Raw genomic sequence first — 144179 nt, 5'->3', positions numbered from 1 at the left:
AGTAGGTACCTGCTGGATGATTTTTGTACATTTGCTCCTAGCTGATGCTAATTTAATTTACTGTTTAAATTTAGAGTGCAGAGAAGAGAGACAGCGCATCATAGAGGAAGAAAAAGCCAGAAGAACACCCATACCAACTTTTGTGAAATTTGCTGCTCCAAGGTCTACAAATGAATCTGGTTTCCCCAACAGTCATGTTCTGGATGCTCTCCACGAAGGCCAAAGTTCTTCAAAAGCTCCTCTATCAGACGGCAGGAACGTACCACCTAGTTGGGCTATTTCAAGAGAAGAAAGTAAAAGACCAGTGGACTTGCAGGCATCTGCACAGCAGAAGAGGAACGATTCAAAGGCCACCAGTGTGAATGGGTATTTTCGGAAGAACACCAGTCTTGGTGATCTAAGGCAGTCTCCTGCCACAGCAAGGAAACTGGACAAGCTGGTCAGTGAGATCCGAAGAGAAACCAATGTGATCATTCCTGAACGTGATCGGAAGATTGCGGCATTAATGCTCGTCAAGCATCAGGAAGAACAGGAGAGGCTAGAACAACGTCTCAAAGCCCAGCAGTTCTGGGATAAACTGAAGAGGACAGAAAGATTAGCACAAATGAAGAAGGAGACTGAAAGGCAAAAAGGCTTAATCAAGAGTATTGGCAGGTGACCGCATTAAACATTATTTTCTTTTTAGAATTTAGTGATGGGAGTCAGAAGGGATTGTGCTTTTATCATGAGGCTTGTTTAGCCAACTGGTACCAATGCAGTGTAGGAAAAATACATAAGCTGCTTTAGTGTATGCCAGTGAAATTCTTCTGTGATTCTCTTAATTAGGACATTTATTATCACTGAACTACTCAAACTCTCATTTCCCTACATCTAGGATTTCTTATGCAAAATTCTGGTTCTTGGGCAACAAGTTCCACACACAGTAAATGTAGAAAATCATGAGAAATTGCACCATATCAAATAATTTGCCCTATTTTTAATTCATCACCTCACATGACTCCCCCTTTCCCCATTTACCATCCCCAGTGAAAGACCTGTAACCAATAGTACTTGACCTTGGTGTTAAATAGCTTAAAATACTTGCTCCAGGCACAACCCAAGTTTTGAAGGACAGTTCGTAGACACAGTATGACACAATTTCACATGCTGCTGAAATTCTATTGAAAACAAAATTCCAAGGGTTTGGCACCTGACAATTTCAGAGTCATTATTACACTTTACTTGTATCTTAGTGACAATGCAGCTGTCCTGTATCAGTTCAATGCCTACCAGTTTTGGTTTCAAAGTGCTGACCAGTTGAATGGAATTATGAAAGTTTTCTCTTTTTAATATCGCCAAGGTTTTGTGTGAAATAAATTCAGACAGTCTTGGCTTCCAGACTGCACCAGAAAGCTATCCTCAAATTCAGTACCAGTTGGAAAATCTGAAGATCTGATTTTTTCCCCCTGATTTTCTTTACTCCAGGAGATGCCAGTTTACATTTGGGTCTCCTTGCTTGGCATTGCCCAGATCAGGAACTGAGTGGAGTAGTGAATCATTCAGAGAAAGGTCAGAGGATTGATTTAGGAGAAAAGAATTGGGAAAACTCAGACTCGTCAGCCTTGAAAGGACAAAAATGAGTGGGGTGCTGAGTCTGACGAAAGGTCATTGACCTGAAGCAGTAACTCGACCTTTCTCTCTCTACTGGGGCTCCTTGATGCCACACTCAGTCATTGCTGAACAGACCCGACACCAAGTGGCGGGGGAGGCAATTTACATCATTAGAGAGATTGTTAAAAGGCAGTTAACTAGTATTTTAAGCTCACCTTTAGATTTTTAGAATTCGCCAATGGCTTCCCCGCTGCTCGAGGATCACGTCAGGTAAGGAGGTCGGGTGTTGTGTTAGCATGTGATGATTCTTTACTTGGCAGCTACAAATGGTCTCTAAAAGCTCCCATTTCATAGGTGTTCACTTTCCAAGGTTAGAAGCTGTTGCTTACTGCATTTTGAAGACAGATTGAGCTTTATGCAGCTTTTATGTGTTTGGAGCAAACTCTCTATTCATTGCCATCTCATTGGAACAACCTCTCACCATTGACAGATCGCTTCTGTCATCTCAACCACACGTGCCATCTATTCCATCAGCATCGGTGCCCTTGAACCGCTCTCACCTTGGTCCTCAGAATCCCACCACGAGCAGCCCCAACACCAGCAGCACCAGGCACACCAGCAGCACCACCAACAACACCAACCTTCTCCGCAATCAGCTGGTGCTGCATAGGACATGACATCAGGACTTGTGTTCCAGCATTTTCTGTTTTATTTCAAATGATACAGACTAACTGGAATATTGTTTTTATTTCAAGTTAAAGCATGACTGTGGGAGAAAGGAAGTTGGCTACAAACTTAGGAAAAGGCAAGGCCAGAAAGCACTTTACACTAATGATTACTTTGAATGGTCTTCTGGTTAGGATAGTGGAAGCAGATTCAAGAGGCAGTGGATGGTGTTATTGGGGAGGGGCAGTGTAGGTTTCTCAGAGGATGAACTGGATGGGTTAAATGGCTTCCCTCATCTAGACTTCTCTTTGTGAACGTGTGTACTCTCACTTTATGGCACTGATCATTGCTGCAGTGACTGCTGTTTGTGAAGTAATATGTGCTATTGGCTGGCACTGCACATGACCTGTGTTACACTTGTCTGAAAATATTCACTATTATAAGTAAAAGAATATTCTTTTCCTGCTTATTCTTTGTTTGTGTGTGGCCTCTGGGGCTTGTATACACGGCACTTACTGCCAAGCACGTACACCAATGTGCATAATCCGATTAAAAGATAAATCTGAGCTTTAACCATCACAGGTGATCTAACAAAGCATTTGATGGCAGCCCTGAGGGTTTTGAATTATTGAGTTTCAACGTACCAGCTCTTACTGATTCAGCTTTGGTGATTCTCAACCACACCACAAGATGGAGGACCATGTGGCTAGAAGCAGGGGAAAAATAGAATAAAGCAGTCCTGCAGAAATAGCATCTACAAGATGTGACACTAAATTGAATACTTAAATATTGAGAATCCTCTACAGATTTTTCTGGCTAAACTGGATTTTGAGGAAAATGTTTAATTAAAGTTTTAATTGTCCCTTTAAAGTTGTTGCAGTATGAGCTTTAAAGAACTCTAATCTTGTGAAGGAATATCTGATCTCGGTATTTAAAGTTATACTTAATTATTGATATGAAAAGATAATTGAATTTCTTAAGGTTTCCAAGTATAATAAAAATATGTCTGGTAATTGAAAAGAAGGGACCAATATTTTGGCAGAATGATCGGGTTTCCTTTGGAGTTATGTTGATGTAGGATTTTATGGAGGGCAGGTATTTAAAAAAAAAAGTTATAGATATTTTAGTCAAATGTTAGGGCAAGAGATTGGAATTTGTGTAAACTTTCCTATAGCTGCCAGAAATGTTCGGGATCATAAACCTATTAAACCATGGGTTTATGAAGGGATTCTTCAGCTGTCCAAATTTTTTTTTTAATGTTGCTTTAGGTTGATTAAAATGAGCATTAAAGCAGTGGTGCATTACAGTTGCAGCATGTAGTGCCACAGCAACAAGAGACTATAAGATGGGCTGATTTACTTCAGCTATGTGTTCGGGGAATGCCTAGCTCTCGGGCACAAAGCAGAGGGACAAGTATTGGAGGCCTGTGACACTGGGGCTCCGCCCCCTGTGGTGTATTCCAGGGATTCCTTGAGAGTGGTTGGAGTGGACCACACCAAGAATAACAATGGAAATGAGACAAAAGAGGGACTACCTGATGCTCTTGCCTTATTTTAGGGGGTGCAAGAACAGAGACACCTGGGGGTGTTTGTGCACAAATCTTTGAAGGTGGCAGGACAGGTTAACAAAGCATCTAATAAAACATATGGGATCCTGGGCTTTATAAATAGAGGCATAGAGTACAAAAGCCAGGAAGTTATACTAAACCTTTATAAAACACTTGTTCTGTCCCAGCTGGAGTATTGTGTCCAATTCTGGGCATCACACTTTAGGAAGGACGTGAAGGCTTTCAAGAGGGTACAGAAGAGATTTACTAGAATGGTTGATGAGGGCTTATTGTTACGTGGATAGACTGGAGAAGCTGGGGCTGTTTTCCTTCGAGCAGAAAAGGTTAAGAGGAGATTTGATCGGGGTGTTTCAAATCATGAAGGGTTTAGCTAGAGTAAATAAAGAGAAACTGTTTCCAATGACTGAAGGGTCAATAACCAGAGGGCACAGATTTAAGGTGATTGGCAAAAAAACCAGAGCGACATGAGGAAAAACTTCTTTTATGCAACGAGTGGTTAGGATTTGGAATGCACTACCTGATAGGGTGGTGGGTACAGATTCAATAGAAACCTTCAAAAAGGAATTGAAGGAGAAAAAATTGCAGGCCTACGGGGAAAGAGCGCGGGAGTAGAACTCATTGGATTGCTCTTCGAAAGAGCCGGCTCATAGTGGTTTTGGAAAATATGTGTTTAAATTCACTTGAATTGTGGCAAACACTAAGCAGTGTAATTGTAGATTTTTGTCCTTTCTAACTTGCTGTTTGTCTGGTGAGAGCATCTTGAGCTATTTCACTCTAGGGTGAATTGCTGGTGGTTACGGTTTGTTACTGGTTGTTACTCAATGGGCCAAACGGCCTCTTCCTGTGCTGTACTATTCTATGATTCTATTTTCCTGTTCGATCACCAGACAAATACCCATTTGAGGGGTGCCTCGGAGAAATTGTGGGCCAGGGAGACCAGAAGGATTGGGAGAAAATGAATGAATGAACATTCTGTTAAAAGTATTTAACATCCATTGTTAGAATTTCAGTAAAGCATCATAGTGGTTTTGAAAAATATGTGTTTAAATTCACTTGAATTGTGGAAAACACCAAGCACACTACAGGAAACTTTGGTTTATCCGGAGGTTGTATGGCCGGAAACCTCGATCTAACGGCAGAAACCAGCAGCCGTTTTTAGGTTTTTTTTCTTCTAGCATTTTTTTTTAAACAGTCAGTCTCTGGAAAGCCTCTCTGAAGCTGTTGCTAAGCTACAGAGACGCTTCCAAGGTACGGGCCGACTGTTTACAAGCTGTTGCTAAGCAACAGTGTTTGTTGTCAGATACGGAGATGAAAACCTCCATATCCTTCAACATTAGCGCTGGTCTGTCTGGAAGTTTTCATAGATCGGCATCACGCCGGTCCCGTCGGTGCCGGATATCGCGAAGTTTCCTGTACTTGTAGATTTTTGTGCTTCCTAACTTGCTGTTTGTCTAGTGGGAGTATTTTGAGCTATTTCACTCTAGGGTGAATTGCTGGTGGTTATGAATTGTTACTGGTGGTGGGTGTAATTTACATCGAATTACATAGAATGACAAAGAATGTACAGCACCGAATCTGGCCATTTGGCCCAACTGGTGTTTATGCTCCACACGAGCCTCCTCCCACCCTTCTTCATCTCATCCTATCAACATATCCTTCTGTTCCTTTCTCCCTCACGTACATATCTAACTTCCTCTTAAATGCATCTATGCTATTCACCTCAACTGCTCCATGTGGATGTGAGAATGGATTGCTAACTGGCTTCAGGACAGAAAGCAGAGAGTAGGAGTAAAGGGTAGCTATTCACAGTGGCAGAAAGTGGTGGGTAGCGGTGTTCCACAAGGATCAGTGCTGGGACCACTGCTGTTCACAATTTACATTAGTGATTTAGACTTTGGAATCAAAAACACAATTTCTAAATTTGCGGATGACACCAAGTTGTGGGGGGATAGTCAATACTGAGGAGGACTGCAACAAATTACAGGAGGACATTAATAAACTTGCAGAATGGACATATAATTGGCAAATGAAGTTCAGCACAGATAAATGTGAGGTACAGGAAACTTTGGTTTATCCGGAGGTTGTATGTCCGGAATACTCGATCTAACGGCAAAAATCAGGAGCCGTTTTTTTAGATCTCGTTCTTTTTTTTCCCCCCAGTCAGCCACTGCAAGGTCTGTAGCTATAGCAACAGCTTCAGCTACAGATGCTTGCAGCTGCAGCCGACTCTTTAGAAGCTGTTGCTAAGCAACAGTGTTTGTTGTCCGACAGAGATGAAAACCTCCGTATGTTTCAACATTAACTTTGTATGTCTGGCAGTTTTGATAGATCGGCAACACGCCGGTCCCGTCAGTGCCGGATATCACAAAGTTTCCTGTACAGTGAACTCTTTCGTATCCGGCACCGACGGGATCGGGATGGTGCCGGTTGATTAAAAATTCTGGATAACAGAGAGATATATCTACCGAGGCTATTTTTAACAAACGATGTTCAGAGAAACTTCCGACAGCGTCAAGATACCGAGTAGTGGCGGTTTGGAGAACTACCCCCCACTGACTAACTCGGCCACCGCAGGAGACTTGGATTCGGCAACATTTCCAGTTATTGAGGTGTTCGGATCGGAAGAGACATCCGACAGCGCCAAGAGGCCGAGTAGTGGCAGTTTGGAGAACTACCCCCACTGACTAACCCTGCCACCGCGGGAGACTCGGACTCGGCAACATTTCCGGTTATTGAGGTGTTGTTTTCTGAGTATCAATTTTGCCGGTTATTAGAGAATTCTGGATAATTAGGTGCCATTTAAACGAGAGTTTACTATATTCCATTTTGGCAGGAAGAATAGGGAGGCCACTAATCACTTGGAAGGTGAGGTAGAGGAACAAAGGGATCTCGGAATACAAATACACAAATCACAAAGTTACGACACAGGTTAGCAAGGCTATAAAAAAAAAAAGCAAACCAAGCACTAGGGTTTATTTCTAGAGGGATAGAATTGAAAAGTAGGGAAGTTATGCTAAACCTGTATCGAACCTTGGTTAGACCACACTGGAGTACTGCGTACAGTTCTGGTTGCCATATTATCAAAAGGATATAGAAGCACTGGAGAGGGTGCAGAGAAGATTTACAAGGATGATACCAAAAATGTGAGGATATACATATCAGGAAAGGATGAACAGGCTGGGTTGCTTTTCTCTTGAAAAAAGAAGGCTGAGGGGTGACCTAATAGAGGTCATAAAAATTATGAAAGGTTTTGATAGAGTGGATACAGAGAACTTTCCACTTGTGGGGAAGAGCATAACTAGAGGCCATCAATATAAGATAGTCACCAAGAAATCCAATAAGGAATTTAGAAGAAACTTCTTTACCCAAAGAGTGGTGAGAATGTGGAACTCGCTACCACAGGAAGTGGTTGAAGTGAATAGTATAGATGTATTTACAGGGGAGGCTAGACAAGCATATGAGGGAAAAGGGAATAGAGGATTATGCTGATGGATTTAGTTGAGGAAAGACGGAGGAGGCTCGTGTGGAGCATAAACGCAGCATGGACTGGTTGGGCTGAATGGCCTGTTTCTGTGCCTCATATCCTATGAGTTCCACATTCTTCCCACTCTGAATAAATAAGTTTCTCCTGAATTCTTTATTGGATTTATTAGTGACTATCTTGTATTTATGGCCCCTAGTTTTAGACTTCCCCCACAAGTGGAATCCTCTAGGTCTATCCTGTTGAATCCCTTCATAATTTTAAAGACCTCTATCAGGTCTCCTCTGTCTTTTTTCTAGAGAAAAGAACCCTAGCCCGTTCAGTCTTTCCTGATAGTTGTACCCTCTGTGCACAGTACTCAAGTGTGGTCTAACCAAGGGCATGTTGAAGGAAAGGATTGAGTTCGGCTCTGCCACACTGCACTCAAACAGCCTGCTAGCATTCACCATCTAGTCTAATGGCCACTTAGATAAGATGAGAGGAAAAAATAGCAATGTCCACAAAGCCATGATTGACTTGCCTGCAGAAGAGATGGTGTAAAGGAAGGGAAAAAGAAGCACAGGTTGGGTCATGTGTCAGGGGAAAACAAGCATCAAGCTCTTCAATGAGGTTCCAGATGTGCTTATTGCACTGCACATAAAGAATTGATATTCTGCTCAGTCTAGAGTTATCTTACATCAACAAACCAAAAAGGTCAAAGTCACTACATTATAATAGCAACAATTGGGAAAGACAATTAATGCATAATCTGTATCTTACTAGAAGTTATGCATATGCACACACTTCTGCCCAATTTCCTGTTATCAAATTTATAATTGAACTATGCAAACATTTTATAATGGGAATTTCCAATGCAGACATTTATCTGTCACACTGTAGTTACAGGCCTCCCATCACTTGTGGTGCTCTGGCACCTCTCCCTTGCTCTTTGGCCTCCTGCTTCCGCTAGGTCTGTGGCCCACTCCTCCTTGTCCCAACCCTGATTCTTATCCGGCTTCTGAGCCAGCTTCACTTTAACCCATGACCTGCTATCAAATGTTTGGGTCCACCTCATTCCTGTTCTTTAGCCCAATTCTAGAGCTAGCCACCCTTCGCTTCTCAGCTGGATAGCAACCAGGCACCTCAAAGCTGTTTGTAGCACTACAGCTGAGATCAGTTAACCCAGCACAGATAACAAATTAAACCTAGACCCCTCTTAGTTCTGCACAAAGCAGTAAATTCACCAACGGAGGCAACAGGAGCCTCAATCTCAATATGGCAACACCTATAAATATTAGCTCTACAAGTATGAGTAGCAACTAAAATTGACATCCCACACATACCCACTCTCAACGTACATTAATTTACCATAAGAAATTGAGTGTTCTTGTTTAAGATTAATTTGTTTGTAGCCGAGTAATAATACCGTAAAGTAACCTGATATTACTGCACCCCGTTTATGAAATAAAATATTAGGATTGTTTTGCAAGGCATTTTTCCTCGATGATGCTACCTCTTTCTTTCACTCCATAAAAGTGGTCCACCTTGGTTCAATGGTAGCACTCTCGCCTTTGAGTCAGATGGTTGTGCTGTCAAGCTCCACTCCAGAGACTTGATTGCATAATTTAGGGCTGACATTTCAGTGCAATACTGAGGGAGTGCTGCACTGTCGGAGGCGGCATCTTTTGGATGAGATGTTAAACTGACGTCTGCCCTCTTAAGGTGGGATGTAAAAGATCCCATAGCACTATTCAGAGAAGAGCAGGGGAGTTCTCTTGTCATTCTGGCCAACACTTAACCCTCAACCACCATCTAAATCAGATGATATGGTCATTTAGTTCATTGCTGTTTGTGGGAGCTTGCTGTGTCCAAATTGCCTGCCACATTTCCTACATTACAACAGTGACTACAATTCAAAAGTACTTCATTCATTATAAAGCCCTTAGGGAGGTCCTGAAAGATGCTATATAAATGCAAGTCTTTCTTTCTTTTCATAAACTGGATTCCATGTATTTGCAGGTGGAAAAAAGAACAGGAAATGAGACAGTCCAAAATACAACAGGAAGTAAAACAGGTGGCTGAATTGCAGGAGAAAGACATGATTTTGAAAGAAAATAAGTGGAGAATGTTGGCTGAGAAACAGGAATTAAAGAAAAAGGAAAAATTGGAACAAGCAAAATATGAAGCAGAAATCCGTAAACGTCACCGGAAACAAACAGAAACCATCAAGCAAGTTACCAAGGAGCAAGAAGTACAGGTCTCACAGGCAAAGATATCAAATGCTGCCCAGAAACGGCTGCTGAAAGAAATGAGTGACCAGAACAGGATCAAGATGGAGAATGAGCATGAAAAGCTGAAGCACGTGATCCTGAAGAAGGAGATTGACAATCTGACCAAGACTGAGGAGTTAATGGTGAGGATGTCACTGGAGCGGAAGCTTTTAAAATTCAAGGAAAACCACAAGCTTCTGGTGGAAGAAAGAAAGAGAGGGTTGAAAGAAAAAGCAATCAGGGAGGAAAATCAGATCCTCCAAGCCAAGGTAAGGGCTGAAAAACTAGAACAAGAGCAGAAGGAACGTAGGGAAGCTTTGGCCGAAATCTCTGACCTCAAAATCGAACAAGCCCAGAAAACTCTGTTGAAGAGTGTGCAAAATAAAGCCCTTCAGACCCAGAAGACCAGATTGGAGAAAGAGAAGATCCACCAGCAGATGAAAAAGAAGGTTGTGGAGGAAGAAGAATGGCACCGAGAGGCAATGAAAGAAACTATTAAGAAGAAAGACAAGAGGAGTGAAGACATTTTGAAAGCGAAGGAAGCGACCATTGAGGAGTCCCGTCGAGTGGCCAGGGCAGCCTTCCAAATGAGGGAGCGAGTGAGGGCGCAGATCAACAGTCGCTCCTTCGATCAAATGGCTATGGAAGCTGAGCTTTGGCCAGCTTGGTGAAAAAGATAGCTTATTAATGTTTGAGAAAAGATGAAATCCCACAAATACCCAGAATGCCCTTTGTTTTATGATTGAGTTCCTTATTAGTTGTGGCCCTCTAAAAATGGGCCACTTGTGTTTTGTTTTTGTTTGATACTGGGCCATCCCAGTGTCTCCTTATGGTTTTATTAGAAAAGACATGAACATGGACGCTTGTACTTCGGTTCATAGTAGGCTATGGGGGTAATGAATTTTCTCAAAGAAGTTGAATATTCTGGAAATCCATTGTAAGATGGTTTCATGGGATCTGATTATGTGTTGTACGATTATAGAGTTTATTATGTAAAAATAATTCCCAAAGCTTTTTCATGACCACATTTGTTCTACCAGTGTTGTGAAGCTGTAGAAAACAATGGTCCTTTTGTCACTTGGAAGAATATGCTTGTAAAGTGTTTTACTTGTGCATGTTTTCATACCTGAGTAAGTGCACAAAACAAGTCCTCGCTGTTTGCTGTTAAGGAAATGAAATCTGTGAAAATTGGGAACTTTGTTGAGCCATCCATAACGGTCATCTTTTTTATGTGCAAGGAAAACTCTTGCCAAATTCCCCTATACAATGCATAGTGCTCAAACGATTTTTATTGTATCAGTGGGTCTCCCATGGCATTGATGACAGTAAGCTTGCACGATGTCTGTGCTCTGTGTCTTGCTGTCTGTCACCTTCTTGTCTCTGTTTCTGGTTGTATCTTTCTCTTTGTGTTTCTCTTTCACTGTTGCTCTCGCTTGCTCTCATTGTAAAAGGGTGTTGGTGCTGGACAGTGGCAGGTATGGTTGTTGACCAGGGGAAGTACAGATGGGTTGCAGGGGACAGATTTTGCGAGAGCTGCAATGGAAAATAATGAGCTTGGATGATGCTTCCACCTTGGCAAACATCTGCGTCCCCAGTCCCACATTTCGTCTCATGCTTCCTGCTACCCCCTCACCATGTGCTCCTATTCCCCCTCCTATCCAGTGCAATACTGCTGTTGTATCGAAACCTAGAAAGGAGCAGGAGTAGGCCATTCGGCCCCTCAAGCCTGCTCCGCCATTCAATAAGATCATGGCTGATCATCCAAACTCAGTACCCGGTCCCTGCTTTCTCCCCATACCCCTTGATCCCTTTAGCCTTAAGAAATATATCCAACTCCTTCTTGAATATATTTAATGTATTGGCCTCTACTGCCTTCTGTGGTAGAGAATTCCACAGGTTCACCACTCTCTGGGTGAAGAAATTCCTCCTCATCTCAGTCCTAAATGGCTTACCCCTTGTCCTTAGACTGTGACCCCTGGTTCTGGACTCATAAGAACATAAGAAATAGGAGCAGGAGTAGGCCAATCGGCCCCTCGAGCCTGCTCCGCCATTCAATAAGATCATGGCTGATCTGATCCTAACTGCCAATCCACTATCTCAAAACCATCTCCTGAATCTAACAGAATTAGACACACGAAATAGGAGCAGGATCAGGCTACATGGCCTCTGGGCCCGCTCCGCTACCCACAGGGCCATGACCGATCCGAACCTAGACTCGTCCAAATTCCTGCCCGCTCCCCATAACCCTTAATTCCCTTTACTTCTAGGAAACTGTCTATTTCTGTTTTAAATTTATGTAATGATGTAGCTTCTACAGCTTTTTGGGGCAGCATATTCCATGGACCTACCACCCTCTGAGTGAAGTAGTTCCTCCTCATCTCAGTTTTGAAAGAGCAGCCCCTTATTCTAAGACTATGCCCCCTAGTTCTAGTTTCACCCATCATCGGGAACATCTTCCCCGCATCCACCTGATCCAACCCCTTCACAATCTTATATGTTTCAATAAGATCGCCTCTCATTCTTCTGAACTCCAATGAGTAGAGTCCCAATCTACTCGACCTCTCCTCATATGTCCATCCCCTCATCCCCGGGATTAACCGAGTGAACCTTCTTTGTACTGACTCGAGAGCAAGTATGTCCTTTCTTAAGTATGGACACCAAAACTGTATGCAGTATTCCAGGTGCGGTCTCACCAATACCTTGTACAACTGAAGCAATACCTCCCTATTTTTATATTCTATCCCCCTAGCAATGAAAGCCAACATTCCATTGGCCTTCTTAATCACTTGCTGCACCTGCATACTAACCTGTCCCCCGCCATCGAGAAAAGCCTTCCTGCATCTAGTCTGTCTAGTTCTGTTATACTACCCGCTAGCACATCCTGTTTGCTCCTCCTTGTTGTCCCTTCCCTCTTGTCTCCCATCTTCTCCCCTCTACTCCTTTCCTCTTCCTATTTCAACCCACTTTTCCCCTCGCCTCACATTGCCATCCCTTCCTGCCCGCCTCACCCTCCCCTTCCCGCCCGCCTTGCCCTGAGGTTGTGAAAGGTGCAATATAAATGCAAGTCTTCCTCCTCCTACTCTCCTCTCTTCCCCTATTCACCTTCCTACTCTTTCCCTCCCCTTCCTTCTCCTTCACCTCCTCCTCTCTCTCCTCCCTCTTTCCACTTCCTTATTCATCCTTCCCCCTCCTCCCCTCTGCTCCTTCCCCCTCCTCCCCTCTGCTCCTTCCCCCTCCTCCCCTCCTTTCCCCCTCCACCCCTCCTTTCTCCCTCCTCTCCCCTCCTTTCCCCCTCCTCCCCTCCTTTCCCCCTCCTCCCCTCCTTTCCCCCTCCTCCCTCCCCCCTCCCCCCTCCCCCCTCCTCCCTCCCCCCTCCTCCCTCCCCCCTCCTCCCTCCCCCCTCCTCCCTCCCCCCTCCTCCCTCCCCCCTCCTCCCTCCTCCCTCCTCCCTCCCCCCTCCTCCCCCCCCCCCCTCCTCTCCCCCCTCCCTTTCCCCCCCCGTCTGGATTGTGGGTGATTGACGTCTGTGCTCCAGCTCCCCACATTTATATTTTTAAAACTGCTTCCTGACTCATAGATCCACAAATGTTGCTCTCCAACAACCTGAAACATCAGCTGCAAAAGCACCTTTAGTTACTGTTATTTTTAGGGGAGCTGTGGGTGCACCAGTTTTGGATCTACATAGAAGTTACATGAAACAGACCATTCAGCCCAACCAATCTGTGTTGGCATTTATCCTCCACATGAGCAAATAATCTAATCATGTTTACCCATCCTGTTCCCATATTCCTTTATCGCTTCACCTACCTCACCAATCTAATCTTGAATGTTGCCATAGTTTCTGCCTCAACCACTAACTCTGGAAGTGAAATTCACAACTCTGTGTATAAAGATGTTTCTTTTGCTCTCTGTTTTAAATCTCTTGCCTTTAAACTTGTATCTGTGGCCCCTTGTTCTAGGCTTCTTAACTACTAGAAGCTGTCTGTTCTATCTACCCCGTGCCATCCTTTCATAATTTTATTACTTTTGTCATATCACCCCATAAACTGCATTGTTCTAACGAGAAAAGACCCAATTTTTCCAAGTCCTTTTTCGTATTTGTATAATTTTCAGCGTCCTAGTGAATCTGCATTGTACCCTCTCTGCAGCTTCAATATCCTTCCTATAGTGTGGAGTCCAATACTGCTCACAGTACTGTAACTGAGCTCTTAAGATTTGATATAGTCACATCATTATCTCTTGAGATAAAACCTAGAATTTTCTTTTTTTACAGCCTCATCAAGCTGAGGTATGACAATTAATGTCCTGTCAACCTGTACCCTCATCTCCTTTCGTGGATTTTTCATCCCTGCTTTTGGGTGAACTTTCTTCTGTTGTTTCACCTCTCTACATTATTTTTGCGTTGGGATTTTTGGGAAGGGAGGAAATTTCCTATGTACAAATTATATTTATTGTATAATTAATAATGACATCACTGAAGTTACGATGTAGTTATACAAACCAAAACTGCTGGAAATAGACAGATTTGCCAGTATCTGAAAATAGAAAAGACAGACTAATGTTTTGGATGTAGAACCTTCATGAAAGCTGGATTACAAACATTAACCTGCCTGTTTTCTATTTTTGCATGCTGAGGAACAGGCTGCATATTTCCAGTAATTACTGTTTATATCCTATCCAGCATGTACAGTTTGCTTTTATCTCCCATCATGTAATTATCCCACGGCGACAGGAGTGACATCACTGCCACTTTTGGAATGGTGCATTAGAGCTGACTGACGATCTCCGCGTGCTGCAGTTCTGGGAGGCAATGCCCCTGAGCGTGCTACTTAGGAACTGCTGCGCTCTAAATCATTTCATCGAATCATAGGAGGAGGCCATTTGGCCCATCGTGCCTCTGTCGGCTCGCTGAAAGAACTATCCAATTAGTCCCACTCCCCTGCTCTTTCCCTATAGCCCTACAAATTTTTCCTTTTTAAGTACTTATCCAATTCCCTTTTGAAAGTTACTGTTGAATCTCTGCCACCCTTTCAGGCAGTGCATTCTAGATCATCATAACTCAGAGTAAAAAAAACTCCTCCCGGCATTTTTGTCAATTATTTTAAATCTTTGTCCTCTGGTTACTGACCCTCCTACCAGTGGAAACAGTTTCTCCCTAACTAGTCTGTCAAAACCCCCTCATATACTGTTATCTTCAAAGATACACTGAGGAAATGAGATGAGGGAACAAATGGGCACGGGGACACAGCGGAGCCAGAGGATTTGGAGATGGCATCTCCCCAGATGGCCCTGTTGATGTGTGTAATGCCCAGAGTGAAATTGAGTCTGTAGAACAGAAGAATCTGATGTTTAATTCTTAGCTTGTGCTGAGTTAGCTCATCTCAACTAGGCCACTGATAATGGTGCCACATTTTGTATTGGTGTTCCTGAACTAGGGAGTGTAAAAATATGAAGTTCCCGGTCTTGATTACCATCCAGTGACGCCACTGCCCCCCCCCCCCCTTCCTTCCCAACGCCAGGAAGTGAATGTCAGGTGATGACAGCATTGGGCTTGGCTGCGTGCCTTCATGGTCATAGCTACCAAAACTCACTGTCCAGACTCACGTGGAGTGGTCACTTGGGTAGGTAATGGATGAAACCGGGCCTTGTGGAACTGTACAGCAACACAAATAATAGTCTTCCTACCTTACACCAGTTACAAAAGTACTTCATTGGCTGTAGATCCCTGAAGGTGATGAGACATAGAGTGGTTAGCAAAGCATATGGGCTTCATAAATAGAGGTACTGAGTACAAAAGTAGAGAAGTTATGCTGAACCTTTATAAAGTGCTGGTTAGGCCACAACTGAAGTATTGCGCCCAGTTCTGGTCACCACACTTTAGGAAGGATGTGAAGGCACTTGAGAGGGTGCAGAGGAGATTTCCCAGAATGGTTCCGGGGCTGTGGGGATCTTCGTTACAAGGACAAGTTGGAGAAGCTGGATTTGTTTTCATTAGAGCAAAGGAGGTTGTGGGTGATTTGATAGAGGTGTACAAGATTATGATGGTTTTGGATAGCCTAGACAGGGAAAGGCTATTCCCACTAGTTGATGGTACAAGGTCTAGGGGACACCGATTTAAGGTTTTGGGCAAGAGATACAGGGGGGAATGTGAGGAAAAACTTTTTTACGCAACGCGTGGTGAGGACCTGGAACTCGTTGCCGACGGAAATGGTGGAAGCGGAGACGCTCAATGTTTTCAAGGGGAGACTGGATAGGCACTTGAGGGAAATAAACTTGCAGGGATAGAGCAGGGGAATGGGACTGACTGGATTGCTCTACAGAGAGCCGGCACGGACTCGATGGGCCAAATGGAGCTGAGCACTTAAATAGTAAGTGAACATCCCCACTCATGACCTTATGATTTAGGGAACGACTTTGATGAAACAGCTGAAGATGGCTGAGCTGAGGACACTGCCCCGAGGAACTATGGCAGTGATGTCCTGGGGCTCTGATGATTGACAACCAGACATTTTTTGTTTGTTATGACTCCAGCCACTGCAGGGTTTTCCCTTTGATTCCACCCCCTGCACCCCAGTTTTGCTTGGGCTCCTTCCTGCCATATGCAGTCGAATGATGCCTTGATGTTGAGGGAATTTCCATCACCTCTTCACTAGTATTTAGTTCTTGTGTCCATGTCTGGATCAAGGCTGTGATGAGATCTGAAGCTGAGTGTTTGGGGTATGTCCTCAACTGATGGAGAGCCGGTTATTGGTGAGTAGATGCTGCTTGATGGCATTATTGATGACGACTCCTATCACTTTAATGATTAGGAGGAGGCTGATGTGGAGGTAATTGGCTGGATTAGATTTTTGTTCTGCTTTTTGTGGCTAGGACATGCCTGGGGAATTTTCTACATTGTTGGGTGGATGCCACTGTTGTAGCTACACTGGAATAGCTTGGCTATGGTGGTGGCTAGCTCTGGTGCACAAGTCTCCGGGATGTTGTCAGGATCCATAGCCTTCGATGTCTCTAGCGCATAGTTCTCCAATACACTAATGTTACAGTGGGTTGTATATTGTTTTGGATAGAGTCGGCCTTCAGGTCTGCTGAGTGTCAGGGTATCTTGGTCTCTGGCTTTTTAAAAATCTTTAATATCTTCTTGCAAGTTTTACTGATGCTTATGATGTAGCATGTTCAGAGTACAAGTCCAACTGATTGCAATGGAAAAGGGGAGCTGCAAGAGACTGCTGGAGGAAATATTGGGTGAGCATGACCAAAGAAATTCCACAATGGTTAGGGATTTTTAAATTCTCAGACATGTCATACAATTATTTAATAAAACTAAAACACTCCATCAGTAGAATGATTAGGAGCACTGTAATGACATTAAGAACAAAGGCAGTTCCCCCAACAAAAAAATAATTTTTCTCAATGAATCTGGTCATCATCATCATCGATGGCTAGATTTCAATGTGAGATTTCCTGCTAGGAACCGTATACCAGAGACATTGACTTGTGTCAAAAACAAATATGCTTTAAAATGTGCCAACCTGCAGCTGCCCACAGGAATTTAATGTTTTATCCTTTTCTTTTTGCTTCACAGCAATCTTGACTGGTCATTCATTGCATGTTTGTGGGTTCTTGTGTGCAAAATGGCTGCTGCCTCTGTAATATTCATTGCACTTCAGTGTAAATCATTGTATGTGACGTGCTTTGAGATGTGTTAGCGCTTTTCTAAGAAGGGAGCAAGTGACACCATTGGGATATTATGGGATGCAAGATGGCTAATTTAATACTTAATAGTCTGTTTTATAGATTTTCAAGATGGCACCTTGCCACCTTTGGTCAGATGCCGTTTATGTGAAATATATTTGTGACCTTTTATTAAGACAAAAATTAGAACTTGCACTCATAATTTTGGTCTGAATTTTAAATCCTGAGTGTTTATAAATCAAGTGCGCTGCAGAGAGCAGGTTTCCTCTTCCACTTGTGAAACTGACTAGCCACCTTGTTACTCGTGAGGAAGGCCACTTGACTTAGTGATTTTTAAGTTCTGTTACTATGTGGGACTTTTTGCTAGTGTTTTGGGGATCGAAATTTATAACCAGAGCCATTGGTTTATGGTGACTGAATAAATCAAAATTTGTTTTATTACATGGGATTACTGGTGTCTTAGGGATCACAATCTGGAATTCCATCTAAACTAAATTGGTGGCTTTTTTTGCGAGTTATTTGGTCAGGTGTGCTTGTGGAAATACCAGGCCTATTTCACCACCATTAATAGTGCAGCCCCCGTTTCTATTACTAGGTCTCTCATTTTCCATATTTATATATATTTAAAATAAGTTGTGTACTATTTTTATACAGAGTGAGGCTTTCCTTAAATCATATAATAGACATTTTATTTTTATTATCAAAGACTAGTGCCTGTGTACATCTTGTAATATTGTTTCTTTGTCTCTTTTTTTATGCTCCACTTATTGTTTGACTAATCATTTTAATAAAATATTCTTAAACAAGTGTCTTTTCTTATTTACAGACTTGGACAGTGACCGGTTTGATCGCTGGTCTGGATTGAATTTGCAGATCTCTGGTGCTAGGATGCTACAGAAGCCCTCAGTACCCCTGGGCTAGGGACGGGAAGAATTTACATGGGATCCTGCTGCTTGGTCATCGAGTGACCCCCTGCTGGAAATTGTGCCTGCATGCACGTCCAGTGAGGATAGGATTGGGCTTGGCCATTGCGCCTTTCATGATTAAATAGCCTGTTAGCATTCACTGTCTAGACTCATTATAATGGCCAGTTTGGGTGAGGTGCCAGAGGGCGGCTGGTACCCGTGAAACTACCCTCAGAGTTAAAAGAGGAGGAACATTTCTTAGTGTCTCTGGAAAGCACAATATTAAGAATATATGCAGGTGGTTGTGGTTTAATAAGCATAGGGAGATTATAGAACATTTCTTTGCACAGCGCATAGTTAAAATGTGGAATTGTCTGCCTCATTCTGTTGTTGAACCAAGGTTCATAAATTCCTTTTTTAAAACAAATTTAGATACTGCTTGAAAAAAATAATAATAAAAGGTGTGAGGAGTGAGCAGCAACCTGACGGTTACAGCACTGGAAAAGGCTCATTAGGTCTACTCTAGTGCTTTTCTCCACACCCACCGAATCTAATCTCTCTTACTGCCCTCCAACCGTTCCTATATGCTAATATTCCCCTCAAATACCACCTTTTCTGTAAGTATTTTATGTGGTTTTTTTTAAATCCCCACATCCACCTCATTTCCTCTACCCTCTGTTACTGAGTGGGATTAAACTGGTGGCTTGTGTAGAGGGGAGCACTGGCACAGACTCGATGATCTGAACATTCTGGTTCTTTGCAATAATATTCTACGATTTCCAGTGCGGCACCACACGAGTTGCTAGATCTCTGTCCTGACAAAGTCAGATTGCTACTACTGTAGTTACCATTACATAGTGCTTTCAAACAGTGCTGTAATCCTCATCACCCACTTATGGGGCTCACTTGCCAAAAATGGTTTTGGTAATCTTTTTAGTCTGATATTGGCACATCATTGCTAGGAAGCCCTCCTTTTGTTTTCTTTTATTATTAATGGTCTCCCTGTGACAGGCGTAATTCCTGATTAACCGGGGGAGGTCAATAATTGCTGCTCTTGCACTGGTTCTGAAGGGGTAAGTGAGTTGACTTGGCCTCTGGTTTATGTTTGTAGAACTCCCACCCCCGGGAGGGTCACCTCATCTCTAATTAGTATATTCGCAGGCAGCTCTGGCTGACTCCCTCTCACTAGACTGCCACTAATCATCACTTCAGTGAGAATAGATAGAAGGAAATTCATGTTACCAATGACAGTAAATGGTGTCACAATATCGATTTCAGTAACTTGAGGTGGAGTTGAAAGTGCCTGTAGGTAAACCATTGTTTCATTCTTGGCATTAACAGTTCATTTAAATAGAAACTGTATTCCATCTGACCTAAATGTTCTAAATAAAGGGAGATACCTTTACACTTTTAGTTCAACTTTCTTTTGTGTTTTAACCTCTTAAATTTAGAGGCAGGTGATGTGTCCTAAGTTTTCCTTGTACTAAGTAGAAATTCAGGGTAGTTGACATTATTTCTGATCCTGTTTTGGGACAATGAATTCAATGCATTGCTCTCCCCTTTCTACACTCCATGTTGGGGAGCCAGCCTCCATAGGACTGCTGTTAATATGGAGAGCAGGAGTCCAAATATGTGGGATCGGGTCCCTGTGTTTACTTCAACTTGCAGCTGTAATGCAATGGCACATTTGAGAATCACCTTTTCCTGAGTCTTTGTCACATTTTGGGGTTTTCACACTGGATATTTTCTCAGGTTCAACATAATCAGTCATACCCACTTAAGTGTACTTGCATTCTCTATGATCCAATGAGGAAAGAAGCATTGCTGGATCTGGTTCTGGGGAATGAGGTGGGTCAAATAGAGCAAGTGTCAGTAGGGGAACATTTAGGGAACAGTGGTCATAGTATCATAAGGTTTAGCTAAGCTATGGAAAAGGACAGGGACCAATCTAGAGTAAAAATACTTAATTGGAGGAAGGCAAATTTCAGTAGGTTGAGAATGGATCTGGCCCGGGTAAATTGGAATCAAAGAATGGCAGGCAAAACTGTAATTGGACAATGGGCTGCATTTTAAAGAAGAGATGGTTCCGGTACATTCCCACGAGGGGGAAAGGTAGGGCAACAAAAGCCAGATGAAAGAGATAGAGAGTAAGATGAAGCAGAAAAAAAGTGCGTATGACAGATGTCAGGTTGAGAATACAAGTGAGAATCAGGCTGAATATAGAAATTTCAGAGGGGAAGTGAAAAAGAAAATAATAGGGGCAAAGAGAGAGTATGAGAATAGATTGGCAGCTAACAGGAGGGAATTCAAGTCGTCTTTAGGCATATATAAATAATCGGGTAGTAAGAAGAGGGGTGGGGCTAATTAGGGACTAAAAAGGAGGCCTACGCATGGAGGAAGAGGGCCTGGCTCCAAGGTACTAAATGAGTACTTTGCATCTGTCTTCAAGGAAGAAGATGCTGTCAAAGTTAGTGAAAGAGGAGGTAGTGGAGATACTGGATGTGATAAAGAGGTACTAGAAAGGCTGTCTGTACTTAAAGTTGTCACCAAGACCAGATGGGATGCATCCTAGGATGCTGAGGGAGGTTAAGGAGGAAATCACGGAGGTACTGGCCATAATCTTACAATCCTCCTTAGATATGGGGGACGTGCCAGAGGACTGGAGAATTGCAAATGTTACATCCTTGTTCAAAAAAGGGTGTAAGGATAAACCCGGCAACTATAGGCCAGTCAGTTTAACCTCGGTAGTGGGGAAGCTTTTAGAAACAATGATCAGGGACAAAGTTAACAGTCACTTGGGCAAGTGTGGATTAATTAAGGAAAGCCAGCACGGATTTGTTAAAGACAAATTGTGTTTGAACTAACTTGATCAAGTTTTTTGATGAGGGCAATGCAGTTGATGTGTATATGGATTTCCAAAAGGGGTTTGATAAAGTACCACGTAATAGGCTTGCCAGCAAAGTTGAAGCCCATGGAATAAAAGGGACAGTGGCAGCATGGATACGAAATTGGCTAAATGACAGGAAACAGAGAATAGTGGTGAACCGTTGTTTTTTGGACTGGAGGAAGGTATACAATGCTGTTCCCCCGGGGTCAGTACTAGGACCACTGCTTTTCGTGATATATATATTAATGACTTGGACTTGGGAGTATAGGGCACAATTTCAAAATGTGCAGATGACACAAAACTTGGAAATATAGTGAACAGTGAGTAGGATAGTGATAGACTTCAAGAAGACATAGGTGAAATGGGCAGAAACGTGGCAGATGAAATTTACCGCAGCGAAGTGATACATTTTGGCAGGAAGAATGAGAGGCAATATAAATCCTAAAGGGGGTGCATGAACAGAAAGACCTGGGGGTATACAGGAAACTCTCTATTATCCAGCACCAACGGGACCGGCGTGGCGCCGGTTTATCAAAGTCCGGATTACAGAGAGGTATAGTTAAAAGGTACGAGAGCTCCGTACACAGCAACAAATCCAGGCTTCCCTGTTGCTTAGCAACATGTGCAGGAACTCCGGCCACAGACCAAGCGTCCCTGTTGCTTAGCAACAAGTGCACGAACCCCAGTTACACAGCCACAGATCCAGGAACTGCCACTAATATGAAGTAAAACTTACCTGAACCTACTCCTGAATTTTGCCGGTTAACAGAGATTTTCGGTTATTTAGGTGCCGGTTAAAAGAGAGTTTCCTGTATGTGCACAAATCGTTGAAGGAGGCAGGGCAGGTTGAGAAAGCAGTTAAAAAAGCATATGGGATACTGGGCTTCATAAATAGAAGCATAGAGTACAAAAGCAAGGAAGTTATGATGAACCTTTATAAAACACTAGTTCAGCCTCAACCTGGAGTATTGTGTCCAATTCTGGGCACTGCACTTTAGGAAGGATGTGAAGGCTTTAGAGAGGGTGCAGAAAAGATTTACAAGAATTATTCCATGGATAAGAGACTTCAGTTATGTGGATAGACTAGAGAAGCTGGGGTTGTTCTCCTTCGAGCAGAGAAGGTTGAGAGGAGATTTGATAGAGATGTTCAAAATCATGAGGGGTCTGGACAGAGTAGAGAGAAACTGTTCCCATTGGCGGAAGGGTCGCGAACCAAAGGACACAGATTTAAGGTGATTGGCAAAAGAACCAATGGCGACACGAAAAACTTTTTTACGCAGTGAGTGGTTAGGATCTGGAACGCACTGCCTGACAGGGTGGTGGGGGCAGACTCAATTGTGGCTTTCAAAAGGGAATTGGATAAGTACCTGAAGGAAAAACATTTGCAGGGCTACAGGGAGAGGGCGGGGAGTGCTCTTGCAGAGAGCCGGCACGGGCTCGACGGTCCGAATTGCATCCTTCTGTGCTGTAACCATTCTATGGCGTGCAACTTATCTGCCTTATATCTAAATAAATGATAGTGAGACACAGGGATTGAAACAGAGAACACTTACTCTGTACACTGGCTACTCCTGTACACCGGCTACTGGAAAGTATAACATGATTCCCCTCTCTTTAAAGCAAACTGAATATGCACTCTTACCAGAGCAAGGGCCAGGCTCTGAACTAACAAATGGTTTTATTTACATAAGACAGATGAATAAACAGTATAACACAATATTACTCTCCTCTATACATAAAATAAAGACATCACTTGCCGTGTCTCTAACCATAGACTTTAAACAGAAGTTAATATGGTGTAGCCTCAATCTCCATTAACGCTTGCTAGGTGGGCATAAAAACCTGTACAGCTTTGCAGCAGCTGGTCACGAGACTAAAATATTAATGTAGACTGGGCACTCGGGTAAAATAGGATTCCCATAGAAATATAATCTCATCTCTTGAAGTGGTTACAGAAACAAAAGGTAGTAGATGACTGCATCTCTCAATTACATTAGATCAAACAGCCATTCATTAATATTGGAATAGTTAACTGACCTTTGACAATGGCAAGATTTTTGTGATTTAAAGCAACAGCTCTGGCCAATTAAGCCGTTCACATTTTAGCTTCCACCCTCCCCCCAGCCTTGTAATGTTAGTTGTAGAAACTCACACCTTGTAGAGTTCTGGCAGCCAAACTCTCCAATCTCAGTTGACAACTTAAAATAACAACAGAAAATGCTGGAAAAACTCAGCAGGTCAGGCAACATCCGTGGAGAGAAATTTGAGTTGACGTTTCGGGTCGAACCCTTCTTATTTGTTGAGAATTACTTTTTGGATGTTAACTTTTTACATGCTGTTTCTAGCAATACAAAATACATGTTAAAAATTTAACAGAGACAAAAAGTTAATGTCTGTCACAGTCAACAATTGCTGTTGATTGGTTTACACCAGGAAGTGCAGCAAGCAGCTGAAGAAATGCACATGTGCAATTGACTGCACTCCAGGAGTATAGAAGAGTTGTAAGATGAACTTGCTGAAGAGAAGAAGCAAGATTTGCTGACTGTTAGTAGAGGAGCACTGATTTCATTAGTGTCTAGAAACTCTTAGGGAAGGAAGAGTTATGTGTCACTTTTGTCATGATCCCCTCACAAGCGAGTGGGTGCTATTTGGGCATTAATTACATTGTTTTGTAGTGTTTGCGCACACTCTCATGAAATCAATTCATTTTAAATCATGAGAGGAAGGAGCACAGAGAGAGACTCCACCCTGTGTATAGATAACACTAGTGGACTTCCTGTGACATTCCTTCTGGTTAGTGAGAGGTCTGGAGTTTAGCTGCAAACCTGTCCTGTTCCTTTAAGGCCATTTCTCTAAATAGAAAAATCTGGATAATGGCAGCTACTTATAAACTGTTAAAGTTAGAGAGCAGTAGTAACTGATTGTAAATTTCATGGTCCTGGTTAGGATTATTTAGCATTTAACTGTGATATCTGGAGTGTGACAGACATGCACTATATAATATATATTTATATATCACTTCTGCATGCACTTCCTGTGTCAGCTTTTCCCAGTATAAATTCCTATGTCCACAGTTGTTCCATATAATGGAAACTGCCTATGTTAACTTGTCACACTGTAATTACACTCCTTTTTTAATTCATTGCGGGATGTGGGCGGCTCTGGCAAGGCCAGCATTTATTGCCCATCCCTAATTGCCCTTGAGAAACCAGTGCCCCTCTGCTACCAGTAGCGACAGTGTACCGCCTCAGCCTGTACTGCAGAATAAACTACTCACATCATTTCTATTTCTCTGCTTTCCATATTGCCACATTCTGCTAATTAACTATAAATATCAATTCAAAGTTATATACAAATGACCACAACATGCCAATTGAATTACATTTGCACACTATGGTCAATGTATTCTTGTTCTCTAACCCTGTTTCAACTGAAAACAGCACTGCAGTAAATATAAATATTTAAATTGTGTGCATGTCAGAATTGTGTGTCAATTCTGCTGAACATGCCTCCAATTTAAAATTCAGGAGTGAAGACCCTTTGATGAACTCAGCTTCGGTCTTTCCGTTTGGCCTTTTTTTGTCAGTTGCATCCATTGAAGTGCTCAATTTCAGTGTTTTATCAGCCCTTTTGTTTCTTCCCAAGAGGAAAGTGTGATGGAAGTAGAGTCAATGTTTTGGTGAAACCAGCTGCTCGCTGCATTTTTGTATTATCTTGAGCGGGAGACTCCTGCTTGAAGGTATTTGTATTCCTTTCCTCTCCCTTTCAGTTGTTCTCGTGCAGTGCTCCATATCTGGTAGTCGAGCAGTGATACTGTACCAGGATTCTCCCCAATTCCTAATCCCATCTCACCATCTGAGGGAGTGTTGCACTTTCAGTTGGTGAAACCGAGGCCCCATTTGCCCTGTGAGGTTGATAAACGATCCCATGACACTAAGCAAGGGAGGTGTCTTGGCCAACATTTATCCCTCAATCAACATGACTAAAACAATTTGTGGGACCTTCCTGTGCACAAATTGGCTGCCCCATTTCCTTACGTTGCAACAGTACTTAAAAATACTGTGAAGTGCTTTGCGATATCCTGAGATTGTGAAAGACGCTATATAAATGCAAGTTGTTTCTTTCCTGAATAAGAGGACAGTGAAAATACCACAGACATTCTGACAGCAAAGTTTCCAATTCAGTCCTTGTCCTTCCACTCAACTGGAATTGGTTTTCCGATGAAGCTTTACAATGCACTGTCTGTGTGGAGTTTGCACATTCTCCCCGTGTTTGCGTGGGTTTTCTCCGGGTGCTCCGGTTTCCTCCCACAGTCCAAAGATGTGCGGGTTAGGTTGATTGGCTATGATAAATTGACCCTTAGTGTTAGGGCGATTAAATACGTGGGGTTATGGGGATCGGGTGGGATATGTGTTGGTGCAGGGGTTACGGGGATCGGGTGGGATATGTGTCGGTGCAGGCTCGATGGGCCGTAATGGCCTCTATCTGCACTGTGAGGTTTCTGTGATATCAAACAGAGTGGTGTGTGCAGTTCTAGTCACCACACTTCAAAATGATCATAAAAACATCAGAGAGGGTGCAGAGAAAATCAAGAGTGATTCCAAGTGTAAAGTGGATGAGCTGTGAGGAAACATAGAAGTTCTGGCTCTACAGTGTTTAAGGACGGAGGGTTGAAGTATATAAAGTATTAACTGGTATCGATCAGGTGAATTGAGAATGCCAGTCAGGCCTGTAGAACAGGATGTAAACTTAAATTAGTGCAAAGTAAATTAGGAGAGATCGTAGTGAAGAATTCCCTTACTCAAAGAGTGAGAAACATTTGGGATAATCTTCCAGGTAAGGTGGTGGAATGAAAGACACAGCGTAGTTGGACACTGGGCTATTGGATACTAGAAGGTCAAACTCAATGGGCCTAATGTCCTTTTCTGATCTTTGGATGTCTTTAATGTTCTTACATATAGACCTGTACCTTTAAATATGTTCAGTTTTAGCACAGACGTTTCATACGAGTTAGATTAGTCTAACACACGGGCTGCAGTTGGGAGCCCATGAGTTAGATGGTTGTCACGGTCCAATATGCAAGTTCTGAAACATTAGCTGTTACAGTCTCCACCCCCTTCCTCTTCAAATAGTGCCATGGGATCTTTTATTGACCTGAGAGGGCAGACAGGACCTTGGTTTCACATCTCACTCTAAAGCCGACATCTCAAAGTGCAGCATTCCCTCAGATAGTTAGATGGGATTAGGAATTTTCCACATGGGAATATTGAGAGCGCTCCACAGTACAGCATAATGATACAGAAGAGAGCAACCAAAATGACTGAGGGGATGAAGGGATTGGATTATGAGGAATGATTATGTAAATTGGGCACATTCTCACTGAAAAAGAGAAGGTTGAGGTGATTAGAATCCTAAAAACAGCAATCATAAGGGACTGGATAATGTCGACCATGATGAGCTGTTTCACCTTGTCCAGGACAGTCGAACCCGAGGACACGGCTTGCACTGGAAGGAGGTAAATTCAAAACTAATCCGTGAAAACATTATTTCAGTTAACAAGTGGTCAATCTATGGAACAGACTCCCTAAGGAGATGATGGAAGCAGTTCATGTCGATTCAGTTTTCTTTCAGAAAATAACATTTTGGGATACAGTATTTGAGTAATTTGGGATATGATGTGTGGTGAGTGCAGCGTGCTCGGGAGGAACAGGTAACTTTGGACCTCTGGTTCCCAAAGCTCTCCACCACTGGGGGTTTCCTCACCTCATGTCTGGGTCTGTTGTAGACTAATTGATAGAGATTGATTGTCAACAACTCCGTTATCGTTGTATCATGTGACTACCAGGATGGATCTTGGTCTTTTGTTGTCTAGCAATTCCTATGATACTCCAGAAAATTCTTTCCTTAAAGTAGAAAGCAGACTCAGGCATAAACATACACTGAATTTAACCACTGTTGGAGCAAGGGATTGGGAGATCCCTCACTGTACCACAGTCTCCTGAAATGACACGTACATGTGGCACATGGTTACGGCAGTTTGTCCCTTGTCATATAGAATCATAGAACGATACAGCACAGAGGGAGGCCATTCGGCCCATCATGCCTGTGCCGGTTCTTTGGTAGAGCTATCCAACTAGACCCACTCTCCTGCTCTTTCCCCACAGCCCTGTAAATTTATTCCCTTCAAGTATTTATCTAATTCTCTTTTGAACGTTACTATTGAATCTGCTTCTATCACCCTTTCAGGTAATGTGTTCCACAACTCGCTGCGTTAAAAAAAAATGTTTCCTCAGTATTTTAGTACCCTGTACACGAGAGAAAAAAAATTACACTCAAACCAATACACTTCAATGATGTGATTTGTTTTGAGCAATGTTCTTAATTCATCACCTCCAATTGCTCCCAGCAACAGTGACTGACATATTTCCACCAGTACTTCGTGCTTGTGTTACACAGCTCAAGTTTGTGAATCACTAATTGTATGGCTGGGGCTTCTCACAGTTTGACTGGGTACAAGTGTGGAAATTTCACACAACCACCATTATACTTCAGTGAAATCCTAGAGACAACACTGGGGCCGAATTTCCTCAGGGTTTGTCCAATCTTCTGCCATAACTATGGCACAAGTTCTGGGGGAAACTTTTACACGCATTAGTTTACAGCAGTGCAGTGCGAGAAACCCTGAGGGAATTCAGCCCGAGTAAGCTTTACGCCAGTAATTCACCCCCTTAGTCTGCTTTACACTAGTAAGTCATGTGAACCTCACTCAGAGTCACTAACATTTGGAATTGACCTCCGGGTGGGATAGTGGAGGCTACAGCCTCAAATCCACTCGGGAGAAGGTTAGATGTTGTGATGGGAGCATGCTGGTTCATGTCCTAAGATGGCAGTTGACCTCCCCTCAGCTACGATCTTGTTGACTGATTGAGTTGGGAGTCAAATGGTGATTTTGTTTCTCTTCCTGTTGAGCTCGGAGTAAGTATTTTAGTTTTGCAGAGAGGATAAGAATAAAAAACAACAAAACACTGAAAATATGAAGTAAGAACACAGAACATTCTGGAAATACACAGCAGGACCATCATTACCTGAACAGAGAGGGCAGGACCCTTTATCCCAATTCTGATAAAGGGTTTTGCCTGGAATATTACCTTGTCTTTTTCCCTTTCAGATGCCTTTTCCAAATAACCTACAATGATGCACTGGGTTACCATTACACCGTGGATGAAGTGTGTACCATCTACAAGATGCACTGCAGCAACTCGCCAAGGCTTCTTCGGCAGCACCTCCCAAACCCACCACTTCTACTACCTAGAAGGACAAGGGCAGCAGGTGCATGGGAACACCACCACCTCCAAGTTACACACCGTCCTGACTTGGAAATATATCACGTTCCTTCATCGTCGCTGGGTCAAAATCTTGGAACTCCCTCCCTAACCGCACGGTGGGAGTACCTTTACCACACAGACTGCAGCAGTTCACAACCACATTCTCAAGGGCGATTAGGGTTGGACAATAAATGCTGGCATTGCCAGCGACGCCCACATCCCCTGAACTAATAAAAAACCCAGTGACAGCAACTAAACACCAAATAAATGTGCCCCCTTTTTAAAGGGGAATGACTAATAAGAACCTAACCATAAGAAAAAAGGAAACTTAGAAAACAAAATAATATTACTGTCCACTATACACGCAGTGCCCATTGGTCGCGGAAAGCCTCCATTTAAGCATTCAGATGCTGACTTACCTGCTGTGTATTTCCAGAATTTTCTATTTGCATTGTGTGCACCTGATAAATAATTCACAAATATCCAGGTGTGTGTGGTGGTAACGCATTTAGTGGAACCAGATGGCATAGACTGTTTGACCTGTCCTCGTGATGCCCTCTGACCCCCCTCGATGCATTGCCTCTCCCGCCAGTTCACTCCCCATTGATATAGTACCCCCAAAAAATGCTCCTCGGCTTCGTTAGTTTGGGTAGATGTTAGTTGGACAGCAATCCCCCACCTCCGATGTCCGAACGTGTCATCACAAGGGGCTGAGCCTCAGAGGATTCTTTCCCCGCCCCCTGCTCGAAATACAGGTCACGCGGGTGGAACGTGGGGCTGATGACACAAACCAAGGTTCTAATTACAGTTATGCATCGTGAAGTCCCAGCGACAGGAAAACGGGAATTGTGCAGCCCGCAATAAGCGTCAGGCTCTCCAGAATGCCCAGGCCCTTCTTGCCGCTGCCGTTGTTGACCCCATGGTGACCTCGGCCGCTGACTTCAGGCAGCACATGGACGGACGCGACGTACAGAAATGTCCCGGCAGAGAAGAGCAGCCCGATGCCGGTGGCCTTGGTCTGGTGCAACAAGCCAATGCTGCTCTGTGGAGGAGAGGGGAGAAAAGAATGGTCAGATTCAAAGAACCTGGGCTTGCTCACTTGTACCGGCTGGTCCACTAAGCAGGGCATCGATAAACCAATCCAGCTACCGCACCCGGGCACTGTGTTTAGGCGGTTAATGGCAAACCGATGGTTCTAGGGCACAGGTTTAAAAGAATCTGATTCTAGGAAGGGAGTGAGACAGGGAAAAAAGGGAGGACGAGGAGAAGGGAGGTAGGGAGAGCGAGGAGAAGGGAGGTAGGGAGGGAGAGTGAGGAGAGCGAGGAGGAGGGAGGGTGAGTTCTGGAATGTGGGCGACGCTGGCAAGGCCAGCATTTATTGCCCATCCCTAATTGCCCTTGAGAAGGTGGTGGTGAGCCACCTTCTTGAACCGCTGCAGTCCTTGTGGTGAAAGTACTCCCTCGGGCCGGGAGAGGGCGGGGGGGGGGGGGTGGGGAGAGTGAGCAGCTCTGACCGGGAGAGGGGTGGAGGGAGCAGCACTCGGACCCACCGGGATAGGGGCATGGACTGACCGGGTACAGTGATAATGATTGACCGAGACACCGATCGACAGGGCACCGATTGTTCGAGTACCGGGATACAGGCAGAGATACAGGGCGAGAGGGGGACGTGCGCGCAGACTGAAGCTGCTGTGCTCCTGGGGAAGGGAGTGAGGGATGGAATGAAGGTGGCGGTGCCCAGAGAGCAGGAAGAGATGCATCTTAACATAATCTATGTATGGATTTCTGCAGATAGGCCGCATTTTAATTTAATTTAATTTTAGCGCATGCATTTTTTTAAAATGGTGTCTTTAATATAACTTTAGTGTATGCATCTCTGCATTAAACTGCATTTTAATATAATATAATGTAAAGGGGGAGGGGAGCCGAGAATGTGGGGGTGTGAGGGAGAACAGTTCTGAGGGAAGGAGGTGTGTGTGTGTGTGTGAGGGAGAACAGTTCTGAGGGAAGGAGGTGTGTGTGTGTGAGGGAGAACAGTTCTGAGGGAAGGAGGTGTGTGAGGGAGAACCGTTCTGAGGGAAGGAGGTGTGTGAGGGAGAACAGTTCTGAGGGAAGGAGGTGTGTGAGGGAGAACAGTTCTGAGGGAAAGAGGTGTGTGAGAGAACAGTTCGGAGGGAAGGAGGTTTGTGTGTGTGTGAGAGGGAGAACAGTTCTGAGGGAAGGAGGTGTGTGTGTGAGGGAGAACAGTTCTGAGAAAGGAGGTGTGTGTGTGAGAGGGAGAACAGTTCTGAGGGAAGGAGGTGTGTGTGTGTGAGGGAGAACAGTTCTGAGGGAAGGAAGTGTGTGTGTGAGAGGGAGAACAGTTCTGAGGGAAGGAGGTGTGTGTGTGTGTGAGGGAGAACAGTTCTGAGGGAAGGAGGTGTGTGTGTGTGAGGGAGAACAGTTCTGAGGGAAGGAGGTGTGTGTGTGAGGGAGAACAGTTCTGAGGGAAGGAGGTGTGTGTGTGAGGGAGAACAGTTCTGAGGGAAGGAGGTGTGTATGTGTGTGTGTGAGGGAGAACAGTTCTGAGGGAAGGTGGTGTGTGTGTGAGGGAGAACAGTTCTGAGGGAAGGAGGTGTGTGTGTGAGAGAGGGAGAACAGTTCTGAGGGAAGGAGGTGTGTGTGTGTGTGTGAGGGACAACAGTTCGGAGGGAAGGAGGTGTGTGTGAGGGAGAACAGTTCTGAGGGAAGGAGGTGTGTGTGTGAGAGGGAGAACAGTTCTGAGGGAAGGTGGTGTGTGTGTGAGGGAGAACAGTTCTGAGGGAAGGAAGTGTGTGTGAGAGGGAGAACAGTTCTGAGGGAAGGAGGTGTGTGTGTGTGTGTGAGAGGGAGAACAGTTCGGAGGGAAGGAGGTGTGTGTGTGAGGGAGAACAGTTCTGCGGGAAGGAGGTGTGTGTGTGTGAGGGAGAACAGTTCTGAGGGAAGGAGGTGTGTGAGGGAGAACAGTTCTGAGGGAAGGAGGTGTGTGTGTGTGTGAGGGAGAACAGTTCTGAGGGAAGGAGGTGTGTGTGTGTGTGAGGGAGAACAGTTCTGAGGGAAGGAGGTGTGTGTGTGAGGGAGAACAGTTCTGAGGGAAGGAGGTGTGTGTGTGAGGGAGAACAGTTCTGAGGGAAGGAGGTGTGTGTGTGAGGGAGAACAGTTCTGAGGGAAGGAGGTGTGTGTGAGGGAGAACAGTTCTGAGGGAAGGAGGTGTGTGTGTGTTACGCCCATGCAGCAGAACCTGTCCTGGGTTTCCTCGCCATTGGACCAAGACCTTGCTCTGTCACATGTGTGTGGTAGCTGGCCACCCCGCATTAAAAGAATTCACGCTCATGCATCTTCCACCCCTTCAAAATGAAGTTTGGGACCTGGAACATCAGGACCCTCATGGATAACCCCAACAGGGAACTCGGACACCTCGACATTGCCACCCCGAGCGAGACACAGCAGGCAGGAGAAGGCCAGATCAAGGAACAAGGTGGCAGATACACCTTCCTCTGGAAAGGCAAACCAGAAGAGGAACGCCGTCTCTATGGGGTTGAGCTAGATTGGCAACTTAAAGATTCCCCTTGTGGGATAAACGAACGCCTCATGACCCTTCAGCTCACTCTAACCCGGAATCAGTACACTACGGTTGTCAGTGTGTACGCCCCAACCCTGGAAGCTACGGACGAGGCCAAAGAGGAATTCGACACCAGCTTTGAACAATCCCTGTCCCGAGTTCCAACGGGTGACAAGCTGATTCTCCTTGGCGATTTTAATGCCAGAGTTGGAAAGGACACAAACCTCTGGAGAGGTGTGATTGGCAGGGAAGGAGTAGGGAAAACCAACACCAACAGAATCTTTCTCCTGACGAAATGCTTAGAACATGGTCTTGTCATAACCAACACCTTGTTTCGTCAGAGAGATAAGTACAAGGCCTCATGGCAACACTCTCGCTCCAGGCATTGGCATCTGTTGGACTACGTCATCGTCCGAGCGAGGGACTGCAAGGATGTCCGCATCACCCACGCCATGACAGGAACTAACGACTGCTGGATTGACCACCACCTAATCGTTCCGTTATCTCCATCAACCTAGCCTCAAAATGGCGGCAGCAACAGACACACTGCCGCAGAAAAATCAACGCTGAAGGACTCAAAGACCCTGCAGCACCTCACAGCTAACCTGATGACTCCCAATGAACTGGAGCCGCAGAGTGTCCATAGTGCCTAGCCTGCCCTTAAGTCCACCACCTGCGAAGAGACTCTTGGTTACTCTACCAGAAAACATCAAGACTGGTTTGATGAGAACGACCAGGAGATCCAGGAGCTTATAAATCCTAAACGTAAGGCATTCTTGAATTGGAAACATCATCACAACTCGAGTGAAAGGCGGCAGATTTACAGACAACTGAAGGCCGAGGTCCAACAAAAAAACTTGTGACCTAAAGAACAGATGGTGGGTGGAAAGAGCGCAGGAGGTCCAGCGACTAGCCGACAACCATGACATGCATGGATTCTTTAGCGCAATCAAGACCATCTACAGCCCAAGCACCCAAAGACCTATCCCGCTGAGAGCTAAGAACGGTGAGGCGCGCTCATCAGGGACAGAGAGGCAGTCAGTGCCCGCTGGAAGGAGCACTTTGAAGATCTCCTCAACCAAGACTCCATCTTCGATGTGCGTGTCCTTGACTCCATCCCACAGCATGCTATCTGCCATGATCTTGGCACAATCCCAACTCGGCATGAGGTTGAAAAGGCCATCCGACAGCTGAAAAATAACAAGGTCTCCGGAGCAGATAAAATCCTTGCTGAAGTACTAAAGCATCGTGGAGAAGCACTCTTGGCGTGAATCCATGACCTTATTTCCCTTATCTGGAAGAAGGAGAGCATGCCAGGGGATTCAGAGACGCCGTAATCGTGACCATCTTCAAGAAAGGAGACAAGTCTGATTGCAGTAATTACAGATGAGTTTCCCTGTTGTCTGCCACAGGGAAAGTCATTGCAAGAATCCTCCTCAATTGTCTCAGTGGCTGAAGAGCTCCTCCCAGAGTCATAATGCGGATTCCGCCCACTGAGAGGCACAATGGACATGATTTTCACTGTGCGACAAATCTGAGAAAAATGTATGGAGCAGCATCAACCTCGGTACATAGCCTTTTTTGACCTCACAAAGGCCTTCGACTCTTGTCAACCGAGAGGGATTATGGATTGTCCTTCTCAAATTTGGCTGTCCTCAAAAATTTGTTACCATCCTCCATCTGCTCCACAAGACATGCAAGCTGTGATCCTTACTAACGGATTCATCACAGACCCAATACAAGTCAAGCAAGGCTGTGTCATTGCACCAACGCTCTTCTTAATCTTTCTCGGTGCAATACTTCATCTCACCTCTGACAAGCTTCCCGCCGGAGTGGAGCTAATCTACATTACAAACGGGAAATTGTTCAATCTCCGTCGCCTTCAGTCCAGAACCAAGATTGTCCCAACCTCTGTTATTGAATTGCAGTATGCAGACGATGCTTGTGTTTGTGCACACTCTGAGGCCGAACTCCAAACCATCGTTGACTCCTTCACTGAAGCATACGAGAGACTGGGCCTTACATTAAACATTCGAAAGACAAAGGTTCTTTACCAACCTGCCCCCGCCGCACAACACTGCCCCCCGACTACCAAAATCCATGATGAGACCTTAGACAGTGTGGACCACTTTCCATACCTTGGGAGCCTTCTGTTGTAGCTACATTGCCACAGTGACTAAACTTCAAGAAGTACTTCATTGGCTGTAAAGCGCTTTGGGAGGTCCGGTGGTCGTGAAAGGTGCGATATAAATACAAGTCTTTCTTTCTGTACTGGAACAGCTTGGCTAGAGGCTAGTTCTGGAGCACAAGTTTTCACAACCACAGCCGGGACTTAGATGAAGGAATAGAAAGCCATATATTCAAGTCAGTTATAAATATAGTGAAAAGCTAAGAGGTGGAGGGTGTGGATTGGAGGAGGGGTAAAGGTGGAGGGTGTGGATTGGAGGAGGGGTAGAGGTGGAGGGTGTCGATTGGAGGAGGGGTGGAGGATGTAGATTGGAGGAGGGGTAGAGGTGGAGGGTGTAGATTGGAGATGGGGTAGAGGTGGAGGGTGTGGATTGGAGGAGGGGTAGAGGTGGAGGGTGTCGATTGGAGGAGGGGTGGAGGATGTAGATTGGAGGAGGGGTAGAGGTGGAGGGTGTAGATTGGAGGAGGGGTGGAGGGTGTGGATTGGAGGAGGGGTAGAGGTGGAGGGTGTAGATTGGAGATGGGGTAGAGGTGGATTGGAGGAGGGGTAGAGGTGGAGGGTGTGGATTGGAGGAGGGGTGGAGGGTGTGGCTTGGAGGAGGGGTAGAGGTGGAGGGTGTAGATTAGAGGAGGGGTAGAGGTGGAGGGTGTGGATTGGAGGAGGGGTAGAAGTGGAGGGTGTGGCTTGGAGGAGGGGTAGAGGTGGAGGGTGTGGCTTGGAGGAGGGGTAGAGGTGGAGGGTGTAGATTGGAGGAGGGGGTAGAGGTGGAGGGTGGAGATGGGGTAGAGGTGGAGGGTGTGGATTGGAGGAGGGGTAGAGGTGGAGGGTGAGGATTGGAGGAGGGGTAGAGGTGGAGGGTGTAGATTGGAGATGGGGTAGAGGTGGAGGGTGTGGATTGGAGCAGGGGTAGAGGTGGAGGGTGTGGATTGGAGGAGGGGTAGAGGTGGAGGGTGTCGATTGGAGGAGGGGTGGAGGGTGTGGATTGGAGGAGGGGTAGAGGTGGAGGGTGTGGATTGGAGGAGGGGTAGAGGTGGAGGGTGTAGATTAGAGGAGGGGTAGAGGTGGAGGGTGTGGATTGGAGGAGGGGTAGAAGTGGAGGGTGTGGCTTGGAGGAGGGGTAGAGGTGGAGGGTGTGGCTTGGAGGAGGGGTAGAGGTGGAGGGTGTAGATTGGAGGAGGTGGATTGGAGGAGGGGTAGAGGTGGAGGGTGAGGATTGGAGGAGGGGTAGAGGTGGAGGGTGTGGATTGGAGGAGGGGTAGAGGGTGAGGATTGGAGGAGGGTGTGGATTGGGGAGGAGGGGTAGAGGTGGAGGGTGTGGATTGGGGAGGAGGTATAGAGATGGAGAGTGTGTATTAGAGGAGGGGTAGAGGGTGTGGATTGGGGAGGAGGTATAGAGATGGAGGGTGTGGATTGGGGAGGAGGTATAGAGATGGAGGGTGTGTATTAGAGGAGAGGTGGAGGGTGTCTGCAATGACTGGAAGGTGATGCTCTTACCTTGCTGACTATAAAGTACGTGGTGATGGCAAGGAGCGGTGCTGCCAGGGAGAACACGAGCAGGTGTTTCTGAATCTGCCTCTTCTCTAAACCAGCATGCATCAGATACGAGACCAAACCAAACGATGCAGGAGCCTGAAAATATCCAACCAGCAGTGAGCACAGATACACGGTGAAACCAGGCAGCCAATCTCATTATTGTTCAATAAAGCATTTAATTCAGATTACACATCAACCCTCATTGATTACCCTCTGCCATTGCCTCTGTATAACCAGCTGCAATAGCAGCTCCCACACAGGCTTGACCTCCTCCCCACTCCAACCACCGGCTTGCTTGCTTGCTGAATTATTTCTGACGTAACTTGAGGTTGTATAAAACAAATAGAAAATGTGACAATTTTTTGGGTCCAGACATGAAGAAGCAAAAAACAGGGAGTGAATTTGAACTCTCAAGTACTGCTCGTGTCACTCCTCCATTCACCTGCCATAGTGGTGCAACAACCCCAACAACATGAAGCCTTGCTGAAAGGCCTTTCTCTCTCCGACCACTGGTCCTGACCCCAATCTCCAGCCACTGCTCCTCACTGGACCTGATCTCAATATCCAGCCACTGCTCCTCACTGGTCCTGACCCCAATATCCAGCCACTGCTCCTCACTGGACCTGACCCCAATATCCAGCCACTGCTCCTCACTGGTCCTGACCCCAATATCCAGCCACTGGTCCTGACCCCAATATCCAGCCACTGCTCCTCACTGGACCTGACCCCAATATCCAGCCACTGCTCCCACTGGAATTAAGTGAATCAAGGGATATGGGGATAGTGCAGGAAAGTGTAGTTGAGGTAGAAGATTAGCCATGATCTTATTGAATGGTCGAGCAGGCTCGAGGGGCCGAATGGCCGACTCCTGCTCCTATTTCTTATCTTCTAATGAATTGACCTCAATCCTAGAATGGAGTGACTGCTGCCAACAACCAGAAGCATGATGTTTCTGCTTTTTTTTTTTTTTAAATGAGCCGGCTTTTTCTCACCAGCCCGCTCCATTCTTGGCTTTTTCTCACCAGCCCACTCTCTTCCCGGCTTTTTCTCACCAGCCCACTCTCTTCCCGGCTTTTTCTCACCAGCCCGCTCCATTCCCGGCTTTTCCTCACCAGCCCGCTCCATTCCTGGCTTTCTCTCACCAGCCCACTCTCATTCCGGTTTTTTCCTCACCAGCCCACTCTCTTCCCGGTTTTTTCCTCACCAGCCCACTCCCCGTTTTTTCCTCACCAGCCCACTCTCTTCCCGGCTTTTTCTCATCAGCCCACTCCCAGTTTTTCTCTCACCAGCCCACTCTCTTCCCGGTTTTTTCCTCACCAGCTCACTCTCTTCCCGGCTTTTTCTCTCCAGCCCACTCTCTTCCCGGTTTTTTCCTCACCAGCCCACTCTCTTCCTGGCTTTTTCTCTCCAGCCCACACTCTTCCCGGTTTTTTTCTCACCAGCCCACTCTCTTCCCGGTTTTTTATCTCCAGCCCACTCTCTTCCTGGTTTTTTCCTCACCAGCCCACTCCCTTCCCGTTTTTTTCTCACCAGCCCACTCTCTTCCTGGTTTTTTCCTCACCAGCCCACTCTCTTCCTGGCTTTTTCTCTCCAGCCCACTCTCTTCCCGGCTTTTTATCTCCAGCCCACTCTCTTCCTGGTTTTTTCCTCACCAGCCCACTCCCTTCCCGTTTTTTTCCTCACCAGCCCACTCTCTTCCTGGTTTTCTCCTCACCAGCCCACTCCCTTCCCGTTTTTTTCTCACCAGCCCACTCTCTTCCTGGTTTTTTCCTCACCAGCCCACTCCCTTCCCGTTTTTTTCTCACCAGCCCACTCTCTTCCCGGTTTTTTTCTCACCAGCCCACACCCTTCCCGTTTTTTTCTCACCAGCCCACTCCCTTCCCGGTTTTTTCTCACCAGCCCACTCTCTTCCTGTTTTTTTTCTCTCCAGCCCACTCTCTTCCCGTTTTTTTCCTCACCAGCCCACTCTCTTCCCGTTTTTTTCTCACCAGCCCACTCTCTTCCCGGTTTTTTCCTCACCAGCCCACCCTCTTCCTGGTTTTTTTCTCACCAGCCCACTCTCTTCCCGGTTTTTTCCTCACCAGCCCACTCCCTTCCCATTTTTTTCTCACCAGCCCACTCTCTTCCTGGTCTTTTTCTCACCAGCCCACTCTCTTCCCGGTTTTTTCCTCACCAGCCCACTCTCTTCCCGGTTTTTTCCTCACCAGCCCACTCCCTTCCCATTTTTTTCTCACCAGCCCACTCTCTTCCCGGTTTTTTCTCACCAGCCCACTCCCTTCCCGGTTTTTTCTCACCAGCCCACTCTCTTCCTGTTTTTTTTCTCTCCAGCCCACTCTCTTCCCGGTTTTTTCCTCACCAGCCCACTCTCTTCCCGGTTTTTTCTCTCCAGCCAGCTCTCTTTCCGGTTTTTTCTCTCCAGCCAGCTCCCCTCCCGGTTTTTGCTCACGAGTCTGCTCCCTTCCCGGCTTTTAATTTTTTTTTAATGAGCCCGTTCCCATGACGAACCGGAAGCACACATGCGCAGAATGCTTCTGGTTAGATGGCAGCACTCGCATCCATCATAGAATGATACAGCAGAGAAGGAGGCCATTCGGCCCATCGGGCCTGTGCCTGTTGTTTGGTAAAGCTATCCAATGCCCTGCTCTTTCCCCATAGCCCTGTCAATTTTTTCCCTTCAAGTATTTATCCAATTCCCTTTTGAAAGTTACCATTGAATCTGCTTCCACCACCCTTTCAGGCAATGCATTCCAGATCACAACAACTCGCTGCGTAAAAAAATGTTTCCCCATGTTGCCTCTGGTTCTTTTGCCAATTGTCTTAAACTTGTCCTCTGGTTACTGATCCTCCTGACAGTGGAAACAGTTTCTCCTTATTTACTCTATCAAAACCATTCATGAATTTGAACACCTCTATTAAATCTCTTAACCTTCTCTGCTCTAAGGAGAACAACCCCAGCTTCTGCAGCCTCTCCACATAATTGAAGTCCCTCATCCCAGTAAATCTCTTCTGCACCTCTCCAAGGCCAATCTCCAGCCACTGCTCCCCTCTGGACCTGACCCCAATTTCCAGCTGATGCTACCCCAAGACCTGACCCATACTTTCAGCTGATGGTTCCCCCCTAGACTCCAGCTGCTGTTCCCACACCTCCCCCCACCCCCGTCTCTAGTTACTCACCCCCTCCCTCCCCCGTCACTATCAGACTCTAACCGCTGTTTCCACCACCCCCCCCCGCCCCCCCCAGTCTCTAGTTACTAACCCCCTCCCTCCCCCGTCACTATCAGACTCTAACCACTGTTTCCACCACCCCCCCGCCCCCCCCAGTCTCTAGTTACTAACCCCCTCCCTCCCCCGTCACTATCAGACTCTAACCGCTGTTTCCACCACCCCGCACCCCCCCCCCCAGTCTCTAGTTACTAACCCCCACCCTTCCCCGTCACTATCAGACTCTAACCGCTGTTTCCACACCCCCCACCCCCCCGGTCTCTAGTTACTAACCCCCTCCCTCCCCGTCACTATCAGACTCTAGCCGCTGTTCCCGCCCCCCCCCAGTCTCTAGTTACTAACCCCCTCCCTCCCCGTCACTATCAGACTCTAACCGCTGTTTCCACACTCCCCCAGTCTCTAGTTACTAACCCCCTCCCACCCTGTCACTATCAGACTCTAGCCGCTGTTTCCACCACCCCGCCCCCCCAGCCTCTAGTTACTAACCCCCACCCTCCCCCGTCACTATCAGACTCTAGCCGCTGTTCCCACACAACCCCACCCCCGCCCCCTCCCCCCAGTCTCTAGTTACTAACCCCCTCCCTCCCCGTCACTATCAGACTCTTAACCGCTGTTTCCACCACCCCGCCCCCCAGTCTCTAGTTACTAACCCCCTCCCTCCCCGTCACTATCAGACTCTAGCCGCTGTTCCCGCCCCCCCCAGTCTCTAGTTACTAACCCCCTCCCTCCCCGTCACTATCAGACTCTAACCGCTGTTCCCGCCCCCCCCAGTCTCTAGTTACTAACCCCCACCCTCCCCCGTCACTATCAGACTCTAACCGCTGTTTCCACACTCCCCCAGTCTCTAGTTGCTAACCCCCTCCCTCCCCGTCACTATCAGACTCTAGCCGCTGTTCCCGCCCCCCCCAGTCTCTAGTTACTAACCCCCACCCTTCCCCGTCACTATCAGACTCTAACCGCTGTTTCCACACCCCCCACCCCCCCGGTCTCAGTGACGGGGAGGGAGGGGGTTAGTAACTAATCAGACTCTAGCCGCTGTTCCCGCCCCCCCAGTCTCTAGTTACTAACCCCCACCCTCCCCGTCACTATCAGACTCTAACCGCTGTTTCCACAACCCCCACCAGTCTCTAGTTACTAACCCCCTCCCTCCCCCGTCACTATCAGACTCTAGCCGCTGTTCCCACACAACCCCACCCCCGCCCCCTCCCCCCAGTCTCTAGTTACTAACCCCCACCCTCCCCCGTCACTATCAGACTCTAACCGCTGTTTCCACCACCCCGCACCCCCCCCCAGTCTCTAGTTACTAACCCCCACCCTTCCCCGTCACTATCAGACTCTAACCGCTGTTTCCACACCCCCCACCCCCCCCGGTCTCTAGTTACTAACCCCCTCCCTCCCCGTCACTATCAGACTCTTAACCGCTGTTTCCACCACCCCGCCCCCCAGTCTTTAGTTACTAACCCCCACCCTCCCACCCTGTCACTATCAGACTCTAGCCGCTGTTCCCGCCCCCCCCAGTCTCTAGTTACTAACCCCCACCCTCCCCCGTCACTATCAGACTCTAACCGCTGTTTCCACACTCCCCCAGTCTCTAGTTACTAACCCCCTCCCTCCCCCGTCACTATCAGACTCTAACCGCTGTTTCCACACCCCCCCCCAGTCTCTAGTTACTAACCCCCTCCCTCCCCCGTCACTATCAGACTCTAGCCGCTGTTTCCACCACCCCGCCCCCCCAGTCTCTAGTTACTAACCCCCACCCTCCCCCGTCACTATCAGACTCTAACCGCTGTTTCCACACCCCCCCCCAGTCTCTAGTTACTAACCCCCACCCTCCCCCGTCACTATCAGACTCTAGCCGCTGTTCCCACACAACCCCACCCCCGCCCCCTCCCCCCAGTCTCTAGTTACTAACCCCCTCCCTCCCCGTCACTATCAGACTCTAACCACTGTTTCCACCCCCACCCCCCAGTCCTCTAGTTACTAACCCCCTCCCTCCCCTGTCACTATCAGACTCTAGCCGCTGTTTCCACCACCCCGCACCCCCCCCCCCTCCCTGGTCTTTAGTTACTAACCCCCTCCCTCCCCCTGTCACTATCAGACTCTAACCACTGTTTCCACACCCCCCGGGTCTCTAGTTATTAACCCCCACCACCCCTCCCCCAGCCACTGCTCCTTGTTTAGGAACTCGAGTGGGTGAGAGAAGCCATGGCCCACTAGCTACGAAGACCCCACAGTTGCAAACACTGCACAGCAATGTGTTGGTTTAGTAGTCCTGTTGTTTGTTTCTAGCTAATCTCATGGGGCAGTCTGCATCGTCCCACTCTGGTTTATTTGCATCTCCTTTCTATCCCCGGGGAGCCTTACTTATTTCCACTGAAATAATCAACAGAGAGTTAATAGGGGAAAGGAGCTGAATCTGCATTTTTAAAGAGACCAGGGCAGGTTGACTGAAAGGATTGCATGCTGTTTGTGCATAAACAACAGTTATTTAGTCTGTGTACACACTACAAATGATAGAGAGGAAATAGCTGACTTTTTTGGCTTGTTTCTCACCTTATGCAGGATGACGGCAAAGAACACGATGACTTGGAGAGAGATCTGGGAGGATCCCGCTGCGGTGCCAAGAGCCACACCGTCCGCTGTAAGAGGGAATGCAACGGGTTAGTCAGGAGGAGGAACACTGTCCGCTGTAAGAGGGAATTAAATGGGTTAGTCAGGAGGAGGAACACTGTCCGCTGTAAGAGGGAATGAAACGGGTTAGTCAGGAGGAGGAACACTGTCCAATGTAAGAGGGAATGAAACGGGTTAGTCAGGAGGAGGAACACTGTCCGCTGTAAGAGGGAGTGAAACGGGTTAGTCAGGAGGAGGAACACTGTCCGCTGTAAGAGGGAGTGAAACGGGTTAGTCAGGAGGAGGAACACTGTCCGCTGTAAGAGGAGTGAAACGGGTTAGTCAGGAGGAGGAACACTGTCCGCTGTAAGAGGAGTGAAACGGGTTAGTCAGGAGGAGGAACACTGTCCGCTGTTAAGAGGGAGTGAAATGGGTTAGTCAGGAGGAGGAACACTGTCCGCTGTACGTGGCCTACAGAAGGAATTTTATCTTTTTTCCACGTATGGATGTTATGTTACAGTTGTACAGAGGTCTCTGGTTAGACCACATCTGCGTTCAGTTCTGGGCACGGCACCTCAGGAGTTACATAATGGCCTTGGATGGGGTCCAGCGCAGATTCACCAGAATAATACTGGAGCGAAAAGGATTAAATTATGAGGACATAAACTTGGTTTGTATTCCCTTGAGTATAGGAAATTGAAAGGTGATGTAATTGAAGTGTTTAAGATGATTAAAGGAGTTGATAGAGTAGATAGAGAGAAACTATTTCCTCTGGTGGAGGAACCAGAACAAGAGGACATAACCTTAAAACTAACATCAGGGGTGATGTCAGGAAGCACTTGATATACCTATCAATTCGTCCAATAAAAGGCGACGAGTTAGGAACGTAACTAAAGGTTTTTATTGACTAAATAACAGAGCCCACCCTCGTGGGTGATCGGGTCCAACAAGGAGGAATACCAGCCAGTCGACTACCTTTATACCTGGGCAGGTAGGTGGAGCCATGGGCGGAGTCGGAGGTGGTCAGCCCAGGTATAACAGCGCGACAAGAGGCGACCTCGTATCGTGATACAACGGTGATAACAATACAACAGTGATAACTATAGTGTAACGATAAAGTGGTTTACCACATTCACCCCTTGTTTAGATTTGAGTCCGGCGGGGTGAAGTGTACTACCAGTTCTGGTATGTCAGTCTGTCCGGAGGCCTCGTAAGCCTCTCCGATCGTCGCAGCGGCGGTGCTGCATTATCCGGTGTTAGTGCTGGTGTCTGCGTGGTCGGCGAAGGCTCGTGGGGTTCCGGCATGCCGTCTACCTGGGCTGGAATTGGGGGGGTGGTGGGGGGGGGGGTAAAGGTGGTGTCTCCGGAGTGCCCGAGGGTGCGAGGTCTCGTAAGGAGACAGTGTCCTCCCGCCCGTCTGGGTAAGCCACGTAGGCGTACTGGGGGTTGGCGTGCAGGAGGTTCACCCTTTCGACCAGGGGGTCTGTTTTATGGGCCCTCACGTGCTTTCGCAGCAAGACGGGCCCCGGAGAGGTCAGCCAGGTTGGTAGAGTGGTTCCCGTAGTCGACTTCCTGGGGAAAACAAACATTCGTTCATGGGGGGTGGCGTTAACGGCAGTGCAAAGTAGTGACCGGATGGAGTGCAGCGCTGTCGGGAGGACTTCCTGCCAGCGGGAGGTTGGGAGGCCCTTAGACTTTAAGGCTAAGAGGACGGCCTTCCATACCGTCGCGTTCTCTCTTTCCACCTGGCCGTTCCCTTGGGGGTTGTAGCTGGTGGTCCTACTTGCTGCAATACCTCTCGCTAGTAGGAACTGACGGAGTTCCTCGCTCATGAAAGAGGAGCCCCGGTCACTATGTATATAGTTTGGGAACCCGAACAAGGCGAAGAGGTCGTTCAGGCATTTAATGACCGTGGTACTGGTCATGTCTGGGCAGGGGAAGGCAAAGGGGAAACGGGAGTACTCATCAACAATGTTGAGGAAGTACACATTACGGTCAGAGGACGGGAGGGGCCCCTTAAAGTCGATGCTCAGGCGCTCGAAGGGGCGGGTGGCCTTGATCAGGCTTGCTCTGTCCGGCCTAAAGAAGTGCGGTTTGCACTCGGCGCAGGTCTGGCAGTTCCTGGTTATGGTCCTGACCTCCTCGATGGAGTAGGGCAGGTTGCGGGCCTTAATGAAGTGGTAAAGTCTGGTGACCCCGGGGTGGCAGAGGTCGTTGTGGAGGGTCTGAAGTCTATCACTTTGCGCGCTGGCGCATGTAATTCGTGACAGAGCATCGGGGGGTTCGTTCAGCTTACCTGGCCGGTACAAGATATCATAATCGTAGGTGGAGAGCTCGATTCTCCACCTCAAGATCTTGTCATTCTTGATTTTGCCCCTCAGCTTGTTATTAAACATAAAAGCGACCGAACGTTGGTCGGTAAGGAGGGTAAATCGTTTGCCTGCCAGGTAGTGCCTCCAGCGTCGTACCGCCTCCACAATCGCCTGGGCCTCCTTCTCGACCGACGAGTGTCGGATCTCAGGGCCCTGTAGGGTCCTTGAGAAGAAGGCCACCGGTCTCCCCTCCTGGTTAAGGGTGGCGGCTAGGGCGAAGTCGGATGCATCGCTCTCGACTTGGAAGGGGATGGACTCATCCACTGCGTGCATAGTGGCCTTGGCAATGTCTCCCTTAATGAGGGAGAAGGCTGCGCACGCTTCCTCCGTAAGGGGGAAGGATGTGGACTTCATGAGGGGTCTGGCTTTGTCCGCATAATTGGGCACCCATTGGGCATAGTAGGCGAAGAGCCCCAGGGTTCTCTTAAGTGCCTTAGGGCAGTGGGGGAGGGGTAGCTCCATGAGGGGGCGCATTCTTTCGGGGTCGGGGCCGATGAGTCCGTTCTCTACTACACAGCCAAGGATGGCAAGGCGCGAGGTGTTAAACACACATTTCTCCTTATTGTAGGTGAGGTTCAGCCGTTGGGCTGTACGGAGGAATTTCTCCAGATTCACGTCGTGGTCCTGCCGGTCGCGGCCGCAGATGGTGACGTTATCTAGGTAGGGGAATGTGGCCTGCAGTCCGTTCTGGTCAACCATCCGGTCCATCTCCCTTTGGAAGACCGAGACCCCGTTGGTGACACCGAAGGGGACCCTAAGGAAGTGGTATAGGCGCCCATTCGCCTCGAAGGCGGTGTACTGGCGGTCCTCGGGGTGGATAGGGAGTTGGTGGTAGGCCGACTTAAGGTCGATGGTCGAGAATATGCGGTATTGTGCAATCTGATTGACCATGTCAGATATGCGGGGAAGGGGGTATGCGTCCAGCTGGGTGTATCTGTTTATGGTCTGGCTGTAGTCGATGACCAGGCGATTTTTATCGCCGGTCTTAACGACCACGACCTGGGCACGCCAGGGGCTGTTGCTCCCCTCGATGATGCCCTCCTTCAGGAGACGCTGCACCTCAGAGCAAATGAAAGCTCTGTCCCCAGCGCTGTACCGCCTGCTCTTGGTAGCGACGGGTTTGCAGTCGGGGGTGAGGTTAGCGAACAGGGAAGGTGGCGGCACCTTGAGGGTGGATAGGCTGCAGGTGTTACGCGGTGGGCGGTTTAACCTTCGCTGGTTGTCGACTGTGAGTGGGGGGAGGGGTCCACCGTATGCTAGGGTTACACTTTGGAGGTGGGATTGGAAGTCCAGCCCTAGTAGGACGGCAGCGCAGAGCTGGGGGAGGACGAGGAGTTTAAAGTTTTTATACTCTGTACCCTTAACCGACAAGGTCACAGCACAGTAGCCGCTAATGTCCGTGGCGTGGGACCTCGATGCCATCGAGATTCGGTTGCGCGTTGGCAGGACAGGGAGGGAGTAGTGGCTCACCGTGTCTGGGTGGATGAAGCTCTCCGTGCTTCCGCTGTCGAACAGGCAGGTCGTGGCGTGGCTGTTTACTTTGATGTCCATCATCGACTTGGACAGGTGGTGTGGGCGGGCTTGATCCAGAGTGACGGAGGCTAGCGTGTAGGTAAGCGAGTCGTTGTCGTCTGCGGGCGAGGCGGTCGTCGGGTCCGGGGGCCCGGTGGCAGTCGGGCGTGGTGGGTAAAATGGCGTCTCCCACGAGGTAGGACAAAATGGCGGAGAAGATGGCTGCCCCCATAACTCACATGAGGCACTATTGGGGTCGGTTGCCTTGATCAAAGATGGCCGCCCCCATGACTCACGTGTGGGGATACTGGCCTCAGTTGCCGTGAAAGAAGATGGCCGCCCCCACAGTTCGCATGAGGCACTGCTGGCCTCTGAAGATCCGCTCCTGCAGGCCTTAGAGAAATGGCCTTTCTTCCTGCAGGTTGTGCAGGTAGAGTTCCTGGCTGGGCAGCGCGACCTCGGGTGCTTCTCCTGGCCGCAAAAGAAGCAGCCGGCGGCCCGATCGCGGGTGCCCGATGTCGGAGCCGGTACCGGGGGTGGCGGGCCCGGTCGGGTCCGGGACGCCGACGCTGAGGTAGGTCCCGGGGGCGGCGCTGCGAAGGGTATTGCGGTAGGGGTCGGGCCCGAGTCCCAGGGTCGTGAGCAGTACCTGGAAAACGCCTCCTGGTCCTGATGGGCCACCTCCAGGGAGAGAGCGAGGGCTTCAGCTTTGTCCAGGTCGAGGTCTTTAGCTTCAAGCAGTCTTTGCCGTGAGTAGTCGGACCGTAGGCCTTTCACAAAGGCATCGCGGATATTATCTTCCGTATTTTCAACAGCCGTCACCGCTTTAAAGTCACAGTTCCTGCCGAGTGCTCTTAGCGCCCGTAAAAATTCAGCTACAGACTCTCCTGGCTGTTGCGGGCGGGATCTTAGGAGGTGCCTGGTGTACATGTAATTTACCGGGCTGCGGTACTGCTGTTTCAGTAGGTTGATAGCGGCCTCGTACGTAGTCGTGTCCTGTATGAGTGCGTATACTCTCGGGCTCGCTTGGGCGTTCAGAAGTCTTAGTTTGGATCTCTGCGGGGCGCCGGATTCTTCCAGGTAGGATTCGAAGCAGTCCAGCCAGTGTTTGAAGTTGAGGGCTGCGTTTGCTGCCTGTGGGTTTAGATCCAGGTACGGTGGTTTGAGGGCTTGCAGCCAAGCCGGCTGGTGTGGCTGTGCTTCTGGGAGGGCTTCTGGCTGGCCAGTAGTAGACATCTTTAAAATTTAGTCAATAAAATTGATATACCTATCAATTCGTCCAATAAAAGGCGACGAGTTAGGAACGTAACTAAAGGTTTTTATTGACTAAATAACAGAGCCCACCCTCATGGGTGATCGGGTCCAACAAGGAGGAATACCAGCCAGTCGACTACCTTTATACCTGGGCAGGTAGGTGGAGCCATGGGCGGAGTCGGAGGTGGTCAGCCCAGGTATAACAGCGCGACAAGAGGCGACCTCGTATCGTGATACAACAGTGATAACTATAGTGTAACGATAAAGTGGTTTACCACAGCACTTCTTCACACAAATAGCAGGTGGGAATCTGGAACTCTCTCCCCCAATAAACTGTTGAGACTGGGGGTCAACTCAAAATTTCAAACTGAGATAGATTTTCGTTAGAGATACGGATCAACCATGATCTAACTGAATGGCAGAACAGGTTTGAAGGTCTGAATAGGCTACTCCTGCTGCTATGTGATCTAGGGTTGTGGCTGCATTTATTGTCCAACTCAAGTTGCCGTGAGAAGGTGGTGGTGGGCCTTCTGCTGATTGTCTGTCGAACTGGGTGAGAGCGAGGTGACTTCAGAGAGGATAAAGAGTCAGCCACACAGTGTGGGACTGGATCCGATGTAGTCCAGGCTAAGTAGGGGTGGAAGGTTCCCTTCCTTGAAGGACATTAATGAATCAGACCCCAGCACCAACCGCCCCCCAACCCCCCACTCACTAGACTACACAGCATCTCCCACTCACCACACCGATCCCAGCAACTCCCCCTCACCACACCGATCCCAGCACCTCCCCCCGCACCGATCCCAGCACCTCCCCCCTCACCGCACCGATCCCAGCACCTCCCCCTCACCGCACCGATCCCAGCAGCTCCCCCTCACCGCACCGATCCCAGCACCTCCCCCTCACCGCACCGATCCCAGCACCTCCCCCTCACCGCACCGATCCCAGCACCTCCCCCTCACCGCACCGATCCCAGCACCTCCCCCTCACCGCACCGATCCCAGCAGCTCCCCTCACCGCACCGATCCCAGCACCTCGCGCTCACCGCACCGATCCCAGCACCTCGCGCTCACCGCACCGATCCCAGCACCTCCCCCTCACCGCACCGATCCCAGCACCTCCCCCCGCACCGATCCCAGCACCTCCCCCCTCACCGAACCGATCCCAGCACCTCCCTCCTCACCGCACCGATCCCAGCACCTCCCCTCTCACCGCACCGATCCCCCCACACCATTCCCTGCACCTCCCCCCTCACCGATCCCAGCACCTCCCTCTCACCACACCGATCCCAGCACCTAACCCCTACCCTCCGATCAAGACATATTACTTCACCACCCCAAACAGGTTTCCCTTTTAATCCCCCTAGCCATAGGGCCGCTGTCCAAACCCATTGTTCCCTGAGTCAGAGAAGTCTGGTTCAGTACCTGCAGCATGAATAACCAGGCCAAGTGTCGCAGTGAGGCTGGATCCAGATCCTGGGCCTGTCCTTGGTTCTGTGGTGGAGACATAAAACTTTATATTAGTAACAAATAAATGAGTATCCCACTAGATAACAAAGCATTTTCAGAACTGTAAATAAGAATATAAATATTGAGCAAATGCTATTAGTACCCTGGGTGATTCTAGTAGCCACAGGGGCCTGCATTTAATCACAGTGGCCTGGAATTGTAATAGGACTTCCAGTCCGATAGTTTCTAGAGAATCTTGGATTGTTCTCCTTAGAGCAGAGAAGGTTAAGGGGAGGCTTAATGGAGGTGTTCACAATTATGAAGGTAGAGACTTCCAGGATTTTGACCCAGTGACGATGAAGGAACGGCGATAAATGTCCAAGTCAGGATGCAGCGTGACTTGGAGGTGATGGCGTTCCCAGGCACCATCTGCCCTTATCCTTCTAGGTGGTTTTGGGATGTGCTGCCGAAGAAGCCTTGGCGAGTTTCTCCCGATGGCTACCCCTGTATGTGTAGGCGTTGATTGAGGACAGGATCAGCCTTGGCTGTGATGTTTTTGTGGTAGAATATCTGGCCAACACTCACCATCCGGGCTCACACAAGGGTAGGTTTTCCGTTCTGCGTGAGATGACATTAGTCAATCGGCAGCACACTGATGTATCAAGCAGTTTGTTAGAGCGATCACTGTCATCGCCTTTCCCCTGGAAAGTTGGCACTGCGATTTCTCTGCATTACAAGATTCACAAAGCCCATGTCATTACTGAAAGCAACCATGTGACCATCCAGGCTCCTACATACATGCCTTCATGAACCATCGCTGCTCAGTCAGTGACCTGCAATATGTGATCGATGCTCACTTCCCAGACAGCAGACACGACGCCTTCATTGTGAGAGAAACACCTGCCAAGAAGGGGGCAGACTGTAAGGTATGTCTGTGAGGAGACCTAGGCTATCCTCTTCAGCCCTGGCTTATGACACCATCGAGACAGCCATGAAAGCAGCTAACTGGAAATACAAAGAGGTCCAGAAAGCCACCAGGATCAAAGACACAGTTGGTAGATACACAACCTTGCTGTCCAGAGAGCCCTAATAAATGGAGAAGGAGGAGGAAGAGGCGGAGGGAGGAGGCGGCGGCGGAGGGAGGAGTAGGGGGAGGCGGGGGGAGGAGTAGGCGGAGGGAGAAGTAGGAGGGAGGAGTAGGGGGAGGCGGAGGGAGGGAGGAGTAGGGGGAGGCTGGGGGAGGAGGAGTAGGAGGGAGGTGTAGGGGAGGCGGAGGGAGGATTAGGGGGAGGCGGAGGGAGGAGTAGGGGAGGAGGAGGGAGGCACTGCTGCCCTGTAAACCATGAGCTTAGTGCCGGGTTTGAGGGCCTGGTCTTCAAACACTCTCTCCCTCAGGCGACCGAAGGCTGCACTGGCACACTGAAGGCGGTGTTGGACTTCGTCGTCGACGTCTGCCCTTGTTGACAGTAGGCTCCCAAGGTATGGAAAGTGGTCCACATTGTCCAAGGCCTTGTCGTGGATTTTGATAATCGGGGGGCAGCACTGTGGGGCGGGGGCAGGTTGGTAGAGGACCTTTGTCTTACGGATGTTTAGTGTAAGGCCTATGCTCTCATATGCTTCGGTGAAGGTGTTTATGATGGTTTGGAGTTCGACCTCCGAGTGAGCGCAGACGCAAGCATCGTCTGCATACTGTAATTCGACGACAGAGGATGGGACGACCTTGGATCTGGACTGGAGGCGACGGAGGTTGAACAGTTTCCCGTTTGTTCTGTAGATTAGCTCCACTCCAGTGGGGAGCTTACTGAGGGTGAGATGGAGCATTGCAGCAAGGAAGATTGAGAAGAGCGTTGGTGCGATGACACAGCCTTGCTTGACCCTGCCCTGCTGTATGCCTCAGAGACTTGGAGCACGTACAGCAGGCACCTCAAAGCACTGGAGAGGTACCACCAACACTGCCTCCGCAAGATCCTGCAAATCCATTGGCAGGATAGGCGCACCAACGTCCCCAGCATCGAAGCTCTGACCATGCACAATCAGCTCCGATGGACAGGTCACATTGTCCGCATGCCCGATACGAGACTCCCAAAACAAGCGCTCTACTCGGAGCTCCGGCACGGCAAGAGAGCCCCAGGCGGGCAGAGGAAACGCTTCAAGGACACCCTCAAAGCTTCCTTGAAAAAGTGTAACATCCCCACCGACACCTGGGAATCCCTGGCCCAAGACAGCACAAAGTGGAGGAGATGCATCCGGGAAGGCGCTGAACACTTCGAGTCTCTTCGCCGGGAGCAAGCGGAAGCCAAGCGCAGGCAGCGCAAGGAGCGCACGTCAACCCAAGCACCCCACCCACCCGCCCCTTCAACCACCGTCTGCCCCACCTGTGACAGAGACTGTAGGTCCCACATTGGACTAATCAGTCACATGCGAGCTCATTTTTAATGTGGAAGCAAGTCATCCTCAGTTCCGAGGGACTGCCTAAGAAGAAGAAGTGGGAGGGAGAGGGCGGAGGCGTAGGGGAGGTGGAGGGAGGAGCAGTTGAGGAGTAGGGAGAAGGAGGAGGCGAAGGGGGTGGGAGGAGGAGGAGGCAGAGGATCATTCAAATTCAAATCGCTTTATTGGCATGATAAGGTACATCTTATGTTGCCAAAGCATCATAATACATTTATGGTTGAACACATAAACGCAGTTCTATTCATAGTGTATAAACAGGTATATCCCCGAGTGTATAAATATACAATCGCATTATTTATATATACTCTTTTCTTAGTTTACTGGTTGTCCCTCTGTTCATGGCAAGCTGTAACATAGTGTGCCGCCAGTGTTACACAGCTTCTCTCCTCCCCCAGTAGGAAAGGGAGTTTTTGGTTGTCATTACTCACTGCCCAGCGCCAAGTCCTAGAAGCCAGAAGCTATTCCTGCTGAAATAGCTTTGCAGACAGAAGTCATATGACTGACTCATAGACAAGACCTTCAGCTAAATCCACATCTGTTCAATGGATTGACCATCTTGTCCACATGTGTAGAGTGCAGAGCCCATTACACCTTCAGCATCATTGGCCTCTTTACTAACTCAACTGTCAAGATGGCCCATTCTTTGACCTGCTTAATACCTCATTCTGCACCATCAGAACACAACTGTGGTTAAAATGCAACCAAATTAGTTCCCTAAATGTGGCCAGTGAATGTGGATGGTATGTTTTTGCCCCAGTATCTGGTCTGTGTGCTGTTGTACCGAAACTTGTGTTGCACTCTAAGGGATAATCTGAACTCTGGGCAATTGTGTAAAATGGGCAATAACGAATCACGGCCCGATCCATTAGAGACAACGGAGGGGAAATCAGAGTTAAAATGACCGCCTCACCCAGTGAGAGGAATAAGTGAAATGTCTGGCTGTTGGGTGACAGTGAGAGCCTCTCGGGATTCAGGCGGTCCTCAGTTGCCTTGTGCTGGATCATTGGACACCCCTGCAATTGCTTACGCCACGCCCGCTGCCATGATTCCTGCCCGGTCCTGACCTCTTTCCGGCGGTGCACACATTGCCATTGGAGTGGGCAGCTGGATAGCCAAGGGGCGTCTGTGCCTGACCCTACTACTAGGCGCTGCCTCGTCATGTCCAGTGAGCAGACCTCCGGCCCTCTGAAATGGCTCTCTCCTGCAGGACAGGGCCTAGGGTCCCCAACACAGCAGTGTGAAATTCCCTCCTTCACATGCAGGGAAGTTGCTCCCGGAAGTTGCCACACCATTCACAACCGTGCAGCAGCAGGCAGTGGAGTCCTCCACAGTCGCCGACGTACCTGGCAGGGTACCTGGCACAGTCGCTTTACAGCAGATTTGTTGGTGCCCCTATAACATCCTCCTCTAAACACGGCAGCTGAGGAAGGATGTTAGCTGGCTCTCTGGCCAGCAGACTTTGGCTCCCTCTCTGCCACCACCATACCTGCGAGTTCACTTATGCTTTGTGATCCACACAGCGCGACCTCCTCAAACTATAGCCGTGGCTCCGTGAGCAGCACTCTCGTGTCTGAGTCAGAAGGTCATGGGTTCAAGCCCCACTCCAGAGACTTGAGCCCATAATCTAGGCTGACGCTCCAGTGCCGTACCGAGGGAGTGCTGCATTATCGAAGGTGCATCTTTCGGTTGAGACGATAAACCGTGTCCCCATCTGCTCTTTCAGGTGGATGTAGAAGATCTCATGGCACTATTCAAAGAGCAGGGAATTCCTCCCGGTGTCCTGGCCAACATTTATCCTTCAACCAACATCACTAAAAAAACATTATCTGGTCATTAATCACATTGCTCATTGTGGGATCTTGCTGTGTGTAAATTGGCTGCCGCATTTCCTACATTACAACAGTGACTACACTTCAAAAAGTACTTCATTGGCTGTAAAGCACTTTGAGACGTCCGGTGGTCGTGAAAGGCGCTATATAAATGCAAGTCTTTCATCTTTTTCTTTCTTTTATCTAAATCCCCCTGGGTGGATGTACCTGTGCTGGTGCTTGCTACAGGTGGAGTGCTTGACGCAGGGTGCTGTGAGGGGCTGGACTGCTGGCCATCCAAGGGAGGTCGGCCTGGATCTCGGGGCTCACCTACAGAAACAAAATAGGAACAAGTGTTAGTACACTGGCTGCAGAGCGACCCCACAAACAGTGCTTACATCGCTAGAGCTTGCATGATGCTCTGGTGTGCCAGACTGCAGGTGCTCTGGTGTGCCGGACTGCAGGCGAGTGAGTCAGTATGAGTGAAGAACATATAACCGGAGAAGGATGGTACTCGCCCTGGGCTTTAGTGAGACTTCCAGCCTCGCCACAGCCCACGCTCTCAAACTTCTCTGCTCCAGTATGTACCGAAGGGCATTGTAAGGCTTTAAAGTGACAGAGCCCTACCTCCTCTTTGCTGGCGGAATGGGCGAGGCCTGAGGAGATTCACCCCCATGGTGTCAATGTGCTGAAGGTTTGAAGAGCCCACAGAGTGAGCCCCAAGTTCCCACAATGTGGCCCGGTTAGTGTGTGAGTAAATGAACATGCAGTTAGGTTTGGCTGTGCTTTTCCAAGTGTTAATACAGCAACACTTGCAGGTGCAGTGGTGGTAATAAACTGGTTTCCTGGGTCGGGGGTCATTAAGCATGCAGGGCGGCCTCCTGTAGAGGAATAAGTTCTTTTAAGGCCTTGGACTGGGTACGTGCTCTGGGCCTGAGGGGCCTGCTGGTCAGCCTTCTCCCTCCAAAAGGAGCATCGGTCGGCCTTCCATTGCCAGCCTGGGGGGCTACCACCACCACGGTCCCTGGGGTCGGTGGGATCAATGGTGGAAGGCTGTGAAGCCAGTCCCTGCCTTCCTGACAAGCAGCGGGCCTGTGAAGGGGCGGTCGATGGACTTCGCTGCTGGGGTTGGGGGGGGTGGGGTGGGGTCGAGGAAGCTCGAAGATGGGACGGACATCCAGCGGTGGGTCTCCCTGCCCATTTCACTCACATTTTCCGCCGCTCTACCACCCGATCTGAAGCAGGATGGTGGAGGGGGTGTCCAGGCCTTAATGTTTTGTGAGGGCTTGGCATGCAGCCTCAGTCAAGGTTCGACAGGTGCTACGCTCGCTCTGTCCAACCTACAGCACTCAGTGTAGGGAAAGACTCGCTAGCCTTACCTCGGCATGCTTCCATAGCTGGCAAATCTTTTTCCTGATCTGCTCCCTTGTCCTTTGTATGTTGGACACAGCTGTAACTCATTGGGCATCTCTTCCTGTGGAAGGGTACCCTGAAGAACCATACAGAGCAACCCTTTGCTCCCACATTTCCTCCAATGCAGCATCTGGAAAGGGGGTTGTTCTGTGACATACTCGAGCCATTTGCAATTGCTGTGGGCCAAATCTTTCTGGCCAGTGATTTCCTTAATGGCCAACAACAACTGCTCCTTTAAATTCCCAGTCTCCACCGATTGCAGGCTCCCACCAGCAGAGGAGGGAGGGAGGAGAGGGATGGAAGGACAGGGAGGAGAGGAAGAGGGAAGAGAGCGAGGAGAGGGATGGGGAAAGGGAGGGGATGGTTAAGGCAGAGGGAGGGAAGGGGCAAGGGGAGGAAGAGCAGCGAGAGAGGGGAGGGACAAGGGAGAGGGGAGGAAGAGGGAAGGGTAGGAGGGAGAGAAAGGGAAGGGAGGGGGGAGGCAAGTGAGAGTGAGGGAAGGGGGAAACGGGAGGGGAGAAAACCTTACACAGCCCCTGTGTGATAAAACATGTGAACAGCTGGGTGTAACCTACATGTTTGCTCCTGTATGATGTAATGGGTCCCCCTGATTTAGACATAGTACTATATCAGGGCCCAGGTATCCTCTATATACCCCTGACCTGCACACATACCTTGAAAGCCCCATTTCATTCTTTGTTGTTTCGTCATTTAAAATGTTTTTTCCAATCACTTCAAATCATGTTGGGTGCTTGGAGGAAGTGCCAAGTCTAGCAGGAGCTGTCGAAGCTGTTCCTTTTGTTTTGGGACACAGACCATGAAACCCTTTGAGAAGTAGAGGCAGAGTCTGCTTACCGGACCAATGCCCACTGACAGAACAAAGGAGTCTTTGTTCACCGGCAAGGGCTTGTCTGTCACTCCTCCGCACAAACCCCCACCCCACTCCCAAAGCAACAACCAAGTACAAAGAGCACACTGTAAACCCAGCAAGTCCCAGATCTCAAAGACCTGGCATCGAAACCAGCTGGGGGAGGGGAAAGAGGAAGAGACACACGATACCTTTCCAGCTCCGGGTCAAACATAACTGAAGACACCTGTAAGGTTTCATTTACTCACTTATTTATTAATTCTAGGCATTGCTGACATAGGCCAGCAATTACTGCCCATCCCTAGCTGCCCTGAGAGGGTGGTGGTTGGGGGGGGTTCTTCAGAGAGCAGTTAAGAGTCAACAATGTTGGTGTGGGACTGGGCTCACATATCGACCAGACCGGGTAAGGACAGCAGGTTTCCTTCCCTAAAGGACATTAGTGAACTGTTTTTACGACAATCTAATAAATTCATGATCAGTAAGTGTACTGAGACCAGGTTATTATTTCCAGATTAAAAAAAAAACCCCCACAGAATTAAAATTTTCAAACTGCCACGGAGGGATTTGAACTTCCATTCTCTGGATTAACTAGTCCAGTAATATTACCACTATGTTACCATAGTACTACTGAGCAGGATGTCACATTATGTTACGTCTCAGAGTCCCCGCAGGATTACATAGAAATGACAACGTGGAAACAGGCCGTTCGGCTGAACCAGTCCATCTTAGTGTTTGTCCTCCACACGAGCAGTAATCCTAATCCCATGTGCCCACCCTGTTTCCATTTCCCATTATTCAGAAACTTGAACTGTAACCCAACCAGCGCAATTTCAAGCCCAATTTGCGCCCAATTTCCTAAATGCGCCCAAAGCGGAAACTCTACCCCACAATGTTGAATGTTTGAAGAGCGCTTAGAGTGACAGCTAAATGTCCACCCTGAAAATCCCACTGAATCTAATGCCATCGGACCCGTCTCAACTAGGGATGGGCAGTAAGTACTGGCCTTGCCAGCGACGCCCACATCCCAAATAATGGAGAGAAAAAAGTAATTTTTTAATGTAACGTAAGTTATTTTAGTCAGACAGTTGAACGCACCTCCTTGCCACGCAATGCAGTTGCCAACCTGATCAACAATGAACATCAGAAGGAAGCCCATGACAAGGGAGACACCAATGATGAAATGGGGGGGTGCAAGCTGTTTTATGCCAGCCTGTTTTCCGTCAGACACCTCAGCTTCTGTGAGACCTTGACTCTGTGATATATTCCTTTGCTGATCTGTAATTTCAGACAAAATGTTATTTCAAAATGTATGTGGCAGAATATTTGTTAGTTTCTTCCACCCACACCCCTCCACCCCCAGCCACACTTTGTGTATTCCCTTCTTGATGGGTTGGGATCAAAGCCCTGCTCCCAGGCCTCTACCTTAAACAGTAGGAAAAGGAACAGATATTTAAATATCTAACCTGGAGGGGAGGACCTGAAATATTCAACTATCTAAGGAGGAGTTGAAATATTTAAATATAGCCAAGTAACCGGCTGTGTGATGCAGTAGATGGCGGATATGTCCTGGGGTGTAATCAGGCTGATTGGGGATTAACAAGGTCCTGTCTGAACCAGGGCTAATTACTGACGCTCACAATGCAACAAGATGCCAGAACAGTTTCATCAGGGATTGGGGAGGTGGAGGTACAGTGGATCAGACAGCGGCCTTTAACCTCTGGGATCTGACGGGATGCAAGTTTCCGCTGTCTGCAGCCAAAAGATGATAGGAGTCTGGGGGAATCTGCGGCCAGGTCCTCAGTGGGTCTGAGCCCTACAGCAGCAAATTGCTGCCAATTCAGCACCAACTGGCAAAGTGACTTTGATAGGGGCCACAGGACGGCTGGTATCAGAGATGGAAAAGCGTCATCCTGGAGAAGTCGTAGCTGAGGGTGTGGTGTATGTAACCGTTCCACCTTTAAGAGAACTATTTTAAGAGTTGCACTACTTTATCTTGGCTGCTGTATAGTGTAATACCGGTGGTGACCACACCGGTATATAAGTGCTGTGTAATGATTTATTGGGCAGTTCCGCCCTGACCTTCGACTAGTAAAGACCTGTTAAATTTTACTCTTGTGGTCGGTGTAGTAATTCTCAATATAACACACAGACTTAACAGTGGCGATGAGTACGATCTTACCCTGCGGCAGAGATACATCCAAGGCAGTTTAACGGGCGTTGAGAGGAGGCATCCGCCCCCATCATCCTGCTGAGAAAAGACGCGGGTCTGAAGAGCAAAGGAAGAATTCTGACACTAAGCCTTCCATCAGCAACAGGCAGTGATCATCCCTTCTATCACGGTGGTGGGTAAGCCGATCAGCGACGAGCAGCAAGTCGGCCACGTTGGCTGTGAAGTAGGGGAGGGAAAAACGGAGGATATAAGGGCGGAGAACTCGACCACGGCCGGGGAAGAGAGCCGGACAGAAGTTGGGGCCAGAGGCGCTGAGACTGGGGCAGCGTAAGGCACGGGAGCCGCGGTGAATGCAAACGCAGCCGGTGCGAAAGACCGGGCTGCAAGCGGGCTGGGAGACGCAACAGCGTCGAGAGAGAGCTCGACTGCGACCGGTGAAAAAGGCCGGGCAGCTACCGAGGCCGCGAGGCGCAGCGACCGGGTCAGCGTAAGGCGTGGGAGAAAATTTTAAAAAAAACGCGGAGAACTCAGCCGCAGCCGGGGGAAAGGACCGGACTGCAAGAGGGCTGGGAGGCACGATTTGAAAACCGCTGGGGAGGGCGAACGCAGCAATTCGGCAATCGCCATTACAGCCAGTGGGGGAGAAAGGCAAGTGCGGGAAACCGCCATTTTGAAAAGAAAAAGAAATTTTTTTTTTTGGTCTCTCAAGAAGATTGCGAGGATGCCTAAGCGTGGTAACGTCAACGATTTCGATCCCGATGTTGAAGATTGGGCCACGTATGTAGAACGCATAGAGATATATTGTAAGGCAAATAAAATATCAGATGAAGATAAAGCACTAACCTTACTAAACTCAATGGGTGCAAAGACATACGGGCTATTGAAGCATCCTCTATCACCAGCTAAACCGGCGGATCAGACTTTCGCTAAAATTGTTGCTGTCCTGAAAAATCATTTGAACCCCACACCGCTGATGTTAGCGGAACGATTTAAATTTTATGCGAGAACGCAACTGAAAGAGGAAAGCAACGCGGAGTATTTAATTGAACTGCGTAAGCTAGCGAAATACTGTCAGTTTGGGGAAAGACTGACAGAGGCACTGAGAGACAAATTCGTGTGCGGATTGTCGAAAGAAGGAACACAAAAGCGGCTGCTTGAAGAGAATGATCTTACACTTGATAAGGCTGTCACTATTGCAGCATCGCACGAAGCCGCAGCGAGAGGCACTGCGGAAATGCAGCTGAAGGCAGCAGTACTCAGCGTAGATCAAATGGCTTTGGGTACAGCGAAATGTTATCGTTGTGGAAAGACAACACACGATCAGAACCAATGCTGGTTTAAAAACCAGGAATGTAGAAAATGTGGCAAGCTTGGTCACATAGCTAAAGTATGCCGGTCAGGAAAGAAGACCAGCAACAAAAAGTCACCGCAGGAAAAGTGCAGAAAGGTACATAAGGTGGCTGAGAAGAGTTCGGATGAACAGAATTCGGATTCAGACTCCAACAGCAAGGAACTGGGTAGTCTGAGAATTCACAATGTGAGTAAGGAAGCTGACCGACAAACTATCTGGGTCACACTGCAGATAGCAGGAGTCCAAGTGAAGATGGAATTGGACACCGGATCGGCGTTGACGGTCATGAATAAGCAAGATTACAAAAGGTTATTCACACATATTCCCCTATGGGATACGGAGATAGTATTGCAGACATACACAGGGCAAAAAGTATACCCCATCGGAAAGATAAAAGTCAAGGTGATACACAAGGGCAAAGAACACCAAGGAATGGACTTATATGTACTACCTGAGGGAGGTCCACCACTTCTGGGACGGGAGTGGATCAGGAAAATAAATACGGACTGGCACTCCCTAAAAGCAATAACGGTAGATTCCGGAAAAAAAGATGTCAAACCTGAACGATTGTCCAGAATATTGGATGAGGCTAAAGAGGTGTTCCAACAGGGACTGGGAACACTGAGAGGAATTAAGGCAAAAATCAAGATTGCAGAACATGCAAACCCAAAATTTTTCAAAGCCAGACCGGTACCTTATGCGATACGACCTGCTGTGGAAGCTGAGCTGGAAGGGCTTGAACGTTCAGGAGTACTGTCTAAGGTGGACTGGAGTGAGTGGGCCACGCCCATTGTTCCCGTCATGAAGCGTTCATCGAGTAACAAGCCAGGGGAACCGGGGAAGGTCCGCATCTGTGGAGACTTCAAGATCACAGTTAATCCGGTGCTTCACACGGTGCAATATCCGCTTCCGCGGATTGAGGATATCTTTGCTTCATTGTCTGGCGGGAAACACTTTACCAAGATAGACTTGGCGCAAGCGTACTTACAGATGGAAGTTGAGGAAGAGTCGCGCCAGTATCTCACAATCAACACGCACAGAGGCTTGTATCGATATAATAGACTGGTTTTTGGAGTGGCTTCGGCTCCAGCAATTTGGCAGAGGGCCATGGAGCAGGTATTACAGGGAATTCCAAACACTCAATGTTACTTGGACGATATCCTGATTACAGGAGATGACGATGAGGAACACCTTGCAAATTTGAAACTGGTGCTCACCAGATTGAAGGAATATGGACTTCGAGTTAATCGCCAGAAATGTGAGTTCTTTCAGAAACGGATCTCGTACTGTGGTCATGTCATTGACCAGGAGGGGCTGCACAAGTCACCTGACAAGATCGAAGCTGTTGTGAAGGCTCCCGCTCCGGAAAATGTATCCCAGTTGAGGTCGTTCCTAGGGTTGATTAACTATTACCATAAGTTTCTGCCAAATCTATCCATGGTGCTGCACCCGCTGAATGCTCTTTTGCAGAAAGACGTACCATGGAAGTGGAGCGAGGACTGTAAGAAGGCCTTTCGCAAAAGCAAGGCATTGATCACCTCAGAGGAAGTGTTGGCTCATTTCAACCCAACGCTACCTATTCGTTTAGCTTGTGATGCTTCTCCTTATGGTATTGGAGCAGTAGTCTCACACAAGTTGCCAAATGGCTTGGAAAGGCCAGTCGCATTTGCATCCAGATCATTGACCTCCGCTGAGCGCAACTATGCTCAGATAGATAGGGAGGCTCTCAGCCTGGTGTGGGGAGTAAAGAAGTTTAATCATTACCTGCAGGGCCAGAAGTTTACACTGCTGACAGACCACCAGCCGTTGGTATCCATATTCAACCCTAAAAAGGGCGTTTCCATTATGACAGCGCAAAGGCTACAGAGGTGGTCCCTTTTCCTAGGGGCACACCAATATGACATAGAATACAAAGGATCAAAACAGCATGGGAATGCTGACGGTTTATCGCGCCTGCCGTTGCCAACGGTAGAAGAGGCGCCTACAGTGGACCCAGTGGAGATGTTCCACTCAACCATAGTGGAATGTCTACCAGTAACAAATTCTACCATCGAAAAGGAAACGAGAAATGACCCGACTCTCTCACGAGTCTACGATTTAACGGTGAAGGGATGGCCAGCACATGGCGAACCACTGTTGCCAGCATTCTCGCAAAGAAGAGAACAGCTGTCAGTGTGCCGAGGAACTTTGATGTGTGGATCCAGAGTGGTGATTCCACCCAAACTCCAGCATAAAGTGCTAAAGGAGCTTCACGAGGGGCATCTGGGTGGAGTGAAAATGAAGAACCTAGCCAGAGCGTTTGTGTGGTGGCCAGGTATCGATGGAGACATCGAAGAAATGACCAAGAGCTGTCTAGGATGCCAGAAGGTCCAAAACGCCCCACCACAAGCTCCTCGAGGGCCACTCCCATGGATGTAATCTCCATGGCAAAGGGTACATATCGACTTTGCTGGTCCATTTATGGACTCAATGTTCTTAATCGCGGTGGATGCACACTCCAAGTGGCCAGAGGTAATAAGATGTCCTCCACCACCACGGAAAAAACCATCACAGTATTAAGGACCATATTTGCCAGGAATGGGCTGCCGGAACAGATCTGTTCTGATAATGGACCGCAATTTGTGTCCGAAGAATTCAGGAAGTTCTTAAAAAACAATGGGGTTAAGCACTACACGTCCGCCCCATACCATCCCGCCACCAATGGATTAGCTGAAAGGTTTGTCCAGACCTTCAAGAAGGCCATAAAGGCCATGGGTAATGAAGACATAAATCTACAACATAAGGTAGATAACTTCTTGTTGGCGTACAGGAATGCAACACATGCGGTTACAAACCAAACTCCCACCATGATGTTTTGCAATAGAAGACTAAGATGCCGGCTGGATTTGATCAAGCCAAACATCAGAAGGGACGTAGAGAACCGGCAATTTCAAGGCATGAATGAAAGGCCAACTAGAACCTTCCAGATAGGTCAACAAGTTTTGGCCCGGGACTACCGTACTGAGAAATGGCAGCCTGGAACTATTTGCACACGACTAGGACCGCTGATGTATACCGTGGATATTGGTGAAAGCATAATAAGGCGCCATGTTGACCAGATCATAGAGTCATCCGAAAAGGGACAACCTACTCCACAACTCTATATGCCTAATGATGAAGCAGAGATACCCATAGTATCTACCTCCGATCCGGTGATACTGGAATCAGATGAACCCGACACTGGCATTCAAGCCGAATCGACCTTGCCAAAAGAACCTACTACACCACCGAAAACTACTACACCACCGAGGCGTTATCCGGACCGAGTCAGGAAGCCTCCAGAGAGACTGAATCTGTGAACTGTTTTTACATGAAGTTGTGTATATATGTTATTATGTTATGTTAATGGGGAATATATACTGTTCAGCTAAAAAGGGAGGATTGTGGTGTATGTAACCGTTCCACCTTTAAGAGAACTATTTTAAGAGTTGCACTACTTTATCTTGGCTGCTGTATACTGTAATACCGGTGGTGACCACACCGGTATATAAGTGCTGTGTAATGATTTATTGGGCAGTTCCGCCCTGACCTTCGACTAGTAAAGACCTGTTAAATTTTACTCTTGTGGTCTGTGTAGTAATTCTCAATATAACACACAGACTTAACAGAGGGCGAGGTTGATGATGATGCTGTAGGGGGCAGTGTAGAGGGAGTGTTACTCTATATCTCACTGTGCCGTACCAGACCTCAGAGTGCCCGATGTGGACACGGTATGAGGTAGAATAAGTGCTCCATTCCCCAGCATTAACATCCCTCACCTTGATGAGCACAAAAAACTGCTTCTAGAATTTGTTCAGTGTGTACTTCAGTGATAAGAGCTCCCAGGTGAAGGGAAAAGGCAAAATATTCAGAAAACGTGGGTAAAATTCAACGTTGGCAGGGGTGCAAACCGGGCGGTAGCCGATCAGACACCTGACACACACACCGGCTGGTTTCCATTTCCATTGACCTTTAATGAAAAGGAAACTGGGGCGGGTGAGCAACATGGGAGCAGGAGTAGGGAATTCAGCCCCTTGAGTCTGTTCCGTCAAGAAGGGTTAATAACAGGCGGCTGATGTGGGAAACGATGTGAAGAAGGATTTCTGTCCCGTTTCTCTGCCCAGAAGGTAAAGCCACTAAGATTTTACAGCCCAGGTGGTGACCACTCGGCCCATCATACAGTGCCAGCTCACTGAAAGAGCTATCCAATTACACCCATTGCCCTTACATTTTTATTCTTCAGATATTTATTAAATTTCCTTTTAAAAGCTGCTCCAGATTCTGCTCCATCACTGTTCCCGGTGGGGCTTTCCATGTCCCGACAACCATCCATGTAACATAAATAAATGTCTCCTAACCTCTCCCTTTGTTCTTTTGGTGATGCCCTTAGATACTGACAACTGGAAATAGTTTTCCCTATTTCATCACCTACAACTAACGCCTCTCTTTATAAAGCCTAAGATCCCATCACCAGTTATTTTTACAGCTTTATCAATTTGTTGAACCACTTGTACCCTGGACGGGTACTCAAGGAATGTGCTGATCAGCTGGCTGATGTCTTCACCGCCATCTTCAATCTGTCATTGGCCCAGGCAGTAGTCCCTACATGCTTCAAGACCGCTACCATTATTCCTGTGCCAAAACAAACGGCTGTGACGTGCCTGAACGACTATCGACCTGTCGCACTCACACCCATCATAATGAAGTGTTTCGAGAGACTGGTCCTGCCTCACATCAAAGCCAGTGTTCCCGCCTCTCTTGACCAACACCAGTTTGCCTATCGTGCAAGCAGATCAACGGAGGATGCAATCACAACTGCTCTACACTCGACACTGAATCACTTAGATGGTAAAGAGACCTACATCAGAATGCTGTTCATAGACTACAGCTCAGCATTCAACACTATCGTCCCCAACAAGCTGGCCACCAAACTCTTGGCCTGAACACTTCCCTCTGCAACTGGACCCTGGACTTCCTAACAAACAGACCCTAGTCTGTCAAATTAGGTAACCACACCCGCCCCCCCCCCGCCCCTGAACACGGGGGCCCCACAAGGATGTGTGCTGAGCCCCCTCCTCTACTCCCTCTTCACCCACGACTGTGTGGCTGTTCATGGTTCCAACACCATCATCAAGTTTGCGGATGATACCACGGTAGTAGGCCAGATCACCAACAACGATGAGTCAGCCTACAGGGAGGAGGTCCAGCATCTCGTGAAGTGGTGCGCCGATAACAACCTGGCCCTTAACATCAAGAAAACCAAAGAAATCATTGTGGACTTCAGGAAGTCTAAAGGCGGAAGTCACACCCCCATCCACATCAATGGGGCTGTGGTGGAAAGGGTGGACAGCTTTAAGTTCCTTGGAGTCCACATCACGGAAGACCTCTCCTGGTCCCTCAATACCTCCTCTCTGGTGAAGAAGGCCCAGCAGCGCCTATATTTCCTAAGGAGGCTGAAGGGATGTAACCTGTCACCCCTGATCCTCTCTAACTTTTACCGCTGCACAATAGAGAGCATCCTGACGAACTGTATCACAGTATGGTATGGCAGCTGTAGCTACTATGACCGGAAAGCCCTGCAGCGGGTAGTCAAAACTGCCCAATGCATTACCGGCACCCGGCTACCGACCATAGAGCACATATACCAGAAACGCTGTTTACGGAGGTCACGGTCCATCATCAAAGACCCTACCCACCCCAGCCACAGTCTGTTCGCCCTCCTGCCATCTGGGAGACGCTACAGATGCATTCGCACCCGTACGACCAGATTTAGGAACAGCTTCTTTCCCAGGACTGTCATCCTACTGAACTCCACAAATAAACTCTAAAGCCTGCACATCTGCCAATGCACTTTATTATGGTTATGTTTATGTATTACAAGCCAAATGTATGTTGAATGTTTAAATGTCTTAATCTAAATGTACACTCTCGGGAGCCGCAAGCCTACATTTCGTTGTACTGCACTTGTGCACTAACAATGACAATAAAAGTTGATTTGATTTGATTTGATTTTGTATGTGAACAACTCCTCCAAGTCTGTCTGCTCCTTCTCGAGTTTACCCATTCCGTGTATATGCCCACTCTTATTCTTCCTCCTTTATGCATGTGCAGGCTAATCGGTGAGCGGGTGTAAGTGGGCACACACCTGCCGTGAGATCCCCCAGCAGCAGTTCGATTCCCTCAGGGATAATGATGGCCAGAGCCGTCCCACACAGTAATCCTGCTCCCAGCACGGTCACGAACTTCAGCTTCTCCTACAGGAGTTAGAGAGAGAGAGCAGGATAAGGCAACATGATCCTAAAACAGGATTAGCCCAGTATACACTGAATACTCGATAATACACACTGACTGTTCTATAAAACACACTCACTTATCTTCTATCTTGCTAGCCCATCTCCTGTGGAGTTGTTCACAGTGAATCAAAGGATACAGTGGATGCAAGTGTGATGGGAAATTGTTACAGGAAGTAAGTGTTACACTTACAGAAAGGGTGTGCTGTACAGAAGCCTTTTAACATGTTAATGTTTCGGTGTCAGCTGTGGTTCAGTGGGTAGCACCCTACCTTCTGAGTCAGAAGGTTGTGGGTTCAAGTCCCACTCCAGAGACACATGATCTAGGCTGACACTCCAGTGCTGTACTGAGGGAGTGCTGCACTGTCAGAGGTGCCGTCTTTCAGAGGAGATGTTAAACTGAGTCTGCTCCCTCAGGTGCCCCTCACTTGTCCTCTCCTTGCTGGGAAGGAAAGGGGCTGCTGATGGTTTAAAAAAAAAGTTTCAAGAATGCTGGTGTGAATCTCCTTCAGCGGGTCCCCAGGCTGCAATGAGGGAAAAGAGCCAAGAATGCTGGTGTGTGGGATCAGGATAGCTGGCTGTTTATTGGCTGGAGTCTGGGAGGATGTGCCATGTTTTGTCAAAGTTTGTTTGATAACGCCCCTGTGAAGCGGCTTTGGGATGTTTTACTACGTTAAAGGCGTGATATAAATGCAAGTTGTTGTTGCTGAGTTGGGTCCATATCTCGACAGCACGTTGGGCAGATTCAACAAAATAAAATGTGAGTAGTGGACATCCTGTTTGGAACGCTAAAGGAGGAATGAATGGGTCTGGCACTTGACTATGGATTGGAATGGCTGCTCCTCTACTATTCACAACACAGAGAGCTTGCCAGAGACCCAAACACGAGACAGAGAATCAGCCCCAGTCTGGAGACAAAACAGACCAAACTGGGTTAATCGGCGATTTCCCTCCCCCCACCACACACTCACACTACATCGACCTAGGGGGGATTTCAAAGTGAAATTCTGCACCTCTCCATTCTAAGTAGTTACATGGCCATTAGCTACAACAATAGGATCATAGAGCAATTGTGTACAACTACATTCATCTTCCGAGATTAAGGTCAGTGAAGCTCAAACCAATATTTTACTGGTACATAATAATCAGTAATGTAACCATTAACCAGACGAACAATGGCTGTTCAGCTGCTTATTGTTCCGATTAGGCAGGGCCAGTGTCTAATTTCACTCCACTGACTAAACAGTGAAACTGTACAGGATATAGTGAGTAACCCTTACTCTGCTGAACTCTGCACAGTTACACAGTGAGTGACCCTTACCCTCCATGTTGAACACCACTTGGAAAAAGCACTGAGGGTAGCAAGGGCACAGAATGTACTCTGGGTGGGGAACTTCAATGTCCAAGTGTGGCTCGGTAGCACCGCTACTGACCTGAAGGACATAGCTGCCGGATTGGGCCAGCGGCAGGTGGTGAGAGAACTAACACGAGAGAAAAACCTACTTGACCTCGTCCTCACCAATCTACCTGTCGCAGAGGCATCTGTCCATGACAGTATTGGTAGCAGTGACGACCGCACAGTCCTTGTGGAGATGAAGTCCCATCTTCACACTGAGGACACCCTCCATCGTGTGTGTGGCACTACCACCGTGCTAATAAAATAGATTCAGAACAGATCTAGCAGCTCATAACTGGGCATCCACGAGGTGCTGTGGGCCATCAGCAGCAGCAGAATTGTATTCCAGTACAATCTGTAACCTCATGGCTCAGCATATCCCTCACTCTAACATTACCATCAAGCCAGGGGATCAACCATGGTTCAATGAGGAGTGCAGAAGAGCATGCCAGGAGCAGCACGAGGCGTACCTAAAAATGAGGTGCCAACCTGGGGATGCTGCAACACAGGACTACATACACGTTAAACAACAGAAGCAGCATGCTATAGACAGAGCTAAGCAATCCCACAACCAATGGATCAGATCAAAGCTCGGCAGTCCTGCCACAGCCAGTCATGAATGGTGGTGGACAGTTAAGCAAATAACAGGAGGAGGAGGCTCCATGAATATCCCCATCCTCAATGATGGTGGAGCCCAGCACATAAGTGCAAAATACAATGCTGAAGCATTTGCAACCATCTTCAGCCAGAAGTGCCGAGTGGACGATCCATCTCGGTCTCCTCCTGATTGCCACCAGGCAGTGCTGTGACCACCTATCTACTGACTGAATTTGGATGATCAGCCATGATCTCATTGAATGGCGGAGCAGGCTCAAAGGGCCGAATGGCCTACGCCTGCTCCTATTATGTTCTTATCCGTTTACTCTCAATCATCAGCAAAGTGATGGAAGGTGTCGTTGACAGTGCTATCAAGTGGCACTTACTCACCAATAACCTGCTCACCGATGCTCAGTTTGGGTTCTGCCAGGACCACTCAGCTTCTGACCTCATTACAGCCTTGGTCCAAACATGAACAAAAGAGCTGGATATTAGAGGCGAGGTAAGAGTGACTGCCCTCGACATCAAGGCAGCATTTGACCGAATGTGGCATCAAGTAACCCTAGTAAAACTGAAGTCAATGGGAATCGGGGGGGAAAGCTCTCCACTGGTTGGAGTCATACCTAGCACAAAGGAAGATGGTTGTAGTTGTTGGAGGTTAATCATCTCAGCCCCAGGACATCGCTGCAGGAGTTCCTCAGGACAGTGTCCTTGGCTCAACCGTCTTCAGCTGCTTCATCAATGACCTTCCCTCCATCATAAGGTCAGCAGTGGGGATGTTCGCTGATGATCGCACAGTGTTCAGTTCCATTCGCAATTCCTCAGATAATGAAGCAGTCCATGTCCGCATGCAGCAATACCTGGACAACATTCAAGCTTGGGCTGATAAGTGGCAAGTAACATTCGCGCCACACAAGTGCCAGGCAATGACTGCATCCAACAAGCGAGAGTCTAACCACCGCCCCTTGACATACAATGGCATTACTATCGCCGAATCCCCCACCATCAACATTCTGGGGGTCACCATTGACCAGAAACTTAACTGGACCGGCCACATAAATACTGTGGCTACAAGAGCAGGTCAGAGGCTGGGTATTCTGCGGCAAGTGTCTCACCTCCTGACTCCCCAAAGCCTTTCCACCATCTACAAGGCACAAGTCAAGAATGTGATGGAATACTCGCCACTTGCCTGGATGAGTGCAGCTCCAATAACACTCAAGAAGTTCAACACCATCCAGGACAAAGCAGCCCGCTTGATTGGCACCCCATAAGAACATAACATAAGAACATGAGAAATAGGAGCAGGAGTAGGCCATTTGGCCCTTCGAGCCTGCTCCACCATTCAATAAGGCCATCCACCACCTTAAACATTCACTCCTTCCACCACCGGCACTGTGGCTGCAGTGTGTACCATCTACAAGATGCACTGCAGCAACTTGCCAAGGTTTCTTCAGCAGCACCTCCCAAACCCGCGACCTCTTCCACTTACAAGGACAAGGGCAGCAGGCGCATGGGAACACCATCAACTCCAAGTCACACACCATCCTGACTTGGAAATATATCACCGTTCATTCATCGTCGCTGGGTCAAAATCCTGGAACTCCCTCCCTAACAGCACTGTGGGAGTACTTTCACCACACGGACTGCAGCGGTTCAAGAAGACGGCTTACCACCACCTTCTCGAGGGCAATTAGGGATGGGCAATAAATGCCGGCCTTGCCAATGACACCCACATCCCAGGAATGAATTTAAAAAAATAAACAGTGACTCTACAGTTACACAGTGAGGAGCCTTTACCCTGCTGAATAAACAGTAAGTGTATCTAGTGAGTAACCGAGAGCTGCAGCCCAGGATGCTCTCCAGTCAGCTGATGGTGGTTGGGATAGTACAATTGGCTGCAGCACCCTTGGCTCGGGAGTGGAAACATCGGCCGCGGATCCCGATCCTTGAAGAAACTGCACATGTGTGAACATTGTTAGAAGAGAAACAGCTTCAGTTACCGCCTCCCCTCTCATCGTCAAACAAGTCACTGTCACGGGTCATATCATAAAGAATGTCTACTTGGGACAAGTACTAGTAGAGCAATGCCCCTGGAACAGTACCCTAGAAATGAGTGAACAGATTCAGGAAAGCAGGGGAGGCAGGAGAACAGGTGAGGGAGAATAGAAAACACCCCCTTTTTTGGTCCCAAGAGCAGGTGCTTTGTCTGGCTCTGCTGGCTGCTCTAGTGCCTGATTGCCACCAGGCAGTGCTGTGACCACCTATCTACGGAGTACTGGGTACAATTCTGGTCCGCGTTACTGTGAGAAAGACATCCAGGCATTGGAGAGGGGCACATAACAGAGAGCTGGGATTCACTACCTGGGTTATGAGGAGAGGCTGCAGATGCTGGGAATGTTTACACTGGAGAAGAGAAGTCTCAAGGGGTGATGTTTGGTATTTATGATCTTAAAGGACATCGGCAAGATAAATGTTAGTATTGTTTAACCATGACAGATTCTGTAAGAGGTAAGAGTCTTAACCTGAGGGAGGGTAATAACGGTTTAGATTTAACTTCTTTCCACAGAGGGTGCTGAATATTTGGAAATGAACTGCTAAGGGAGATAAGGGGTCTGATTGGATGAGCGACTTTGAGAGAGTTTAAGTACCTGAAGAAATAAAATTGATAGCGAGGTATGAGGGGTATTGTGGGATATGATATTTTCTGGACACTGGGACTGGTCAGATGATCCTCGTGGTCTGAACATTCCTGATGGTCCTTCGTACAGTCAGTCAACTGCCTCACAGAAAGGGAACAGATAGAGTTCCTAGCATGCAATGAATCAAGGACACCAGCAGCAATGTGTTCTGATCCCTCAAACACACAAACCCATATGTCGCTGCCTTCAGTAAACCACAGTATTGCAGATTATAGAGATCATTAGTTAATATTACATAGGAGCATAGGAGTTGCTCAACGGAAAAGACCAAGGTCCATCAATTCACCTTCTACCCTCCTGGTACAATTATACAACAGTACAATCGTTGGCTAATCATAGCAATCAATCTCTATAAATTGGTTTAGGGTGGGACATTGGCCAGGGTATAGCGCCAGGCAACCTTTAACATCCGCCTGAAGGAACAGATGCGGCCTCGGTTTCATGTCTCTCTGAAGCTTAGCAAATAGCACTTCCCTCAGTTCTGCACTGGAGCTCGCATTGTGTATGTGCCAGCGTACAAAACTCAGAGAAGCTGATGAGCAGTTTCAAAATGAGATAGATTTCTTTCAGATTAACCGGGCATTCATCGCATTGCTGCTCCTGGGAGCTTGCTGTGCACAAAGTGGCTGCCACTGTTGCCTGCAGCATAACAGTCGCATTAAAGTCATTAATAGCGTGCAAAGCATTGCGAGACACTGGAGAGATGCAACAAGGCGCAATATAAATATATAAGTTGTTTCTTTAATTTGCACAGTGGGATGGGTTAACACCAATGGACAAAAATCTTTGGCACTTCACTTGCACAGCGACACAGTGTTTGCTTTGCCAGGATCCAGTTAATTAATAAACAGAGTTGCCTCTCTCCCTCTCTTTCTAACCAGGGATGTGGCCTTTGTCCAGACACCAATCTCAAAGCAGCTTTTGTTTTGTCAATGAGGTCAAATGCACAGCTTCTCACAGCCGATGCCAAGGAATCGGGACAACAGTTAATGAGTCCTTTTATATAGGGAACCAGGGAAAGGACTGCTGGGGAGACAGAACCACCCTCGTCCACAACCCGCCCCTCCCACCTTCCGCTCTTGAGCCAGCGTCAGGGCGGAGCTAGAGTGAAGAATTCCCCCCCCCCGGCCCCACACGACTCCAACCCACGAACTTCGATCGCTTCCGTTATGGAGGAATTATGGCCATTGACTCGACTCAGAGTTCTCAACAAAGGACACCGACCAAAGCCCAAATCGGCCTTTTCTCTTTCAGATAAAAAAAATGGAAACCTGCTGTTCTTACCCGGTCTGGTCAATGCACGACTCCAGCCCCACATAGACTTGGTTGACTCTTCAATGCCCTCCGAAGTGGCCCAGCAAGCCACTCAGTTAAATGAAAAAACACTCGAGAAGAAGGCGGCTCACCACCACCTGCTCAGAGCAAGTGGGGATGGGCAATAAATGCTGGCCTTGCCAGTGACACCCACATCCCCAGAGCAATTTTATTTTTAATGCCCAGGATGCAGGTAGGGCTGCTCCCTTTAGTGAGAGAGCTCCAGAAGCCATATTGAGGGAGACACAGACAAGCAGAGGTGCCGTCTTCGGGGCAATACTCCTCAACTAAATGCAGTGAAGTGGCGGCAGAGCGGTGAATGCAGTCTTTGACATTAAAAGAACAGATGAGGTCGTAACAACCTTGAAGTCTGCCATGGTACATGAGTCCTCTACCTATCTGTTCTGGTCTGCAATGTCATGCCTGTAACACACATACACTTTCTCCTTCACTGAGGATTGTTCTCCTTAGAGCAGAGCAGGACTGGTCAAAATTATGAAGGGTTTTGAGTAATTAGGGAGAAATGGTTTCCACTGGTAGGAGGGTCGGTAACCAGAGAACACAGATTTAAAGTAATTGGCAAAAGAATCAAAGGGGAAGTGAGAAGAATTTTTTTTACTCAGTGAGTTGTTGCGATCTGGAATGCACTGTCTGAAAGGGCGGTGGAAGCAGATTCAATAGTAACTTTCAAAAGGGAATTGGAGAAAAACTTGAAGGGGAACAATTTGCAAGGCTACGGGGAAAGAGCAGGGGAGTGGGACTAATTGCATTGTTCCTTCGAAGAGCCGGCACAGGCACAATGGGTCGAATGGCCTCCTTCTGTGCAGCAAGATTCTATGATTCTATACTCGCCTGGAATGATTCCTTTACATACTCCCTGCCTGGAACACTATCACCATTGAGGGGCAGGCCCCCTCACTACCTTTTTGCATACTATCTGTCTTGTACTCCTGTCTAAGGAAGGACAATGGCCTATGGCCTAGCTCTGTTAGGCTTCAGGAAACAATCGATTATTATTGTCTTCTTATAGCAGACCAAGGAAGCTTGCAGCAGAAGAGGGAGAGTAAAAACTGGACAGGATCCTCCAAATCTCCAGACACCGATACTCCTTCAGGCACTAATATCATTGATGACCCTCCCAAAAGAACTGAGGGGCCACTCCCAGCCGAGGAACCCCTCAAGGACATCCAACAGCCAGCCACTTCTCCCACTATGGTAGCCCTTAGACTGAGAACTAGATCAGATAGCAGGAAACACACAGTATCTGACATCACTCGAGGGAAATGGCCAGGAACTGGACCACACCACAGCAGCAACGCAAGAAACTGGACATGGTTACATGGGATATTGGTGTTTCCTTAGAGGGCCAGTCCCTTGATGTTGCGTTATATGCTTGATGGTAAGTGAGAGATAGAGAGGGTTCACTATAGATTGTGTTGGTATATCTAATACAGGTTTCTGCAAGAGGATGTGAAGTGAAGGGAGTTTGAATTAATCTTTATCTGAACGGTGGTAACAAGTCCACCCTGTGTCCCTCTTGATCTGTCACTCCTTCCTCTGCTGTTGGTCCATTTCCTCCTCATCATCCATCTCACGGAATCTCTAAAGGAATGCTCATACTATGGGTCAAGTGGCCTTGGGCAGGAAAGACGACTGGATATTTTGGGGTTGGGAAGTGAAGTTCCCAAACAAATGGGTATTCCAGTACATGCTAAACCAAAGCTCCGGATGACAAGGAACAAGCTCCCCAAAGCCAATGAGTGCAGCATTGAGAGGTTCCAGGGCTTCTATCACAAATGTAGCAGCTCGAGAGTTATTCCGATGGACCTGCCTTGTGCCTGTGTAGCCTGAAGCATGGGGCATGGGGCTTCCTGCAGAGTGAGTCCTCGAACCGCCGAGGTCACTTAGTCATTGCCCCTATTACTGTTGGCGCTGTTTCTGCAGCAACGGTTGCTGAATGTTGATACCGCTGACTTTCCTGCTTCATGTCGGAGCACCGTCTTGTGTCGGTGCTGTGCAGTCCAGGCGTGCTCCACCATGAGAGGATGAACTTGCATCTATACAGAACCTTTCATACCCACAGGAGCTCTTAGGCACAGGAGTCGGCCATTCAGCCCCTTGAGCCTGGCTGATCTGTACCTCAACTCCATTTACCCACCATTGCTCCCTATCCCATTATACCCTTACCCAACAAAAAAAAGCCACCGATCTCAGTCTTGATCATTTCACAGCACTTCACAGCTGTTGGATCAACTGTTAGTCAACCTCCTTCCTTCTCTGGTTCATGGTGACCAATGTTCCTGTTAATCTGCGCAGGCCACTTTCCGTCTTTCCAATGGAAAAACCGTGCCTGTGCGGAGATTTGAATGGGCCGCGCAGCCCGTTAAAGTGGCCATGCCACCAAAAAAAAATTACAGGGAACATTGACAGTGACCGCTTCAAGTTAGCACAAGACACTTGATGGTGGAGTATACGGAACAGACTTTATTCATATACAGCACAGGTGATCGGCCTAACTGTACACAGAGAGTAGCTTGTTGGTTTCTCTATCTTTCGAGCTCTCCTACTAACTGTTGAAAACCATGCTCCTTTCTGCACCTCAGTTTGCCTACATCTAAGGTACATGTCATAGATAAGGCCTCATGATTTATCTGTTCCTGAATCCTTTGAGAACCGTCTATATATATATAAACAATCCTAGTTGTTTACTTCAAATATACTTCCCTCAAACCAGACTTCCTGATCTATCTGTTCTTGAATCCTTTGAGGAGTTTTATTAACAGCTTATCTTCTTAAACAGCATTTCTATACTCACTGAATCATAGAATGGTTACAGCACGGACGAAGGCCATTTGGCCCGTCGAGCCCGTGCCAGCTCTCTGACAGACTCACACCAATGTGGTTGACTCTTAACTGTCCTCTGAAATGGACAAGTAAGATACTCAGTTAAGGGCAATTAGGGATGGGCAATAAGTGCTGGCCTTGCCAGTGACGCCCACATCCTGTGAATGAAAAAATAAGTCCCACTCCCCCGCACTTTCCCCGTAGCCCTGCAAATTGTTTTCCTTCAGATATTTCTTCAACTCCCTTTTGAAAGCTGTGATTGAGTCTGCCTCCACCACCATTCCAGATCCTAACCACTCACTGAGTAAAAAAGTTTTTCCTCATGTCGCCTTTGGTTCTTCTGCAAATCACCTTAAATCTGTGTCCTCTGGTTCTCGACCCTTCTGCCAATGGGAACAGTTTCTCTCTTTCTACTCTGTCCAGACCCCTCATGATTTTGAACACCTCTATCAAATCTCCTCTTCATCTTCTCTGCTCTAAGGAGAACAACCACAGCTTCTCCAGTCTATCCACGTAACTGAAGTCCCTCATTCCTGGAATCATTCTTGTAAATCTTTTCTGCACCCTCCCTAAGGCCTTCACATCCTTCCTAAAGTGCGGTGTCCCAAGTCGTCTTCTTATCGTGTCCACGGACAGTCTATACATAGCCCAGCCAGAACTGGACACATTTTTGCGCCTTGTTGTTGAATTCGGCAAGATCTGCAACAGTGCAGGGTTCCTCTAACAATGGGCATTGCAGGAGATGTTGCATAGTCTGTGCCTCAGTTCCACATTCACAAGTTGTCGGGCTGGTTGAATATCCCCATTTGCTTAGTGACACCTTTGAGCAACCTACACCGGTCCTAAGTCTGTTAAGGCACTTCCAGGTTGCCCAGTTGCAATTAGCTCCTGGGGGAAGGCTTTCATCAAGTAAAATTTCCATCGCTGGGGGTTGTTCAAGACTGGCGAGCCGGTCTTGCCACAAGGCGATGCGGGCTTCAGATGAGGTTGATTGTAATGGAACAACACTGTTCATGAAGCTCTTTCTTGACTTTAGGCGGCTGGGTGTAGGTGTATGACAATGCAGAGGGTGTCTCTCATCTGATGTTTGACGGAGTCGCTCTTTCTTGCTGGCTACCGTTCTTCTTATATCAGGGGGAGCGATACCCACCAGGATATATAGGCTGTTGGTGTTTGTTGGTTTTAAGCAACCTGTGATAAATCGGCAGCTTGCATTCAGAACGGCATCCATCTTCTTGGCATGAGTAGACCTTTCCCATGCAGGGTAGGCGTATTCGGCAGTGGAATAGCAAAGAGCAAGTGCACTGGTTCGCAATGTTTTCGGGCTTGTTCCCCATCATGTGTTAGTGAGCTTATTCAGGATGTTGTTTCGTACGCTCACTTTTGCCTTTGTCTTCTCGATGTGGTTCTTGAAGGTGAGGCATCGGTCAAGGGTGACTCCTAAGTAGATAGGGTGCTCGCAATGCGTCAGTGTTGCTCCATGTGGTAAACCACTGTTGTTGTTGTTGTTACACACTGTTGTACCTATGCATGCCTCAACATGTCTCGGCTGGCTCCACCCACACAGGCCCAGGTATAAAGGTGATTGACCTGCAGCCCCCTGCCTTCTTGGAACCCAGTCAACCACGAGAGGCATGCTCTGTTCTTTGCTAATAAAAGCCTTTAGTTACTCTCTTAACTCTCAGTCTTTTATGAGTAATTGATAGCGCATCAATTTTATTAGCAAAAACAAAATGTCGACATTTGCTGAACAGCAGGCTGCTGCACCAAACGCGGAACAGCAGGCTGCTGCACCAAACGCTGAACAGCAGGCTGCTGCACCAAACGCTGAGCAACAGGAGCTGCTGCGAGCCCTCAGACCAACATGCCTGGACCTAGACCCCCAAGAAGCGGGTTCGGGTACCAAATTCGCGCATTGGCTGCGTTGCTTCGAGGCCTACCTGCAAGCCTCAACTGTGACCCTGGACGAAAACAAGTTGGAAATCCTGGCCTCAAAGGTGAGCCACCAAGTTTATACAATAATCCAGGACACGACGACCTACGCGGCGGCTATCGGTCTGCTAAAAGGGCAATACGCACGCCCGGTAAATACGGTCTATGCCCGGCACCTACGGTCTATGCCCGGCACCTCTTAAGATCCCGCAGACAGCAGCCCGGGGAATCGGTGGAGGCCTTCCTACGGGCACTACGGATACTCGGCCGAGACTGCGATTGCAAAGAAGCATCAGCCGCAGCACACACGGAGGGACTGATCCGAGATGCTTTCGTTGCGGGTCTAAGGTCCGACTACTCCCGGCAGAGACTGTTGGAAAAGGGAGAAATGGACCTGAGAAAGGCAGTGTCCCTCTCGCTCGACGCGGCCCACAGGAATATGGACGCCTTCTCCCCTAACCGCTCCGCAACGTGGACGCCACAACCTTGGGTCATGGGACCGCCACCTTCAACTGCTGCTGCGATGTCCAAGGCACAGAAATGTTATTTTTGTGGCCAGGCAAAACACCCCAGAGCACGCTGCCCGGCGAGAAACGCTACCTGCTCCGGCTGCGGGAAGAAAGGACACTATGTCAGCACCTGCAAAGGTAAAACCGCTAACGCCAGCAGCGCCGCGTGCGAACCGTGGGGGCAGCCATCTTGTCCGCCATCTTGGGCTCCCCCAGCCGCGTGGGGATCGGGACCATGGGCGCCGCCATTTTGTCCGCCATCTCGGACGTCTCCAACTTCAACCACGGGGGACCCGGACTCAACCACTGCCTCATCTGACGACCACATCGACTCGCTCGACCATACGCTGGCCTCCGTGACGCTGGACCAATCTCTCCCTCATCAACTGTCCCGGTCCATGATGGACATTAAGGTAAACGGCCGCGCCACTACCTGCCTTTTTGACAGCGGGAGCACGGAAAGCTTTATCCACCCCGACACGGTGCGCAGTTACTCTCTCCCGGTCCTGCCGACGCGACATCGGATCTCTTTGGCTTCCAAAGCCCAGTCAGCGGACGTCGGTGGCTACTGTGTAGTGACCCTTTCAGTAAGGGGCACAGAATACAAAAATTTTAAACTCCTGGTCCTGCCCCATCTTTGCGCTGCCGTTCTACTGGGGTTGGATTTTCAGTGCAACCTTAAGAGTGTCACATTAGCGTACGACGGACCCCTCCCCCCACTCACAGTCTGCAGCCAGCAGCTTTTAAACCGCCCGCCGTGCACCATTTGCAGCCTCTCCACCCTTAAAGTCCCCCCCCCTCCTTGTTCGCTAACCTCACCCGCGACTGTAAGCCCATCGCTACCAAAAGCAGGCGTTACAGTGCCGGGGATAGGAGCTTCATTAAATCCGAGGTAGCAAGACTCCTGAAGGAAGGGATTATTGAAAGTAGCACCAGCCCATGGCGAGCACAAGTGGTGGTAGTGAAGACTGGCGAAAAACAGCGCCTAGTTATTGACTACAGCCAGACGATCAATCGCTACACCCAGCTAGATGCATACCCACTCCCCCGCATATCTGACATGGTCAATCAGATAGCACAATACCGGGTGTTCTCGACGATTGATCTGAAGTCGGCATACCACCAGCTCCCCATCAGGGCTGAGGACCGCCAGTACACAGCTTTTGAAGCTGACGGTCGTCTCTACCACTTCCTCAGAGTTCCCTTCGGCGTCACCAACGGGGTTTCAGTCTTCCAACGGGAGATGGACCGGATGGTCGACCAGAACGCGCTCCAGGCCACTTTCCCCTATCTAGACAACGTCACCATCTGCGGCCGCGACCAGCAGGACCATGATGTTAATCTAGAGAAATTCCTCCGTACGGCCCAGCGGCTGAACCTAACATACAACAAGGACAAATGTATGTTTCGTACCAAGCGCCTTGCCATTCTTGGCTGTGTAGTGGAGAACGAAGTCATCGGCCCCGACCCCGACAGGATGCGCCCCCTTATGGCGCTCCCCCTCCCCCACTGCCAAAAAGCACTGAAGAGATGCCTAGGGTTTTTCTCGTACTATGCTCAGTGGGTGCCCAACTATGCGGACAAAGCCAGACCCCTTATCAAGTCCACCTCCTTCCCCCTGACAGCAGAGGCCTGTGCAGCCTTCACTCTCATAAAAGGAGATATTGCGAAGGCCACAATGCACGCAGTGGATGAGTCCATCCCTTTCCAAGTGGAGAGCGACGCATCCGACTTTGCCCTAGCTGCAACCCTTAACCAGGCGGGGAGACCCGTGGCTTTTTTCTCAAGGACCCTCCAGGGCCCCGAGATTCGACACTCCTCTGTCGAAAAGGAGGCCCAGGCCATTGTGGAAGCTGTGCGACATTGGAGGCATTACCTGGCCGGAAAACGATTTACCCTGCTCACTGACCAGCGTTCAGTAGCTTTTATGTTTAATAATAAGCAGAGGGGCAAAATCAAGAACGACAAGATCTTGAGGTGGAGAATCGAACTCTCCACCTACAATTACGATATCTTGTACCGGCTCGGGAAACTCAATGAGCCCCCAGATGCCCTATCACGTGGTACATGCACCAACGCGCAGGTCGATAGACTGAAGACCCTCCACAATGACCTCTGCCACCCGGGGGTCACCAGGTTTTTTCACTTCATCAAATCCCGTAACCTGCCCTACTCCATCGAGGAGGTCAGGACCATGACCAGGAACTGCCAAATCTGTGCCGAGTGCAAACCGCATTTTTATAGGCCAGACAGAGCAAGCCTGATCAAAGCCACGCGCCCCTTTGAACGGCTGAGCGTCGATTTTAAAGGGCCCCTCCCCTCCTCCGACCGCAATGTGTACTTCCTCAACATAATTGATGAGTACTCCCGTTTCCCGTTTGCCATCCCTTGCTCAGACATGACCAGTACCACGGTCATTAAATGTCTGAATGACCTCTTCGCCTTGTTCGGTTTCCCTAGCTATATTCATAGCGACAGGGGCTCATCCTTTATGAGCGACGAACTCCGGCAGTACCTGCTCTCGAGAGGTATCGCTACAAGCAGGACCACCAGCTACAACCCCCGGGGGAATGGCCAGGTGGAAAGGGAGAATGCGACGGTCTGGAAGGCAGTCCTTTTAAACTTGAAATCTAAGGGCCTTCCGACCTCTCGCTGGCAGGAAGTCCTCCCTGCGGCGCTCCATTCCATTCGGTCACTGCTCTGTACAGCCACCAATGCTACCCCTCACGAGAGAATGTTCTCCTTCCCCAGGAAGTCCACATCGGGGATCTCGTTACCGACATGGCTGACTTCTCCAGGACCCGTCCTACTGCGGAAGCACGTGAGGTCCCATAAGACGGACCCCCTGGTCGAGAGGGTGAGCCTCCTCCATGCCAACCCTCAGTATGCTTCCGTGGTGTACCCGGACGGGCGGGAGGACACAGTCTCCATACGAGACCTCGCACCTTCGGGTGCTCCCGAAACACCCCCCTCGCCATCCACCACTACCCACACCTACCCCCAGTACGCTTACGTAGCGTACCCGGACGGGCGGGAGGACACACCCCCCACACGAGATCTCGCACCTTTGGGTGCCCCTGAAACACTACCATTGCCATCCACCACTACCCACAACCCAACCCCGCTAGACGGCATGCCGCAGCCCCAGGACCCGTCATTGACCACCCAACCACTCAATGAGACGCCAGACTCAACGTTGGATGCTGCACCATCACCGCCGCCACCACGACGATCAGGACGGCATACAAGGCCACCTGATAGACTTACTTACACGAACCTTTAGTACACTTCACCCCGCCGGACTCAATTTTAAACAAGGGGTGAATGTGGTAAACCACTGTTGTTGTTGTTGTTGTTACACACTGTTGTACCTATGCATGCCTCAACATGTCTCGGCTGGCTCCACCCACACAGGCCCAGGTATAAAGGTGATTGACCTGCAGCCCCCTGCCTTCTTGGAACCCAGTCAACCACGAGAGGCATGCTCTGTTCTTTGCTAATAAAAGCCTTTAGTTACTCTCTTAACTCTCAGTCTTTTATGAGTAATTGATAGCGCATCACTCCACACCAGGTTACTTTCAGCTGGCGTTTGGCTTCACGGTTTCTGAGGTGGAATGCACAAACTGTGGGGACACAATACCCCAGTTGAGGCTGAACCAGTGTTTTATACAGGTTCATCATAATTTCCACGCTTTTGTACTCTATACCTCTATTCATGAAGCCCAGGATCCCGTAAGCTTTTTTAACTGCTTTCTCAACCTGCCCTGCCACCTTCAATGATTTGTGCACATATACCCCCAGGTCTCTCTGTTCATGCACCCCCTTTAGAATTGTATCCTTTAGTTTATATTTCCTCTCTTCATTCTTTCTACCAAAATGTATCACTTCGCACTTTTCTGCGTTAAATTTCATCTGCCACATGTATCCGCCCATTCCACCAGCCTGTCTATGTTCTCTTGAAGTCTATCACTATCTTCCTCATTGTTCACTATACTTCCAAGTTTTGTGTCATCTGCAACTTTTTAAATTGTGCCCTGTACACCCACATCCAAGTCATTAATGTAGTGTATGTGCCTTTAAGTCAGAACTGCTTTTTACAGCTCCTGTATACTGTAGTACCGGCAGTGACCACACCGGTATATAAGCTGTGCGCATGCCTCTGTACCCCAGTCTAGAGATTACCCTCCTCCAGTAAAGACCTCTTATTTGTTAATGTACAGCATCCGTGTGATTATTTATCCACTGAACCACGGATCTAACAATTAATATATATCAAGAAAAGCAGTGGTCCTAGAACCGACCCCTGGGGAACACCACTGTATACCTTCCTCCAGTCCGAAAAACAATTGTTCACCACTACACTGTTTCTTGTCACTTAGCCAATTTCGTATCCATGCTGCCACTGTCCCTTTTATTCCATGGGCTTCAACTTTGCTGGCAAGCCTATTATGTGGCACTTTGTTGAGTACCTTTTGGAAATCCATGTACACCACGTCAACCGCATTACCCTCATCAATCCTGTCTGTTACCTCATCAAAAAACTTGATCAATTTGGTTAAAGAAGATTTGCCTTTAACAAATCCATGCTGGCTTTCCTTAATTATTCCACACTTGTCCAAGTGACTATTAATTTTATCCCTGATTATTGTTTCTAAAAGCTTCCCCACTACCGAGGTTAAACTGACTGGCCTGTAGTTGCGGAGTTTATCCTAACACCCTTTTTTGAACAAGGGTGCAACATTTGCAATTCTCCAGTCCTCTGGCACCACCCCCGTTTCTAAGGAGGATTGGAAGATTATGGCCAGTATCTCCTCGATTTCTTCCTTCACTTCCCTCAGCGTCCTAGGATGCATCCCATCTGGTCCTGGTGACTTATCTACTTTAAGTGCAGCCAGCCTTTCTAGTGCCTCCTCTATCAATTTTTATCCCATCCAGTATCTCCACTACCTCCTCCTTCACTATGTCTATGGCAGCATCTTCTTCCTTGGTGAAGACAGATGCAAAGTCCTCATTTAGCACCTCAGCCATACCCTCTGCCTCCATCCTTAATCGACCCCACCCCTCCTCTTACTACCCGTTTACTATTTATATGCCTATAAAAGACTTTTGGATTACCTTTTTTGTTAGAACATAAGAAGTAGGAGCAGGAGTAGGCCATACGACCCCTCGGGCCTGCTCTGCCATTCAATAGGATCATGGCTGATCTGAATCTAGACTCACGTCCACTTCCCTGCCCTCTCCCCGTAACCCCTAATTCCCTTATCTGCTAGGACAATGTCTATCTCCATTTTAAATTTATTTAATGTTGCAGCTTCCACAGCTCTCTGAGGTAGCAAATTCCATAGATTTACTACCCTCTGAGTGAAGAAGTTTCTCCTCATCTCAGTTTTGAAAGGGCAGCCCCTTATTCTAAGATTATGCCCCCTAGTTCTAGTCTCACCCATCAGTGGAAACATCCTCACCGCATCCACCCGATCAAGCCCCCTCACAATCTTATATGTTTCGATAAGATCGCCTCTCATTCTTCTGAACTCCAATGAGTAGAGTCCCAACCTACTCAACCTTTCCTCATACGTCAACCCCCTCATCTCTGGAATCAACCGAGTGAACCTTCTCTGAACCGCCTCGAGAGCAAGTATATCTTTTCTTAAATATGGAAACCAAAACTGCACGCAGTATTCCAGGTGTGGCCTCACCAATACCCTGTATAACTGCAGCAAGACTTCCCTGTTTTTATACTCCATCCCCCTTGCAATAAATGCCAAGATTCCATTGGCCTTCCTGATCACCTGCTGCACCTGCATACTAACCTTCTGTGTTTCATGCACCAGGAACCCCAGCTGCCATTCTATTCTCATACCCTCTCTTTGCCCCTCTTATTTTCTTTTTCACTTCTCCTCTGAATATTTAGCTTGATTCTCAGATATATTCTCGACCTGACATCTGTCATACGCGCTCTTTTTCTGCTTCATCTTACTCGCTATCTCTTTTGTCATCCAGGGAGCTCTGAATTTAATTGCCCTACCTTTGCCTCTAGTAGGAATGTACCTCGACTGTACCCGAACTATTTCCTCTTTAAAGGCAGCCCATTGTTCCATTACAATTTTGCCTGCCAATCTTTGATTCCAATTTACCCAGGCCAGATCCGTTCTCATCCCACTGAAATTTGCCTTCCTCCAATTAAGTATTTTTACTCTAAATTGCTCCCTGTCCTTTTCCATAGCTAATCTAAACCTTATGATACCATGATCACTGTCCCCTAAATATTCACCTACTGATACTTGCTCCACTTGACCTAACTCATTCCCCAGAACCAGATCCAGCAATGCCTCCTTCCTCGTTGGGCCTGAAAAATACTGATCAAGAAATTTCTCCTGAACGCACTCCAGAAATTCTTCCCCCTCTCTGCCCTTTACACTATTACAATCCCAGTCTATATTAGGGTAATTGAAGTCCCCCATTATTATTACTCTATAGTTCTTGCATCTCTCTGTAATTTCTCTGCAAATTTGCTCCTCCATATCTTTCCCACTAGTTGGTGGCCTATAGAATACACCTAGTGGTGTAATGGCACCTCTATTATTTCTTAACTCTAGCCATATAGATTCTGTCCTTGACCCCGCCAGGACATCCTCTCTCTCCAGCACTGTAACATTCTCCTTAACCAATACTGCCACACCACCTCCTATCTTTCCTTCCCTATCTTTCCTGAACACCTTACATCCAGGAATATTTAATACCCAATCTTGCCCTTTTTTGAGCCAGGTCTCCGTTATTGCCACAACATCATATTCCCATGTGGCTATTTGCGCCTGCAGCTCACTTACCTTGTTTACTGTGCTTCGTGCGTTCACATACATACACTGTAAACCCATCTTAGACCATCCTGTATTCTCTCTTAGTCTGACCCCACCTAATACCTTACTATTTCTTGCTCGAGTGTTATCCGTCTCTCCCAATCCTTTATGCCCTTTTTTTCTCCTTTCTAATGCTACATCCTGGTGCCTACCCCCCTGCCAACTTAGTTTAAACCCGCCCCAACAGCACTAGCAAATCTCCCCATGAGGATATTGGTTCCGGCTCTGTTGAGGTGCAACCTGTCTGGCCTGTACAGATCCCATCCCCCCCAGAACAGATCCCAATGCCCCAGGAGTCTGAAGCCCTCTTGCACCATCTCTCCAGCCACGCATTCATCTGCACTATCCTCCTATTTCTATACTCACTCGCGCGTGGCACTGGGAGTAATCCAGAGATTACTACCTTTGAGGTCCTGCTTTTTAATCTCTTTTATCGTCGCTGGGTCAAAATCCTGGAACTCCCTCCCTAACAGCATTGTGGGAGTACCTTCACCACACGGACTGCAGTGGTTCAAGAAGGTGGCTCACCACCACCTTCTCAAGGACAATTAGGGATGGACAATAAATGGTGGCCTTGCCAGTGACACCCACATCTCGAGAATGAGTAATAAAAAGAGCAAAACCAGGTGAATGTTTCTATTGTTGACCCATCAACATAAATGAACACGAAAAGATCAGCAAGTATTTATAGTAAGGTTGAAAAATTGTAGGGAGAAGAACGAAACAACCGATATCTCAAAGACAGAGAAGTGGGTTAGTGGGTCTGAATGACCTGCAAACTACAAAACAGAAAGCTGTTAAAAGATTATCTCAGTGAGGGAATGGCAATCAATTAAAAGAACATGCAAGTTACGGGGATAAAAAAATGTGGGACAGATCAATCAAAAAGGCAAAATAGATGGAATAAGCGCCAGTGTAATGTGAGAGGTCTGAAATGAAAACAGATAATGGTCGCAAAGATACAGATTATGTCAGTTCAGAAAACAGGAATAAAACAGGCCAACAGAGTGGGTGCAGAACCTCCTCCTACCCACTGGAAACTACCCCCCCGAACACCCACAGACCCCAAACACCAGACACCCTCCCTCACCGGAAACCACCCCCCGAACACCCATAGACCCCAAACACCAGACCCCTCCCTCACCGGAAACCACCCCCCGAACACCCACAGACCCCAAACACCAGACCCCTCCCTCACCGGAAACCCCTCCCCCCCGAACACCCACAGACCCCAAACACCAGACCCCTCCCTCACCGGAAACCACCCCCCGAACACCCACAGACCCCAAACACCAGACACCCTCTCACCGGAAACCACCCCCCGAACACCCACAGACCCCAAACACCAGACACCCTCTCACCGGAAACCCCTCCCCCCCGAACACCCACAGACCCCAAACACCAGACCCCTCCCTCACCGGAAGCCCCCGGCCCGAACACCCACAGACCCCAAACACCAGACACCCTCTCTCACCGGAACCCCCCCCCCCGAACACCCACAGACCCCAAACACCAGACCCCCCCCTCACCGGAAACCCCCCCGAACACCCACAGACCCCAAACACCAGACCCCCCCTCACCAGAAACCGCCCCCCCCGAACACCCATAGACCCCAAACACCAGACCGCCCCTCTCAACGGAACCCCCCCCGAACACTCACACACCCCAAACACCAGACCCCCCCCCTCACCAGAAACCGCACCCCCCCCCGAACACCCATAGACCCCAAACACCAGACCCCCCCTCTCACCGGAACCCCACCCCCACCCCCCCCAACCCCCCCCTGAACGCCCACAGACCTCCAAACACCAGACCCCCCCTCACCAGAAACACCCCCCTCACACCCATAGACCCCCAAACACCAGACCCCCCCCACCGGAAACACCCCTCCCCCAAACACACACAACCCCCCCCCCCGCTTTCAACACTCATAGACCCCCCTACCGCTCACCGTAAATTATACTCCCCAAAGACCAGACCCCCCCTCACCGGAACACCCCCGCCCAGAACACCCACAGACTCCTCCCCCTACAGCGACTGACTTGTAACCATCAGAAAATATCAATTGGGGTGGCTGTAATGTATTATCACATGGTTCATCACATGGTTTGTCACATGGCTTAGTATGAGCATACTCAGTTCACTCTGGCGAAGTAAAGCAAGCACATTGAGTAAGTACATAAGAGATAGAATCAGGAGTAGGCCATTCGGCCCCTCAAGCCTGCTCCGCCATTCAATAAGATCATGGCTGATCATCGACCTCAACTCCACTTTCCCGCCCGATCTCCATATCCCTTGATTCCCCTAGAGTCCAAAAATCTATTTGCACGAGTAGCAACTCATGTCTCTAGCCTTCATTTGTTCTAACCGCATATATTACAGTGGTGATGAATTCAAATAATTGCACAGAAAGAGGTTAAGAAGAAACCTGATGAAACCTGAGGCAGAGAGGGACCATGGCAACTTTTATGTCATCAACCAGAAACGTTAAATCTGTTTCTCTCTCCACAGGTGCTCCCTGACCGGCTGAGGATTTCCAGCAGTTTCTGTTTTTATTCCAGATTTCCAGCATCTGCAGTATTTTGCTTTTGTAAGAAGCAACTTGCACATATACAATACAATACAATACAAATCGCTTTATTGGCATGATAAGGTACATCTTATGTTGCCAAAGCATCAAAATACATTTATGGTTGAACACATAAACGCGGTTCCATTCATACAGTGTATAAACAGGTATATCCCTGAGTTTATAAATATATTTTCGCCTTGTTTATATATACTCTTGTCTTAGTTTACTGGTTGTCCCTCTGTTCATGGCAAGCTGTAACATAGTGTGCCGCCAGTGTTACACAGCTTCTCTCCTCCCCCAGTAGGAATGGGAGTTTTTGGTTGTCAGTCAGATTTCTGAATTCAGGGCATATTTGTGAGAATTTTTGATAGAAATTCTCTCTGATGCCCTGATATTTTCCACAGGCTGTGAGGAAGTGCATCTCTGTCTCAACTACTCCCTGACTGCAGTGAGAGCATATCCTGTCTTCTCTTGGCAGCCTGGTCTGCCTGTGTCTGCCTTTTTCGATCGCTAGGCTATGTTCGCTAAGTCTGTACCTTGTCAAGGTTCTTCTCAGTTTGTTATCCTTTACCATGGTCAGGTAATCAGCTATGTTGTATTGTCTGTTTAGGGCCAAGTAGCAATTGAGTTTGCTTTGGGTTTTTGTTGTTTCTGCCCAATATGACAGATATTTTTCCTTTTGCTTAGCGACGATTGTGTTGGGTCGAATTCTTTGTGTTACCCTGTCACTGTCCTGTGGCTGGTTATTGTTAGTATTGTTATTAGTTACTTTATTGAGTCCCAGGACTAGTTGACTGAGGGTATTCTTCTTTATGGTCAGCTCTTGGCATTTCAGGGCGTCGTAGTGATAGCATTGGGGGTTGCTCATTTGTAGGTGATTCCAAAATTTGGTGGCTCTTTTTTGGATAGTGATTATTAATGGGTATTGGCCTAGTTCCGCCCTGCATGCGTTGTTTACTGTTTTCCTTTGAGTCCGGAGGATACTTTTACAGAATTCCGCATGTAGGATCTCAATTGGGTGTTTGTCCCATTTTGCAAAATCTTGTTGTGTTAGTGGTCCCCAGACCTCACTGCCATAGAGTGCAATTGGTTCAATTACTGATTTGAAAATTTTGAGCCAAATGATAATTGGGATTTCTATTTGGATTGATTTTTTGATGGCATAGAAAGCCCTTCTTGCTTTCTCTTTCAGTTCATTCACAGCCAGTTTGAAGTTTCCCGTAGAACTGATTTTTAAGCCCAAGTATGTGTAGTGAGTGGTTTGTTCAATTTTGGTTGTTCCTACTGTGAAATTTATTGTGGGTCCATGTTGTTTGGATCTTTGCTGGAACACAAGGACTTTGGTTTTTTGGGGATTTATTGTCAGGGCCCAAGTCTGGCAGTACGACTCCAGCAGGTCCAGGTTCTGCTGTAGACCCTCCTTAGTTGGTGACAGCACCTCATACAGCACCTCATCACATCCTCAGGACATCAGAAAGCACTTCACTGAACTACTTCTGAAGCATTATAAACTGACAGACCTGTACCCACCAGTACTGTACCCCAGCGTTCCACAGTGACAGACCTGTACCCACCAGTACTGTACCCCAGCGTTCCACAGTGACAGACCTGTACCCACCAGTACTGTACCCCAGTGTTACACAGTGACAGACCTGTACCCACCAGTGCTGTAGCCCAGCGTTCCACAGTGACAGACCTGTACCCACCAGACCTGTACCCCAGTGTTACACAGTGACAGACCTGTACCCACCAGTACTGTACCCCAGTGTTATACATTGACAGAGCTGTACCAACCAGTACTGTTCCCCAGCGTTCCACAGTGACAGACCTGTACCCACCAGTACTGTACCCCAGTGATATACAGGGACAGACCTGTACTGTACCCCAGTGTTCCACAGTGACAGACCTGTACCCACCAGGACTGTACCCCAGTGTTATACAGTGATAGACCTGTACCCACCAGTACAGTACCCCAGTGTTATACAGGGACAGACCTGTACCCACCAGTACAGTACCCCAGTGTTATACAGGGACAGGCCTGTACCCACCAGTACAGTGCCCCAGTGTTATACAGTGATAGACCTGTACCCACCAGTACAGTACCCCAGTGTTATACAGGGACAGACCTGTACCCACCAGTACAGTACCCCAGTGTTATACAGTGACAGACCTGTACCCACCAGTACTGTACCCCAGTGATATACAATGACAGACCTGTACCCACCAGTACTGTTCCCCAGCGTTCCAGTGACAGACCTGTACCTACCAGTATTGTTCCCCAGTGTTATACAGTGACAGACCTGTACCCACCAGTATTGTTCCCCAGTGATATACAATGACAGACCTGTACCCACCATTACTGTTCCCCAGCGTTCCACAGTGACAGACCTGTACCTACCAGTATTGTTCCCCAGTGTTATACAGTGACAGACCTGTACCCACCAGTACTGTTCCGCAGTGTTATACAGTGACAGACCTGTACCCACCAGTACTGTTCCCCAGTGTTATACAGTGACAGCCCTGTACCCACCAGTACTGTACCCGTGTTCCACAGTGACAGACCAGTACCCACCATACTGTTCCCCAATGTTATACAGTGACAGACCTGTACCCACCAGTACTGTACCCGTGTTATACAGTGACAGACCTGTACCCACCAGTACTGTACCCCAATGCTCCACAGTGACAGACCTGTACCCACCAGTACTGTGCCCCAGTGTTATACAGTGACAGACCTGTACCCACCAGTAATGTACCCCAGTGTTATACAGGGACAGACCTGTACCCACCAGTACTGTACCCCAATGCTCCACAGTGACAGACCTGTACCCACCAGTACTGTACCCCAGTGTTATACAGGGACAGACCTGTACCCACCAGTACTGTACCCCAATGCTCCACAGTGACAGACCTGTACCCACCAGTACTGTACCCCAGTGTTATACAGTGATAGACCTGTACCCACCAGTACAGTACCCCAGTGTTATACAGGGACAGACCTGTACCCACCAGTACTGTACCCCAGTGTTATACAGTGACAGACCTGTACCCACGTACTGTAGCCCAGTGTTATACAGTGACAGACCTGTACCCACCAGTACTGTACCCCAGTGTTATACAGTGACAGACCTCTACCCACCAGTACTGTACCCCAGTGTTATAGTGACAGACCTGTACCCACCAGTACTGTACCCCAGTGTTATACAGTGACAGACCTGTACCCACCAGCACTGTAGCCCAGTGTTATACAGTGACAGACCTGCACCCACCAGTACTGTACCCCAGTGTTATACAGTGACAGACCTGTACCCACCAGTACAGTACCCCAGTGATATACAGGGATAGACCTGTACCCACCAGTACTGTACCCGTGTTATACAGTGACAGACCTGTACCCACCAGTACAGTACCCCAGTGTTATACAGGGACAGACCTGTACCCACCAGTACTGTACCCCAGTGTTATACAGTGACAGACCTGTACCCACCAGTACTGTACCCCAGTGTTATACAGTGACAGACCTGTACCCACCAGTACTGTAGCCCAGTGTTATACAGTGACAGACCTGTACCCACCAGTACTGTACCCCAGTGTTATACAGTGATAGACCTGTACCCACCAGTACTGTAGCCCAGTGTTATACAGTGACAGACCTGCACCCACCAGTACTGTACCCCAGTGTTATACAGTGACAGACCTGTACCCACCAGTACAGTACCCCAGTGTTATACAGTGACAGACCTGTACCCACCAGTACAGTACCCCAGTGTTATACAGGGATAGACCTGTACCCACCAGTACTGTACCCCAGTGTTATACAGTGACAGACCTGTACCCACCAGTATTGTACCCCAGTGTTATACAGTGATAGACCTGTACCCACCAGACCTGTACCCCAGTGTTATACAGTGACAGACCTGTACCCACCAGTACAGTACCCCAGTGTTATACAGGGATAGACCTGTACCCACCAGTACTGTACCCCAGTGTTATACAGTGACAGACCTGTACCCACCAGTATTGTACCCCAGTGTTATACAGTGATAGACCTGTACCCACCAGACCTGTACCCCAGTGTTATACAGTGACAGACCTGTACCCACCAGTACAGTACCCCAGTGTTATACAGGGATAGACCTGTCCCCACCAGTACTGTACCCCAGTGTTATACAGTGACAGACCTGTACCCACCAGTATTGTACCCCAGTGTTATACAGGGATAGACCTGTACCCACCAGTACAGTACCCCAGTGTTATACAGTGACAGACCTGTACCCACCAGTATTGTACCCCAGTGTTATACAGGGATAGACCTGTACCCACCAGTACTGTACCCCAGTGTTATACAGTGACAGACCTGTACCCACCAGTACAGTACCCCAGTGTTATACAGGGATAGACCTGTACCCACCAGTACAGTACCCCAGTGTTATACAGTGACAGACCTGTACCCACCAGTATTGTACCCCAGTGTTATACAGTGATAGACCTGTACCCACCAGACCTGTACCCCAGTGTTATACAGTGACAGACCTGTACCCACCAGTACAGTACCCCAGTGTTATACAGTGACAGACCTGTACCCACCAGTATTGTACCCCAGTGTTATACAGTGATAGACCTGTACCCCAGTGTTATACAGTGACAGACCTGTACCCACCAGTACTGTACCCCAGTGTTATACAGGGATAGACCTGTACCCACCAGTACAGTACCCCAGTGTTATACAGTGATAGACCTGTACCCACCAGTACTGTACCCCAGTGTTATACAGTGACAGACCTGTACCCACCAGTATTGTACCCCAGTGTTATACAGGGATAGACCTGTACCCACCAGTACAGTACCCCAGTGTTATACAGTGACAGACCTGTACCCACCAGTATTGTACCCCAGTGTTATACAGTGACAGACCTGTACCCACCAGTACTGTATCCCAGTGTTATATAGTGACATAAGAACATAAGAAAGAGGAGCAGGAGTAGGCCATTCGGCCCCACCATTCAATAAGATCATGGCTGATCTGATCTTGGCCTCAATGCCACTTTCCCGCCCGCTTCCCATAACCCTTGACTCCCCTGTAGCTCAAATATCTGTCTATCACCGCATTGAAAATATTCAATGACTCCGTCTCCACAGCTCTCTGGGGTAGAGAATTCCACAGATTCACGACCCACTGAAAGAAGAAATCCTCCTCATCTCGTTTCAAATGGGTGCCCCCTTATCCTGAAACTTTGGCCCCTAGTTCTAGATTCCCCCACGAGAGGAAACTTCCTCCCTGCATCTACCCTGTCAATCCCCCTCAGAATCTTATATGTTTCAATAAGATCCCCTCTCATTGTACTAAACTCCAATGAGTATAGGCCCAACCTGCTCAACCTTTCCTCATAAGACAACCCCTTCATCTCAGGAATTAACCTAGTGAACCTTCTCTGCACTGCCTCCAATGCAAGTATATCCCTCCTTAAATAAGGAGACCAAAACTGCACGCAGTACTCCAGGTGTGGTCTCACCAGCGCCCTGTAAAGTTGTAGCAAGACTTCCCTACTTTTATACTCCATTCCCTTTGCAATAAAGGCCAACATTCCATTTGCCTTCCTAATTACTTGCTGATGTAATGTTTTCCTGACTGACCTGTTTGGACACCATTCACACCTTTGATTGCTGTGATTATCTCTCTGCCGAGGTGCAATAAAGGGCAGTTAGAAAGATTACCTGTAATCATCTGGCCGTGTTCTCTGACTATATATGCTGTGCTTATATGCATCTCTTCACTTCACCTGACGAATGAGCAGCGCTCCGAAAGCTTGTGATTTCAAATAAAGCTGTTGGACTATAACCTGGTGTTGTGTGACTTCCTACATTTGTTCACCCCAGTCCAACACCAGCATCTCCATATCATGGCCTTTATTTAAGTTAGGACACTAGTTTTAGACCCAAATTTCTCACCCTCAAACTGAATTTCAAATTCTATCATGCTATGATCACTCTTCCCTAGAGGATCCTTTACTATGAGATCATTAATTAATCCTGTCTCATTACACATTACCAGATCTAAAATAGCCTTCTCCCTGGTTGGTTCCACAACATATTGTTCTAAGAAACCATCCTGAATACATTCTATGAACTTGTCCTCAAGGCTACCCTTGCCAATTTGATTTGTCCAATCTATATGAAGATTAAAATCGCCCATGATTATCGCAGTACCTTTCTTACAAGCCCCTATTATTTCTTGATTTATACTCTGTCCTACAGTGTAGCTACTGTTAGGGGGCCTGTAGATTACTCCCACCAGTGACTTCTTTCCCTTACTATTTCTTACCTCCACTCAAAGGTGAGAGCGACTGCCCTTGACATCAAGGCAGCATTTGATCGAGTGTGGCATCAAGGAGCCCTAGCAAAACTGAAGTCAATGGGAATCAAGGGGAAAACTCTCCATTGGTTGGAATCATACCTAGCACAAAGGAAGTTGGCTGTGGTTGTTGGAGGTCATTCATCTCAATCACATGACATCACTGCAGGAGTTCCTCAGGGCAGTGTCCTAGGCCCAGCTGTTTCATCAATGACCTTCCCTCCATCATAAGGTCAGAAGTGGGGATGTTCGCTGATGATTGCACACTGTTCAGCACCATTCGAGACTCGTCAGATACTGACGCAGTCCGTGTCCATATGCAGCAAGACCTGGACAACATTCAGACTTGGGCTGACAAGTGGCAAGTAACATTCGCACCACACAAGTGCCAGGCAATGACGATCTCCAACAAGTGAGACTCTAACCATCTCCCCTTGACATTCAATGGCATTACCATCGCTGAATCCCCCACTATCAACATCCTGGGGGTTACCATTGATCAGAAACTGAACTGGACCAGCCATATAAATACTGTGGCTACAAGAGCAGGCCAGAGGCTGGGAATTCTGCGGCGAGTGTCTCACCTCCTGACTCCCCAAAGCCTTTCCACCATCTACAAGGCACAAGTCAGGAGTGTGATGGAATACTCTCCACTTGCCTGGATGAGTGCAGCTCCAACAACACTCAAGAAGCTCGACACCATTCAGGATAAAGCAGCCCACTTGATTGGCACTCCATCCACCACCTTCAACATTCACTCCCTCCACCACCGGCGCACTGTGGCTGCAGTGTGTACCATCTACAAGATGAACTGCAGCAACTCGCCAAAGCTCCTTCAACAGCACCTTCCAAACCCGTGACCTCTACCACTTAGAAGGACAAGGGCAGCAGACGCATGGGAACATCACCACCTACAAGTTCCCCTCCAAGCCACACACCATCCTGACTTGGACCTGTATCGCCGTTCCTTCACTGTCGCTGGGCCAAAATCCTGGAACTCCCTTCCTAACAGCATTGTGGGTGTACCTACACCATATGGACTGCAGCGGTTCAAGAAGGTGGCTCACCACCATCTTCTCAAGGGCAATTAGGGATGGGCACTAAATGCAGGCCTAGCCAGCGACGCCCACATCCCATCAATGAATTAAAAAAAACCTGATTTTACATCTTGATCTTTTGAGCCAATATCATTTCTCATCACTGCACTGATCTCATCCTTTATTAACAGAGCTAACCCACCTCCTTTTCCTTTCTGCCTATCCTTCCAAAATGTCAATACCCCTGAATATTCAGTTCCTAGCCTTGCAACCACGTCTCCCTAATGGCTATCAGATCAGACCCATTTATTTCTATTTGTGTCATCAACTCATCTATCTTGTTATGAATGCTGCGTGCATTCGGATAAAAAGCTTAAATTTTTTTCTTTATACCATTTTTACCTACTCTGAAACTATTTGCTGGTGCACGCTTATGTTCGTACGCTCTGTCTCCTCCTGTCACACTCTGGTTATCATTACCCCTATCGCTACCCTGCACTATTGCCTTCTCCTTTCTCTTTGACTTTCTAAATTCCCCTTCACCTGAACCCTCCCCCCCATTATTTAGTTTAAAGCCCTATCTACTGCCCTAGTTATTTGTTTCGCCTGGATACTGGTCCCAGCATGGTTCAAGTGAAGCCCGTCCCAACGGAACAGCTCCCTCTTATCCCAGTACTGGTGCTCGTGCTCCATGAATCAAAACCCATTTCTCCCACAGCAATCTTTGAGCCACGCATTCCTCTCTCTGATCTTATTGACCCTTTGCCAATTTGCTCATGGCTCAGGTAGTAATCTACTGATTGTTGCCTTTGTGGTTCTGCTTTTTAATTTGGCCCCTAGCTGCTCATACTCCCTCAGCAGAACTTCTTTCTTAGTCATACGTAGGTCATTGGTTCCTACGTGGACCACGACAACTGGATCTTTCTCCTCCCACTCCAAGTTCCTCTCCAGCCCCGAGGAGATGTCCTTAACCCTGGCAGCGGGCAGGCAACACAGCCTTTGGGACTCACACTCTCGGCTGCAGAGAACAGTATCTATCCCCCTAACTAGACTGTCCCCTACCACTACTACATTCCTTTTTACTCCCCCCAACTTGAATGGCCCCCTGTACCACGGTGCTGTGGTCAATTTGATCATCCTCCCTGCAGTCTCTGCTCTCACCCACACAGGCTGCAAGAACCTCGTACCTGTTGAGCAAGTGTAAGGGCTGAGGCTCCTCCAATGCTAACTCCTGGATCCCCATACCTGCCTCACTTGCAGTCACACACTCCTGTCCTTGACCACGGACCAGATTTGACAGGCCTGTACCCACCAGTACTGTACCCCAGTGTTATACAGTGACAGACCTGTACCCACCAGTACTGTACCCCAGTGTTATACAGTGACAGACCTGTACCCACCAGTACTATACCCCAGTGTTATATAGTGACAGACCTGTACCCACCAGTACTGTACCCGTGTTATACAGTGACAGACCTGTACCCACCAGTACTGTACCCCAGTGTTATAGTGACAGACCTGTACCCACCAGTACTGTACCAGTGTTATACAGTGACAGACCTGTACCCACCAGTACTGTACCACAGTGTTATACAGTGACAGACCTGTACCCACCAGTACAATACCCCAGTGTTATACAGTGACAGACCTGTACCCACCAGTACTGTACCAAGTGTTATACAGTGACAGACCTGTACCCACCAGTACTGTACCCCAGTGTTATACAGTGACAGACCTGTACCCACCAGTACTGTACCCCAGTGTTATACAGTGACAGACCTGTACCCACCAGTACTATACCCCAGTGTTATATAGTGACAGACCTGTACCCACCAGTACTGTACCCGTGTTATACAGTGACAGACCTGTACCCACCAGTACTGTACCCCAGTGTTATAGTGACAGACCTGTACCCACCAGTACTGTACCAGTGTTATACAGTGACAGACCTGTACCCACCAGTACTGTACCACAGTGTTATACAGTGACAGACCTGTACCCACCAGTACAATACCCCAGTGTTATACAGTGACAGACCTGTACCCACCAGTACTGTACCAAGTGTTATACAGTGACAGACCTGTACCCACCAGTACTGTACCCCAGTGTTATACAGTGACAGACCTGTACCCACCAGTACTGTACCCCAGTGTTATACAGTGACAGACCTGTACCCACCAGTACTATACCCCAGTGTTATATAGTGACAGACCTGTACCCACCAGTACTGTACCCGTGTTATACAGTGACAGACCTGTACCCACCAGTACTGTACCCCAGTGTTATAGTGACAGACCTGTACCCACCAGTACTGTACCAGTGTTATACAGTGACAGACCTGTACCCACCAGTACTGTACCACAGTGTTATACAGTGACAGACCTGTACCCACCAGTACAATACCCCAGTGTTATACAGTGACAGACCTGTACCCACCAGTACTGTACCAAGTGTTATACAGTGACAGACTGTACCCACCTGTACTGTACCCGTGTTATAGTGACAGACCTGTACCCAACAGTACTGTACCCCAGTGTTATATAGTGACAGAACTGTACCCACCAGTACTGTACCCATGTTACACAGTGACAGACCTGTACCCACCAGTACTGTACCCCAGTGTTATACAGTGACAAACCTGTACCCACCAGTACTGTACCCCAGTGTTATACAGTGACAGACCTGTACCCACCAGTACTGTACCCATGTTACACAGTGACAGACCTGTACCCACCAGTACTATACCCCAGTGTTATACAGTGACAGACCTGTACCCACCAGTACTGTACGCCAGTGTTATACAGTGACAGACCTGTACCCACCAGTACAGTACCCCAGTGTTATATAGTGACAGATCTGTACCCACCAGTACTGTACCACAGTGTTATACAGTGACAGACCTGTACCCACCATTACTGTACCCCAGTTAAACAGTGACAGACCTGTACCCACTAGTACTATACCCCAGTGTTATAGTGTGACAGACCTGTACCCACCATTACTGTACCAGTGTTATACAGTGACAGACCTGTACCCACCAGTACAGTACCCCAGTGTTATATAGTGACAGACCTGTACCCACCAGTACTGTACCACAGTGTTATACAGTGACAGAACTCTACCTACTGTACTGTACCCCAGTGTTATACAGTGACAGACCTGTACCCACCAGTACTGTACCCCAGTGTTACACAGTGACAGACCTGTACCCACAGGCACTGTGCCTTAGTGTTTATACAGTGAGTGTTTTTTGTAACGACCTCAAACCCGATACTAAGCGCATGGTCTACAGAGCAGCAGTGATACCCGCCCTGCTGTATGCCTCAGGGCAAGATCCTGCCAATCCATTGGCAGGATAGGCGCACCAACATCAGTGTTCTTGCTCAGGCCAACATCCCCAGCATCGAAGCTTTGACCACGCTCGATCAGCTCCGATGGACGGGTCACATTGTCTTCATGCCCGATACGGGACTCCCAAAACAAGCGCTCTACTCGGAGCTCTGGCACAACAAGAGAGCCTCAGGTGGGCAGAGGAAACGCTTCAAGGACACCCTCAAAGCCTGCTTGAAAACGTGTAACATCCCCACCGACACCTGGGAATCCCTGGCCCAAGACCACACAAAGTGTAGGAGAAGCATCCGGGAAGGCGCCAAACACCTCGAGTCTCTTCGCCGGGAGCAAGCGGAAGCCAAGCGCAGGCAGCGCAAGGAGCGCACGTCAACCCAAGCACCCCACCCACCCACCCCTTCAACCACTGTCTGCCCCACCTGTGACAGAGACTGTAGGTCCTGCATTGGACTCATCAGTCACCTGAGAACTCATTTTTAATGTGGAAGCAAGTCATCCTCGGTTCCGAGGGACTGCCTGAGAAGAAGAGGATGTGATATGAGCCCCACAGTGGACGGGAGCTCACATCATTTGGCTTGCTACTGCAAAACATATAAATCAAGCTGGGGAGTGTTTGGGTGGGAGCATGGTGGATTGTCTAACCATCTGCACCCACCGATCACTGCAATGGGAGTGCGATCGTATCCAGGCATGTAGCAGGGTACATTGCTGTGTGTGAAGTGACTGGGACCCAGAGAAGGAGGCAGGTTGAAAGAGTCCTCACGGGTTGTCCTGCCATTTTCCAGTATTTTCTATTTCACATTTCCAAAACTCAGGCTTATTTACTTTTGAACTTAAATATCCAAGAGGGACACAATGCAGAAAACTGATAGCATAAACCTTTCTGGGACTGCCAGCCTGCTCTCCTGGTATCTAGCATGCATTTATTAATCGGTGCTGTTTCTATTGACATTAGACGGCGGGGCTGCAGGTTATAGAGAGGCGAACACTATATTTACAGGGAGCGGAGCAATAAACTGAGCAACTTATAGTAGGACTTTGTCACAAGTTCAACTTTAGACACCAGAAACAAAGCGTCGAGCAGCCGCTGTCCCTCTCACCCAAGTATTACTTAAAGGAGGAAGCCATCCTTTAAACCGTTAGAGAACAAGTAATTTGAGAGAAGGCAGCTCATGTTCTCACCTGTGACAGCCTGATGACCAAAGGGATGAATCCCAGGAGCAGGCAGCCCCCGAACATGGCCAGAGACAGCAGGATGATGGCGATCGCCCCGTCCATCGCTTCCAATCACTCAGCACAGCCCGGGCTCTCCGCACCGACACTCCTCCTTCGCTCACTTCACATTGAGCCCAACGCCTTCAGCAGCCGGGCACCCACTCCGCTTCGCTTCATCCCCGGCTCCGCGCAAACTCTCAGTGAAACTTGTGACAAACTTTCAGCCCATCCACGTCGCCCCTCTGCGGAATGTCTGGAGAACAGCGCCGCCCAGCGGGGGAGGGAGGAACTGCAGGGAGTGAGGGCGCGCCGCCCAGCGGGGGAGGGAGGAACTGCATGGCGTGTGAGAGAGTGAGCGCCGCCCAGCGGGGGAGGGAGGAACTGCAGGGAGAGAGTGAGCGCCGCCCAGCGGGGGAGGCAGGAACTGCAGGGAGAGAGTGAGCGCCGCCCATCGGGGGAGGGAGGAACTGCAGAGAGTCGATTCCATCTGGCACGACGGTTTATTCCTGAAACTTATCGAAAGCGGGGTAGGGGGAAAAACATATGATGTAATTAAATCAATGTATACAAACAACAAATGTACAGTTAAAATTGGAGACAAACAAACAAAATACTTCCCACAGGGGCGGGGGGTGACGCAGGGCTCGCCCATCTCACCGACACTCTTTAATATTTACATAAATGAATTGGCAAAACTACTTGAACAATCGACAGCACCCGGCCTCACCCTATATGAATCCAAGGTTAAATTCCTCCTCTATGCAGATGACCTGGTTCTGCTGTCACCAACTAAGGAGGGTCTACAGCAGAACCTGGGTCTGCTGGAGTCGTTCTGCCAGACCTGGGCCCTGACAATAAATTCCCAAAAAACCAAAGTCCTTGTGTTCCAGCAAAGATCCAGACATCAGGGACCCAAAATAAATTTCACACTAGGAACAACCAAAATTGAACAAACCACTAACTACACATACTTGGGCTTAAAAATCAGTTCTACGGGAAATTTCCATCTGGCTGTGAATGAACTGAAAGAGAAAGCAAGAAGGGCTTTCTATGCCATTAAAAAATCAATCCAAATAGAAATCCCAATTAGCATTTGGCTCAAAATTTTCAAATCTGTAATTGAACCAATTGCACTCTATGGCAGTGAGGTGTGGGGACCGCTAACACAACAAGAATTTGCAAAATGGGACAAACACCCAATTGAGATCCTACATGCAGAATTCTGTAAAAGTATCCTCCGGACTCAAAGGAAAACCGTAAACAATGCATGCAGGGCAGAACTAGGCCAATATCCATTAATAATCACTATCCAAAAAAGAGCCACCAAATTTTGGAAACACCTAGAAATGAGCAACCCCCAATGCTATCATTACGAAGCCCTGAAATGCCAAGAGAGGACCATAAAGAAGAATACCCTCAGTCAACTAGTCCTGGGTCTCAGTGAAGTAACTACTAACATTACTAACAATGACCAGCCCCAGGACAGTGACAGCATAACACAAAGAATTCGACCCAACACAATCGTCGCTAAGCAAAAGGAAAAATATCTGTCATATTGGGCAGAAACAACAAAAACCCAAAGCAAACTCAATTGCTACTTGGCCCTAAACAGACAATACAACATGGCTGATTACCTGACCATGGTAAAGGATAGCAAACTGGGAAAAACTTTGACAATGTACAGACTTAGTGAACATAACCTGGCGATCAAAAAAGGTAGACACAGACAGACCCGGCTACCAAGAGAGGACAGGATATGCTCTCACTGCAGTCAGGGAGTGGTGGAGACAGAGGTGCACTTCCTCACAGCTTGTAGAAAATATCAGGGCATAAGGGAGAATTTCTACCCAAAATTCACAAAAATATGCCCGGAATTCAGAAATTTGAATGACGACCAAAAACTCCCATACCTACTAGGGGTAGAGGGAAATTGTGTAACCTTAGCGGCACACTCTGTTACAGCTTGCCATAAACAGAGGGACAACCACTAAATATAAGAAAAGAGTATATACAAATTATATGAATGTATATTTATACACTCAGGGATATATCTGTTTATACACCGTATGGATAGATCTGTATTTTTGTGTACAACCATTAATGTTTTTTGATGCTTTGGCAACATAAGATGTACCTTGTCATGCCAATAAAGCGATTTGAATTGAATTGAATTGAATTGAGTGAGAGAGTGAGCGGCACCCAGCGGGGGAGGGAGGAACTGCAGGGAGCGCCGCCCAGCGGGGGAGGGAGGAACTGCAGGGAGAGAGTGAGCGCCGCCCAGCGGGGGAGGGAGGAACTGCAGGGATTGTGAGTGAGTGAGCGCCGCCCAGCGGGGGAGGGAGGAACTGCAGTGAGAGAGTGAGCGCCGCCCAGCGGGGGAGGGAGGAACTGCAGGGAGTGAGTGAGAGAGTGAGCGCCGCCCAGCGGGGGAGGGAAGAACTGAAGGGAGAGAGTGAGCGCCGCCCAGCGGGGGAGGGAGGAACTGCAGAGAGTGCGAGAGAGTCAGCGGCGCCCAGCGGGGGAGGGAGGAATTGCAGGGAGAGAGTGAGCACCGCCCAGCGGGGGAGGGAGGAACTGCAGAGAGTGCGAGAGAGTCAGCGGCGCCCAGCGGGGGAGGGAGGAATTGCAGGGAGAGAGTGAGCACCGCCCAGCGGGGGAGGGAGGAATTGCAGGGAGAGAGTGCGCGCCGCCCAGCGGGGGAGGGAGGAACTGCAGGGAGTGTGAGAGAGTGAGCGCCGCCCAGCGGGGGAGGGAGGAATTGCAGGGAGAGAGTGCGCGCCGCCCAGTGGGGGAGGGAGGAACTGCAGGGAGTGTCAGAGAGTGAGCGCCGCCCAGCGGGGGAGAGAGGAATTGCAGAGAGTGAGTGAGAGAGTAAGCGAGATGATTAAACACACAGACGATAAAATGAAACTGGCTATCCTAAAACTCTTCAACTTGGTTCTGAGTGTCAGTTACTTCCCTGATATCTGGAACAAAGGACTCATAACGCCCATATACAAAAGTGGGGACAAAGTCGACCCAAATAACTATCGAGGCATCTGTGTAAACAGTAACCTGGGGAAGGTATTCTGTAGTATCATAAACAAAAGACTTATAAACTTCCTTGAGGAGCAAAATGTCTTGAGTAAAAGCCAAATTGGATTCCTACCAAACTATAGAACATCAGATCATATCTTCACCCTACAGACCCTAATTGACAAACATGTTCATCAAAACAAAAGCAAAATCTACGCATGCTTTATAGATTTCCAGAAGGCTTTCGATTCCATCTGGCACGACGGTTTATTCCTGAAACTTATCGAAAGCGGGATAGGGGGAAAAACATATGAGGTAATTAAATCAATGTATACAAACAACAAATGTGCAGTTAAAATTGGAGACAAACAAACAAAATACTTCCCACAGGGGCGGGGGGTGATGCAGGGCTCGCCAACCTCACCGACACTCTTTAATATTTACATAAATGAATTGGCAAAACTACTTGAACAATCTACAGCACCCGGCCTCACCCTATATGAATCCAAGGTTAAATTCCTCCTCTATGCAGATGACCTGGTTCTGCTGTCACCAACTAAGGAGGGTCTACAGCAGAACCTGGATCTGCTGGAGTCGTACTGCCAGACTTGGGCCCTGACAATAAATCCCCAGAAAACCAAAGTCCTTGTGTGCCAGCAAAGATCCAGACATCAGGGACCCAAAATAAATTTCACACTAGGAACAACCAAAATTGAACAAACCACTAACTACACATACTTGGGCTTAAAAATCAGTTCTACGGGAAATTTCCATCTGGCTGTGAATGAACTGAAAGAGAAAGCAAGAAGGGCTTTCTATGCCATTAAAAAATCAATCCAAATAGAAATCCCAATTAGCATTTGGCTCAAAATGTTCAAATCAGTAATTGAACCAATTGCACTCTATGGCAGTGAGGTGTGGGGACCGCTAACACAACAAGAATTTGCAAAATGGGACAAACACCCAATTGAGATCCTACATGCAGAATTCTGTAAAAGTATCCTCCGGACTCAAAGGAAAACCGTAAACAATTCATGCAGGGCAGAACTAGGCCAATATCCATTAATAATCACTATCCAAAAAAGAGCCACCAAATTTTGGAAACACCTAGAAATGAGCAACCCCCAATGCTATCATTACGAAGCCCTGAAATGCCAAGAGAGGACCATAAAGAAGAATACCCTCAGTCAACTAGTCCTGGGACTCAGTGAAGTAACTACTAACACTACTAACAATAACCAGCCCCAGGACAGTGACAGCGTAACACAAAGAATTCGACCCAACACAATCGTCGCTAAGCAAAAGGAAAAATATCTGTCATATTGGGCAGAAACAACAAAAACCCAAAGCAAACTCAATTGCTACTTGGTCCTAAACAGACAATACAACATGGCTGATTACCTGACCATGGTAAAAGATAGCAAACTGAGAAAAACCTTGACAATGTACAGACTTAGTGAACATAGCCTGGCAATCGAAAAAGGTAGACACAGGCAGACCCGGCTACCAAGAGAGGACAGGATATGCTCTCACTGCAGTCAGGGAGTGGTGGAGACAGAGATGCACTTCCTCACAGCTTGTAGAAAATATCAGGGCATAAGGGAGAATTTCTACCCAAAATTCACAAAAATATGCCCGGAATTCAGAAATTTGAATGACGACCAAAAACTCCCATACCTACTAGGGGTAGAGAGAAATTGTGTAACCTTAGCGGCACACTATGTTACAGCTTGCCATAAACAGAGGGACAACCACTAAATATAAGAAAAGAGTATATACAAATTATATGAATGTATATTTATACACTCAGGGATATATCTGTTTATACACTGTATGGATAGATCTGTATTTATGTGTTCTACCATTAATGTTTTTCGATGCTTTAGCAACATAAGATGTACCTTGTCATGCCAATAAAGCGATTTGAATTTGAATTTGAATTTGAGCGAGCGCCACCCAGTGGGGGAGGGAGGAACCGCAGGGAGTGTGCGAGAGTGAGCGCCGCCCAGCGGGGGAGGGAGGAATTGCAAGGAGAGAGTGAGCGCCGCCTAGCGGGGGAGGGAGGAGCTGCAGGGAGTGTGAGAGAGTGAGCGGCGCCCAGCGGGGGAGGGAGGAACTGCAGGGAGCGCCGCCCAGCGGGGGAGGGAGGAACTGCAGGGAGAGAGTGAGCGCCGCCCAGCGGGGGAGGGAGGAACTGCAGGGAGTGTGAGCGAGTGAGCGTCGCCCAGCGGGGGAGGGAGGAATTGCAGGGAGAGACTGAGCGCCGCCCAGCGGGGGAGGGAGGAACTGCAGGGAGTGTGAGAGAGTCAGCGGCGCCCAGCGGGGAGGGAGGAATTGCAGGGAGAGAGTGAGCACCGCCCAGCGGGGGAGGGAGGAATTGCAGGGAGAGAGTGCGCGCCGCCCAGCGGGGGAGGGAGGAACTGCAGGGAGTGTGAGAGAGTGAGCGCCGCCCAGCGGGGGAGGGAGGAATTGCAGGGAGAGAGTGCGCGCCGCCCAGTGGGGGAGGGAGGAACTGCAGGGAGTGTCAGAGAGTGAGCGCCGCCCAGCGGGGGAGAGAGGAATTGCAGAGAGTGAGTGAGAGAGTAAGCGAGATGATTAAACACACAGACGATAAAATGAAACTGGCTATCCTAAAACTCTTCAACTTGGTTCTGAGTGTCAGTTACTTCCCTGATATCTGGAACAAAGGACTCATAACGCCCATATACAAAAGTGGGGACAAAGTCGACCCAAATAACTATCGAGGCATCTGTGTAAACAGTAACCTGGGGAAGGTATTCTGTAGTATCATAAACAAAAGACTTATAAACTTCCTTGAGGAGCAAAATGTCTTGAGTAAAAGCCAAATTGGATTCCTACCAAACTATAGAACATCAGATCATATCTTCACCCTACAGACCCTAATTGACAAACATGTTCATCAAAACAAAAGCAAAATCTACGCATGCTTTATAGATTTCCAGAAGGCTTTCGATTCCATCTGGCACGACGGTTTATTCCTGAAACTTATCGAAAGCGGGATAGGGGGAAAAACATATGAGGTAATTAAATCAATGTATACAAACAACAAATGTGCAGTTAAAATTGGAGACAAACAAACAAAATACTTCCCACGGGGCGGGGGGTGATGCAGGGCTCGCCAACCTCACCGACACTCTTTAATATTTACATAAATGAATTGGCAAAACTACTTGAACAATCTACAGCACCCGGCCTCACCCTATATGAATCCAAGGTTAAATTCCTCCTCTATGCAGATGACCTGGTTCTGCTGTCACCAACTAAGGAGGGTCTACAGCAGAACCTGGATCTGCTGGAGTCGTACTGCCAGACTTGGGCCCTGACAATAAATCCCCAGAAAACCAAAGTCCTTGTGTGCCAGCAAAGATCCAGACATCAGGGACCCAAAATAAATTTCACACTAGGAACAACCAAAATTGAACAAACCACTAACTACACATACTTGGGCTTAAAAATCAGTTCTACAGGAAATTTCCATCTGGCTGTGAATGAACTGAAAGAGAAAGCAAGAAGGGCTTTCTATGCCATTAAAAAATCAATCCAAATAGAAATCCCAATTAGCATTTGGCTCAAAATGTTCAAATCAGTAATTGAACCAATTGCACTCTATGGCAGTGAGGTGTGGGGACCGCTAACACAACAAGAATTTGCAAAATGGGACAAACACCCAATTGAGATCCTACATGCAGAATTCTGTAAAAGTATCCTCCGGATTCAAAGGAAAACCGTAAACAATTCATGCAGGGCAGAACTAGGCCAATATCCATTAATAATCACTATCCAAAAAAGAGCCACCAAATTTTGGAAACACCTAGAAATGAGCAACCCCCAATGCTATCATTACGAAGCCCTGAAATGCCAAGAGAGGACCATAAAGAAGAATACCCTCAGTCAACTAGTCCTGGGACTCAGTGAAGTAACTACTAACACTACTAACAATAACCAGCCCCAGGACAGTGACAGCGTAACACAAAGAATTCGACCCAACACAATCGTCGCTAAGCAAAAGGAAAAATATCTGTCATATTGGGCAGAAACAACAAAAACCCAAAGCAAACTCAATTGCTACTTGGTCCTAAACAGACAATACAACATGGCTGATTACCTGACCATGGTAAAAGATAGCAAACTGAGAAAAACCTTGACAATGTACAGACTTAGTGAACATAGCCTGGCAATCGAAAAAGGTAGACACAGGCAGACCCGGCTACCAAGAGAGGACAGGATATGCTCTCACTGCAGTCAGGGAGTGGTGGAGACAGAGATGCACTTCCTCACAGCTTGTAGAAAATATCAGGGCATAAGGGAGAATTTCTACCCAAAATTCACAAAAATATGCCCGGAATTCAGAAATTTGAATGACGACCAAAAACTCCCATACCTACTAGGGGTAGAGAGAAATTGTGTAACCTTAGCGGCACACTATGTTACAGCTTGCCATAAACAGAGGGACAACCACTAAATATAAGAAAAGAGTATATACAAATTATATGAATGTATATTTATACACTCAGGGATATATCTGTTTATACACTGTATGGATAGATCTGTATTTATGTGTTCTACCATTAATGTTTTTCGATGCTTTAGCAACATAAGATGTACCTTGTCATGCCAATAAAGCGATTTGAATTTGAATTTGAATTTGAGCGAGCGCCACCCAGTGGGGGAGGGAGGAACCGCAGGGAGTGTGAGAGAGTGAGCGCCGCCCAGCGGGGGAGGGAGGAATTGCAAGGAGAGAGTGAGCGCCGCCTAGCGGGGGAGGGAGGAGCTGCAGGGAGTGTGAGAGAGTGAGCGGCGCCCAGCGGGGGAGGGAGGAACTGCAGGGAGCGCCGCCCAGCGGGGGAGGGAGGAACTGCAGGGAGAGAGTGAGCGCCGCCCAGCGGGGGAGGGAGGAACTGCAGGGAGTGTGAGCGAGTGAGCGTCGCCCAGCGGGGGAGGGAGGAATTGCAGGGAGAGACTGAGCGCCGCCCAGCGGGGGAGGGAGGAACTGCAGGGAGTGTGAGAGAGTCAGCGCCGCCCAGCGGGGGAGGGAGGAACTGCAGGGAGTGTGAGAGAGTGAGCGGCGCCCAGCGGGGAGGGAGGAATTGCAGGGAGAGAGTGAGCACCGCCCAGCGGGGGAGGGAGGAATTGCAGGGAGAGAGTGCGCGCCGCCCAGCGGGGGAGGGAGGAACTGCAGGGAGTGTGAGAGAGTGAGCGCCGCCCAGCGGGGGAGGGAGGAATTGCAGGGAGAGAGTGCGCGCCGCCCAGTGGGGGAGGGAGGAACTGCAGGGAGTGTCAGAGAGTGAGCGCCGCCCAGCGGGGGAGAGAGGAATTGCAGAGAGTGAGTGAGAGAGTAAGCGAGATGATTAAACACACAGACGATAAAATGAAACTGGCTATCCTAAAACTCTTCAACTTGGTTCTGAGTGTCAGTTACTTCCCTGATATCTGGAACAAAGGACTCATAACGCCCATATACAAAAGTGGGGACAAAGTCGACCCAAATAACTATCGAGGCATCTGTGTAAACAGTAACCTGGGGAAGGTATTCTGTAGTATCATAAACAAAAGACTTATAAACTTCCTTGAGGAGCAAAATGTCTTGAGTAAAAGCCAAATTGGATTCCTACCAAACTATAGAACATCAGATCATATCTTCACCCTACAGACCCTAATTGACAAACATGTTCATCAAAACAAAAGCAAAATCTACGCATGCTTTATAGATTTCCAGAAGGCTTTCGATTCCATCTGGCACGACGGTTTATTCCTGAAACTTATCGAAAGCGGGATAGGGGGAAAAACATATGAGGTAATTAAATCAATGTATACAAACAACAAATGTGCAGTTAAAATTGGAGACAAACAAACAAAATACTTCCCACGGGGCGGGGGGTGATGCAGGGCTCGCCAACCTCACCGACACTCTTTAATATTTACATAAATGAATTGGCAAAACTACTTGAACAATCTACAGCACCCGGCCTCACCCTATATGAATCCAAGGTTAAATTCCTCCTCTATGCAGATGACCTGGTTCTGCTGTCACCAACTAAGGAGGGTCTACAGCAGAACCTGGATCTGCTGGAGTCGTACTGCCAGACTTGGGCCCTGACAATAAATCCCCAGAAAACCAAAGTCCTTGTGTGCCAGCAAAGATCCAGACATCAGGGACCCAAAATAAATTTCACACTAGGAACAACCAAAATTGAACAAACCACTAACTACACATACTTGGGCTTAAAAATCAGTTCTACAGGAAATTTCCATCTGGCTGTGAATGAACTGAAAGAGAAAGCAAGAAGGGCTTTCTATGCCATTAAAAAATCAATCCAAATAGAAATCCCAATTAGCATTTGGCTCAAAATTTTCAAATCAGTAATTGAACCAATTGCACTCTATGGCAGTGAGGTGTGGGGACCGCTAACACAACAAGAATTTGCAAAATGGGACAAACACCCAATTGAGATCCTACATGCAGAATTCTGTAAAAGTATCCTCCGGACTCAAAGGAAAACCGTAAACAATTCATGCAGGGCAGAACTAGGCCAATATCCATTAATAATCACTATCCAAAAAAGAGCCACCAAATTTTGGAAACACCTAGAAATGAGCAACCCCCAATGCTATCATTACGAAGCCCTGAAATGCCAAGAGAGGACCATAAAGAAGAATACCCTCAGTCAACTAGTCCTGGGACTCAGTGAAGTAACTACTAACACTACTAACAATAACCAGCCCCAGGACAGTGACAGCGTAACACAAAGAATTCGACCCAACACAATCGTCGCTAAGCAAAAGGAAAAATATCTGTCATATTGGGCAGAAACAACAAAAACCCAAAGCAAACTCAATTGCTACTTGGTCCTAAACAGACAATACAACATGGCTGATTACCTGACCATGGTAAAAGATAGCAAACTGAGAAAAACCTTGACAATGTACAGACTTAGTGAACATAGCCTGGCAATCGAAAAAGGTAGACACAGGCAGACCCGGCTACCAAGAGAGGACAGGATATGCTCTCACTGCAGTCAGGGAGTGGTGGAGACAGAGATGCACTTCCTCACAGCTTGTAGAAAATATCAGGGCATAAGGGAGAATTTCTACCCAAAATTCACAAAAATATGCCCGGAATTCAGAAATTTGAATGACGACCAAAAACTCCCATACCTACTAGGGGTAGAGAGAAATTGTGTAACCTTAGCGGCACACTATGTTACAGCTTGCCATAAACAGAGGGACAACCACTAAATATAAGAAAAGAGTATATACAAATTATATGAATGTATATTTATACACTCAGGGATATATCTGTTTATACACTGTATGGATAGATCTGTATTTATGTGTTCTACCATTAATGTTTTTCGATGCTTTAGCAACATAAGATGTACCTTGTCATGCCAATAAAGCGATTTGAATTTGAATTTGAATTTGAGCGAGCGCCACCCAGTGGGGGAGGGAGGAACCGCAGGGAGTGTGAGAGAGTGAGCGCCGCCCAGCGGGGGAGGGAGGAATTGCAAGGAGAGAGTGAGCGCCGCCTAGCGGGGGAGGGAGGAGCTGCAGGGAGTGTGAGAGAGTGAGCGGCGCCCAGCGGGGGAGGGAGGAACTGCAGGGAGCGCCGCCCAGCGGGGGAGGGAGGAACTGCAGGGAGAGAGTGAGCGCCGCCCAGCGGGGGAGGGAGGAACTGCAGGGAGTGTGAGCGAGTGAGCGTCGCCCAGCGGGGGAGGGAGGAATTGCAGGGAGAGAGTGAGCGCCACCCAGCGGGGGAGGGAGGAACTGCAGGGAGTTTGAGAGAGTGCGCGCTGCCCAGCGAGGGAGAGAGGAACTGCAGGGAGTGAGGGAGAGAGAGTGAGCGCCGCCCAGCGGGGGAGGGAGGAACTGCAGGGAGTGAGTGAGAGAGTGAGCGCCGCCCAGCGGGGGAGGGAGGAACTGCAGGGAGTGAGTGAGAGAGTGAGCCCCGCCCAGCGGGGGAGGGAGGAACTGCAGGGAGTGAGGGAGAGAGAGTGAGCGCCGCCCAGCGGGGGAGGGAGGAACTGCAGGGAGTGAGGGAGAGAGAGTGAGCGCTGCCGAGTGGGGGAGGGAGGAACTGCAGATAGCAAATTGAGAAAAACTTTGACAATGTACAGACTTAGTGAGCATAGAAAGGCAGACACAGGCATACCTGGCTGCCAAGAGAGGACAGGATATGCTCTCACTGCAGTCAGGGAGTGGTGGAGACAGAGGTGCACTTCCTCACAACTTGTGGAAACTATCAGGACATAAGGGGGAATTTCTACCCAAAATTCATAAAAATATGCCCTGAATTCAAAAATTTGAATGACGACCAAAAACTCCCATACCTATTAGGGGAACAGAGAAATTGCGTAACTTTAGCGGCAAACTATGTTACAGCTTGCCATAAGCAGAGGGACAACCATTAAACCTAAGAAAAGATTATATGCTTATTATATGAGTGTATATTTATACATACAGGGATATATCTGTTTATACACTGTATGGCTAGATCTGCGTTTATGTGTTCAACCATACATGTTTTTCGGTGCTTTGGCAACATAAGATGTACCTTGTCATGCCAATAAAGCAATTTGAATTGAATTGAAATTGAGTGAGCGCCGCCCAGCGGGGGAGGGAGGAACTGCAGGGAGTGAGGAAGCGCCGCCCAGCGGGGGAGGCAGGAACTGCAGGGAGTGAGTGAGAGAGTGAGCGCTACCCAGCGGGGGAGGGAGGAACTGCAGGGAGTGAGGGAGAGAGCGTGAGCGCTGCCCAGCAGGGGAGGGAGGAACTGCAGGGAGTGAGGGAGAGAGTGAGCGCCGCCCAGCGGGGGAGGGAGGAATTGCAGGGACTGGGGGAGAGGGGGCGCCACCCAGCGGGGGAGAGAGGAACTGCAGGGTGTGAGGGCGAGTGAGCGCCGCCCAGCGGGGGAGGGAGGAATTGCAGGGACTGGGGGGGGGGGGAGGGAGCGCCACCCAGCGGGGGAGAGAGGAACTGCAGGGAGTGAGGGCGAAGGAGCGCCCCACAGCGGGGGAGGGAAGAACTGCAGGGACTGAGGGAGAGGGAGCACCACCCAGCGGGGGAGGGAGGAACTGCAGGGAGTGAGGGAGAGGGAGCACCACCCAGTGGGGGAGGGAGGAACTGCAGGGAGTGAGGGAGAGGGCACGCCACCCAGCGGGGGAGAGAGGAACTGCAGGGAGTGAGGGAGAGGGTGCGCCGCCCAGCGGGGGCGGGAAGAACTGCAGCGACTGAGGGAGAGGGCGCTCCACCCAGCGGAGGAAGGAGGAACTGCAGTGACCGAGGGAGAGTGAGAGGGAGCGCCTCTCTCTCTCTCTTAGGCGGTCCCTCGGAACCGAGGATGACTTGCTTCCACATTAAAAATGAGTTCACAGGTGACTGATGAATCCAATGCGGGACCGACAGTCTCTGTCACAGGTGGAGCAGACGGTGGTTGAAGGGGCGGGTGGGTGGGGTGCTTGGGTTGACGTGCGCTTCTTCCACTGTTTGCGCCTGGCTTCCGCTTGCTCCCGGTGAAGAGACTCGAGGTGTTCAGCGCCTTCCCGGATGCTTCTCCTCCACTTTGTGCGGTCTTGGGCCAGGGCTTCCCAGGTGTCGGTGGGGATGTTACACTTTTTGAAGCAGGCTTTGAGGGTGTCCTTGAAGCGTTTCCTCTGCCCACCTGGGGCTCTCTTGCTGTGCCGGAGCTCCGAGTAGAGCGCTTGTTTTGGGAGTCTCGTATCGGGCATGCGGACAATGTGACCCGTCCATCGGAGCTGATCGAGCGTGGTCAAAGCTTCGATGCTGGGGATGTTGGCCTGACCAAGAACACTGACGTTGGTGCGCCTATCCTGCCAATGGATTGGCAGAACCTTGCGAAGGCAGCGTTGGTGGTACCTCTCCAGTGCCTTGAGGTGCCTGCTGTACATGGTCCATGTCTCTGAGGCATACAGCAGGACGGGTATCACTGCTGCTCTGTAAACCATGAGCTTAGTGCCGGGTTTGAGGGCCTGGTATTCAAACACTCTCTTCCTCAGGCGACCGAAGGCTGCACTGGTACACTGAAGGCGGTGTTGGACTTTGTCGTCGACGTCTGCCCTTGTTGACAGTTGGCTCCCGAGGTATGGAAAGTGGTCCACGTTGTCCAAGGCCTTGTCGTGGATTTTGATAATCGGGGGGCAGTACTGTGTGGTGGGGGCAGGTTGGTAGAGGACCTTTGGCTTACGGATGTTTACTGTAAGGCCCATGCTTTCGTACGCTTCAGTGAAGGTGTTGACGATGGTTTGGGGTTTGACCTTCGAGTGAGCGCAAACGCAAGCGTCGTCTGCATACTGTAACTTGACAACAGAGGAAGGGACGACCTTGGATCTGGACTGGAGGCAACGGAGGTTGAACAGTTTCCCGTTTGTTCTGTAAATTAGCTCCACACCAATGGGGAGCTTACTGAGGGTGAGATGGAGCATTACTGCAAGGAAGATCGAGAAGAGCGTTGGTGCGATGACTCAACCTTTCTTGACACTGGTTCGTACGTGATTTGGGTCTGTGGTGGAACCATTGATCAGGATCACGGCTTGCATGTCATCGTGAAGCAGGCGGAGGATAGTGACAAACCTTTGAGGGGAGCCGTGAGGGAGAGTGAGGGGAGCGCCACCCAGCGGAAGAGAGGGGAACTGCAGGGAGTGAGGGAAAGGGAGCGCCGCCCAGCGGGAGAGGGAGGAACTGCAGGGAGTGAGGGAGAGAGTGAGCGCTGCCCAGCGGGGGAGGAACTGCAGGGTGAGCGAGAGGGCGCGCCGCCCAGCGCGGGAGATAGTAACTGCAGGGAGTGAGAAAAGGGAGCACCGCCCAGCGGTGGAGAGAGGAGCTGCAGGGAGTGAGGGAATGGGAGCGCCGCCCAGCGGGGGAGAGAGGAACTGCAGTGACTAAGTGAGTGAGAGTGAGCGCTGCCCAGTGGGGGTGAGAGGAACTGCAGGGAGTCAGTGAGATGGTGCTCCACCCAGTGGGGGAGGGAGGAACTGCAGGGAGTTAGGAAAGGGACCGCCACCCAGCGGGGGAGGGAGGAACTGCAGGGAGTGAGTGAGAGAGTGAGCGCCGCCCAACGGGGGAGGGAGGAACTGCAGGGAGCTAGGAAAGGGAGTGCCGCCCAGTGTGGGAGAGAGGAACTGGCGGGTAAGGGTGAGAGGGAGCGCCGCCTAGCCGGAGAGGGAGGAACTGCAGGGACTGAGTGAGACGGAGCGCCACCCAGTGGAGGCGAGAGGAACTGTAGGGAGTGAGTGAGAGTGAGAGGGAGGAATCTACCTCTTTGACCAAGCTTTTGGTCACATGCCCTAATATCTTCTTATGTGGCTCGGTGTCAGATTGTGTTTGATAATTGCTCCTGTGAAGTGCCTTGGGGCTATGTTAACATAAGAACATAAGAAATAAGAGCAGGAGTAGGCCATATGGCCCCTCGAGCCTGCTCCGCCATTCAATGAGATCATGGCTGGTTAAAGTTGCTATATAAATGCAAGTTGTTATTATTGCATTATATTATCCTGTGTTTGTATTGTATTGTGTCATTCCATTGTACTACATAATTACACAGAATCTACAGCATAGAAAGAGGCCATTCGGCCCAACTGACCCATGCTATGCTCCACATGAGCTTCCTCCCACCCTACTTCATCTCACCCTATCAACATACCTTTCTATTCCTTTCTTCCTCATGTATTTATCTAGCTTCCCCTTAAATGTGTCTATACTATTCGCCTCAACTGCTCCCTGTGGTACCAAGTTCCACATTCTAACCACTCTCTGGGTAAAGAAGTTTCTCCTGAATTCCCTATTGGATTTGTTAGTGACTATCTTATATTTATGGCCCCAGTTCTGGTCTCCTCCGCAAGTGGAAACATCTTCTCTACATCTACCCTATCAAACCCTTCCGTAATCTTAAAGGCCTTTCTCAGGTCACCCCTCAACCTTCTCTTTTCTAGATAAAGAGCCCCAGCCTGTTCAATCTTTCCTGATAGGTATGACCTCACAGTTATCATTCTAGTAAATCTTTTTTGCACCTTCTCCGGGGCCTCGACATCCTTTTTATAATACGGAGACCAGAACTCTGCACAGTACTCCATGAGGCCTAACCAAGGTTCTAGGCACGTTTAACATAACTTCTCAGCTTTTCAATTCTATCCCTCTACGCTTTGCTTTTTTATGGCTTTATTAACCTGCATCGCTATTTTTGGTGATTTGTGTACCCCCAGATCCCTCTGCTCCTCTACCCCATTTAGACACTTATTTTCCAAGAAGTATGTAGCCTCCTTATTCTTCCTATCAAAATGTAATACCTCAGACTTACCTATTTTGAAGTTCATTTGCCAATTACACACTCATTCTGCAAGTTTATTAATATCTTCCTGTATTTTGTCACAGTCCTGCTCTGTATTAACTGCACCCCCCAGTTCGGCATCATTCGCAAATTTTGAAATTGTTCTTCTGATTCTCGAGTCCAAATCGTTTATGTAAATGGTGAACAACAGTGGTCCCAGCACTGATCCTTGTGGAACATTTTGCCAGTCTGAGTGACTACCACAAGGTGGCAGTGACGGGACACGCCTCTGTGGGCAGAGTTTCTGATCGGGACTAAATGGCCAATGGGAAACACAGCGGAACTGCCAGGATAGTTTTGTTGTGCCAAAGCCTTTTGAAGATTTTAATCTGTTTTACATGAGAGAGCTTGTTCTGACTCTGGATCAAATATCTCAGATACATTATTTATCCCTCAATCAACATCACTAAAGCAGATCATCTGATCATTATCACATTGCTATTTGTGGGACCTTGCTGTGCGCAAATTGGCTGCTGCATTTCCTACATTACAACAGTGACAACACCTCAAAAATACTTCATTGGCGGTAAAGTGCTTTGGGACGTCCTGAGGTTGTGAAAGGGAGAGAGAGAGCAGTACAAAGTGTGCTTGTTGGGGTGTGAGGTTCATGACCAGGTCAATGTTTAACAAGGTTCTGTTCCTAACCTGGGGAGAGAACATCTGCCCCAACATTGCTTTGTTCCAGTCGGAGCCAATGAATCAGTTCTTCTCTTGTCCCTCTTGTTCATTCCATTCTCTCGCTCAGTCTCTCTGCTGAAGAAGCCGTCTCCTGTTGGAATAAAACTCCACGGGCGCCGGCCACATTTTTGATACCTTGCTCGAATCCCCAGGTCCAGACAGGGAATGCCAGCAGGTTCCCCGACTGTGGAGGGGGTGGGGTGAAAGGGAGGGAGACGGAGCGTTAGGGTAATGGCATCCAACCCAATCTACATTCTGGGTCCTGAATTTCTGTGGCAGTAGGAGGGGGGGGGGGCGTGCAGGGAGGGGATGCGTTTGTCCTGATCTCCCGCTGGAACTCCCCATTCCTTACCCTCAACAACTACAGCTTGTATTTATATAGCGCCTTTAATGTAGTAAAACATCCCAAGGAGCCTCACTGGAGTGATTATCAGACAAAATTTGACACTGAGCCACATAAGGAGATATTAGGACAGATGAGCAAAAGCTTGGTCAAAGAGGTCGGTTTTAAGGAGCGTCTTAAAGGAGGAATGAGAGGTAGCGAGGCGGAGAGGTTTAGGCAGGGAATTCCAGAACTTAGGGCCTTGGCAACAGAAGGCACGGCCGCCAATGGTGGAGCGATGAAAATCGGGGATGCGAAAAGAGGCCAGAATTGGAAGAACGCAGAGATCTCGGAGGGTTGTGGGGCTGGAGGAGGTTACAGAGATGGGGAGGGGTGAGGCCATGGAGGGATTTGAAAACAAGGATGAGGATTTTAATATCGAGGTGTTGCCGGACAGTGGGCACAGTGGGTGATGGATGGGCGAAGGCCAGGGTGTCTCGGGCAATGTTACGGAGGTGGAAGTAGGCAGTGTTGGTGATTGAGCAGAGTTATGGTTGGAAGCTCATCTCGGGGTCAAATAGGATGCCGAGGTTGTGAACAGTGTGGCTCAGCCTCAGAGAGTGGCCAGGGAGAGGGATGGAGTCAGTTGCTGGCGTTGGTGGTGGGGACCGAAGACAACGGCTTCGGTCTTCCCAATATTTAATTGGAGGAAATTTTTGTTCATCCAGTACTGGATGTCGGACAAGCAGTCTGACAAATCAGAGACAGTGGAGGGGTCAAGAGAGGTGGTGGTGAGGTAGAACTGGGTGTCGTCAGTGTACATGTGTTGTGTTTTCGGATGACGTCGCCAAGGGGCAACATGTAGTGGGAAGAGAAGCTGCTGCAGGTGATTCTTTGGCTATGACTGAATAGATAAGAATGGAACCAGGTGAGGTCAGTCCCACGCAGCTGGACGATGGTGGAGAGGCATTGGAGAAGGATGGAGTGGTCAACTGTGTCAAAGGCTGCAGACAAGTCGAGAAGGACGAGGAGGGAAAGTTTACCACGGTCACAGTCACAAAGAATGTCATTTGTGACTTTGATGAGAGCTGCTTAGATACTGTGGCAAGGGCGGAAACCAGATTGGAAGGATTCAAAAATGGAGTCATGGGAAAAATGGGCCGGATTTGGGAGGCGACAACACATTCCCTCCGCTTCCTTTCACAGGGATCCCTCTCGCTCCGCGTTCATGCCACTCCTCTTCCCTAGCTCCTTACGCGCTCCCCATTCCTTTTGTTCGTCTGCTACCACCTTCCTCCTCATCCCTTTATTCTCCAGTGGTGTCTTCTCTTCCCGCCCCCACCAACACCAACACGAGCCCCGGCCCCACCAACACAAGCCCCACCTCCACCAACACAAGCCCTGCATCCACCAACACAAGCCCCGCCCCCACCAACACAAGTCCCGCCCCCATCAACACAAGCCCCGCCCCCACCAACACAAGCCCCGCCCCCACCAACACAAGCCCCCCATCAACACAAGCCCCGCCCCCACCAACACCAACACGAGCCCCGCCCCCACCAACACCAACACGAGCCCCGCCCCCAGCAATACCAATACGAGACCCGCCCCCAGCAATACCAATACGAGACCCGCCCCCACCAACACAAGCACCCCCACCAACACAAGCCCCGCCCCACCAACACCAACAGGAGGCCTGCCCCCACCAGCACAAGCCCCAACCCACCAACACAAGCCCCGCCCCCACCAACACCAACACGAGCCCCGCCCCCACCAACACAAGTCCCCCCACCAACATGAGCCCCGCCCCCAACAACACGAGCCCCGCCCCCACCAACACAAACACGAGCCCCGCCCCCACCTACACCAACACGAGCCCCCCCCCACCAACACCAACACGAGCCCCACCCCATCAACATGAGCCCCGCCCCCACCAATACGAGCCCCACCCCCAACAACACGAGCCCCGCCCCCACCAACACAAGCCCTGCCCCCACCAACACCAGCCGCGCCCCCACCAATACCAACACGAGCCACGCCCCCACCAACACAAGCCTCGCCTCCACCAACACAAGCGCTGCCTCCACCAACACCAGCCCCACCCGCACCAACACCAACACGAGCCCTGCCCCCACCAAAACAAGCCCCACCTCAACCAACACAAGCCCCGCCCCAACCAACACAAGCCCCTTCTCCTCCAACACAAGCCCCGCCCCCACCAACACGAGACCCGCCCCCACCAAAACGAGCCCCGCCCCCACCAACACGAGCTCCACCAACACCAGCCCCACCTCCACTAACACAACTCCTGCCCCCAACAACACAAGCACGCCCGCCCACCAACACAAGTCCCGCCCCCTCCAACTCCAACACGAGCCCCGCCCCCACCAACACAAGCCCCGCCTCCACCAACACGAGCCCCGCCCCCAACACGAGCCCCCCCACCAACACAAGCCCCGCCTCCACCAACACAAGCCCCGCCCCCACAAACACAAGCCCCGCCCCACCAACACCAACACGAGCCCCACCCCATCAACATGAGCCCCGCCCCCACCAATACGAGCCCCACCCCCAACAACACGAGCCCCACCCTCACCAACACGAGCCCCACCCTCACCAACACAAGCCCTGCCCCCACCAACACCAGCCGCGCCCCCACCAATACCAACACGAGCCACGCCCCCACCAACACGAGCCACGCCCCCACCAACACAAGCCTCGCCTCCACCAACACAAGCCCCGCCTCCACCAACACCAGCCCCACCCGCACCAACACCAACACGAGCCCTGCCCCCACCAAAACAAGCCCCACCTCAACCAACACAAGCCCCGCCCCAACCAACACAAGCCCCTTCTCCTCCAACACAAGCCCCGCCCCCACCAACACGAGACCCGCCCCCACCAAAACGAGCCCCGCCCCCACCAACACGAGCCCCACCTCCACCAACACCAGCCCCGCCTCCACCAACACAACTCCTGTCCCCAACAACACAAGCACGCCCGCCCACCAACACGAGCCCCGCCCCACCAACACAAGCCCCGCCTCCACCAACACCAACACCAATATGAGCCCCGCCCCCACCAACATGAGCTGCGCCCCCACCAACACGAGCCCCGCCCCCACCAACACAAGCCCCGCCCCCACCAACACAAGCCCCGCCCCCACAAACACAAGCCCCGATCCCACCAACACAAGCCCCGCCCCCACCAAAACAAGCCCCGCCCCCACCAACACGAGCCCCTCCCCCACCAAAACAAGTCCTGCCCCCAACAACACAAGCACGCCTGCCCACCAACACGAGCCCGGCCCCCACCAACACCAACACCAGCCCCGCCTCCACCAACACCAACACCAACATGAGCCCCGCCGCCACCAACACGAGCCCCGCCCCCACCAAAACCAACACGAGCCCCGCCCCCACCAACACCAACAAGAGCCCCGCCTCCACCAACACCAGCCCCGCCCCCACCAACACCAACATGAGCCCCGCCTCCACCAACACCAGCCCCGCCTCCACCAACACAAGTCCTGCCCCCAACAACACAAGCACACCCACCCACCAACACGAGCCCCGCCCCCACCAACACCAACACGAGCCCCGCCTCCACCAACACCAACACCAACATGAGGCCCGCCCCACCAACAAAAGTCCTGCTCCCAACAACACAAGCACGCCCGCCCACCAACACGAGCCCCGCCCCCACCAACACCAACACGAGCCCCACCTCCACCAACACCAACACCAACATGAGCCCCGCCCCCACCAAAGCAAGCCCTGCCCCCACCAACACAAGCCCCGCCCCACCAACACAAGCCACCCCCCCACCAGCACAAGCCCCAACCCACCAACACAAGCCCCGCCCACACCAACACAAGCCCTGCCCCACAAACACAAGCCCCACCCCCACCAACACAAGCCCTGCCCCCACCAGCACAAGCCCCGCCCCCACCAACACAAGCCCCGCCCCCACCAACACAAGCCCCGCCCCCACCAACACAAGCCCCGCCCCCACCAACACAAGCCCCGCCCCCACCAACACAAGCCCCGCCCCCACCAACACAAGCCCCGCCTGCACCAACACCAACACAAGCCCCGCCCCCACCAACACAAGCCCCGCCCACACCAACTCGAGCCCCGCCCCACCAACACGAGCCCCGCCCGCACCAACACGAACCCCGCACCCACCAACATGAGCCCCCCCACCAACACAAGCCCCGCCTGCACCAACACCAACACAAGCCCCGCCCCCACCAACACAAGCCCCGCCCACACCAACTCGAACACCGCACCCACCAACATGAGCCCCGCCCCCACCAAGATGAGCCCCGCCCCCACCATCACGAGTCCCTCCGCCGCCAACAACACCAACACGAGCCCCGCCCCACCAACAAGAGCCCCGCCCCAACTGACATGAGCCCCGCCCCCACCAACACGAGCCCCGCCCCACCAACAAGAGCCCCGCCCCAACTGACATGAGCCCCGCCCCCACCAACACGAGCCCCGCCCCCACCAACACCAGCACGAGCCCCGCCCCACCAACACGAGCCACACCTCCACCAAGACAAGCCCCGCCCCCACCAACACAAGCCCCACCCCCACCAACACCAACATGAGCCCCGCCCCATCAACACGAGCCCCGCCCCCACCAACACGAGTCCCGCCCTCACCAACACAAGCCCCGCCCCCACCAACACAAGCCCTGCCCCCACCAACAGCAGCCACACGCCCACCAACACAAGCCCCGCCTCCATCAACACCAACACAAGCCCCGCCCCCACCAACACAAGCCCCGCCCCCACCAACACGCGCAGCGCCCCCACCAACACAAGCCCCACCCCCACCAACACAAGCCCTGCCCCCACCAAGACCAACATGAGCCCCGCCCCCACCAATACGAGCCCTGCCTCCACCAACACGAGCCCCACCCCCACCAACACAAGCCCCGCCCCCACCAACGCAAGCCCCGCCCCCACCAACACAAGCCCCACCCCCACCAACACCAACATGAGCCCCGCCCCCACCAATATGAGCCCCGCCCCCACCAACACGAGCCCCGCCCCGACCAACATGAGCCCCGCCCCCACCAACACGAGCCCCGCCCCCACCAACACAAGCCCCGCCCCCACCAACGCCAAAACCAGGCCCACCCCCACCAACACCAACACACGCCCCGCCTCCACCAACATGAGCACTGCCCCCTCCTACAGGAGCCCCGCCCCACCATCTCGCGACACCCCTCCACCAACACCAGCCCCGCCCCCACCAACGCGAGTCCCGCCTCCAGCATCATGAGCCCCCCCACCAACACAAGCCCCGCCACCACCACCACGAGCCCCGCACCCACGAACATGAGCCCCGCCCCCACCAACACCAACACGAGCCCCGCCTCCACCAACCCCAACACCAATATGAGCCCCGCCCCCACCAATATGAGCCCTGCCCCCACCAACATAAGCCCTGCCCTCACCAACACAAGCCCCGCCCCCACCAACACAAGCTCTGCCCCCACCAACACAAGCCCCGCCCCACCAACACAAGCCCTGCCCCCACCAACACGAGCCCCGCCCCCACCATGAGCCCCGGCCCACCAGCACAAGCCCCGCCCCCACCAGCACAAGCCCCGCCCCCACCAACAAAAGCCCCACCTCCACCAACACCAACACAAGCCCCACCCCCACCAACACGAGCCCCGCCCCACCAACACGAGCCCCACCCCCATCAACACGAGCCCCGCCCCCACCAACACCAACATGAGCCCCGCCCCCACCAACACCAACATGAGTCCCGCCAGCAACAACATGAGTCCCACCCCCACCAACACAAGCCCCGCCCCCACCAACACAAGCCCCGCCCTCACCAACACAAGCCCCACCCCCACCAACACCAATATGAGCCCCGCCTCAACCAATACGAGCCCCGCCCCCACCAACACGAGCCCCGCCCCCACCAACACCAAAACGAGCCCCGCCCCCACCAACACAAGCCCCGCCCCCACCAACGCCAAAACCAGCCCCGCCCCCACCAACACCAACACGCGCCCCGCCTCCACCAACACGAGCCCTGCCCCCACCAACACGAGCCCCGCCCCACCAGCTCGAGAACCCCCTCCACCAACACCAGCCCCTCCACCAACACAAGCCCTGCCTCCACCACCACGAGCCCCGCACCCACCAACACGAGCCCCGCCCCCACCAACACGAGCCACGCCCCCACCAACACGAGCCTCGCCCCCACCATCACGAGTCCCTCCCCCACCAACACCAACACGAGCCCCGCCCCCACCAACACGAGCCCCGCCCCCACTGACATGAGCCCCGACCCCACCAACACGAGCCCCGCCCCCACCAACACCAACACGATCCCTGCCCCCACCAACACGAGCCCCACCCCCACCAAGACAAGACCCGCCCCCACAAACACAAGATCCGCCCCACCAACAGAAGCCCCGCCCCCACCAATACGAGCCCCACCCCCACCAACATGAGCCCCGCCCCCACCAACACCAACACGAGTCCCGCCCCCACCAACACAAGCCCCGCTCCAACCAACACAAGCCCTGCCCCCACCAACACCAGCCGCACCCCCAACACCAACACGAGCCCTGCCCCCACCAACACAAGCCCCGCCCCCACAAACACAAGCCCCGATCCCACCAACACAAGCCCCGCCCCCACCAAAACAAGCCCCGCCCCCACCAACACGAGCCCCTCCCCCACCAACACAAGCCCCTCCCCCACCAACACAAGCCCCGCCCCCACCAAAACAAGTCCTGCCGCCAACAACACAAGCACGCCTGCCCACCAACACGAGCCCGGCCCCCACCAACACCAACACCAGCCCCGCCTCCACCAACACCAACACCAACATGAGCCCCGCCGCCACCAACACGAGCCCCGCCCCCACCAAAACCAACACGAGCCCCGCCCCCACCAACACCAACAAGAGCCCCGCCTCCACCAACACCAGCCCCGCCCCCACCAACACCAACATGAGCCCCGCCTCCACCAACACCAGCCCCGCCTCCACCAACACAAGTCCTGCCCCCAACAACACAAGCACACCCACCCACCAACACGAGCCCCGCCCCCACCAACACCAACACGAGCCCCGCCTCCACCAACACCAACATGAGGCCCGCCCCACCAACAAAAGTCCTGCTCCCAACAACACAAGCACGCCCGCCCACCAACACGAGCCCCGCCCCCACCAACACCAACACGAGCCCCACCTCCACCAACACCAACACCAACATGAGCCCCGCCCCCACCAACATGAGCCCCGCCCCCACCAAAGCAAGCCCTGCCCCCACCAACACAAGCCCCGCCCCACCAACACAAGCCCCGCCGCCACCAACACAAGCCACCCCCCCACCAGCACAAGCCCCACCCCACCAACACAAGCCCCGCCCACACCAACACAAGCCCTGCCCCACAAACACAAGCCCCACCCCCACAAGCCCTGCCCCCACCAGCCCCGCCCCCACCAACACAAGCCCCGCCCCCACCAACACAAGCCCCGCCTGCACCAACACAAGCCCCGCCCCACCAACACAAGCCCCGCCCACACCAACTCGAGCCCCGCCCGCACCAACACGAACCCCGCACCCACCAACATGAGCCCCCCCACCAACACAAGCCCCGCCTGCACCAACACCAACACAAGCCCCGCCCCCACCAACACAAGCCCCGCCCACACCAACTCGAGCCCCGCCCCACCAACACGAGCCCCGCCCGCACCAACACGAGTCCTGCCTCCACCATCATGAGCCCCCCCACCAACACAAGCCCCGCCTCCACCAACACGAACACCGCACCCACCAACATGAGCCCCGCCCCCACCAAGATGAGCCCCGCCCCCACCATCACGAGTCCCTCCGCCGCCAACAACACCAACACGAGCCCCGCCCCACCAACAAGAGCCCCGCCCCAACTGACATGAGCCCCGCCCCCACCAACACGAGCCCCGCCCCCACCAACACCAGCACGAGCCCCGCCCCACCAACACGAGCCACACCTCCACCAAGACAAGCCCCGCCCCCACAAAACACAAAATCCGCCCCACCAACACCAACACGAGCCCCGCCCCATCAACACGAGCCCCGCCCCCACCAACACCAACACGAGTCCCGCCCTCACCAACACAAGCCCCGCCCCCACCAACACAAGCCCTGCCCCCACCAACAGCAGCCACACGCCCACCAACACAAGCCCCGCCTCCATCAACACCAACACAAGCCCCGCCCCCACCAACACGAGCAGCGCCCCCACCAACACAAGCCCCACCCCCACCAACACAAGCCCTGCCCCCACCAAGACCAACATGAGCCCCGCCCCCACCAATACGAGCCCTGCCTCCACCAACACGAGCCCCACCCCCACCAACACAAGCCCCGCCCCCACCAACGCAAGCCCCGCCCCCACCAACACAAGCCCCACCCCCAACAACACCAACATGAGCCCCGCCCCCACCAATATGAGCCCCGCCCCCACCAACACGAGCCCCGCCCCCACCAACACGAGCCCCGCCCCGACCAACATGAGCCCCGCCCCCACCAACACCAAAACGAGCCCCGCCCCCAACACAAGCCCCGCCCCCACCAACGCCAAAACCAGGCCCACCCCCACCAACACCAACACACGCCCCGCCTCCACCAACATGAGCACTGCCCCCTCCTACAGGAGCCCCGCCCCACCATCTCGCGACCCCCCTCCACCAACACCAGCCCCGCCCCCACCAACGCGAGTCCCGCCTCCAGCATCATGAGCCCCGCCCCCACCAACACCAACACGAGCCCCGCCTCCACCAACCCCAACACCAATATGAGCCCCGCCAACACCAATATGAGCCCTGCCCCCACCAACATAAGCCCTGCCCTCACCAACACAAGCCCCGCCCCCAACACAAGCTCTGCCCCCACCAACACAAGCCCCGCCCCACCAACACAAGCCCTGCCCCCACCAACACGAGCCCCGCCCCCACCAACATGAGCCCCGGCCCACCAGCAGAAGCCCCGCCCCCACCAGCACAAGCCCCGCCCCCACCAGCACAAGCCCCGCCCCCACCAACACAAGCCCCGCCCCCACCAACAAAAGCCCCACCTCCACCAACACAAGCCCCACCCCCACCAACACGAGCCCCGCCCCACCAACACGAGCCCCACCCCCATCAACACGAGCCCCGCCCCCACCAACACCAACATGAGCCCCGCCCCCACCAACACCAACATGAGTCCCGCCAGCAACAACATGAGTCCCACCCCCACCAACACAAGCCCCGCCCCCACGAACACAAGCCCCGCCCCCACCAACACAAGCCCCACCCCCACCAACACCAATATGAGCCCCGCCTCAACCAATACGAGCCCCGCCCCCACCAACACGAGCCCCGCCCCCACCAACACCAAAACGAGCCCCGCCCCCACCAACACAAGCCCCGCCCCCACCAACGCCAAAACCAGCCCCGCCCCCACCAACACCAACACGCGCCCCGCCTCCACCAACACGAGCCCTGCCGCCACCAACACGAGCCCCGCCCCACCAGCTCGAGAACCCCCTCCACCAACACCAGCCCCTCCACCAACACAAGCCCTGCCTCCACCACCACGAGCCCCGCACCCACCAACACGAGCCCCGCCCCCACCAACACGAGCCACGCCCCCACCAACACGAGCCTCGCCCCCACCATCACGAGTCCCTCCCCCACCAACACCAACACGAGCCCCGCCCCCACCAACACGAGCCCCGCCCCCACTGACATGAGCCCCGACCCCACCAACACGAGCCCCGCCCCCACCAACACCAACACGATCCCTGCCCCCACCAACACGAGCCCCACCCCCACCAAGACAAGACCCGCCCCCACAAACACAAGATCCGCCCCACCAACAGAAGCCCCGCCCCCACCAATACGAGCCCCACCCCCACCAACATGAGCCCCGCCCCCACCAACACCAACACGAGTCCCGCCCCCACCAACACAAGCCCCGCTCCAACCAACACAAGCCCTGCCCCCACCAACACCAGCCGCACCCCCAACACCAACACGAGCCCTGCCCCCACCAACACAAGCCCCGCCCCCACCAACACAAGCCCCGCCCCCAACAACACAAGCCACGCCCCACCAACACAAGCCCCGCCCCCACCAACAGAACACCCGCCCCACCAACACAAGCCCCGCCCCCACCAACACAAGCTCTGCCCCCACCAACACAAGCCCCGCCCCACCAACACAAGCCCCGCCCCCACCAACACGAGCCCCGCCCCCACCAGCACAAGCCCCGCCCCCACCAACACAAGCCCCGCCTCCACCAACACAAGCCCCGCCCCACCAACACAAGCCCCGCCCCACCAACACAAGCCCCGCCCCACCAACACGAGCCCCGCCCCCACCAACACGAGCCCCGCCCCCATCAACACGAGCCCTGCCCCCACCAACACCAACACGAGCCCCGCCCCCACTGACATGAGCCCTGCCCCATCAACACGAGCACCGCCCCCACCAATACGAGCCACACCCCCACCAACATGAACCCCGCCCCCACCAACACCAACACGAGTCCCGCCCCCACCAACATGAACCCCGCCCCCACCAACACGAGTCCCGCCCCCACCAACACAAGCCCCGCCCCAACCAACACAAGCCCTGCCCCCACCAACACCAGCCGCACCCCCACCAACACGAGCCCCGCCCCCACCAACACAAGCCCCGCCCCCACCAACACAAGCCCCGCCTCCACCACCACGAGCCCCGCACCCACCAACACGAGCCCCGCCCCCAGCAACACGAGCCCCGCCCCCACTGACATGAGCCCCGACCCCACCAACACGAGCCCCGCCCCCACCAACACCAACACGATCCCTGCCCCCACCAACACGAGCCCCACCCCCACCAAGACAAGACCCGCCCCCACAAACACAAGATCCGCCCCACCAACATGAGCCCCGCCCCCACCAATACAAGCCCCACCCCCAGCAACACGAGCCCCACCCCCACCAACACCAACACGAGTCCCGCCCCCACCACCACAAGCCCTGCCCCAACCAACACAAGTCCTGCCCCCACCAACACCAGCCGCACCCCCAACACCAAAACCAGCCCTGCCGCCACCAACACAAGCCCCGCCCCCACCAACACAAGCCCCGCCCCCAGCAACACAAGCCACGCCCCAACAACACAAGCCACGCCCCAACAACACAAACCCCACCCCCACCAACACCAACACGATCCCTGCCCCCACCAACACGAGCCCCACCCCCACCAAGACAAGACCCGCCCCCACAAACACAAGATCCGCCCCACCAACACGAGCCCCGCCCCCACCAATACGAGCCCCGCCCCCACCAACACCAACACGAGTCCCGCCCCCACCAACACAAGCCCCGCCCCAACCAACACAAGCCCTGCCCCCACCAACACCAGCCGCACCCCCAACACCAACACCAGCCCTGCCCCCACCAACACAAGCCCCGCCCCCACCAACACAAGCCCCGCCCCCACCAACACAAGCCCTGCCCCCACCAACACAAGCCCCGCCCCCACCTACAAGAGCCGCTCCCCCACCAACACAAGCCCCGCCCCACCAACACAAGCCCCGCCCGCACCAACACAAGCCCCGCCCCCACCAACACAAGCCCCGCCCCCAACAACACAAGCACGCCTGCCCACCAACACGAGCCCCACCCCAACACCAACACGAGTCCCGCCTCCACCAACACCAACATGAGCCCCGCCCCCACCAACACGAGCCCCGCCCCCACCAACACAAGCCCCGCCCCCACCAACACGAGCCCTGCCCCCAACAACACAAGCTCCACCAACACAAGCCCCGCCCCGACCAACACAAGCCCCGCCTCCACCAACAGAAGCCCCGCCCCCACCAACACGAGACCCGCCCCCACCAAAACGAGCCCCTCCCCCACCAACACGAGCCCCGCCCCCACCAACACCAACACGAGCCGCACCTCCACCAACACCAGCCCCGCCTCCACCAACACAACTCCTGCCCCCAACAACACAAGCACGCCCGCACACCAACACGAGCCACGCCCCCACCAACACCAACACAAGCCCCGCCTCCACCAACACCAACACCAATATGAGCCCCGCCCCCACCAACATGCGCCGCGCCCCCACCATGAGCCCTGCCTCCACCAACACAAGCAGCGCCCCCACCAACACAAGCCCCGCCCCCACCAACACAAGCCCCGATCCCACCAACACAAGCCCCGCCCCCACCAACACGAGCCCCTCCCCCACCAACACGAGCCCCTCCCCCACCAACACAAGCCCCGCCCCCACGAAAACAAGTCCTGCCCCCAACAGCACAAGCACGCCTGCCCACCAACACGAGCCCGGCCCCCACCAAAACCAACACGAGCCCCGCCCCCACCAACACCAACACGAGCCCCGCCTCCACCAACACCAACACCAACACTAACATGAGCCCCGCCCCCACCAACAAAAGTCCTGCTCCCAACAACACAAGCACGCCCGCCCACCAACACGAGCCCCGCCCCCACCAACACCAACACGAGCCCCACCTCCACCAACACCAACAGCAACATGAGCCTCGCCCCCACCAACACAAGCCCTGCCCCCACCAACACAAGCCCGGCCCCACCAACACAAACCCGCCCCACCAACACAAGCCCCGCCCCCACCAACACAAGCCCCGCCCCCACCAACACAAGCCACCACCCCACCAGCACAAGCCCCGCCCCACCAACACCAGCCCCGCCCACACCAACACAAGCCCTGCACCACCAACACAAGCCCCACCCCCACCAACACAAGCCCCGCCCCCACCAGCACAAGCCCCGCCCCCACAACCCCGCCCCACCAACACAAGCCCCGCCTGCACCAACACCAACACAAGCCCCGCCCCCACCAACACAAGCCCCGCCCATACCAACACGAGTCCCGCCCCCACCAACACGAGCTCCGCCCCCACCAACACAAGCCCCACCTCCACCAACACAAGCCCTGCCCCCACCAACACCAACATGTGCCCCGCCCCCACCAATACGAGCCCCGCCCCCACCAACACGAGCCCCGCCCCCTCAACACGAGCCCCGCCCCCACCAACACGAGCCCCGCCCCCACCAACATGCGCCTCGCCCCACCATCACGAGTCCCTCCCCCACCAACACCAACACGAGCCCCGCCCCCACTGACATGAGCCCCGCCCCCACCATGAGCCCCGCCCCCACCAGCACCAACACGAGCCAAGCCCCACCAACACGAGCCCCACCCCCACCAAGACAAACCCCGCCCCCACAAACACAAGATCCGCCCCTACACCAACACGAGCCCCGCCCCATCAACACCAACACGAGTCCCGCCCCCACCAACACAAGCCCTGCCCCACCAACACCAGCCGCACGCACATCAACACCAACACGAGCCACGCCCCCACCAACACAAGCCACGCCCCCACCAACACAAGCCCCGCCCCCACCTACACGAGCCGCTCCCCCACCAACACAAGCCCCGCCCCCACCAACACAAGCCGCGCCCCCACCAACACAAGTCCCGCCCCCACCAACACAAGTCCTGCCCCCAACAACACAAGCACGCCTGCCCACCAACACAAGCCCCACCCCACCAACACCAACACGAGTCCCGCCTCCACCAACACCAACACCAATATGAGCCCCGCCCCCACCAACACGAGCCCCGCCCCCACCAACACAAGCCCCGCCCCCACCAACACAAGCCCCGCCCCCACCAACACCAACACGAGCCCTGCCCCCACCAACACAAGCCCCACCTCCACCAACACGAGCCCCGCCCCCACCAATACGAGCCCCACCCCCACCAACATGAGCCCCGCCCCCACCAACACCAACACGAGTCCTGCCCCCACCAACACAAGCCCCGCCCCCACCAACACAAGCCCTGCCCCCACCAACACCAGCCGCAACCCCAACAGCAACACGAGCCCTGCCCCCACCAACACAAGCCCCGCCCCCACCAACACACGCCCCGCCCCCAACAACACAAGCCACGCCCCACCAACACAAGCCCCGCCCCCACCAACACAACACCTGCCCCACCAACATGAGCCCCGCCCCCACCAACACAAGCCCTGCCCCCACCAACACACGCCCCGGCCCACCTACACGAGCCGCTCCTCCACCAAAACAAGCCCCGCCCCCACCAACACAAGCCCCGCCCCCGCCAACACAAGTCCTGCCCCCAACACAAGCACGCCTGCCCACCAACACGAGCCCCACCCCACCAACACCAACACGAGTCCCGCCTCCACCAACACCAACATGAGCCCCGCCCCCACCAACACGAGCCCCACCCCACCAACACCAACACGAGTCCCGCCTCCACCAACACCAACACCAACATGAGCCCCGCCCCCACCAACACGAGCCCCGCCCCCACCAACACAAGCCCCGCCCCCACCACCAACACGAGCCCTGCCCCCACGAACACAAGCCCCACCTCCACCAACACAAGCCCCGCCCCCACCAACACAAGCCCCGCCCCCACCAACACAAGCCCCGCCTCCACCAACACAAGCCCCGCCCCCACGAACACGAGACCCGTCCCCACCAAAACGAGCCCCGCCCCCACCAACACCAACACGAGCCCCACCTCCACCAACACCAGCCCCGCCTCCACCAACAAAAGTCCTGCTCCCAACACAAGCACGCCCACCCACCAAAACGAGCCCCGCCCACACCAACACCAACACGAGCCCCACCTCCACCAACACCAACATGAGCCCCGCCCCCACCAACACGAGCCCCGCCCCCACCAACACAAGCCCTGCCCCCAACAACACAAGCCCCGCCCCCACCAGCACAAGCCCCGCCCCCACCAACATGAGCCCCGCCCCCACCAACACAAGCCCTGCCCCCACCCAAATGAGCCCCGCCCCCACCTACACGAGCCGCTCCCCCACCAACACAAGCCCCGCCCCCACCAACACAAGTCCTGCCCCCAACACAAGCACGCCTGCCCACCCACACGAGCCCCACCCGACAAACACCAACACGAGTCCCGCCTCCACCAACACCAACATGAGCCCCGCCCCCACCAACACGAGCCCCGCCCCCACCAACACGAGCCCCGCCCCCACCAGCACAAGCCCCGCCCCCACCAACACAAGCCCCGCCCCCACCAACACAAGCCCCAGCTCCACCAACACAAGCCCCGCCCCCACCAACACAAGCACCGCCCCACCAACACGAGCCCCGCCCCCACCAACACAAGCACCGCCCCACCAACACGAGCCCTGCCCCCACCAACACAAGCCCTGCCCCCACTAACACCAACATGAGCACCGCCCCCACCAATACGAGCCCCGCCCCCATCAACACGCGCCCCGCCCCCACCAACACCAACACGATACCTGCCCCCAGCAACACGAGCCCCACCCCCACCAAGACAAGACCCGCCCCCACAAACACAAGATCCGCCCCACCAACACGATGCCCGCCCCATCAACACGAGCACCGCCCCACCAATACGAGCCACACCCCCACCAACATGAGCCCCGCCCCCACCAACACCAACACGAGTCCCGCCCCCATCAACACAAGCCCCGCCCCAACCAACACAAGCCCTGCCCCCACCAACACCAGCCGCACCCCCACCAATACCAACCCGAGCCACGCACCCACCAACACAAGCCCTGCCTCCAGCAACACAAGGCCCGCCTCCACCAACACAAGCCCCGCCCCCCCCACACCAGCCCCGCCCCCACCAACACCAACACGAGCCCTGCCCCCACCAACAGAAGCCCCGCACCCAACACAAGCCACACTCCACCAACGCAAGCCCCGCCCCCACCAATACAAGCCCCGCCCCACCAACATGAGCCCCGCCCCCACCAACACAAGCCCTGCCCACACCAACACATGCCCCGCCCCCACCTACACGAGCCGCTCCCCCACCAACACAAGCCCCGCCCCCACCAACACAAGCCCCGCCCCCACCAACACAAGCCCCGCCCCCACCAACACAAGTCCTGCCCCCAACAACACAAGCACGCCTGCCCACCAACACGAGCCCCACCCAACCAACACCAACACGAGTCCCGCCTCCACCAACACCAACACCAACACGAGTCCCGCCTCCACCAACACCAACACCAACATGAGCCCCGCCCCCACCAACACGAGCCCCGCCCCTACCAACACGTGCCCCGCCCCCACCAACACAAGCCCCACCCCCACCAACACCAACACGAGCCCTACCCCCACCAACAAAAGCCCCACCTCCACCAACACAAGCCCCGCCCCGACCAACACAAGCCCCGCCTCCACCAACACAAGCCCCGCCCCCACCAACACGAGACCCGCACCCACCAAAACGAGCACCGCCCCCACCAACACGAGCCCCGCCCCCACCAACACCAACACGAGCCTCACCTCCACCAACACCAGCCCCGCCTACACCAACACAACTCCTGCCCCTAACAACACAAGCACGCCCGCCCACCAACACGAGCCCCGCCCCCACCAAAACCAACACAAGCCCCGCCTCCACCAACACCAACACCAATATGAGCTCCGCCCCCACCAACATGAGCCGCGCCCCCACCAACATGAGCCCTGCCCCCACCAATACAAGCACCGCCCCCACCAACACAAGCCCCATCCCCACCAACACAAGCACCGATCCCACCAACACAAGCCCCGCCCCCACCAACACGAGCCCTGCACCCACCAACACGAGCCCCGCCCCACCAACACGAGCCCCTCCCCCACCAACACGAGCCCCTCCCCCACCAACACAAGCCCCGCCCCCACCAAAACAAGTCCTGCCAACAACACAAGCACGCCTGCCCACCAACACGAGCCCGGCCCCCACCAACACCAACACGAGCCCCGCCTCCACCAACACCAACATGAGCCCTGCCCCCACCAACACGAGCCCCGCCCCACCGTCTCGAGACCCCCCTCCACCAACACCAGGCCCGCCCCCACCAACACGAGTCCTGCCTCCACCATCATGAGCACCCCCACCAACAAAAGCCCCGCCCCCACCAACATAAGCCCTGCCCTCACCAACACAAGCCCCGCCCCCACCAACACAAGCTCTGCCCCCACCAACACAAGCCCCGCCCCACCAACACGAGCCCCGCCCCCACCAACACGAGCCCCGCCCCCATCAACACGAGCCCTGCCCCCACCAACACCAACATGAGCCCCGCCCCCACTGACATGAGCCCTGACCCCACCAACACGAGCCCCGCCCCCACCAACACCAACACGATGCCTGCCCCCACCAACATGAGCCCTGCCCCACCAACACGAGCACCGCCCCCACCAATACGAGCCACACCCCCACCAACATGAGCCCCGCCCCCACCAACACCAACACGAGTCCCGCCCCCACCAACACAAGCCCCGCCCCAACCAACACAAGCCCTGCCCCCACCAACACCAGCCGCACCCCCAACACCAGCCCTGCCCCCACCAACACAAGCCCCGCCCCCACCAACACAAGCCCCGCCCCCAGCAACACAAGCCACGCCCCAACAACACAAGCCCCGCCCCCACCAACACCAACACGATCCCTGCCCCCACCAACACGAGCCCCACCCCCACCAAGACAAGACCCGCCCCCACAAACTCAAGATCCGCCCCACCAACACGAGCCCCGCCCCCACCAACACGAGCCCCGCCCCCACCAACACCAACACGAGTCCCGCCCCCACCAACACAAGCCCCGCCGCAACCAACACAAGCCCTGCCCCCACCAACACCAGCCGCACCCCCAACACCAACACGACTCCTGCCCCCACCAACACAAGCCCCGCCCCCACCAACACAAGCCCTGCCCCCACCAACACAAGCCCCGCCCACACCTACACGAGCAGCTCCCCCACCAACACAAGCCCCGCCCCCACCAACACAAGCCCCGCCCCCACCAACACAAGCCCCGCCCCCACCAACACGAGCCCCGGCCCCACCAACACAAGTCCTGCCCCCAACAACACAAGCACGCCTGCCCACCAACACGAGCCCCACCCCACCAACACCAACACGAGTCCCGCCTCCACCAACACCAACACCAACACGAGCCCCGCCCCCACCAACACGAGCTCCGCCCCACCAACACAAGCCCCGCCCCCACCAACACCAACACGAGCCCCGCCCCCACCAACACGAGCTCCGCCCCACCAACACAAGCCCCACCCCACCAACACGAGTCCCGCCTCCACCAACACCAACACCAACATAAGCCCCGCCCCCACCAACACGAGCCCCGCCCCCACCAACACGAGCCCCGACCCCACCAACACAAGCCCCGCCCCCACCAACACGAGCCCTGCCCCCACCAACACAAGCCCCAGCTCCACCAACACAAGCCCCACCCCGACCAACACAAGCCCCGCCTCCACCAACACAAGCCCCGCCACCACCAACACGAGACCCGCCCCCACCAAAACGAGCCCCGCCCCCACCAACACGAGCCCCACCCCCACCAACACGAGCCCCGCCCCCACCAACACCAACACAAGCCCCGCCCCCACCAACACCAACACGAGCCGCACCTCCACCAACACCAGCCCCGCCTCCACCAACACAACTCCTGCCCCCAACAACACAAGCACGCCCGCACACCAACACGAGCCACGCCCCCACCAACACCAACAGAAGCCCCGCCTCCACCAACACCAACACCAATATGAGCCCTGCCCCCACCAACATGAGCCGCGCCCCCACCAACATGAGCCCTGCCCCCACCAACACAAGCACCGCCCCCACCAACACAAGCCCCGCCCCCACCAACACAAGCCCCGATCTCACCAACACAAGCCCCGCCCCCACCAACACAAGCCCCGCACCCACCAACACGAGCCCCGCCCCACCAAAACATGCCCCGCCCCCACCAACACGAGCCCCGCCTCCACCAACACCAACACCAACATGAGCCCCGCCCCCACCAACACAAGCCCCGCGCCCACCAACACCAACAAGAGCCCCGCCTCCACCAACACCAGCCCCGCCTCCACCAACACCAGCCCCGCCTCCACCAACACAAGTCCTGCCCCCAAAAACACAAGCACACCCGTCCACCAACACGAGCCCCGCCCCCACCAACACCAACACGAGCCCCGCCTCCACCAACACCAACACCAACACGAGCCCCGCCCCCACCAACACCAACACGAGCCTCACCTCCACCAACACCAGCCCCGCCTCCACCAACACAACTCCTGCCCCCAACAACACAAGCACGCCCGCCCACCAACACGAGCCCCGCCCCCACCAAAACCAACAGAAGCCCCGCCCCACCAACACAAGCACCGATCCCACCAACACAAGCCCCGCCCACACCAACACAAGTCCTGCCCCCAACAACACAAGCACGCCTGCCCACCAACACGAGCCCCACCCCACCAACACCAACACGAGTCCTGCCTCCAACACCAACATGAGCCCCGCCCCCACCAACAAGAGCCCCGCCCCCGCCAACACGAGCCCCGCCCCCACCAACACAAGCCCCGCCCCCACCAACACCAACACGAGCCCTGCCCCCACCAACACAAGCCCCACCTCCACCAACACAAGCCCCGCCCCGACCAACACAAGCCCCGCCTCCACCAACACAAGCCCCGCCCCCACCAACACGAGACCCGCCCCCACCAAAACGAGCCCCGCCACCACCAACACGAGCCCCGCCCCCACCAACACCAACACGAGCCCCGCCCCCACCAACACCAACACAAGCCCCGCCCCCACCAACACCAATACGAGCCCCACCCCCACCAACACGAGCCCCGCCCCCACCAACACCAACACGAGTCCCGCCCCCACCAACACAAGCCCCGCCCCAACCAGCACAAGCCCTGCCCCCACCAACACCAGCCGCACCCCCAACACCAGCACGAGTCCTGCCCCCACCAACACAAGCCCCGCCCCCACCAACACAAGCCCTGCCCCCACCAACACAAGCCCCGCCCACACTTACACGAGCAGCTCCCCCACCAACACAAGCCCCGCCCCCACCAACACAAGCCCCACCCCCACCAACACAAGCCCCGCCCCCACCAACACGAGCCCCGGCCCCACCAACACGAGCCCCGGCCCCACCAACACGAGCCCTGGCCCCACCAACACAAGTCCTGCCCCCAACAACACAAGCACGCCTGCCCACCAACACAAGCCCCACCCCACCAACACCAACACGAGTCCCGCCTCCACCAACACCAACATGAGCCCCGCCCCCACCAACACGAGCCCCGCCCCCACCAACACGAGCCCCGCCCCCACCAACACGAGCCCCGCCCCCACCAACACGAGCCCTGCCCCCACCAACACAAGCCCCAGCTCCACCAACACAAGCCCCACCCCGACCAACACAAGCCCCGCCTCCACCAACACAAGCCCCGCCCCCACCAACACGAGACCCGCCCCCACCAAAACGAGCCCCGCCCCCACCAACACCAACACAAGCCCCGCCCCCACCAACACCAACACGAGCCGCACCTCCACCAACACCAGCCCCGCCTCCACCAACACAACTCCTGCCCCCAACAACACAAGCACGCCCGCACACCAACACGAGCCATGCCCCCACCAACACCAACAGAAGCCCCGCCTCCACCAACACCAACACCAATATGAGCCCCGCCCCCACCAACATGAGCCGCGCCCCCACCAACATGAGCCCTGCCCCCACCAACACAAGCACCGCCCCCACCAACACCAACACGAGCCCCACCTCCACCAACACCAGCCCCGCCCACACCAACACCAACACGAGCCCCGCCTCCACCAACACCAACATGAGCCCCGCCCCCACCAACACAAGCCCTGCCCCCACCAACACAAGCCCCGCACCCACCAACACAAGCCCCGCCCCCACCAACACAAGCCCGCCCCACCAACACAAGCCCCGCCACCACCAACACGAGCCGCGCCCCACCATCTCGTGACCCCCCTCCACCAACACCAGCCCCGCCCCCACCAACGCGAGTCCCGCCTCCAGCATCATGAGCCCCCCCACCAACACAAGCCCCGCCACCACCACCACGAGCCCCGCACCCACGAACATGAGCCCCGCCCCCACCAACACCAACACGAGCCCCGCCTCCACCAACACCAACACCAATATGAGCCCCGCCCCCACCAATATGAGCCCTGCCCCCACCAACATAAGCCCTGCCCTCACCAACACAAGCCCCGCCCCCACCAACACAAGCTCTGCCCCCACCAACACAAGCCCCGCCCCACCAACACAAGCCCTGCCCCCACCAACACGAGCCCCGCCCCCACCAACATGAGCCCCGCCCCACCAGCACAAGCCCCGCCCCCACCAGCACAAGCCCCGCCCCCACCAGCACAAGCCCCGCCCCACCAACAAAAGCCCCACCTCCACCAACACCAACACAAGCTCCGCCCTACCAACACGAGCCCCGCCCCCACCAACATGAGCCCCACCAACACAAGCCCCGCCCCCACCAACACCAATATGAGCCCCGCCTCAACCAATACGAGCCCCGCCCCCACCAACACGAAAACGAGCCCCGCCCCACCAACACAAGCCCCGCCCCCACCGCCAAAACCAGCCCCGCCCCCACCAACACCAACACGCGCCCCGCCTCCACCAACACGAGCCCTGCCCCCACCGACACGAGCCCCGCCCCCACCAGCTCGAGAACCCCCTCCACCAACACCAGCCCCTCCACCAACACAAGCCCCGCCTCCACCACCACGAGCCCCGCACCCACCAACACGAGCCCCGCCCCCACCAACACGAGCCCCGCCCCCACCAACACGAGCCTCGCCCCCGCCATCACGAGTCCCTCCCCCACCAGCACCAACACGAGCCCCGCCCCCACCAACACGAGCCCCGCCCTCACTGACATGAACCCCGACCCCACCAACACGAGCCCCGCCCCCACCAACACCAACACGATCCCTGCCCCCACCAACACGAGCCCCACCCCCACCAAGACAAGACCCGCCCCCACAAACACAAGATCTGCCCCACCAACACAAGCCCCACCCCCACCAATACGAGACCCACCCCCACCAACATGAGCCCCGCCCCCACCAACAGCAACACGAGTCCCGCCCCCACCAACACAAGCCCCGCCCCAACCAACACAAGCCCTGCCCCCACCAACACCAGCCGCACCCCCAACACCAACACGAGCCCTGCCCCCACCAACACAAGCCCCACCCCCACCAACACAAGCCCCGCCCCACCTACACAAGCCGCTCCTCCACCAACACAAGCCCCGCCCCCAGCAACACAAGCCCCGCCCCCACCAACACAAGCCCCGCCCCACCTACACAAGCCGCTCCTCCACCAACACAAGCCCCGCCCCCACCAACACAAGCCCCGCCCCCACCAACACAAGCCCCGCCCCCACCAACACAAGTCCTGCCCCCAACAACACAAGCACGCCTGCCCACCAACACGAGCCCCACCCCACCAACACCAACACGAGCCCCGCCTCCACCAACACCAACACCAACATGAGCCCCGCCCCCACCAACAAGAGCCCCGCCCCCACCAACACGAGCCCCACCCCACCAACACCAACACGAGTCCCGCCTCCACCAACACCAACATGAGCCCCGCCCCCACCAAGAGCCCCGCCCCCACCAACACGAGCCCCGCCCCCACCAACACAAGCCACGCCCCCACCAACACCAAGAGCCCTGCCCCCACCAACACGAGCCCTGCCCCCACCAACACGAGCCCTGCCCCCACCAACACAAGCCCCGCCTCCACCAACACGAGCCCCGCCCACACCAACACCAACACGAGCTCTGCACCCACCAACCCAAGCCCCGCCCCCACCAACACAAGCCCCGCCCCACCAACACAAGCCCCGCCCCCACCAACACGAGCCCCGCCCCAACAACATGAGCCCCACCCCCACCAGCACAAGCCCCGCCCCCACCAGCACAAGCCCCGCCCCCACCAACACAAGCCCCGCCCCCACCAACACAAGCCCGACCCCCACCTACACCAATATGAGCCCCGCCTCAACCAATACGAGCCCCGCCCCCACCGCCAAAACGAGCCCCGCCCCCACCAACACCAACACGCGCCCCGCCTCCACCAACACGAGCCCTGCCCCCACCAACACGAGCCCCGCCCCCACCAGCTCGAGAACCCCCTCCACCAACACCAGCCCCTCCACCAACACAAGCCCCGCCTCCACCACCACGAGCCCCGCCCCCACCAACACGAGCCTCGCCCCCACCATCACGAGTCCCTTCCCCACCAACACCAACACGAGCCCCGCCCCCACCAACACGAGCCCCGCCCTCACTGACATGAGCCCCGACCCCACCAACACGAGCCCCGCCCCCACCAACACCAACACGATCCCTGCCCCCACCAACACGAGCCCCACCCCCACCAAGACAAAACCCGCCCCCACAAACACAAGATCTGCCCCACCAACACAAGCCCCGCCCCCACCAATACGAGACCCACCCCCACCAACATGAGCCCCGCCCCCACCAACACGAGTCCCGCCCCCACCAACACAAGCCCCGCCCCTACCAACACAAGCCCTGCCCCCAACACCAGCCGCACCCCAACACCAACACGAGCCCTGCCCCCACCAACACAAGCCCCGCCCCCACCAACACAAGCCCCGCCCCCAACAACACAAGCCACGCCCCACCAACACGAGCCCCGCCCCCACCAACACAACACCCGCCCCACCAACATGAGCCCCGCCCACACCAACACAAGCCCTGCCCCCACCAACACAAGCCCCGCCCCACCTACACAAGCCGCTCCTCCACCAACACAAGCCCCGCCCACACCAACACAAGCCCCGCCCCCACCAACACAAGTCCTGCCCCCAACAACACGAGCCCCACCCCACCAACACCAACACGAGTCCCAACACCAACACCAACATGAGCCCCGCCCCCACCAACAAGAGCCCCGCCCCCGCCAACACGAGCCCCGCCCCCACCAACACAAGCCCCGCCCCCACCAACACCAACACGAGCCCTGCCCCCACCAACACAAGCTCCACCAACACAAGCCCCGCCCCGACCAACACAAGACTCGCCTCCACCAATACAAGCCCCGCCCCCACCAACACGAGACCCGCCCCCACCAAAACGAGCCCCGCCACCACCAACACGAGCCCCGCCCCCACCAACACCAACACAAGCCCCGCCCCCACCAACACAAGCCCTGCCCCCACCAACACAAGCCCCGCCCACACCTACACGAGCAGCTCCCCCACCAACACAAGCCCCGCCCCCACCAACACAAGCCCCGCCCCCACCAACACAAGCCCCGCCCCCACCAACACGAGCCCCGCCCCCACCAACACGAGCCCCGCACCCACCAACATGAGCCCCGCCCCACCAACACGAGCCCCTCCCCCACCAACACGAGCCCCTCCCCCACCAACACAAGCCCCGCCCCCACCAAAACAAGCCCCGCCGCACCAACACAAGCCCCGCCAACGCCAAAACCAGCCCCGCCCCCACCAACACCAACACGCGCCCCGCCTCCACCAACACGAGCCCTGCCCCCACCAACACGAGCCCCGCCCCCACCATCTCGAGACCCCCCTCCACCAACACCAGCCCCGCCCCCACCAACACGAGTCCCGCCTCCACCATCATGAGCCCCCCACCAACACAAGCCCTGCCTCCACCACCACGAGCCCCACACCCAACAACATGAGCCCCGCCCCCACCAACTCGAGCCCCGCCCCCACCATCACGAGTACCTCCCACACCAACATCAACACGAGCCCCACCAACACGAGCCCCGCCCCCACTGACATGAGCCCCGACCCCACCAACACGAGCCCCGCCCCCACCAACACCAACACGATCCCCGCCCCCACCAACACGAGCCCCATCCCCACCAAGACAAGACCCGCCCCCACAAACACAAGATCCGCCCCACCAACACAAGCCCCGCCCCACCAACACGAGCCCCGCCCACACCTACACGAGCAGCTCCCCCACCAACACAAGCCCCGCCCCCACCAACACAAGCCCCGCCCCCACCAACACAAGCCCCGCCCCCACCAACACGAGCCCCGCCCCCACCAACACGAGCCCCGCCCCCACCAACACAAGCCCCGCCCCCACCAACACGAGCCCCGCCCCCACCAACACGAGCCCCGCACCCACCAACATGAGCCCCGCCCCACCAACACGAGCCCCTCCCCCACCAACACGAGCCCCTCCCCCACCAACACAAGCCCCGCCCCACCAACACGAGCCCCGCCCCCACCAACACAAGCCCCACCAACACAAGCCCTGCCCCCACTAACACCAACATGAGCACCGCCCCCACCAATACGAGCCCCGCCCCCACCGACATGTGCCCCGCCCCCATCAACACGAGCCCCGCCCCCACCAACACGAGCCCCGCCCCCACCAACACGAGCCCCGCCCCCACTGACTTGAGCCTCGACCCCACCAACACGAGCCCCGCCCCCACCAACACAAGCCCTGCCCCCACTAACACCAACATGAGCCCCGCCCCCACCAATACGAGCCGCGCCCCCACCGACATGAGCCCCGCCCCCATCAACACGAGCCCCGCCCCCACCAACACCAACACGTTCCCCGCCCCCACCAACACGAGCCCCACCCCCACCAAGACAAGACCCGCCCCCACAAACACAAGATACGCCCCACCAACACGAGCCCCGCCCCATCAACATGAGCACCGCCCCACCAATACGAGCCCCACACCCACCAACACGAGCCCCGCCCCCACTAACACCAACACGAGTCCCGCCCCCACCAACACAAGCCCCGCCCCAACCAACACAAGCCCTGCCCCCACCAATACCAGCTGCACCCCCACCAACACCAACACGAGCCACGCCCCCACCAACACTAGCCCTGCCTCCAGCAACACAAGCCCCGCCTGCACCAACACCAGCCCCGCCCCTACCAACACCAACACGAGCCGTGCCCCCACCAACACAAGCCCCGCCCCACCAACACAAGCCGCGCCCCCAACAACACAAGCCCCGCCCCACCAACATGAGCCCCGCCCCCACCAACACAAGCCCTGCCCCCACTAACACAAGCCCCACCTCCACTTACACGAGCCGCTCACCCCCAACACAAGCCCCGCCCCCACCAACACAAGCCCCGCCCCCACCAACACAAGTCCTGCCCCCACCAACACAAGTCCTGCCCCCAAAAACACAAGCACGCCTGCCCACCAACACCAACATGAGCCCCGCCCCCACCAATACGAGCCCCGCCCCCAGCAACACAATCCCGCCCCCACCAACACTCGCCTCGCCCCACCAGCACAAGCCCCGCCCCCACCAACACGAGCCCCGCCCCCACCAACACAAGCCCCGCCCCCACAAACACAAGCCCCGCCCCCACCAACACCAACATGAGCCCCGCCCCCACCAACACCAACATGAGCCCCGCCCCCACCAACACCAACATGAGCCCCGCCCCCACCAACACCAACATGAGCCCCGCCCCCACCAACACGAGCCCCACCACCACCAACACGAGCCCCGCCCCCAACATGAGCCCCGCCCCCAGCAACACCAGCCCCGCCTCCACCAACACCAGCCCTGCCCCCACCAACACCAACATGAGCCCCGCCCCCACCAACACAAGCCCCGCCCCACCACCGCCAAATCCAGCCCCGCCCCCACCAACACCAACACGAGCCCTGCCCCCACCAACACGAGCCCCGCCCCCACCATCTCGAGACCCCCCTCCACCAACACCAGCCCCACCCCCACCAACACGACACGCCTCCACCATCATGAGCCCCCCACCAACACATTCCTCGCCTGCACCACCACGAGCCCTGCACCCACCAACATGAGCCCCGCCCCCACCAACATCAACACCAGCCCCGCCCCCACCAACACGAGCCCCGCCCCACCAACAAGAGCCCCGCCCCCACCAACACAAGCCCCACCCCCACCAACACAAGCCCTGCCCCCACTAACACCAACATGAGCACCGCCCCCACCAATACGAGCCCCGCCCCCACCAACACAAGCCCTGCCCCCACTAACACCAACATGAGCACCGCCCCCACCAATACGAGCCCCGCCCCCACCAACACGAGCCCCGCCCCATCAACAGGAGCCCCGCCCCCACCAACACCAACAGGAGCCCCGCCACCAACAACATGAGTCCCACCCCCACCTACACAAGCCCCGCCCCCACCAATACAAGCCCCGCCCCCACCAACACAAGCGCCACCCCCACCAACACCAATATGAGCACCGCCCCAACCAACACGAGCCCCGCCCCCACCAACACGAGCCCCGCCCCCACCAACACGAGCCCCGCCCCCACCATCACGAGCCCCGCCCCCACCGACACAAGCCCCGCCCCCACTGACACGAGCCCCGCCCCCACCAACGCGAGCCCCGCCTCCACCAACACCAACACGAGCCCCGCCCCCACCAAGACGAGCCCCGCCCCACCAACACAAGCCACACTCCACCAACACAAGCCCCGCCCCCACCAACACAAGCCCCGCCCCACCAACATGAGCCCCGCCCCCACCAACACAAGCCCTGCCCACACCAACACATGCCCCGCCCCCACCTACACGAGCCGCTCCCCCACCAACACAAGCCCCGCCCCCACCAACACAAGCCCCGCCCCCACCAACACAAGCCCCGCCCCCACCAACACAAGTCCTGCCCCCAACAACACAAGCACGCCTGCCCACCAACACGAGCCCCACCCAACCAACACCAACACGAGTCCCGCCTCCACCAACACCAACACCAACACGAGTCCCGCCTCCACCAACACCAACACCAACATGAGCCCCGCCCCCACCAACACGAGCCCCGCCCCCACCAACACGTGCCCTGCCCCCACCAACACAAGCCCCACCCCCACCAACACCAACACGAGCCCTGCCCCCACCAACAAAAGCCCCACCTCCACCAACACAAGCCCCGCCCCGACCAACACAAGCCCCACCTCCACCAACACAAGCCCCGCGCCGACCAACACAAGCCCCGCCTCCACCAACACAAGCCCCGCCCCCACCAACACGAGACCCGCACCCACCAAAACGAGCACCGCCCCCACCAACACGAGCCCCGCCCCCACCAACACCAACACGAGCCTCACCTCCACCAACACCAGCCCCGCCTCCACCAACACAACTCCTGCCCCCAACAACACAAGCACGCCCGCCCACCAACACGAGTCCCGCCCCCACCAAAACCAACACAAGCCCCGCCTCCACCAACACCAACACCAATATGGGCTCCGCCCCCACCAACATGAGCCGCGCCCCCACCAACATGAGCCCTGCCCCCACCAATACAAGCACCGCCCCCACCAACACAAGCCCCACCCCCACCAACACAAGCACCGATCCCAGCAACACAAGCCCCGCCCCCACCAACACGAGCCCCGCACCCACCAACACGAGCCCCGCCCCACCAACATGAGCCCCTCCCCCACCAACACGAGCCCCTCCCCCACCAACACAAGCCCCGCCCCCACCAAAACAAGTCCTGCCAACAACACAAGCACGCCTGCCCACCAACACGAGCCCGGCCCCCACCAACACCAACACGAGCCCCGCCTCCACCAACACCAACACCAACATGAGCCCCGCCCCCACCAACACAAGCCCCGCCCCCACCAAAACCAATACGAGCCTCGCCCCCACCAACACCAACAAGAGCCCCGCCTCCACCAACACCAGCCCCGCCTCCACCAACACCAGCCCCGCCTCCACCAACACAAGTGCTGCCCCCAAAAACACAAGCACACCCGTCCACCAACACGAGCCCCGCCCCCACCAACACCAACACGAGCCCCGCCTCCACCAACACCAACACCAACATGAGCCCCGTCCCCACCAACAAAAGTCCTGCTCCCAACAACACAAGCACGCCCGCCCACCAACACGAGCCCCGCCCCCACCAACACCAACGCGAGCCCCGCCTCCACCAACACCAACATGAGCCCCGCCCCCACCAACACAAGCCCCGCCCCACCAACACAAGCCCCGCCCCCACCAACACAAGCCCCGCCCCCACCAACACAAGCCCCGCCCCCACCAAAACAAGCCCCGCCTGCACCAACACCAACACAAGCCCCGCCCCCACCAACACAAGCCCCGCCCACGCCAACACAAGCCCCGCCCCCACCAACACGAGCCCCGCCCCCACCAACACAAGCCCTGCCCCCACCAACACCAACATGTGCCCCACCCCCACCAATGCGAGCCCCGCCCCCACCAGCACGATCCCCGCCCCCATCAACACGAGCCCCGCCCCCACCAACACCAACATGAGCCCCGCCCCCACCAACACCAACATGCGCCCTACCACCAACATGAGTCCCACCCCGACCAACACAAGCCCCGCCCCCACCAACAGAAGCCCTGCCACCAACACAAGCCCCGCCCCACCAACACAAGCCGCGCCCCCAACGACACAAGCCCCGCCCCACCAACACGAGCCCCGCCCCCACCAACACAAGTCCTGCCCCCAACAACACAAGCACGCCTGCCCACCAACACGAGCCCCACCCCACCAACACCAACACGAGTCCCGCCTCCACCAACACCAACACGAGCCCCGCCCCCACCAACTCGAGCCCCGCCCCCAACAACACGAGCCCCGCCCCCACCAACACAAGCCCCGCCCCCACCAACACCAACACGAGCCCCGCCCCTACCAAACCCAACACGAGCCCCGCCTGCACCAACAACAGCCCCGCCCTCACCAACACCAACACAAGCCCCGCCCCCACCAACACAAGTCCTGCCCCCAACAACACAAGCATGCCCGCCCACGAACACGAGCCCCGCCCCCTCCAACACCAAAACCAGCCCCGCCTCCACCAACAGCAACACCAACATGAGCCCCACCCCCACCAACACAAGTCCTGCCCCCAACACAAGCATGCCCGCCCACCAACACGAGCCCCGCCCCCACCAACACCAACACGAGCCCCGCCCCCACCAACACGAGCCCCGCCCCCACCAACACAAGCCCCGCCCCACCAACACAAGCCCCGCCCCCACCAACACCAACATGAGCCCCGCCCCCACCAATACGAGCCCCGCCCCCAGCCACACAAGCCCGCCCCCACCAACACTAGCCTCGCCCCACCAGCACAAGCCCCGCCCCCACCAACACGAGCCCCGCCCCCACCAACACAAGCCCCGCCCCCACAAACACTAGCCCCGCCCCCACCAACACCAACATGAGCCCCGCCCCCACCAATACGAGCCCCGCCCCCACCAACACAAGCCCGCCCCCAGCAACACTAGCCCCGCCCCACCAGCACAAGCCCCGCCCCCACCAACACAAGCCCCGCCCCACCAACACAAGCCCCGCCTCCACCAACACCAACACGAGCCCCGCCCCCACCAACACGAGCCCCGCCCCACCAACACAAGCCACGCCCCCACCAACACAAGCCCCGCCCCCACCAACACCAACATGAGCCCCGCCCCCACCAATACGAGCCCTGCCCCACCAACATGAGCCCCGCCCCCACCAACACCAACATGAGCCCCGCCCCCACCAACATGAGCCCCACCACCACCAACACGAGCCACGCCCCCAACATGAGCCCCGCCCCCAGCAACACCAGCCCCGCCCCCACCAACACCAGACCTGCCCCCACCAACACCAACATGAGCCCCGCCCCCACCAACACAAGCCCCGCCCCACCACCGGCAAATCCAGCCCCGCCCCCACCAACACCAACACGAGCCC

General features: G+C 52.4%; 2 protein-coding genes across 4 annotated transcripts in view; one reads left to right on the top strand and one right to left on the bottom strand.

The window, feature by feature from the left end:
* LOC147113123 (coiled-coil domain-containing protein 185-like) overlaps nucleotides 1–11879 on the top strand; it is a 49532-nt gene extending 37653 nt beyond the window's left edge. Inside the window, 3 exon segments of the mRNA XM_085998015.1 lie at nucleotides 75–654; nucleotides 9303–10210; nucleotides 10213–11879. Of these exon segments, the coding sequence (XP_085854141.1) occupies nucleotides 75–654; nucleotides 9303–10210; nucleotides 10213–10241 (1517 nt within the window). The 3' untranslated portion in view covers nucleotides 10242–11879.
* A 15009-nt stretch (nucleotides 11880–26888) lies between these two features.
* On the bottom strand, nucleotides 26889–97372 carry LOC147113122 (zinc transporter ZIP9-like). Of its 3 annotated transcripts, XM_085998012.1 has the most exons (8): nucleotides 97084–97372; nucleotides 64300–64408; nucleotides 55711–55890; nucleotides 52563–52664; nucleotides 48055–48123; nucleotides 41439–41524; nucleotides 35625–35759; nucleotides 26889–29404 (listed from the first exon to the last, which is right to left on the bottom strand). In XM_085998012.1, exons 1-8 carry the CDS (start codon nucleotides 97177–97179, stop codon nucleotides 29171–29173), a joined length of 1011 nt encoding a protein of 336 aa, XP_085854138.1. In that variant the 5' UTR covers nucleotides 97180–97372; the 3' UTR covers nucleotides 26889–29170. The 3 variants fall into 3 exon arrangements, with proteins under 3 accessions (XP_085854138.1, XP_085854139.1, XP_085854140.1); XM_085998013.1 differs by lacking the exon at nucleotides 52563–52664 and having other exon boundaries at nucleotides 97084–97371; XM_085998014.1 differs by lacking the exons at nucleotides 52563–52664; nucleotides 55711–55890.
* Nucleotides 97373–144179: the final 46807 nt, after the last annotated feature.

This window comes from Somniosus microcephalus, chromosome 9 (genome assembly GCF_052327205.1).
Source record: "Somniosus microcephalus isolate GS21.2 chromosome 9, FLI_Smic_1.0, whole genome shotgun sequence".
NCBI lineage: Eukaryota > Metazoa > Chordata > Chondrichthyes > Squaliformes > Somniosidae > Somniosus > Somniosus microcephalus.
This window is presented reverse-complemented; position numbering and strand designations above follow the sequence as displayed.

What these genes read in the sequence shown, in the direction of transcription:
- LOC147113122 (XM_085998012.1), bottom strand. Translation starts at nt 97,179, where the DNA reads ATGGACGGGGCGATCGCCATCATCCTGCTGTCTCTGGCCATGTTCGGG. An exon ending in TGTAGCAAGCACCAGCACAG is followed by an intron (nt 48,124 to 52,562) that starts GTACATCCACCC and finishes TCTCCACCACAG; the next exon opens with AACCAAGGACAGGCCCAGGA. An exon ending in CGTACTTTATAGTCAGCAAG is followed by an intron (nt 29,405 to 35,624) that starts GTAAGAGCATCA and finishes TCTCCTCCACAG; the next exon opens with AGCAGCATTGGCTTGTTGCA.